At 52.2% G+C, this 140,261-nt stretch overlaps 3 protein-coding genes and 1 pseudogene across 12 annotated transcripts in view; 1 reads left to right on the top strand and 3 right to left on the bottom strand.

The window, feature by feature from the left end:
- Nucleotides 1-3,445, bottom strand: part of LOC129393367 (prostaglandin E synthase 3-like) — a 5,028-nt pseudogene extending 1,583 nt beyond the window's left edge.
- Nucleotides 3,446-53,013: 49,568 nt separating this feature from the next.
- FADS2 (fatty acid desaturase 2) lies at nt 53,014-93,109 on the top strand. 2 transcript variants are annotated; one of them, XM_008953880.5, is made up of 13 exons: nt 53,243-53,738; nt 62,392-62,466; nt 62,876-62,986; nt 66,010-66,207; nt 66,300-66,401; nt 73,860-73,985; nt 82,825-82,885; nt 83,269-83,345; nt 88,754-88,851; nt 89,064-89,160; nt 89,468-89,547; nt 90,912-91,037; nt 91,398-93,109. In XM_008953880.5, exons 1-13 carry the CDS (start codon nt 53,532-53,534, stop codon nt 91,447-91,449), a joined length of 1,410 nt encoding a protein of 469 aa, XP_008952128.1. In that variant the 5' UTR covers nt 53,243-53,531; the 3' UTR covers nt 91,450-93,109. The 2 variants fall into 2 exon arrangements, with proteins under 2 accessions (XP_003828509.1, XP_008952128.1); XM_003828461.6 differs by lacking the exon at nt 62,392-62,466 and having other exon boundaries at nt 53,014-53,738.
- Nucleotides 93,110-99,154: 6,045 nt separating this feature from the next.
- Nucleotides 99,155-117,870, bottom strand: FADS3 (fatty acid desaturase 3). Of its 5 annotated transcripts, none has more exons than XM_034932767.1 (12): nt 117,505-117,870; nt 105,658-105,768; nt 104,930-105,127; nt 104,364-104,465; nt 104,130-104,252; nt 103,773-103,833; nt 103,129-103,205; nt 102,485-102,582; nt 101,979-102,075; nt 101,731-101,810; nt 101,458-101,583; nt 99,155-99,494 (listed from the first exon to the last, which is right to left on the bottom strand). In XM_034932767.1, the coding sequence occupies exons 1-12, from the start codon at nt 117,853-117,855 to the stop codon at nt 99,443-99,445; spliced, it is 1,476 nt and encodes a 491-aa protein (XP_034788658.1). In that variant the 5' UTR covers nt 117,856-117,870; the 3' UTR covers nt 99,155-99,442. The 5 variants fall into 5 exon arrangements, with proteins under 5 accessions (XP_034788658.1, XP_034788657.1, XP_003828508.1 ...); XM_034932766.1 differs by having other exon boundaries at nt 101,458-101,610; XM_003828460.6 differs by lacking the exon at nt 117,505-117,870 and adding an exon at nt 116,812-117,253.
- Nucleotides 117,871-122,979: 5,109 nt separating this feature from the next.
- Nucleotides 122,980-140,261, bottom strand: part of RAB3IL1 (RAB3A interacting protein like 1) — a 20,389-nt gene continuing 3,107 nt past the window's right edge. The window contains exons 2-11 of one of the 5 annotated variants that reach the window (XM_034932771.3): nt 133,741-133,993; nt 133,252-133,347; nt 133,080-133,157; nt 132,153-132,371; nt 131,068-131,211; nt 130,429-130,557; nt 130,221-130,333; nt 128,120-128,219; nt 124,994-125,060; nt 122,980-124,036 (exon numbers count right to left, since the gene is read on the bottom strand). In XM_034932771.3, the coding sequence (XP_034788662.3) occupies nt 123,957-124,036; nt 124,994-125,060; nt 128,120-128,219; nt 130,221-130,333; nt 130,429-130,557; nt 131,068-131,211; nt 132,153-132,371; nt 133,080-133,157; nt 133,252-133,347; nt 133,741-133,993 (1,279 nt within the window). In that variant the 3' untranslated portion in view covers nt 122,980-123,956. Of the gene's footprint in view, nt 124,040-124,993; nt 125,061-128,119; nt 128,220-130,220; nt 130,334-130,428; nt 130,558-131,067; nt 131,212-132,152; nt 132,372-133,079; nt 133,158-133,251; nt 133,348-133,740; nt 133,994-140,261 lie in introns of all 5 variants that reach the window. The other 4 variants (XM_034932770.3, XM_063608509.1, XM_034932772.3 and 1 more) reach the window with 4 other exon arrangements.

Consider the following 140,261-nt stretch of genomic DNA (forward strand, 5'->3'; position numbering starts at 1 on the left):
AAAGTGCCGGGATTACAGGTATGAGTCACTGCGCCCAGCCTTATCTTAATTTTTTAAACAAAGATTAGATTACATGTTTTGTAACTTGCTTGTGGTCACTTAATATCATTGTATATCATTTTATATTATAATATGGCTCTGTGCCATTTAAAAAATAGCTGCATGTATCACTTTATGAGTATTTTTAAATTATATGTACTTAAAACTGGTACTTCTTTGAACATACTTATAGGCATATCTTTGCAAATTTCTATAGGATAAGTTCCTAGAAGTGGAATTACTCATTCAAAGGGTGTACACATTTCATTGATGCTCCTCTGTGCAGAGTTTTTTGTTTCCTTGCAGCTTACGACTCGCCTGACATTGTTTATTATCATTTTTATATTTCTGTTCATCTCTTAGATGAAAAATTGTGTCCTGCTTAATATATATTTCTTTAACTGCTAATGAAATTAAGCATATTTTTGGCTATTTGACTTACATTCCTTAGCCATTTTTCCATTGTATCATTCATCTTTCTCTGTTTTTTTTTTTTTTTAAAGATAGAAGCTGGTATTCAACTCCTATTATGTGGACTCCAAAGCCCGTGTCCTGTGTCTAGTGCCTTATGGTGAAGGCTTGTGTCCTTAATCATGGAATCAGCGTAGCAGGGATTAATGAGTGTCTCCATCAGCTGTTAAGGCCCCAAAGCCAGTTGGGGTTGGTGGGGGAGGTGTGTTTTGTTGTGGGCAGGTCTATGCAAGCCTACCCCCAAAAGTCTGAGGGAGCTGAGAGGCCAAAGAAAGAGGCTAACAGATCCAGTTTCTTACAAAGAAACATTTAATAGGCACTTAGGAACAGAAGCCATGTTTATGTCTCTGGTGGCAGCAAGACAAATGGTGGATCCCGTGCCATTACTCCCAGATCCAGGGCTTATATACCACAGGTGAAGAGTATGTGTGATTCAGAAGGAATGTGTAAGATAATCAAAGCACAATAACATTAAGGTTTAGACCTAAGGTCAGGATTCATGGAAAGTATGTGCTGTTACACAAGGAACTGGAAATCTTAGAGGCCTTCCCAGAGCTGGGGTTAATCAGAAGTCAACACGGCACATTAGCATCCACCACAGAGTAGCTTCAGCCTCCATAAGGCATTGTAAGGGGTCTGGACCCAGCGCTCCAGCCTCACCTGGCTCCTTTGACTTCCCTTTGCTTCTCCAGGTAAATGTGAGCCCTGGGCGTAGGTTGGCAAGTCTAGAAAGACCTCCTCAAAGCGTGTGCCCTGATGTTAATTCATGCCATTCAACTTAGCAAGTGTTTATCTGTGTCTACTGTGATTTGGGGGCACAGAAATGAGTAAGATTGACCCCTCACTCCGTTTACATAGAGGGAGACAGAGGCAAGCAGGGTATAATTTCCATAATGAAGGCCCAAAGTGTTTTGGGAGCATTCATGGGGATGGGAGAGGTTTCACAGGCAGGGTGTGTCTGAAGCATTCATTCTCTCTTTTTTTTTTTTTTCTGAATATATAAAGCTAACATAAAGCAGTCCTCGCTCTAATTTTTTTTTATTTTACTTTAAGTTCTGGGATACATGTGCAGAACGTGCAGGTTTGTTACATGGGTATACATGTGCCATGGTGGTTTGCTGCACCTATCAACCCATCATCTAGGTTTTAAGCCCCCCATGCATTTGGTATTTGTCCTAATGCTCTCCCTCCCCTTGCCCCCCAATCCCTGACAGGCCCTAGTGTGTGATGTTCCCCTCCCCGTGTCCATGTGTTCTCATTTTTCAACCCTCACTTATAAGTGAGAACATGCGGTGTTTGGTTTTCTGTTCCTGTGTTAGTTTGCTGAGAATGATGGTTTCCAGCTTCATCCATGTCCCTGCAAAGGACATGAACTCATTCTTTTTTGTGGCTGCAAAGTATTCCATGGTGTATATGTGCCACATTTTCTTTATCCAGTCTATCATTGATGGGCATTTGGGTTGGTTCCAAGTCTTTGCTATTGTGAATAGTGCCACAATAAACATATGTGTGCACGTGTCTTTATAGCAGCATGATTTATAATCCTTTGGGTATATACCCAGTAATGGGATTGCTGGGTCGAATAGTATTTCTGGTTCTAGATCCCTGAGGAATTGCCACACTATCTTCCACAATGGTTGAACTAATTTACACTCCCACCAACAGTGCAAAAGCGTTCCTATTTCTCCACAGCCTTGCCAACATCTGTTGTTTCTTGACTTTTTAATAATCGCCATTCTAACTGGTGTGAGATGGTATCTCATTGTGGTTTTGACTTGCATTTCTCTAATGACCAGTGATGATGAGCTTTTTTTCATGTGTTTGTTGCCTTCATAAATTGTCTTCTTTTGAGAAATGTCTGTTCATATCCTTTGCCCACTTTTTGATGGGGTTGTTTTTTTTCTTGTAAATTTGTTTAAATTCCTTGTAGATTCTGGATATAAGACCTTTGTCAGATGGGTGGATTGCAAAATTTTTCTCCCATTCTGTAGGTTGCCTGTACATGCTGATGATAGTTTCCTTTGCTGTGCAGAGAAGCATTCATTCTTAAATGGTATGAGGGTTAATTTTATGTGTCAGCTTGGCTGGGTCACAGTGCCCAAGACATCAGGTCAAACATTATTCTGAATGTTTCCATAAAGGTGTTTTTTGGATGAATTAATATTTAGGCTAGTGGTATTTGAGTAAAGCAGATTGCCCTCCATTAAGGAGGTACCCCTCATCCAACCAGTTGAAGGTCTTAATACAACAAAGACTGACCTCCCCTGAGCAGGAAGGAATTCTGTCAGAAGACAGGACCTCAGACTTGAACAGCAACATCAGCCCTTCCCTGGGTCTCCAGCCTGTCCACCCTGCAGAGTTTTTGTTTTGTTTTGTTTTGTTTTGTTTTTGAGATGGAGTTTCGCTCTTATTGCCCAGGCTGGAGTGCAGTGGCGTGATCTGGGCTCACTGCAACCTCCGCCTCCCGGGTTCAAGCGATTCTCCTGCCTCAGACTCCCGAGTAGCTGAGATTGCAGGCACTGCCACCACGCCTGGCTAATTTTTGTATTTTTAGTAGTTAACAGGTTTCACCATGTTAGCCAGGCTGGTCTTGAACTCCTGACCTCAGGTGATCAGCCAGTCTCGGCCTCCCAAAGTGCTGGGATTACAGGTGTGAGCCACTGCGCCCAGCCATCACTCTGCAGACTTTGAACTTGTCAGCCTCTATAATGCTGTGAGCCAGTTTTCTCCCCCTGCCCCCTAATCCCACTGGTTCTGTTTTTCCTGGAGAGCTCTTACTAATACAGATGGATATCTGTGGCCCTCTCCAAGGGCTCCCCTGGCCCATTTGCTCATAGAAAAGACAGTATTTGCCAGCAGATAGAAGAGGGGCTACCATGGACTGCATTGAGACAGCCACTCCATGCCGAGGAGGCAGAAGTCCCACCAGGTAATTGCTTGCCACTGCAAACATAGTTTAAGAGAGAGACAAACCAAGGCAAAGAAGTTTCATCTCTTTCACTTTCTAGCTGGGGGGCTGGGGCACTAGGCTAAGCACTGAGAATGTGGCCATGAACAAGACTCTAAGGAAGAAGAGATTAAAACCATAATTAATTCATCTGAAATGTACCAAATGCTGCCATGGAGAAGTGTGAGTGTTAAAGGTGCTGAGAGGACCATGTCTGGTTGGGAAGTCAGGGAGGGCTTCTCTGAGGAAGTGGTATTTAGCTCAGATCCAAAGGAGGGGTAGAAGTCAACTGAGAGTCAGGAGAGCCTTCTGGTAGAGGGAACAGCATGTGGGAAAGCCCAAGAGAGGAGGAATTTCACAGAGTCGAGAGAAGCCTGGCATAACTGGAGTGAAGTGGGTGGAGTGAGTGGTGGAGCTGAGATTGGAGAGGCAGCAGGGAGGCTAGTAGGATCTTGCAGGTCAATGTAAGGACTGTGGGCACTGCTTTAAGGCACACGGAAAATTACTGAAGGGTTTTTAGCAAAAAGTGGCCTGATTATTTCTTCAGCTATTTTTTCTATTTTGCCCCCCTTCTCTCCCCTCCTTCTGTGACTCTAATAACATGTATGTTAGAGTGGTTCACTGATGATCTGTTCATATTTTGTCAGTCTTTTTTCTCTCCATTCTTCATTTTGGGTAGCTTCTATTGCTATGCCTTCAAGCTCACTGGTCTTTTCTTCTACAATGTCTAATCTGCTGTTTATCCCATCCAATCTAGTGTTCCTCTCAGACATTGTAGTTTCCATTTCTAGAAGTTCCATTTGGATCTTTAAAAACATATCTTTCATCTTGTTCCCATTTTCCTCTAACTTCTTGAAAATATGGAGCATATTTTTGATAGCTCTTTCAATACCTTTGTCTGCTAATTCCATTATTTGTCAATACCGAGTCTATTTCTATTCATCAGTTTTTCTCCAGGAAGGTAGAGGTTCCTAGGAATGAGATACTGTGGTTCATGAAAGTTTTTTAAGTATGGCCCAGGATATGAGCCACACTTGCTGATTCTTTGCATGTGTAGTAATATTTGATCGGCTGCCAGACAGTGTCTGTTTTATATTGTTGGATGATGGATTTGTTGTATTCACTTAAATGATGTTGGCCTTTGTTCGGGCATGCAGTTAGTGACTTGGAATCTGATTGATGCTTCTGAGACTTGTTTTTAAGCTTTGTTAGAGTGGATCCATAGCAGCCTTTAATCCAGGGTTAACTCATTCCCACTACTACGGCACTGCCCTGTGTGATTGTAGGGTCTTTCCACTCAGCTACTAGAAACATCTTGACTTTATGTGTGCTCCAGAAATCATTTGGCTTCCAGCTGGCTGGTGGTTCTTCCCCTGGCCTTGAGTCATTTCCGCTCATGTGTGTTCATACCACCACTCAGCCAGAGACTTGAGGAGATCCTCCTGCAGTTCTCTGTGCAGTCCTCCTGACTTGAGACTCTCCTGTGACTTGGTCAATGCTATGGCCTGAATGTGTGCATCCCCCCAAAATTCGTATATTGAAAGCTTAACCCCCAAGGTGATAGTACTTGGAGGTGGGGACTTTGGGGAGGGCGATTAGGTTATGGGAGCTGAGCCCTCAGAAATGGGATTACTGTCCTCATAAAAGAGGCCAGAGGGAGCTTCCTGTCCCTTCCACCACATGAGGCTACAATGAAAAGATACCATCTATGAACCAGGAAGTGGGCTGTCCGATATTGAATCTGATGGTGCCTTGGACTTCCCTGCCATCAGGACTTAGAAATACATGTTTGTTGTTTAGAAGCCACTCAGTCTATAGTATTTTGTCATAGCAGCCCAAATGGACTAAGACAGTCAAGATGAGCTAAGGATGGAAACGGTGTTGCTGGCTGCCCCTCTCCTGCTCAGAGGCCTTGGCCTGACCCAGTCACATAGCTCTTATTCCCGGTCCTCTGCTCATGCCCTCATTTCAGCAAGAAGGTAAGGGTTTCTAGGAATGAGATACTGTGGTTCATGAAAACTTTTTAAAAAATGGAGTAATATGCTAAGGCGAAACAACAACAACAACAACAACAACAACAACAAAAGCCCTATGTAATCTGGTCTAACGAGCGACCTCTGCAGTTTTGTCCTGGAATTATTCCCTGAGCCTGAACCCATAAGCTGACTTTTGACTTCTGATCCTTGGTGCCTGTAAGAACAATGGAATCTGCTTTTCTCACTTGCCCTGAATAAAATCTGTGGAATTCAGTCATGTGAGAATATGTGAACTTCATGCTGGATGTTCTGGAACACTAAGACTTAGGGAAAATATGATGAATAGAAATAGACTCTGTGTTGACAAATAATGGAATTAGCAGACAAGGGTATTGAAAAGTGGTTCAGATCGATGTGTCATAAATGTCCAGAGACAGATTATTGAGGAAAATTAACAGGAAGGCTGTCTGTACTCAAAAGCCAAATCCCTTGCTGTCTTAGCAGAAGTGGGAGCCACAATGCCCAACCTGTTAAAGAGAAGCTTTTTATTTACAATTTCTTCTTTAAATTGAGATAAAAATTCCTGTAACAGAAAATTAACCATTTTTAAAGTGCACAATTCATGGTATTTAGGACATTCACGATGTTGTGCAACAACGCCTCTATCTAGTTCCAAAACATTTTTACCACCCTGAAAGGAAATCCTGTACCCATAGGCAGTCACTCCGTATCTTCCCCAGCCCCTGGGAGAAGGCCCCCCCTACTTTTTTTTTTTCACATAAGGTTTCTAAGTGCCAGGGTTGGCACTAAGAATATCTTCTCTCAAGGGCTTTGAGGCATGGGGCAAAGAGCATGCATAGGCTTTAGGGGCAGACAGGGCCAGGATCTAAAGCCAGCTTTGAAACTTATCTGTGTGACCCTGGACTAGTTTCTTAATCTCTCCAACCCTCAAGTTGGGATAATGTCCACTTCACATTCAGTTTAAAAATATCTGAAGGGGTGTCTTTTTAAAGAATTGGGCTGGGCCTGGTGGCTCACACTTGTAATCCCAGCACTTTGGAAGGCCAAGGTGGGAAGATCGCATGAGGCCAAGAGTTTGAGACCAGCCTGGACAGCACAGTGAGATCCCATCTCTACAAAAAACGTTTAAGAATGATTGAAACTCAGATATGGTGGCTGCTTATCCTTGGGGTTCTGGGAATCTTAAACTTGGTCCTGATGTCCTTGCATTAGCCTTTAGCATCAGGGAAACCACGGGAACTATATTCAAGCATATTTGTGACATCAACTTCTACTCCCGAAAACTTAACACTGTCCTTGGCTTATAGATGCTGAAGAATGAATGAATAAGTGAGGCAATCATTACCTACTCAGGCACTTCTGGAGATGTGTTGGGAATTAAGTCTAGGTGTTTGTTACTCGGGTCACAAATGTCATTCCATGGCAACCATTGGAATAGCCTTTTCACTTTTTGTTGTTGATGTTGTTATTTTCAGAGACGGGATCTTGCTCTGTCACCCAGTGGTGCAATCATAGCTCACTGTAACCTTGAACTCCTGGGTTCAAGTGATCCTCCTAACTCAGCCCCCCAAGTACCTGGAGTTACAGGCATGCAACACCCAGTTACCTTTTAAATTTTTTGTAGAGACAGAGTCTTGCTATGTCGTCAAGGTTGGTCTCAAACTCCTGGCCTCAAGTGATCCGCCCACCTCAGCCCCACCAAAGTGCTGGGATTTTAGGCATGAGCTACCATGCCCAGCCAGCCTTTTAGGTTTGACACCATTACCCCTTAGGAGTCCTCTGTTTGTGGGGACACCGTGTCTTAGACTCTTCCACTTAAGTGCCACTATGACAGGGGATGGGGTGAAGACCTGGACATGGCCTTGCATACCCTCAGAGATACTGGCCTCCCAGTCCTAGAGGTACAGCAATGGGCTAGTCACTGGGTGCCCACCCTTCCCTGATGTGCAGGAAAGCTTCCTCCCACGTTCTTAGGGCACTCACAGAAGGCATTCATCATTGCTAGTCAGTGTGGGTTCCAAGCTTTTCTGGAACTCCTGTGAACACTGTAAGTGGATTCTGAAGGTTAAGGACAATCTGGTCTCAGGCTTCCAGGCTGGAGGAATAAACTGACGAGGGCTTTGGGGTCCCTGGCAAGTGAGCAATTTCCCAGAAGGCCTAGCAGCTAAGTCTTAGCAAGCCCAGGCGTCTCAGGGTGAAGACAGAACCGGCTGTTTTCCAAGGCTTTTCTGGGCACAGCTGAGCCAGGGGAAGAGACTGTGGGCCTCTTGAACTCCTGGGTGTGATGGAGTCTGGCTTCCTGCATCCAGACAAGGGAGTTGTTTCCAGTCCCAATGGCCAGTGAGACACAACCCGACCTGCTAATGTGAGTCCTAATAAGGGGAGGGTTCCTGGAGTTGGGGTGAGCTGGAGCCTGTTCCTCTAACGCTGGCAGAGTCTCAAGAATGTAGTTCTTGGGGTTGGGTGCAGTGGCTCACGCCTGTAATTCCAGCACTCTGGGAGGCTGATGCGGGAGGATCACCTGAGCCCAGGAGTTCAAGACCAGCCTGAGCAACATGGAGAAACCCCATCTCTACAAACAAACAAACAAGCAAACAAAAACAAACAAAAATAAGCCAGATGTGGTGGTGTGTACCTGTGGTCCCAGCTACTGGGGAGGCTGAGGTGGGAGAATGGCTTGAGCCGGGAGGCTAAGGATGCAGTGAGCCATGATTGCACCACTGCACTCCAGCCTGGGTAACAGAGTGAGACCCTGTCTCTAAATAAATAAATAAACAGAATGTAGCTCTCAGGGACCCAGGACTCAGAGGAGCTGTGACTTATTCAGAAGACAGGGTTTGCTGGATTTTATAGGTTCAGGGAGAGCAGACCTGGGTTTCGTAAGGCGGAGAAGAGGAGGTGGATCCGCTTGGCTAGATCCAGGGTGAGGAACTTCCAGTGTGAATTTTGGAGTTCCCCTTTTCACTGTGGTTTCCTGAAATCTTGTCAAAATTCTATAATAACTTCCCCACTATTTTCTGGCAGTTAGGCCACAGCCCACTGATGGCTCTTAGCCAGAAGACTGAGCAAGGCACCCCCATTAGTCTCCCTGAAAGGCAGCGGACCCTTGCCTTACAGAATACACAGGTCTGCAGGGTGGGTGTCATCAGTGGCCGAGGAACCACTTCCCAAGCCTTGGGTCAATCTCTGGAGCTCAGCCCCACAAGGGAAGGGGAGCCAGGAGCCCTGATGCCCGATGGGTCTCGGTTTGCCTACCTCTGTGAATGAATAGCCCTGGACCTCCTGCCATGGAGGAGGTCCCTCTCTCTCTCTCTCTCTCTCTTCTTCTTTCTCTCTCTCTTTTCCTGTCTCTCTCTTCCCCTCTCTCTTTTGCTTTTTGCTGTGTTGATGAACTTCTGGAGAAATGTGGGTCTTTTTGTCCATCCAGGGGTACAAGGGACTCAGTGCTTGTCCTGGCAGTTTCCCCATCTTCTGGAAAGTAGGACAGCCCACAGGACCGTGAGGGTGGGAGAAGGGGAGGACCATGGAGAACCTAGAGGGAAGGCTTTGGGATAGGATGTTTAGTAGAGAGGGCTGGAGGCGAGATGGGGAGTGGTAAGAAGGAAGCTAGACACACAGATAGGGGCCTGGGCATGGAGGCCATGGTCAGGGGTTTGGACTTTATTCTAAGGGGAGTAAGGAACCTGGACCCATTTTAAGTAGCAAAGGGGCATGAGTGGGCTTGCCATGAAGGACCCTCTGGCTGCAGTGTGGTCTGGGTGGGATGGCCTCACATGGATAGACAGGGCTTATGTGGATTGAACATGGCAAGGCAGCGGGAAACCAATAGCGATTGCTGTTTTGGACAAACAGTGGTACCATTGGCCAAGAGAAGGAAAGAGGGGTGCAGGGGCAGGTGGAGGCAATATGAGCTTAGGTTTGGGTGTTCTGAGTCTGAGAAACGTGTGTGACACCGGGCAAAGCTGTCCACTCAGCTGCTGGAGACAGAGCTCTGGAGAGACTCAGGTCTGGGGGGCCCTGGGCCCTTAGGTGGTGATGGAAGCCACCTGGGGAGAGTGAGAAGGGTGTCCTAGGACGGAGCCCTGAGGAACGCCCATAGCGGGGTGCTGGGCAGTGGAAAAGAGGTGGCGAGGGAGCCTGGGAAGAGCATCCGGGATGGGAGAGGGAACAGGGGAGGATAGGCTCATGGCCGCCAGGGCAAAAGCGTGGTTTAAGAAGGAGAAAGCGTGTAAGTGTCAAAAGCTTCTGAGAGGCCCGGCGCCGTGGTTTATGCCTGTAATCCCAGGACTCTGGGAGGCGAGGTGGGTGGATCACTTGAGGTCAGGAGTTTGAGACCAGCCTGGCCAACATGATGATACCCGCTCTACTAAAAAAATACAAAAACTAGCTGAACGTAGTGGTCCGTGCCTGTAATCCCAGCTACTTGGGAGGCTGAGGCAGGAGAATCACTTGAACCTGGGAGGTGAAGGTTGCAGTGAGTGAGACCACACCATTGCACTCCAGCCTGGGCAACAGAGCGAGACTCTGTCTCAAGACAACAAAACAACAACAAAAAGCTTCCGAGAGGTCGTGGACAGAGGCCAGGCTACTGGGGGCCATGATGATGACCTTAGTGAGAGCAGTGGCATGGAAGAGATGGGCACAGATGTAACCAGAGATGGTTGCAAGGCGCTGAGAGGTGAGGGCTTGCGGCAAGTCTGGCAGTGAAGTGAACTTGGGGACAGGGAGTGGAGGAGGTGTTTACAGATACTCCAGGTGTCAGCGTGTTTACATGTTTATTGGAAAGTCCAAATAGAAAGCGGGAGAGTGCGAAGTCCCCATGGAGGACATTTGGGTGTTTTTAATTATGTTCCAATTACAACACGGCCTTCCTTGTATACACACCCTTAGGCACTTGTCCAGGTGTTTCCTTAGAATAAATTCCTAGGACTAGAACTACTGGGTCAAAAGCTACATATTATTATTATTATTTTTGAGACGGAGTTTCGCTCTTGTTGGCTAGGCTGGAGTGCAATGGTGTGCTCTTGGTTCACTGCAACCTCCACCTCCCGGGTTCAAGCGATTCTACTGCCTCAGCCTCCCGAGTAGCTGGGTTTATAGGCATGGGCCACCACACCCGGATTATTTTGTATTTTTAGTAGAGACAGGATTTCACCATGTTGGCCAGGCTGGTCTTAAACTCCCAACTTTAGGTGATCAACCTGCCTTGGCCTCCCAAGTGCTGGGATTACAGGCATGAGCCACTGCACCCGGCCAATATGTTTTACATTTCATTATATGAAATTGCCCTCCACAAACTTTGAACTAGTTAAGGCAACTATTCCTTGGTAATGACATCCTCACAAATATTGAGTATTATCCATTTTTAAGAGATCTTTGTCAGTATAACCAAAAACATTTATCGTTGATGTTTTATATTGCATTCTTTTGGTCACTAATGAGATGGGCCTCTTTTTTTTTTTCTTCTTTGAGATGGAGTCTCGCTCTGTCACCCAGGCTGGAGTGCAATGGCACGATCTTGGCTCACTGCAACCTCCATCTCCTGGGTTCAAGTGATTCTCTCACCTCAGCCTCTGGAATAGCTGGGATTACAGGCGTGTGCCACCATGCCTGACTAATTTTTTGTATTTTTAGTAGAGACAGGGTTTCACCATGTTGGTCAGGCTGGTCTTGAATTCCTGACCTCAAGTGATCCACCCGCCTCGGCCTCCCAAAGTGCTGGGATTACAAGTGTGAGCCACTGCACCTGGCTGAGATGGGCCTCTTTTCATAGGTCACTCATTATTTTTATTTCTTAATCTATCTGTTCATATCCCCTGCCCCACGCGTTGTTTTTTTTTTTTTTTTTTCTGAGACAGAGTCTTGCTCTGTTATCCGGGCTGGAGTGCAGTGGCACAATCTCGGCTCACTGCAACCTCTGCCTCCCAGGTTCAGGCGATTCTCGTGCTTCAGCCTCTGGAGTAGCTGGAATTACAGGTGCTCACCACCATGCCCAGCTAATTTTTGCATTTTAAGTAGACACGGGGTTTTCACCATGTTGGTCAGGCTGCTCTTGAACTCCTGACCTCAAGTTATCCACCGACCTTGGCCTCCCAAGGTGCTGGGATTATGGGCGTGAGCCACTGTGCCAGGCTTCATTTTTCTATTGGGATGATAGTCTTTTTTCATTCATTTGTAAAGATATTAATTATAACATATTTTTTCCTATCTGTTGTTTGTCATGGAACTTCACTGATGATGTCTTTCCCTACCAGAGTTCAAAATCATTTTGTAGGAAGCTCTCCTGTTCTCCTGTGGTCTAGAACCTGGTGCTCTTGCTAAACTCTGGTATCACATCGGTGACATCACCCTCTGACCGCAAAGAGTTTCACCATCTTTCATTTTTTGCTATTCTTCTCTTGACCTACACTTCTCTTATTTTCTTTTTTTTATCTCTTTTCTTCTTCTTCTTTTTTTTTTAGATGGAGTCTCGCTCTGTTTCTCAGGCTGGAGTGCAGTGGCGTGATCTCGGTTCACTGCAACCTCCACCTCCTGGGTTCAAGCGATTCTCTTGCTTCAGCCTCCAGAGTAACTGGGATTACAGGTGCCTGCCACCATGCCCGGCTGATTTTTGTATTTTTAGTAGAGACAGGGTTTCACCATGTTGGCCAGGCTGGTCTTAAACTCCTGACCTCAGGTGATCCGCCCGCCTTGGCCTCCCAAAGCGCTGAGATTACAGGCATGAGCCACTGCGCCCGGCCCACTTCTGTTATTTTCTAAGCCTAATTGGGGTCCACAGTTTTCGTGGATTTTTTCTTTAAAAAAAGCCATTGTGGCTTTTTTGTTTTTGTGAGACAGGGCCTCACTCTGTCATTCAAGCTGGAGTGCAGTGGCGCGACCTGGTCCCACTGCTCCCTCAACCTCCCAGGCTCAGATGATCCTCCCACCTCAGCCTCCTGAGTAGCTGGGACAACAGGCATGCGCCACCACTCCTGGCTAATTTTTTAAAATTTTTTTGTAGACACAGGGTTTCATCATGTTGCTGGTCTCAAAGTCCTGGGTGCAAGTGATCTGCCTGCCTTGTCCTCCCATACCACTGAGATTATAGGCATGAGCCACTGCGCCTGGCCGGCATTTGGTGTCTGAACACTTTTCTAGTGTGAACAGGCAGGCTCTGAGCTTGCCTGAGCCCAGGCTAGATCAACTTCTACCAGGTAGGCTGGCAAAAACCCATGACATTCAGCCATCAGGGCAAGGTCCCAGTAGTGAACTCTTGCTAATCCCTGAAGAAAAGTTGCTCAAGCATCTCTGGGGAAGCACTGGCCTTCCCTAAACCCTACCTTCTACCCTTTTCTTGGATCCTGCCTCAGCTGTTTTTACTGTCCTATTATCTCCTAAAGGGTCTCAGGCAATAAAAGTATCAAATTATTTTGTTTTATTTTATTTTTATTTTTTATTTCATTTTGAGAGACAGTCTCTCTGTGCTACCCAGGCTGGAGTGCAGTGGCGTGATCTCAGCTCACTGCAATCTCTGCCTCCTAGGTTGAAGCAATTCTCCTTCCTCAGCTCCCCGAGTAGCTGGGATTACAGGCACGCGCCACCACGCCGAGCTAATTTTTGTATTTTTAGTAGAGACAGGGTTTCACCATGTTGGCCAGGCTGTTCTCAAACTCCTGACCTCAGGTGATCTGCCTGCCTCAGGCTCCCAAAGTGCTGGGATTACAGGTGTGAGCTACTGCTCCCGGCCTCAAAATAATTTTAATGTTGGGTTTATTCTTGGAGGACTCAGGAGGTGGCAGGCATCACCTGCCAGGTGCCCTCCTTGCCACTTTGTATCTGCCAATGGCTGGCCTCTCTTGCTGTCCTTCCCCTGGTTCTTCTATGACCTGGGTGCTTGGATGACAGAAGAGGTTAGGTGTTGTCAGAAAAGTGTAATCCTGTTGCTCGGAAAAAAGATGTGGGAGATTCATGTGCAGAAGAGGGAAAGGATAGTTTTCATTGTATTGTTTATTACAAAAATTTTCAAGCATAGACAAAAGTAGAGAAAATAGTATAATGAACCCTCATATATTCATCTCCAGCTTCAACAGTTTTCAGCCCAAGGCCAGATATGTGCCATCAATACCCCACCTGCTTCTCACCCACAGTGTTTCAAAGCAAATCCTGGAGATCATAAAATTTCATCTGCAAATAGTTCATTATGTATGTCATAAAGATTAAGACTCTTAAAAACATAAATACGGCTGGGTGTGGTGGCTCATGCCTGTAATCTCAGCACTTTGGGAGGTTGACGTGGGTGGATCACCTGAAGTCAGGAGTTTGAGACCAGCCTGGCCTACATGGTGAAACCCCACCTCTACTAAAAGTACAAAAAAAAAAAAAAATAGCCAGGTGTGGTGGCGGGCGCCTGTAATCCCAGCTACTTGGGAGGCTGAGGCAGGAGAATCTCTTGAACCCAGGAGGTGGAGGTTGCAGTGAGCCAAGATTGCACCACTGCACTCCAGCCTGGGTGACAGAGCAAGACTCCGTCTCAAAAAAAATGTACACATATATTATATATATTATATTTATGTAAATACATTACCCCAAGACCATTATTATCACCCCTAAGAAAAATTTAACAGTGAGGGAAGATGGCTGCTATGTGGATTGAACATGAGTTACAGAGTAGGAAGGTCTGTCTTTCAATTCTGATTTGCTGTGCAAGACCTCAAGCAAGACAGTTAACATTTCCAAACCTTAGTGGTTGCTTATACGTAGAAATAGGAGTATTTCTCTCAAATGGGTAGCATTGGTCATTGCATAGAGCACCCTTAACATAACTAACTCCATCTTAGAAAAAGACTCCATTTTATATTTTGTAGGACACGTTGCCAACAAGGATAAGTTGTTTTCTTTAATAAACAAATTTAAAAAAAAAAGACTGTATCCAACCAGATAAGGACACAAATAAGCACACACTTCCACTGTTAGTTCTCACCAGAGGACTCTGTGGCTATAACAGGTTAGGCCTTCAGCAGCTCCGAAGGGTCGTCCTAACTGACACCGTCTCGCAGTCCTGCGTGATAACAACTCAGCATGTGCTGCCGAAGGCTCTGCCACCTCAAAGCCTCTTCTTTGCAAGGCCGATGGACCACCCCACCCAGACTAGGACTACTTTTGTATTCTTCACTCCGCTCGACTGGTTTGTTAACGCTTTCTCCCATTTCTTTTTCCTCTTGATGTTAAATATTACTTTGTTGTGAAACGTTTAATCTGAAACTTATATGTTGATTAAGTATTGTATATGATTCGCAATACTGACTGACTTGTGGATGGCTTGAGCCTGTGTGCCATGGCTCTGACTCCCGGGTGAGCGGGCAGTACTTAGGAGAACCTGGCTGTGGTTCTGACTCCCGGGTGAATGGGGCAGTACTAAGGAGAACCCGCCTGTGGCTCTGACTCCCGGGTGAGCGGGCAGTACTAAGGAGAACCTGCCTGTGGCTCTGACTCCCGGGTGAATGGGGCCGTACTAAGGAGAACCTGCCTGTGGCTCTGACTCCCGGGTGAATGGGGCCTACTAAGGAGAACCTGCCTGTGGCTCTGACTCCCGGGTGAATGGGGCAGTACTAAGGAGAACCTGCCTGTGGCTCTGACTCCCGGGTGAATGGGGCCGTACTAAGGAGAACCTGCCTGTGGCTCTGACTCCCGGGTGAATGGGGCCGTACTAAGGAGAACCTGCCTGCGGCTCTGACTCCCGGGTGAATGGGGCAGTACTAAGGAGAACCTGCCTGCGGCTCTGACTCCCGGGTGAATGGGGCCGTACTAAGGAGAACCTGCCTGTGGCTCTGACTCCCGGGTGAATGGGGCCGTACTAAGGAGAACCTGCCTGTGGCTCTGACTCCCGGGTGAATGGGGCCGTACTAAGGAGAACCTGCCTGTGGCTCTGACTCCCGGGTGAATGGGGCCTACTAAGGAGAACCTGCCTGTGGCTCTGACTCCCGGGTGAATGAGGCAGTACTAAGGAGAACCTGCCTGTGGCTCTGACTCCCGGGTGAATGGGGCAGTACTAAGGAGAACCTGCCTGTGGCTCTGACTCCCGGGTGAATGGGGCAGTACTAAGGAGAACCTGCCTGTGGCTCTGACTCCCGGGTGAATGGGGCCGTACTAAGGAGAACCTGCCTGTGGCTGTGACTCCCGGGTGAATGGGGCAGTACTAAGGAGAACCTGCCTGTGGCTCTGACTCCCGGGTGAATGGGGCCGTACTAAGGAGAACCTGCCTGTGGCTCTGACTCCCGGGTGAATGGGGCAGTACTAAGGAGAACCTGCCTGTGGCTCTGACTCCCGGGTGAATGGGGCAGTACTAAGGAGAACTGCCTTAGATGTGGGAGAGTCGTGTGCAGGAGAAGAGAGAAAGGATAGTTTTCATTGTATTGTTTATTATAAAAATTTTCAAGCATAGACAAAAGTAGAGAAAATAGTATAATGAACCCTCATGTATTCATCTCCAGCTTCAACAGTTTTCAGCCCAAGGCCAGATATGTGCCATCAATACCCCACCTGCTTCTTATCCACAGTGTTTTGAAGCAAATCCCGGAGATCATAAAATTGGGAACTCCATGTAGCTCGTGGCTTTTGGGATTGAAATAGCACCAATAAAAGCCTGACATTGTAAAAAAGACACAAATGTGCGTAGACCTGCTTATCTCTGACCTTGCACTGCTTATGACAGTCTTATTTATAGAGGGGATATCTTTCCTAAATTATCATTTTAAAAATAGCTTTATGTGTCAGCTCTCAAGGTACAGTTATCTACTATTTTATTTATCTTACAATTAAGGTAGGGAAGGTAAGGATTATTTTTCATGAAGTAGGCAGTCAGAGGCAGAAGGGGGTCTCCTGCAAGGTTGGAAGACTGCAAAGGGGAGGGCATGAAAGGAGGCCCACCTAACACCTCACCCCCATGAATGCATCCTCGCCTTTGGGAAGAGGGAGAGGGGGAGGGGCAGCCCACTGGGTCATCTGCTGCTGAGCCCTTAGCTAACGCTGAAGTCAAGCATGGGTTGACGGTGTCCCTCCAGCAGGGACTTTGGCTTAGAGCTCTCATTAACTGCCTCCCACGTCTGGTGTATTTGGCACATGATCAATAACACTGGTTGAATAGATTTTTTTTTTTTAAAGAGAGGAAATAAAATAGCAGGAAGAGCCTTCATATGTTAGTGTTAAGGTGGAACTTGGAGATCCACAGGTCCAGGTCCAAGCTCTTTTTGCAATTAAGAAAACTGAGGTCCAGAGGGGAGAAGTGACTTTGCCGAAGTAACATGGTGCCCCAGGGCTGCTAAGGCCTCCCATGTGGTCTCTCCTGCCACTTATTTCTAATTGGTTCTCTCTGGGGTGAGGGAGGTGATTTGAAGTTACCAGAGAAGAAGGGCAGGGGATCTCTTCGGTGTTGACTTTCCCAAACAGTGGAAAGATGTCAGCCTAATCATTTACGTCCCAAGGGCATGAAGAAGCTCAGCCTGTCTTAACCACTTTTGTGACCTGGGTCCCTGGCAAGCCTACCTTGAGCCTTTCTAGCAGACTTCCTTTTCCAAAAGTTCCAGCTTCAGAAGGGCTGGAGAGGTGTGTTTTAAGCATCTCCTGAAGAACAGCATCTTTAATAAAAATAATCACCAGAAACTAGTACATACACCTCTATGCATACAAACTAGAAAGCCTAGAAGAAATGGATAAATTCCTGGACATATACACCCTCCCACGACTGAACCAGGAAGAATCTGATTCCCTGAACAGACCAATAATGAGCTTAAAATGGAATCAGTAATAAATAGCCTACCGAGAACAACAACAAAAAGCCCAGGACCAGATGGATTCACAGCCATATTCTACCAGATGTACAAAGAAGAGCTGGTACCATTCCTACTGAAGCTATTCTAAAAAATCAAGGAGGAAGGACTCCTTTCCAACTCATTCTATGAGGCCAGCATCATCCTGATACCAAAACCTGGCGGAGACACAACAAAAAAAGAAAACTTCAGGCCAATATCCTTGATGAACACTCATATAAAAATCCTCAAGAAAATACTTGCAAACCAAATCCAGCAGCACATGAAAAAGCTTATCCACCACCATCAAGCCAGCTTCTTGCCTGGGATGCAAGGTTGGTTCAACATATGCAAATCAATAAATGTGATTCATCACATAAACAGAACTAAAGACAAAAACCACGTGATTATCTCAATAGATGCAGAAAAGCTTTCAATAAAATTCAACATCCCTTCATGTTAAACACTCTCAATAAACTAGGTATTGAAGGAACATACCTCAAAATAATAAGAGACAGCTATGACAAACCCACAGCCAACATCATACTAAGTGGGGAAAAGCTAAAAGCATTCCCCTTGAAAACTGGCACAAGAGAAGGGCGCCGTCTCTCACTACTCCTATTCATTATAGTATTGGAAGTCTTGGCAAGAGCAATCAGGCAAGAGAAAGAAATAAAGGGCACCCAAATAGGAAGAGAAGAAATCAAACTATCCCTGTTTGCAGATGACATGATTCTGTATCCAGAAAACCCCATATTCGCAGCCTCAAAGCTCCTTCAGCTGATAAACAACTTCAGCAAAATTTCAGGGTACAGAATCAATGTACAAAAGTCACTAGCATTCCTATACACAAACAACAGCCAAGCTGAGAGTCAAATCAGGAATGGAATCCCTTTTACAGTCGCCACAACAAGAATGAAATACCTAGGAATACAGCTAACCAGGGAGGTGAAATGTTTCTACAACGAGAATTACAAAGCACTGCTCAAAGAAATCAGATGACATGAACAAATAGGAAAATATTCCATGCTCATGGATAGGAAGAATCAATATCATTAAAATGGCCACACTGCCCAAAGCAATTTACAGATTCAATACTACTCCTATCAAACTACCAAAGGCATTTATCACAGAACTAAGAAAAACTATTGTAAAATTCATATGGAACCAAAAAACAGCCCAAATAGCCAAGGCAATCTTAAGCAAAAAGAACAAAGCTGGAGAGATGCATCATGTTACCTGACTTCAAACTATACTACAGGACTACAGTAAGCAAAACAGCACGGTACTGGCACAAAAACAGACAGATAGACCAATGGAACAGAATAGAGAGCCCAGAAATAAGGCTGCACACCTACAACCATCTAATCTTTGACAAAGCTGACAAAAACAAACAGTGGGGAAAGGACTTCCTATTCAATAAATGATGCTGTGATAACTGGCTAGCCATATGCAGAAGATTGAAACTGGACCCCTTCTGATATGGTATGGCTCTGTGTCACCACCCAAGTCTCATGTTGAATTGTAATTCCCAGTGTTGGAGATGGGGCCTGGTGGGAGGTGATTGGATAATGGGGGTGGTTTCTAATGGTTTAGCACCATCCCCCCACTGTTCTCCTGATAGAGTTCTCATGAGATCTGGTTGTTTGAAAGTGTGTAGCACTTGCTTCTTCACTCTCTCTCTCCTGCTCTGGACATGTGAAGACTGTGCCTGCTTCCCCTTTGCATTCTGCCATGATTGTAAGTTTCCTGAGGCCTCCCCAGACACGCCTTCTATACAGCCTATGGAACTGTGAGTTAATTAAACCTCTTTTTAAAAATAAATTACCCAATTTCAGGTAGTTCTTTATAGCAGTGTGAGAACGAATGAATACACCTTCCTCACACCGTATACAAAAATCAACTCAAGATGGATTAAAGACTTAAATGTAAAACCTAAAACCATAAAAACCCTGGAAGACAACCTAGGCAATACCATTCTGGGCACAGGAATGAACAAAGATTTCATAATGAAGACACCAAAATCAATTGCAACAAAAGCAGAAATTGATAAATGGAATCTAATTAAACTTAACGGCTTTGGCACAGTAAAAGAAATTGTCAACAACATAAACAGACAACCTACAGAATTAGAGAAAATATTTTCAAACTATGCATCTGACAGAGGTCTAATATCCAGCATCTATAACGAGCTTAAACAAATTTGCAAAAAAAAAAAAAAAAAAGGGAAACCAAACAACCCCATTAAAAAGTGGGCAAAGGAAATAAACAGACACGTATCAAAAGAAGACATACATGTGGCCAATAAGCATATGAAAAAAAGCTCGATATCACTGACCTTTAGAGAAATGCAAATGAAAACCACAATGAGATACAATCTCACACCAGTCAGAATGGCTATTATTAAAAAGTCAAAAAATAACAGATGCTGGCGAGGTTATGGAGAAAAGGGAGCACTTATACACTGTTGGTAGGAGTGTAAATTAGTTCAACCATTGTGGAAGGCAGTGTGGTGATTCCTTAAAGAACTAAAAACAGACTACCATTTGACTCAGCAATCCCATTACTGGGTATATACTCAGAGGAATGTATATCATTCTACCATAAAGACACATGCACATGAATGTTTATTGCAGCACTATTCACAATTGTAAAGACATGGAATCAACCTAAATCCCCATCAATGAGAGACTGGATAAAGAAAATGTGGTATATATACACCATGGAATATTATGCAGCCTTAAGGAAGAATAAGATAATGTCTTTCATGGGAACATGGATGGCAATGGAGGCCATTATCCTTAGCAAACTAACCCAGGAACAGAAAACCAAATACCACATGTTCTCATTTATAAGTGGAAGCTAAATGGTAAGAACTCATGGACACAAAGAAGAGAACAACAGATACTAGGGCCTAATTGAGGGTAGAGGGTGGGAAGAGGGAGTAGAGCAGAAAAAAAAAAACCATTGGGTACTAGGTTTAGTACCTGGGACATGAAATAATAAACCCCCATGACATGCATTTACCTATATAACCTGCCTATGAACCTTAAACATAAAATAAAAGTTGAAAAAAGAAGAACAGTGTCTTTGACATTTAATAGAGGTTTCTACTTTATCTGATATTAATTTTTGCTTCTTTTGCGTATGCATTTGCCATAGCCTTAATTTGTAACTGTTTGGGGTCATTTTGTTTTTAGTGAGTCTTCTGTAAACAACCTATAATTTCACTCTCATCTTCACTCCAGTCTGAGTCTTGGACTTTTTATTGGAGGAACTTAAGCCATTGCTAATTATTGCCATAACTGATCTATATGTGGTCTTCCTCTCCAAAAGTCATAGCCCTGGTCTAATCATGAGAAAAACATCACATAAATCCCAATTGAGAGATATCTGACAATTATCAAACCAGTAGTTATCAAAACTGCCAAGGTTGTCAAAAACAAGGAAAGTTTACAACCACTATGGAGAACAGTTTTGAGGTTCCTCAAAAAACTAAAAATAGAGCTACCGTATGATCCAGCCATCCCACTGCTGGGTATATACCCAAAATAAAGGAAATCAGTATATTAAAGAGATATCTGCACTCCCATATTTGTTGCAGCTGTGTTCACAGTAGCCAAGATTTAGGAGCAACCTAAGTGTCCATCAACAGATGAATGGATAAAGAAAATGTGGTACATACACACAATAGAGTACTATTCAGCCACATTAATCTCTTATAAAAGTCATTTTCTTAGGGTGAATACTGCACCCTGGAAGAGGGCACCTCATCCTTGAAAGCCATGGTCACCATGCTGGTGCCTTCAAAAAAGAATGAGATCCTGTCATTTGCAACAACCTTGATGGAACTGGAGGTCATTATATTAAGTGAAATAAGCCAGGCACAGAAAGACAACCATTGCATGTTCTCTTATTTGTTGGATCTAAAAATCAAAACAATTGAACCCTTGGAGATAGAGAGTAGAAGGATGGTTAGCAGAGGCAAGGAAGGGTAGTTGGGGGTGGGGGTGGAGGGGAGTTAAGGATGGTTAATGGGTACAAAACAATAGTAAGAATGAATGAATACGACCTAGTATTTGATAGCACAATAGGGTGACTATAGTTAATAATGATTTACTTGAACATTTTAAAATAACTAAGGGAGTATAATTGGATTGTCTGTAACACAAAGGATAAATGCTTGAGGAGATGGATACCCCATTCTCCAGGATGTGATTATTATGCATTGGATGCCTGTATCAAAACATCTCATGTATCCCAAAATATATACACCTACTGTGTACCCACATAAAAATAAAAAATTATTTAAAAATATAAGGAAAGTTTGAGAAACTGTCACAGACAAGAGGAACCTAAGGGGACATAATGACTACATGCAATGTGGCTCCTGGGTTAGATTCTGGAGCAGAAAATGGACATTAGGTTGAAACTAGGGAAAGCTCAACAAAGTATAAACTTAAAAAACAAACAAACAAAAAATCCCACAAAGAAAACTCTGGGTCCAAATGGTTCTCTGGTGAATTCTACCAAATGTTTAAGGAAAACATAGCATTGGTTCTACATAAAAACTTCCAAAATTAGAAGATGAAGAAATAATTCCCATATAAAAATATCTCTGAAAGAATCATAAATGTAAGAAATTTAGAAGCTAAAATGATATAATCCTAGAACAAAACATTAAAAAAAATTGTAGTGACCTTGAGTTAGGAAAAGATTTCTTGAATACACAAAAGTAGCAAAAACTCTAAAAGAAAAAATTAATAAATTGCATTTCATTAAAATCAAAAATGTTTTCTTCCTCAAATAACACTGTTAATAAAATAAATCAAGCTACAGACTGAGAAAAAATATTTGTGAAACAAAAATCCATCAAAGGGCTCGTACACATAATAGGTAAAGACCTCCAACAACCCACTTATGGGAAAGCAAAAACCCAACAAAAGGTGGCAAAATATTTCAATAGCCACTTCTTCCATATATATGGGTGGCAAATAAGGCACTTCACTAAAGATTTTATGTATATCTACCTCTATAGGTATATATCACAACATCATTTGTCATTAGGGAAATTCAAATTAAAACCACAATGAGATCACAGTGAGGTACCACTGAACCCAACTAAAATTTAAAACACTGAAAACACCAAGTATTGGCAAGGCTATTGAGCAATTGAGAACTCTTATGCATTGTTGGTGGGAACCCAAAATGGTCCAGCCGCGTTGGAAAATAGTTTGGAGTTTCTTTTAAAGTTAGGCATACGCTTACTATGTGAGCCAGCAATTCCACTCCTAGGCACTTACCCAAGACAGAAGGAAATATTTGGTCAAAGACTTGTACACAATGAGCATAGCAGTTTTATTCACAATAGCTGAAAACTGGAAAAAACTCAAATGTCCATCAACTGGTGAATGGAGAAACAAATTGTGGTATATCCATAAAATGGCATACTATGCAGCAGTAAAAAGGAAAAAGCCACTGCTACATGCAACAACATGGATGAATCTCAAAAGCATTAAGCTAAATGAAAAAGGCCAGACACCTAAAACTACATGCTGTGTGAGTCTACTTCTATGACACTCTAGGAAAGGCAAAACTATAATGACAGGAAAAGCACCTCAGTGATTGCCAGGGACTACAGGGTAGGAAGAGAGATTTTACTGTGAAGGGGCACAAGAGACTTTCTGGGAAGTAATGTAACCACTCCCACAATCATATTACAGAAATGTTCAGTAATATGGTCAAAACATCTCATGTACCCCAAAATATGTACACCTACTATGTACCCACATAAAAATAAAAGAATTATTTAAAAATATAAGGAAAGTTTGAGAAACTGTCACAGACAAGAGGAGCCTAAGGAGACATGATGACTAAATGCAGTGTGGCTCCTGGGTTAGGTTTTTTTGTTGTTGTTGTTGTTGTTTTGTTTGTTTTGTTTTGTTTTTGAGAGAGAGAGAAAGAAATGATAGAATGAGAGAGAGATAGAAATATTCTGTAATACGATTGTGGGAGTGGTTACCTTACTTCTATGTATTTGTCAAAACTCATTAAATTGGTCACTTATTAATAGGGAAGTTTATTGTATGTCAGTTTTATCTCAATAAAGCTGACATAGACAATTGGCTAGCAAAAGATGCCCTTCGTGGATTACTTACATGCCAGACATATTCTTCCCTGCCCTTATTTTATAACAGAAATCCTACCTGTTCATGATGATCAGAGGACAATTAGCCCTGCCACCGGGAGTAATGGTGAGCAGGGCCTCTCATACATACTTCTGCCCTTTGGTTCTTGGACACAGATATGGATTCTACCTCCTGGGGACATGGTACCTTATAAAACTCATTGTCTTAGGGTGAATACTGCATCCTGGAGGATGCCACCTCATTCCTCGAAAGCTATGGTCTCCATGTTGGTGCCTTCAAAAGGTTATTCCATCACTCCGCCAGGCTGTCAGCGTTTAGGTGGAGCCCTACGAGATAGGGCCAGTGGATTTCATGGTCACATACCCACTGCCACACCTCCTTTGCTCTTGAGTGTGTGCCTTAGTCCCATGCTAGACAATGTGGGGTCTCATGTTGTCATATTGAGCACTGTAAGCCCTCAGTGCTGGCTGAGGCTCTGTGGGCAGGAAAGACTGATATGTGTACCAATTACAGTCAAGATGAATTGCTGACCTTTTCGAGGTTGAACAAGGCCAGTGTAATCAGCTTGTCACCAAGGGGTAAAACAAAAATCATTCAGCTGTAATTCCAGGCTGGGTCCTGTATAAAACAAGCTCCAAAGAACAAGATCCTGGTCGGCAGAGACATGAGACCAGCTCTGGCCCACAGTGGGACAGTCACATCATCTCAGGCAAAGCACTCCTCTCATCTCTGCCCTCAGCCTCGCCACTGGCAAACTGAGGAGGTTGGACTATATGAGGTTGTGAATATATGCTATTATTTTTAAATGCAGAAGTAAGTCATAAATTCATGTTCATTTAATACCTTCAGCTATTGCAGAAATATTTAAATTGTGAACACCCCCCCTCACCATTTTCTCTGCAGAGACAACCACAGTTACCAATCTCGTGTGCCCCTTCCAGGCCTTTTTCCTCCATAGCCCTGCTCAAATTTTCACTCCTTCTTAAAGCCTTCCCACATCCCAGATCCTTGCTCAGGATCCCTTTTTTTCTTCTGTTTTTGCCCCTGGGGACACTTTATATAGGAACCGATATGGTGTGGCTGTGCCCTACCCAAATCTCATCTTGAATTGTAGTTCCCATAATCCACACAAGTCACTGGAGGGACCTGGTGGGAGGTATTGGAATCACGGGGGTGGTTTTCCCCATGCTATTCTCGTAATAGTGAGTAAGTTCACATGAGATCTGATGGTTTTATAAGGGACTTCCCCCTTTGCTTGCTCTCATTCTCTCTCCTGACATCTTGTGAGGAGGTGCCTTCTGCCATGATTGTAAGTTTCCTGAGGCTTCCTCAGCCTTGCGGAACTGTGAGTCAATTAAACCTCTTTTCTTTATAAATTACCCAGTCTTGGGTATGTCTTTATTAACATCGTGAGAATGAACTAATACAGGAACATAAAGGGTTAGGGGACAAATGGCTAAGAGAAGAAGCTGCTTATGTGGGCAGGTCCTGGGGGCAGCAGGTCACAGTGTTCCACACTTCAGAGCTGAAAACTCTGAAGACCCGCTTATGGAAGCAGCTAATCCAGTAGCCAGCTGACGGAGACAGCAAGTATTCTTGGGATACTTCAGCTGGTTGGAAAAGAGAGTAGGAATGTATATCTTTTCTTTTTCTTTTCAGAAGACAGGGTCTCATTCTGTTGCCCAGGCCAGAGTGCAGTAGTGCAATCATAGCTCACTATAGCCTTGGCCTTCTGGGCTCAAGTGATCCTCCCACCTCAGCCTCCTGAGTAGCTGGGACCACAAGCATGTGCCACCACAAGCATGTGCCACCATGCTTGGCTAACTTTTTTTTTTTTTTTTTTTGTGAGACGGAGTATCACTCTCTCACCCAGGCTGGAGTGCAGTGGTGCAATCTTGGTTCACTGCAACCTCCGCCTCCCAGGTTCAAGTGATTCTCCTGCCTCAGCCTCCCAAATAGCTGGGACTACAGGCATGTGCCACCACACCCAGCTAATTTTTGTATTTTTAGTAGAGACGGGGTTTCACCATGTTGGCCAGGCTGGTCTCAAACTCCTGACTACAGGTGATCCACCCGCCTCGGCCTCCCAAAGTGCTGGGATTACAGGTGTGAGCCACCGTGCCCGGCCTGCCCTGCTAACTTTTGTATTTTTTTGAGAGATGGGGTCTGTCTATATTGCCCAGGTTGGTCTTGAACTCCTGGGCTCAAGCAACCCTCCTGCCTTGGCCTCCCAAAGTGTTGGGGTTACAGGCATGAGCCACTGCACCTGGCCAGGAATGTATATTTTAAAGGACAAATTTTGAATGTGTTTGGCTAGTTTTTTATTGAGCATAACATGCATATAGTATAGTGCACAAATCTCAAGTGTACAACTTGAAGAATTTTTACACACCTACGTGTACACACTCACCCCTTATGCAACCAACACCCAGACCAAGAATGTTTCCAACACCCTGAACATTCCCTATTCCCCTTCCCAGACAGTACCTCCCTGACCCAAAGTAACTACTCTTCTGACTTGTAGCACCATCGATTAGTTTTCCCTGTTCTTGAACTTCATCTAAATGGAATCATACATAGGGGGCATTTTATGTCTACCATCTTTTGCTCATCATGGAGTCTGTGAGATTCCTCCAAGCTGTTGCATGTAGCTCGTTCTTTTTTGCTGCTGAGTAGTGTTTCATTGTTTGAATATGCTTATCCTTTCTTACTACTAATGGACATTTGGCATGCTTCCAATTTAGGGCTATTATGAGTGAAGCTCCCCTGATGGGTCTTGCACATGTTTTTGGTGGGCAGATGTGCTCATTTCTCTTGTGGTTATATCTAGCAGTGGAGCTGCTGGCTCATGATTTGTTTGTTAAGGAAACAGAAGGATCTGCAGGGATTTGTCCTGGCCATGAATGACAAGACAGAAGGAGCTCTAGACTGTGGGATGGTGAGAAGCACATGCGCCTGACAACATCATCCCTCTCTGGAAGAGGCAGCAGCCAGAGGCTGATCTGAAGAGCCTCAAGACTGCAGAAAGTTTACCTTGCTTAATCCCCATAACCCAGAGCACGGCTGGGCAGCTTGTTTCAAGGCAGGCATGTCAGGAACCTCCCCGGCTGTTTACCTGTGCTTCTTAATTGGGCTCCACAGCTCAATGAGTGACTGGGGGAATAAGCTCACATCCTTGTGGCTACAGAGAGGCTCACTGGCTCAGGCCAGGGTCCCAGGGTTCATGGCTGCCTAGAGGAGGATTTTAAGTTTTTTAGAATCAGTCCTGATTAGTGAGAAGCCGAGGAACAAACCAACATTCCCCTGTCACAGCAGGACAGTGCCTCTGCGGAGCTCAGCCTGTGGCACCACCAGGGCCAGCAAATCAATGACCTAAGGCAGAGGGGCAGCAATCCCCAAGCAAACAGATTGAGATAGCCTTAAACGCCCAGCACTCAGTGTGCACACTCTGGACGCAGCCTGGAATGCCGGAGACCAGCAGCTGCATATGACTCATAGCAAGCCCTTCCTACAACCAGAAACATCATAACATCATTGGAAGCAGACTGTAAACAGTTTAAGAGACTCTTCCATTTGCGTCATCAGCCTGGTAGCACCCAGCACAGCCTCTGGGCCTCTGGCAGAGCCCCTGGTGCTCATATAAAAGGAGTGGACGGAAGTGGAAGGCCCCGGGCCACAGAGTCATAAAAACCTGGGCCACAGAGCTCAAGCCCCAACCCTGCCCGCAACATGTTGAGTGCTGGGTGAATCACTTACCCTCCAAACCACAGCGTGCTCTTAGGCACAGTGGGGCTGACACTGCCTGATGGAGCAATCCTCCTGCCTCAGCCTCCTGAGTAGCTAGGACTATAGGCATGTACCATGCCCAACTAATTTCTCTTTTGGTAGAGATGGGGTCTCACTTTGTTGCCCAGGCTTGTCTTGAACTCCTGGGCTCAAGCGATCCTCCTGCCTTGGCCTCCCAAAATGTTGGGATTACAAGTGTGAGCCACTGTGCCTGGCCAGGTTTTTGTTTTTTAAAGAAAGAACATGGGTTAGAGGTTTATTTAACTCATTAATGAGGGATTCAGCAGGTATAAATTCTCTAGGGAGAATTTGAGGAAGAGAGTATAGAAATTTAAAAAAATGAATGTTAGAATAAAATTGATAGGTCAGATACAAAACCGGTGTTGTCCTCTAGGACAAAAATCCTTTGGAATGATCTTTTCTACCTGAGAGAAATTATTTTCACTCTGCCTGACAAAAATCTACAAGTTAACATGGAGTTGGCTGGGCACGGTGGCTCACGCCTGTAATCCCAGCACTTTGGGAGGCCGAGGCGGGCAGATCATGAGGTCAGGAGATCGAGACCATCCTGGCTAACACGGTGAAACCCCATCTCTACTAAAAACACAAAAAATTAGTCAGGCGCAGTAGCAGGCGCCTGTAGTCCTAGCTACCCGGGAGGCTGAGACAGGAGAATGGCGTGTACCTGGGAGGCGGAGCTTGCAGTGAGCCAAGATCGCGCCACTGCACTCCAGCCTGGGCGACAGAGCGAGACCGTCTCAAAAAAAAAACCAAAAAACAAAAAACAAACAAACAAAAAAAACATGGAGTTTCACAGACCCAGAAGCCTTTAATCAGTAGTCAACAGAAAGTCACATAGAGGTGCAGACCCCTAGATCAAGTTCGCAAACCATAGCCCACAGCCCAAATCTGGCCCTTTATTTGTTTCTGTTAATAAAGCTTTATTAAAACCCAGCCATGCTCATTTGTGTATTTATTGTCTATGGCTGCTTGCATGCTACACTGGCAGAGTTGAGTAGTTGTGTAGCTGCAACAGAGGCTCGATAGCATTAAGTGGCTCTCAAACCAGAGTCAAGTCTGGCTGGAGCAGTATATACACACAGGAACACGGGGACATAAGCCTAGAAACGTGGAGTGCACCTTTGTTGCCCAAGCTGGAGTGCAGTGGCGAGATCTCAGCTCACTGCAACCTCTGCTTCCTGGGTTCAAGTGATTCTCCTGCCTCAGCCTCCCGAGTAGCTGGGATTACAGGCGTGCACCACCATGCCTGGCTAATTTTTGTATTTTTAGTAGAGACGTGGTTTCACTATGTTTGCCAGGCTGGTCTCGAACTCCTGACCTCAGGTGATCTGTCTGCCTTGGCTTCTCAAAGTGCTGTGATTACAGGCATGAGCCACTGTGCCCTGCCCAGATTTCCATTTCACACTCCTTTCTCTGTACCAGGTGTGGCGGACACCAGACAGAGGGGACAGAAGGGGCCCACTAGAGCCAGGCCTAGAAGGACCTTCCAGGGAGTTGATACTTTCTTTCTGAGCAATGAGGAAGTGAAGAGGCATTGGAGGGTGTTGTGGGAGGACTAGTGATGGCAGGCAGGTGGCAGTCGGAGTCCTGTGTTACATCTGTGTGCTCTTCCTGGACAATGATTAGCTGGTCCCAGCTGTTCCTTCCCACTCCTCAGTCTTTCAGTCTTGTTATTTCTACCACCTCAAAGTCTCTAGCATCCTTGTGTTCGTCATCTCTTCCTGAGCCTTGCAGCCACAGTTGTTTGGTCGCCTCCTTCAGGTCTCTGTCCTTTCCATCACCCCACTCCCCATCTGCCCCAGCATGATCTCAAAAACACAGCTCAGATCCCACAGCACCCTCCAATGCCTCTTCACTTCCTCATTGCTCAGAAATAAAGTATCAACTCCCTGGAAGGTCCTCCCATGCCTGGCTCCAGTGGGCCCCTTCTGTCCCCTTTGTCTCATGGCCACAGGACACATTTCCTGAGCACATACAGTTTGGCCTTCCTGCCTTCAAGGTCCAGCTCGGGGTTGCCTCGCCCAGACACCACCCAACCAGAAGTCTTCCCACTCTCCTCTCAGTTCCCACGGCCAGCTAAACTTTTCTGTTGTGGTGTCCACCATACCTGGTATAGAGAAAGGAGCATGAAATGGAAATCTGGGCCAGGAACAGTGACTCAACGCCTGTAATCCCAGCACTTTGGGAAGCCGAGGCAGTCGGATCACCTGAGGTCAGGAGTTCGAGACCAACCTGGCAAACATAGTGAAACCACGTCTCTACTAAAAATACAAAAATCCGGCATGGTGGCACGTGCCTATAATCCCAGCTACTTGGGATGCTGAGGCAGGAGAATTGCTTGAACGCGGGAGGCAGAGGTTGCAGTGAGCCAAGGTCATGCCACTGCATTCCAGCCCGGGTGACAAGAGTGTGACTATCTTAAAAAAAAAAAAAAAAAAAGAAAGAAAGAAAAAAGAAAAAGAAATGGAAATCTGAAGACCTGAGTCTCATCCAGGCCCTCCTAACAGCAGGATTTTTGTCTTGGACATATCGCTCCACCTCTTCTTTCTCTATGTTTAGAAAAAAAAATCAGGCCAAGTCATCTGGAAATTTCCATTCATAGATAAGACTCCATAATCCTCAGCTACTGTTTCCCTTTTGTTTCTCCTGCAGACCGGATGTCCTTTAGGGCAGAGATGAGTTTATTCTTGGATCCCCACCCCTGATCACCCAGTATAGAGCTTTCCATGTGGTGAGGGCTTAGGATAGGATTCTTGGACAAGTGAAGGAATTTCAGTGTGTTCTCTCCAACAGGCTACTGTCCATGGGGGACTTTGGGGTCCCACAATGATTTCTGTGACTTGCCCATGACATGCCCTCTGTCTAGAACATCGCCTTCTCTCCCCACCCTTTTAGCTAGCAGTCTTGTCCTCATCCTCAAAGAGCCAATCTGATTGTCATCTCAGGACTCCCGCCCTCCTCTGCAGTGCCTGCCCCAGGCTCCTGTAGCCTGATGGCTCTTGCTTCTCGTTTTTACCAGGATCTTATCTTCTTTGAGGACTGTGAACACCCGAGGGACAGGTATCTCTGCCTTAGGGCTGGCCCTGCAGTGCGTTTGCATCCACTTGCAGACAGGAGGAGAGGAGGCATAAGTGTCACCAAGCCTAGGGCAGTATGTGCCCCTGGGACATTCAGAATGCTTTGCAGCCATTTTGGCTGTTCGGGGGTCTCAGGATCTAGCATCACAGAGCCCAGGTCCTGTGCCCTTGGCAGTGGGGTGACATTAACCCCAATCTCTTCGTGCCTTCTCTCCTTGTCCTCCTAACCACAGCTGAGAGGTGGCACTTTGTTCTCCTAGCAGAGGCCATTGCCTTCTGGGAGCCCCATCTCAGCCATAGCCCTGGGGTTTCCAGATGAGTGTGGGAGCTGCCTTCCACTGCTCCTGCTGGTCCTTGGCCCTTGATCCTTGATGGTGGTGGCTAACCAGGCCTGGGGCTGAGGGAGGGCTGGCCAGCCCCTGCAGCTCTGCAGACTGAGCCCAGGCAGATGCAGATGTGGAGGATGATTGACACCCTGGAGAGCCTTTGTGGCCCAGCATGGCTTCCGCCTTCCCTCAGCGAGGGGAGGCCAGGACTGCAGACGGAATGACCATGCTGTCCAAGCAGACATATCAGAAAACAGACGATGAGGCAGCCTGCCCCAGAGGGGGCCTGGGCTTCAGGAATTGGGGGACAGAGGGCTGGGCAGTGGGGCACACACTGGAGGCTGCAGGAAGTAGAAGCTGGGATGTCACTGGGAGGGAGGCTGGGGGATGATGGCGATGGGAGCCTGCTGTCATTCCCACACCTGCCTGGGCGTCAGAGCCACCTGGAGGCCTTCATTTTGTTTTGTTTATTAAACTTCTTCCTATTTTTTAAGAGGGTTCTCAATATGTTGTCTAGGTTGGACTTGAACTCCTGGGCTCAAGTGATCCTCCAGCTTCAGCTTCCTGATAAGCTGGGCCTATAGGCGGCTGAGATGGCATATTTTCTTATTTGTAATTCATTCCTGTTGCCCGTTCTATAGAGCCATCAACGAAATAGAGATGGATAGTCATACCTTAAAAACAAACAAACAAAAACAATTCGAAGGCTAGGGAATGAACAAACAGCTTATCCCTCTACCTGAGGTCCGGGTGAGTTCTGTGTGTGCTTTGCATGGTAAGGCAAGGAGCAATGATCGAGGAGGATGTTAGGGAGGAAGACCCCGACCTTGGCAATTCAAGATGGCGCCTTCACACAGAGACTGTGGTGTGTGGTTGGGGCGTGGCAGTGGAAGCTGTGAGACCAGTCTACCACATGAGATGGAACTTGGCATAGACACGGATGTCCCCATTGGTGATGGACAAAGTTGGGGCTGAGGAGAATATAGGGAGCTAGAATCCATATCAAAATGTGGGAGTAGTAGGGAAGTGAAGCCTTTTGTTGGTTTAGACCACGGACTTCCTGTGTTCTTGAATCAGCATCTCTAGAAGCAAGGTCCTCGATTCCCAGTGTAGCCAGCCTGGTGTGGCTGCAAGGACAAATGTTGGCATCCACAGATGTAGACAAGGAGCCCTGCTAAAGAGGATATAAGAGCTAAGCTGCAGACACAGGTCTACCAAGTATTTGCAGTGTGATCTGGGGCTGTTTATTTCATAGTTCTCTTCATCTATATTTTTTCATCTGATCGAGATAGAGATAATGCCACATAAAGCTTTGATGTGGAGATAATGTAGGTGGAGGTGATTTGTGACCAAGTCTGGCCCTCTGCCTCTGGCCTGTGGGCCCAGGGACTATTGACCCCTCCACCTATGCTAATCATTAAGCCTCAGGAGGAGAGATGTGTATGTTTGTGATTGGGGAGTGAGGTGGTGTGGGAGTGGAGTGGTGGCCCAGGCCCAGATGCAGCACCCTCTCAGAGGACACCAGCAAAGCCCACCTGATTTGGGTCCCCTCGATCACTGGTAGCTTGTCTGATTCTCTACCTTGGCGGTCCTGCCCAGAAAAGAGGTGGGGCACGAATGCCCAGGCCCTGGGCATGACCTTCCTGCAGGTGTAGGATGTCAACACATTTCCTGGGCCTCCCAGCCTCACACACAGAGGCAGATGGCTCAGTGCTGACTGCCCCGACACTCTAGCCTGGAGAATTCCAGAGGTAATGAGGGCCTTGGGTATCTCATTACTCAGATAAAGACATAAAGGCACACAGAAGAAAGGGGCTTGTTAAAGATCACATGACAAATTAACGTCAGGATCTATGGTTACTGGAAACCTTTCCCTCACTGAACTCAAGTCTGGCAGGGGGACAGCACAAGCTCAGGCTGGGGAGGGGGCAGGCATTCTTTCCTGGAGGCCATGGGCCTCCCAGCAGAGCACAGATGGGAGCTCTATCTGGGGGGATCTGTAGCTTTTCACCAGTGACCCCACAGCCTCTTATCTGTGACCCTTTAGTGCTAACAAAGCAAACAAATTCAGAGAATGTGTAGATAGACAAACAGTGGGGCAGACCCTGCTTCCCAGCCTGGCACTTTCTGTGCCAGGTAAAGGCCAGGATCTACTCAGCAGATCCAAGTGAAGCTTGGGCTGTCTCAGGCCAATGATCATGCCTGTTTCATTCACGTCATTTTTCTGCCTCTTGCCTCTGCCTTGTCCTCCTGAACTCCAATGACCTTGGGAGAATCCATGTGCTTCCTCTAGCTTTAGCAGGGCAGCAGGCACCACAGGAGACAGTCCAGATCTGTGCAGCAGCTCCAGGGCCTCTCCCCAGAGTGAAGCCCCCCGGCCTTGTTGAGACCCTTGGTGGGTACCTCGGCGGCAGAATCACAACAGCTGGGGGTCAGAGGCAGGCCTGGCCAACCTGGGAGCCCCTGGATGCTGGCTTGGAAAGAGCCCTTCAGGAAGCACCTGTGCCCAGGGACTTTGGCACCTGTCTCTCTAAGGCCAGGGCCAGCCTTGTTCATTTAGGAAACTCCCAGGACAGGCCTTCCTTCTGCCTCTCCATCACTCTAGCATTAATGTGAAATGCTCTTTGGAGAGAAGCATGTTTCCCTTTGGAAGGTCTCCAGGAGGCATCTGAGAACCGGCAACAGAAGAAAGACCTCTGAGCCTGGGAGTTCGGGGACTTGAGTCCTAACCCTTGCTGGATGACCTTGAAGCAAGTAGACCCTTGGGACTCATCCCGTAAAATGAGGGGGAAGGCAGCTGGCCTGGCTGACCTGCAGGTGGTTGTGAAAATCAAATGAGAAGTCAGTGGAAGTGTTTTACAAAGTGTAAAGCACCTACCTGGCACAGCGGCTCATGCCTGTAATCCCAGCACTTTGGGAGGCTGAAGCAGGAGGAACCCTTGAGCCCAGGAGCTTGAGACCAGCAGCTTGAGACCAGCCTGGGCAACACACCGAGATCCCATCTCTACAAAAAAAAAAAAAATTTTAAAAATTATAAAATTAGCTGGGCGTGGTGGTGCACATCTCTAGTCCTAGCTACACTTCCAACAAAAGGCAACTCAACTGAAAACATAGTAAAATCAGTGATGCTGTTGTTCCCTTCCTGGGGGGTGTGGAGGGTTGTCCTACATAAACTGTGGGCCTGAAAAGAAAGGCACTGCCACATGTGATCCCCTTAACATGGCCCCCTGGCTCCATACAATCTGGTCCCTACCATCTCTCCAACTCATTCAGCATGTGCTGTGGCTCCCAGCCTGGCTTCCTTCCGGCTCTCAGAACTGCCCAGCTCTCTCCCATCCAGCCATAGAGCTCCTCCCTAGAGAGCTCGAAGCCCCACTCTCCCACAGCAAGGTCCTTACTCACCTGCAGGTATCAGCTGGATAGCCCTTCCTTATCAACCTTGGATACAAGGTTCCCTCCCGGCTCCCCATTATTCTCTACCAAAGTATCCCGGTTTTTCCTTTAAAATATCAATCACAATAAGTATTCATTTACATCTATTTACTTTTGTTGAGGTGAAATTTACATAACATGCAATTAATCATTTTAAGTATATAATTCAGGGCCACTTAGTCCATTTATAATGTTGTGCAACTATCACTTCTATCTAGTTCCAAAACATTTCATCATCTCATAGGGAAACTCCATACCCTTAAGCAATCACTCCCCAGTGCCCACTTCCCCTCAGCCCAAGGCAACCACCAGATGATCTGTAAAGATTTATCTTGCTGGCCATTTTATGTAAATGGGATAGAAAAATATGTGGTCTTTTGCATCTGGCTTCTTTCACTTAGCATAACTTTTTTCTTTTTTTTTTTTTTAAGAGTCTCGCTCAGTTACAGCCCAGGCTGGAGTGCAGTGGCGTGATCTCAGCTCGCTGCAAACTCTGTCTCCAGGTTCAAGTGGTTCTCCTGCCTTAGCCTCCCAAGTAGCTGGGATTACAGGCACCCGCCACCTGTATTTTTAGTAGAGACGTGTCTTCCTCACTAAATTTAATCCTTTCTAGCTTTTGATGTAAGGTGACAGACATGTGACTCTTTCTTTCCCTTGAGCACTTAGAGGGTTATTGGTTGGCTTAATTTTGATATTGTTGTGTCTCAGGGAATAGGGAGGCCTGAGGAGAGGGAGACGGATGGGGGAACAGCTGGTCAGTGGAGCAGTCAGGACACACACAACTCTTTTTTTGGAGACAGGGTCTTGCTCCGTTGCCCAGACTGGAGTGCAGTGGTGCTCACAGCTCACTGCAACCTTGACATCTAGGGCTCAAGCAGTCCTCCTGCCTCAGCCTCCCGAGTAGCTGGGACTACAGGCATGCACCACCATGTCTGGCTAATTTTTTTGATTTTTTTGTAGAGATGAAGTCTCACTATGTTGCCCAGGCTGATCTCAAACTCCAGGACTCAAGTGAGCACACGACTTTTATCAATTAAATTTGCTGTCTTATATGGGTACAGTTCGTGAAACCCCAAAACAATTTCAATAGTAACATTAAAGATCACTGATCACAGATCACTATAACAGAGGCGAGAATTGCCAAAATGTGACAGAGACAGGAGGTGAGTACATGCTGTTGGAAAAATGGTGTTGATGGACTTGCTCCACATGGGGTTGCCACAAACCTTCAGTCTGTAAAAACTTAATAGCTGCAGGGTGTAATAAAGTGAAGCTTAGGAAAACAAGGAATGTCTGTACTTGTTTTCAATTTGGGGGGTATATACCCAGGAGTGAATTGCTGAGTCATAAGGTACTTCTATGTTTAACTTTTTCAGAAATCATTCATGAATTTATTAAACTTTTTTAAAATTTCAGTAGCTTTAAGGGTATAAGTAGTTTTTGGTTACATAGATGAAGTGTGTATTAGTTCATTTTCATACTGCCATAAAGAGCCGCCCGAGCTTAGGTAAAGGAAAGAGGTTTAATTGAGTCACAGTCCAGCATAGCTGGGGAGGCCTCAGGAAACTTAACAATCATGATGGCAGAAGGTAAAGAGGAAGAAAGAAGCCTCGCTCTGTCGCCCAGGCTGGAGTGCAGTGGTGCGATTTTGGCTCACTGTAACCTCCACCTCCCGGGTTCAAGCAATTCTCCTGCCTCAGCCTCCTGAGTAGCTGACACTACAGGTGTGTGCCACCACGCCCAGCTAATTTTTGTATTTTTACAAAAAGAGATGGGGTTTCACCACGTTGGCTGTCCTTGTCTCGAACTCCTGACCTCAAGTGATCCACCCGCCTTGACCTCCCAAAATGTTGGGATTACAGGCATGAGCCACTGTGCCCGGCCCGCAAGGAACCTTCTTTACAAGTTGGCAGAAAGGAGAAGTGCCTTGTGAAGGGGAGAAGAGCCCCTTACAAAACCATCGATCTCGTGAGAACTCACTCATTATCACCAGAACAGCATGGGAAACCGCTCGCATGATTCAATTACCTCCACTTGGTCTCACCCTTGACACGTGGGGATATGGGGATTTTGGGGATTACAATTCAAGATGAGATTTGGGTGGGGACACAAAGCCTAACCATATCAAATTGTATAGTGGTGAAGTCTGGGATTTTAGGCCCGTCACATGAATAGCATACATTGTTTTTCATTCCTCCCCCACTTCCCCACCCCTCTTATGCATCTCCAATGTCCATTGTACCACCCTGTATGCCTTCGCATACCCATAGTTTAGCTCCAACTTATAAATGAGAACATGTGGTATTTAGTTTTTCATTTCTGAGTTACTTCACTTAGGGTAAAGGCCTCCAGTTCCAAGTTGTGCAAAATATATTATTTTGTTCTTTTTATGGCTACATAGTAGTTACATATATGTCACATTTTCTTTATCCACTCATTGGTTGGTTGATGAGCACTTAGGTTGATTCCATATCTTTGTAATTGTGAATTGTGCTGCAATAAACATACATATGCAGGTGTCTTTTTGATATAATGACTTCTTCTCCTTTGGGTAGATACCCAATAGTGGGATTGCTGGATTGAATGGTGGATCTCCTTTTAGTTCCTTGAGAAATCTGCATACTGTTTTCTACAGGGGTTGTAATAATTTACATTCCCACCAGCAGTGTATAAGCGTTCCCTTTCCACCACATCCTTGCCAACATTTTGTTTGTTTGTTTGTTTGTTTGAGGAGGAGTTTTGTTCTTGTTGCCCAGGCTGAAGTGCAGTGGCAAGATCTCAGCTCACTGAAACCTCCGTCTCCCGGGTTCAAGCGATTCTCCTGCCTCAGCCTCCCAAGTAGCTGGGATTACAGGCATGCCCCATCATGCCTGGCTAATTTTGTGTTTTTAGTAGAGATGGGGTTTCATTACGTTAGTCATGCTGGTCTCGAACTCCTGACCTCCGGTGATCCACCCACCTCGGCCTCCCAAAGGGCTGGGATTACAGGCATGAGCCACTGCGCCCGGCTTTTTTTTTTTTTTTTTTTTGAGTTTTAAATAATGGCCATTCTGGCTGGGGTAAGGTGATATCTCATTGTGGTTTTAATTTGCATTTTCCTGATGATTAGTGAGGTTGAGCATTTTTCATGTTTGACATTTGTATATCTTGTTTTGAGAAATGTCTATTCATGTCGTTTGTCCACTGTTTAAATAGGATTATTTGTTTTTTACTTGCTGATTTGAGTTCCTTGTAGATTCTGTATATTAGTCCTTTGTCAGATGCATAGTTTGCAAATACTTTCTCCTACTCTTTGGGTTGTCTGTTTACTCTGTTAATCATTTCTTTTTCTGTGCAGAAGCTTTTTAGTTTAATTCAGTCCATTTATTTCTTTTTGTTTTTGTTGCATTTGCTTTTGGGGTCTTAGTCACAAATTCTTTGCCTAGGCCAATGTCCAGAAGAGTTTTTCTTGGGGTTTCTTCTAGAATTTTTATGGTTTCAGGCCTTAGATTTAAGTTTGTAATCCGTCTTGAGTTAATTTTTGTTTGTGGTGAGAGACAGGGATCCAGTTTCATTTTTCTACATGTGACTATCCAGTTTTCCCAGCATCATTGATTGAATAAGATGTCCTTTCCCAGTCTATGTTTTTGTGTGCTTTGTTGAAGATAAGTTGGTTGTAAGTATTTCTGGATCCTCTATTCTATTCCATTGGTCTATGCGTCTACTTTTATACCAGTATCATTCTGTCTTGGTAACTATAGCCTTGTAGTATAATTTGAAGTCGAGTAATGTGATATCTCCAAATTTGTTCTTTTTGCTTAGGATTGCTTTGGCTGTTCAGGCTTTTTATTTTGGTTCTGTATGAATTTCAGGGTTTGTTTTTTTTTTTTTTCTAATTCTGTGGGAAATGAAATTGGTATTTTGATAGGAATTGTGTTGGATCTGTAGATTGCTTTGAGGCAGTATGGTCATTTACACGATGTTGATCCTTCCACTCCATGAACATGAAATGTTTTTCTACTTGTTTGTGTCATCTGTGGTTTCTTTCAGCAGTGTTTTGTAGTTCTCCTTGCAGAGCTCTTTCATCTCCTTGGTTAACTATATCCCTAGGTACTTTTTTGGTAGCTATTGTTAAAGGGATTGAGTTCCTGATTTGATTCTCAGCTTGATTGTTGTGGGTACATAGTAGTGCTACTGGACTGTGTACGTTGATTTTGTAACCTGAGACTTTACTGAATTCATTTATCAAGTCTAGGAATCTTTTGGAGCAGTCTTTAAGGTTGTCTATATCCAAGATCATATCATCAGCAAACAGAGATAGTTTGACTTCTTCTTTTCCAATTTGGATGCCCTTTATTTCTTTCTCTTGCCTGATTGCTCTGGCTAGGACTTTCCATTAACTTGTTTTTAATACCTCTTTTACTCACTAAATGCCCAGGCCTGCACCATGCAATGTAGTAGCCACTACCCCTGTGTGCTTATTTAAAATGAAATTAGTTAAAAATTAAACGAAGTTGGCCGGGTGCGGTGGCTCATGCTTATAATCCCAGTACTTTAGGAGGCCGAGGTGGGTGGATCACCTGAGGTCAGGAGTTCGAGACCAGCCTGGCCAACATGGCAAAACCCCTTCTCTACTAAAAATACAAAAATTAGCCGGGTGTGGTGGCACACGCCTGTAATCCCAGCTACTCAGGAGACTGAGACAGGAGAATCGCTTGAACCTAGGAGGCGGAGGTTGCAGTGAGCCGAGATCGCGCCACTGCACTCCAGCCTGGGTGACAGAGGAAGACTCCGTCTCAAAAAGGAAAAGAAAAAAGAAAAAAAATTATATTAAGTTAAAGGTTCAGACCATGTCATACTTGCTATGTTTCAAGGGCTCAGTAGCCACATGTGATTAGCGGCTACTGTATTTCTACCTCCCAGAAAGTGTTATTGGATAGCTCTGGTCTACACTGCAAACTTTTCCTGAGCGCAGAGACCAAATCTGCCTGGTGTACCACAACATACCTAATGGCCAGCAAAGTGCCTGGTGCCCAGCATTGATACTTTTGGAAGGAAAGAAGGAAGTGTTACTTTTATAATCATTCCTTCATTTGATCTTCTCAACAAATCTGTAAGGGAGACAGGAAAAGGATGGCTTTCCTTTTTTCACAGTTGAAGAGACAGGCTCAGGGAGTTAAATACTATATCCAGAATCCTATAACTAGCCCAGATCACGGGCCTAGACCCTCTGCTGTCTCTACTAGTCACACTCTCAGTTACTCCCAAGACATTCCAGACAGAATAGGGAGTAGGCAGGCAGGGGGCTGGAAATGCTAGAGGCAGCTGACAAATGAGAGCCTGGCTATGGTAGAGTTAGGGAATTCTCAATCAAAGGGGACTTTAAGCAGGACTTTATCTACTCTCCGTTTTTTTAGGGGCAAGGAAAGAGGCCAGGAGAAGTCATGTTTCCAAGGGACTAGTTAAGAGGCACCGAGGATGGGTTAGGACTAGACCTGGGAGGGGTTGGAGGGAAGGGCCATGGCTTCAGAGATATCACTGAGAGTTTAGAACAGAGAGAACAGTTTTGCGGTCTCTTAATAAGCTCAGTCTGGTGGCATCCACAGTCTGGACCAGAGCTGACGCTGAGGAAGAGACCAGTTGGAAAGCAACTGCAACCTGGACCAGCATGGTGGTGGCAGGAAAGGGGAGGCAGGGTGGGTGGGAAGCAGTGAAATCCAAATAACATGAAAGAAAGAATACTGGCTGTGGAGGTAATACTCATTTGCTGGAGAGGGGAATGGGGAACTAGAATTTTCACAACTTGCCGCCAGGAAACCTGGTAATGCCGGGCAGAAAAGAATTCAGGAAATATGCTGCTGTGTCCAGGAAGGTTGAAGTGAGTCTTAGAGAAGATGAATGATTCACTCACAGAACATTCGAGCAAGAAGGAACTTTGTAAGTGATATATAGTTCAACCTCTTTGTTTTATTGTTGAAAAAACTGAGGCTCAGAGAGGTGAAGGGGATGGTGAAAGGCACATCATGTGTGAAAAATGAGACTGGACCTGAACTTGGGCCTCCTGGTCCAGTGAGGCTTTCATTCTATGTCACAGAAAGATCTCTAATCTCACTTCCCTGCAGCCAAGATCTCCCAATACTCATTTGGTGGCTGATAAACAGATGTCACTTGACTTTGTTAACATGGAATCTTTTCTAAGGAAATCTCTCTTGATCATAGATTGTGCAGTGGATGTATGCATTTCATCCAAATCTTTTATCACATATCCTGATAAACAGGAAAAATACAACCTGTTCTTTTGAAAAACTCTTAATGGCTTTTCAGTTAATACCTTTGTGGTTTTGATAAATTACTCATGGTCCCCAAGTCTATGTTTCCTCTTCTGTACAATGGAAATAATGCAACGTACTTCTCAGGTAGTGACTGATCAATGAGATAAAATCCGTAAAGCACAGTTCTACTATATACTAGTTATTTTGACACTCTTTCCTTCTATTTTCTTCCCCAGAGCGTGGCGTAGATGATTAAGCTAACTCAGGAAGATTAGAAACATGACAATTCCTTGAAAACATAAAACCACTGGCGTTACAAATAGCACAATGAATTAGCGTGAGTCAGGTGGAGGAGACATTTTTCATGGAAATTGTATAAACGTCATTACAGTTCCTTGAAAACAAAAAGCACCCTAAAAAAGTATCGGTGTTGCTCTCATTGCTGGCACTGTTAAGAGTGGTGACTAAGCCTTCTTTTCCCTCCTGTCCAGCCTCTGGGACATATTCACTAGGGCAGGCAGAGGAGGAAACACCCTTCCTACCTGCTCATAGAGCGGGTCTACTAAGGAGGCGGTAGAAATTTGAAAGTTAACCTCAGAATTAATTTCCAATAGGCCTTGTGGATTAGAAAAAAAATATGAAGTCCCCCAGGGTCCCTTGGGCCTATACATTGGAAGATATTGGGCTGCACCCTCTCTGACCTCAGCCCTCTCTTGTCACCAGCCCATGTGGATCCTTAATAGCAGTGCTGGGGTTTGGGTGTGGGTGGCAGGCCCAGTGAGGGACAGTCTTCCAGTTCCTTGACCATTCCCATGTATGTTCACACCAGCCCGCTCCTTCCTGCAGCACAACGTTTGCTCATGCATACATTTACTCTCCCAACAACTAATTATTGAATGCCTACTATGTCCTGGGCTCTCTGCAAAGAGCTGAGTATACAGCAGTGAACAAGATAGACCAGGTTCTGCCTTCAGGAAGTTCCACCCTTTCCAGTGGGAAGAAAGACAATAAATCAATCAGCAAACAAACGTATGCATGAAGAGAACAAACAGGGTGGCAAAAAAAAAAAAAAAAAAAAAAAAAAAGTGGTCAGGGTGGTCAGGGAAAACTCACCTGAGATATGACTTTTGAGCTAGACATGAGTTGGTGGAGAGGAGGGACATTTTGGGCAGAGGCAACAGTTTAGGCAAGGGCCATGAAACAGGAAAGAACTTGACTTTTCAAAACCATCAAGCAGCCTTGATGTGAGGCATTAGGACTATTCTAAGCACAATGGGAAAGCTTTAAGCCGGGAAATGACAGGACCCAACCTATATTTTAAGGTCACCCAAACTGAATGGAGCAGGCTAAGAGTGGAAGCTGGAGGATCATCAGGAGGCTACAAGAGAGGGGTGGAGAGAGAAAAGAAGGTCGCTGGTGCTACGGCCTCCAGGCTCTCTATGGGGACCATTGAGACAGGGGCCAGGAAGGGAAGAGATCCCCATTCAGTGAATGTGTCCAGAATAGCCACAGGCTTGGAGTACTATTCTGGAAGCTGACACAATCAGAGACAGGATTTGCTCATTAGGGCTAAGCACAATCTGTACTAAATCTCCTGGATCCTCTCATTCAGCAGCACCTGGAGTGAACTGGTAGCTTCTTAACATGGCTCAGAGATAACAGTAAGCCAAGGAGTAACCTGTGGACAGATCAGGGCTTTGGAAGAGGCCAGCCTGGTACGGAAGCACAGTGCGCAGGGGAGAGACTGCAGACTCCTGTGGTGTCCTTGTTTGCAGGGAGTCAGGAGTTTGGGGTTTTTTGTTACAAATAACACAATTTGGATATCCCTGGGTCTTAGCAACCTGGGGGGAGCCAGTGAGCTCACAATGGCACCTGTGAACGAATTTCACTGGCTTGTTGCATCCATTCACATAAGAGCAGGACTTCAGACCTTCTAGGTTAGTGTGTCTAAATCTTTTTCCATTATTGCACCCCTAAGGAGCCATTTTAGACATTTTCCTCCTTAATTGCAACCACCCCCTTTGAAATGTTAAAGCCATAGATATGCTATATATGTTTACATATTGTATGCATTAAAAGAATAAGACTTTTTCGCCCCTCTAGGGGTGATACTGCCCCACTGAGAAGGCATACTGTAGACTTTTTTTTTTTTTTTGAGACAGAGTCTCGCTCTGTCGCCCAGGCTGGAGTGCAGTGGCGCGATCTCGGCTCACTGCAACCTCCGCCTCCCAGGTTCACGCCATTCTCCTGCCTCAGTCTCCTGAGTAGCTGGGACTGCAGGCGTCCGCCACCATGCCCGGCTAATTTTTTTGTGTTTTTAGTAGAGACGGGGTTCTACTGTGTTAGCCAGGATGGTCTCGATCTCCTGACCTAGTGATCCGCCCGTCTCGGCCTCCCAAAGTGCTGGGATTACAGGCGTGAGCCACTGCGCCCAGCCGGCATACCGTAGTTTAAGGCTCCCCCAGTTATAATGGGGGCTCACAGAGAGTATCTCATCTGGGTTCACCAACATACCCACTGTGGTCTCCTTTAAGAACGTGCCTCACTGCTGCCCCCACTAGCAAGCACTGCAGAGGACCCCATACTTCCCAGCCTGTCCACACTCCCAAAGTAGCAGAAGCCTTGGCGAGCTAAAGGCACAAGGTTCCTGCAGACCTTACTGCCCCAAACCGTGCTGTGTGTCTCCCAGAAAGGAGGCACATTCCCTTCTCTGCTCTGTCCCCTTCTGTGTCTCCGGGCCTGGAGAAAGCATGGGTGGCCTTCCTTAGTCTCAGAGAGATAGATATGACAATGATCCTTCTCCGTCCCTGCTCCCGGGACCCCCAAAATGTGCTCCTTGCAGAGCCCTTTTACCAACCACCAATCAGCAGCCACAGCCAGTTCCCAGCGTAGACTCAATTGGGTCTTCACTACATGATGGAAAGCATGTACAATGTGCTGTCATTTACATCACCCGCGGTCCACCAGTGCCCCACTTTACAGATGTCAAACTGGAGACCCAGAGAGGTTTGGTCTCAGAGCAAGGTCACACGGTGAGAGGCTAAGGCCTGTGTTCTTTGTTCTGCACGAGAATGCAAGAAACTTCACCAGCAGTGCCTATACTTTAGGGAGCCAGGGTTGCCCCCTGGTACATCCTACTTGGGGTGTGGTCCACACGTCAGCACTTTCCACAGATTGTTGGTTGCCAGTTCATGATGAGGTAAGTGCAAGAATTGGGAGTAAGCAGTTAGAAATGTTTCTAGCAATTTGATGGTGTAATTTTATGCCTATTAGCTCTAATTTTAAAAAAAACCTGGGGCTGGGTGTGGTGGCCCACGCCTGTAATCCCAGCACTTTGGGAGGCCAAGGCTGGTGGATCACCTGAAGTCAGGAGTTTGAGATCAGCCTGGCCAACATGGAGAAACCCTGCCTCTACTAAAAATACAAAATTAGCCAGGTGTGGTGGTGCACACCTGTAATCTCAGCTACTCATGAGGCTGAGGCAGGAGAATTGCTTGAACCCGGGAGGCAGAGGTTGCAGTGAGCTGAGATCGCACCATTGCACTCCAGCCTGGGCAACAAGAGCAAAACTCTGTCAAAAAAAAAAAAAGATCTGGGTTCAGGTATTTCTTTTTTTCATTTTATTTTTCTAATGATTCATTTTTTTACATTTTATGAATGTCAGTCTGTGACAGATTGGATTTTTCTTTTTAATAAGCTATTCCTTCACTACTGATAGTTTAAAAAGCACAGTGTAGAGGTTGCAAACCTCCCACTTCCTGCACAGAGCATGGAAGCTCTTTGACCTCAGGATTAACAGAAAGAAAAATAACAAGTGGTTGTTTGGCCAAACTAACAGGTGATCAGAGCCCAAAGGTCTCTCTTTAGTCCGGGGCAGACCCAGCCTCAAGGTCATCAAAGCCTGGCTCCTGGGTGGCTTCTTTATTTTTGGAGTCTCACTTTGCTGCCCAGGGTAGAGTGCAGTGGCAACCTCCACCTCCCAGGTTCAGGTGATTCTCCTGCTTCAGCCTCCCGAGTAGCTGGGATTACAGGCGCCCGCCACCACACCTAGCTAATTTTTGTATTTTTAGTACGGATAGGGTTTCACTGTGTCGGCCAGGCAGGTCTGGAACTCCTGACCTCAGGTGATCTGCCTGCCTCGGCCTCCCAAAGTGCTGGGATTACAGGTGTGAGCCACCGCGCTCGGACTCTGGGTGGCTTCTGGACCCTGGATGTTTTGTCCCAGGAGTAGCGGCTTCCTAAGCCATGGGTGTGCAAACAGTGGCTCTATGTGCCTTTCACTTGGGGGCTTGTTCAATCACACCCTCGACGGAGCAGCTGGGAATCTTAGGGATGGATCATCCAATTGCCCCTCCACCCTCATTGTAAAAGTGAGGAACCTGAGGCCCAGGGGGGTGATTTCTTGCTTATTTTCCTATCTCCATGGACAAGGAGGGTGCCTGTCATAGAGGATCCACTGGGGTTCCATCAGAAGCCGAACTCCAGTGAGCCATAGAGAATAAAGAGTTTCTCCAGATGTCAGAACTCCTCAGTGGTAGGAGCTGGTTGGTTAGTCTATGTAAGGGGTTATCTCTGTGTCTCTGTTGGGCCTGAGGTCAGCTGGGGTGGCTCAGGGAGAGAGGCTGGAGGTGAAGGGGGAAAGACAAAGAACAAACTGGAATGGTATCTAGCTCTCGCCACCTGCAATTTCCATGATGCAAGGGCCCTGAGGGACAAATTGGGGATTTTCACTGCAGAGCCACACACCTGGTCCAGGAGCTGGATGACCTGCGGGCCTTGCAGCTGCCCCGGGCCAATAAGGTAAGCCAGTGTTCAGCAACAGCTTGGGGGAGGTGCCGCCGTGCGCCTGCCCTGCACAGCCTCAGAGCACAGCAAAAACAGCTGTGCTGCCCTTCTACTTTCCAAATCTTGTGCAGGTTTTTCTCCTGGCCCACCCACCCCAACCCACGACCCTCTGGGCAAGGGAATTCTGGGCAATGTAGTTCAGCTTAGCCAAGTTGACACACTGCAAAGCCACCCCGATGCCCATTAAATGCTGAACAAACACATGAATGAATGAATGAATGAATGAATGAAGTGACTTGTCCCGGGGCGTGCAGTAAGCAGTTGAGAGGCAAAGCTGGAATGTAATGTGGAGTGGGTGGAGGGGGCTCCACTGTACCATGTTTACTTCTGGACAGGACCTGGAAGCTCAGCCCAGCCACAAGGTCACAACACAGGACACACCCACTGCTCAGGTGTGAGGCCTGTGGCTCAGACTTTCCCCAGAGCTCTCTTTAGAGTTGAATTCCACACATGTTTAATAAGCCTCCAGCACGTGGCCCACACCGAGGACTCCACGCTGATCAGACTCCACCTCTTCTCACAGGGAACTTCCAGGCTGGCTGGTGGAGGTAGATGCACACATAATTTGATGCTATGTGTATAAGAAGTGATTTGGGAGCCCAAAAGAGAGGACTCCTGACTTTGCCACAGTGGAGCCCAATCACCAGCTGGATCTTAAGGTGGAATAGGAGTTGCAGGCAGCCAAGGTGGGGAAGGACACTCTGGCCAGGAGATGAGCAAGGACCAAGGGCCAGGAGGACTGGCAGGCCACGGCCATGCGTGGGAAATGGGGAGCCACCCTGCATGGCCAGAGGGAAGGATGACTGGAGGAAAGAATAAAGCCAGGAAAGTGAGGTAGGTGCCAGACCACCAAGGCTCTTAAATGTTGGGTGCAGAACTCTGGCAGGAACATGCAGATGGCCAGACATGGGCAGTGCCTAGGGCTGGTGAGAGGAAATACTTTTGAGACAATTAGGGGGAGGAGTTGGCTTGGCAGACCCAGAGGATCTCTTTGAGGGCGTGAGAGGTGTAGGTTTGACATTGAGGGCTTAGAGCAATGGCAGAGATGGATGAAGAAGCCCCTCCCTGCACCACACCCAATGTCAGGGCCTGGGACAGGCGGTGAGGAGAGGTGAGACCAGCAACCTCTTTTACTCTGGACTCCGGGACAGACTCCTACAGGCAGGAAGGTCTCTAGTCTGCCGGTGCCAGTCCAGACAGGATTCTGAGATGACTCAGAGACCTCCAGACTGCAGGAGGTTCCTTCTAGTAGCCAGCACTGGAGCGGGCTGACTCCTGCGCACACTGACCGCCCAAGGTTGACCACCTTGGAACAAAGGAGGTGGTGCCTTGGGCTTGAAGCAACCTACCACCCTTGGAGAAAGCAGAATCACAGATGAGAGAGGAATTTAGAGGCTGTCTACTCGAAACCATTTACCAGAAAGAGAAAAGCCAAGCAGACAGAACCAGGGCAATGAACTTGAGCCTATCCTGTCCCCACGTGGCATCCTTCTTACCACAGTGCGCTGTCCTCTGGTTTCCCCCTGCTCGACTTGGCCTTCAGATGGAGATGGCCAACGACATTAAGTGGTAGTGCTAGGGTAGGGTGTCATCTCCCCTGGGGGCAAGACCCAAAGGTGGGGGATGTTGCTCATTAGCACATTAGCTCACCAGAGATTTGGTCAGCCAAATCTGAAAAAGCTTTGCACAGATGAAGCAATTGGTGACTGCTGCATTTCAGTGATGCTTTATGTATTTTATTGAGGTTTTGTATGTGTTTTTGGTGAGAGGGTGGACCCAGATGTGTAGACCATCCTAGTCTTAGAAATAGGAAACCTCTCAGATTTCCTACTGTGTGACTTTGGATAAGCCAATCTCTGGGCCTCAGTTTCCCTGTCTTAAGGTAAAGCCACAGAGTTGCCAGGCTGCTTTCTGCCCCAAGGTACAGCACTCCTACCCCGTGGTCTCTTGGCCTGTGCCTCTGGCTGTGTATTTCTGAGGGCTCCTGCCCTGCTGGCATCTTGACCACATTCCCCCTCTGCTTCAGTACTGCCCTCGTAGCTGCCACAGGCTCTCTTTCCTTGGTGGCACCTCCTCTGCCCCTCCCCAGCCTCTCAAAGTTGGCCATACACCAACTTGACTCAGAAGACATCTGTCCTCTCTCAGAGCTGAGGTCAATGCCTTAGTGATAACAGCCAAGACAAATATGCATGATAAGACCTGATCCAACACCACGAACAAATGCAAGCATTTGAGGGTGATGCTTACTGGGTCAAGGAGCTCCAAAGGGTCTCAGAGTCTGGATCCTGGGGGATCCCCCTGTGGTCCCCCTTTGCTATATCTGGGCCCCCTCCTCTCACCTTAGTGTTTGCTGAGAGACACAGCATTAGGAGGCCACAATTTGCCTGGGATAGGGTTGAGAGAACCTCTTGGGTTGAGGGTCTCAGGTTGAGAGACCCTCTCAGGGTCTTACCAAGCTAGTGTCCAGCACCTACCTCCCAGCCTTGGTTTGCGGCATGGCTGACTCTCACTGCTGGTGCCCAAATGTGGTGTAACCCAAAGGAGGCAACATATGGAGAAGTGGGTACTACTTTATGATCCCCATTTTACATCAGGGAAATTGAAGCTCTGCAAAGTTAAGTCATTGGAGTTTGACTTTTTAGGTCTGATTCCAAAGTATACTCTGTTCTCTAACTAGGCTTACTTCCGGCTACTCATTTAACCTGTTCAATGCTGTTTCCCCATTTGTAAAAAAGAGAAACATACACGTCCTGTTTGCCTCAAAGGACTATTGTGACAATCATTTGAAATAACTGAGAGAAAAAGCACTTTTAAAATTGGTATGATGCAAGTTAAATGATTCCCACACCTATCTATAGATATGACATCTACGCATATTTATGATGTTGGAGCTGGCCACAACTTAGCATCTGATCTAATCATCTGATTTGACCGGACATGAAACTCATCTCAAAGCTGGGTGGCTGCAGAGCCAGGACTAGACTTTATGTCTTTGGGTTTCTGTTCCAGGTCTCGTTCCCCAAGGGGCCTCCAGGAGCCATCAGGGCTGGGCAGAAGCGGTGCCCCTGCTTCCGTGGCACTTCTCCTGTGCGTTCTCCTTCCTCCCCTATCCCTACTGGGTTCTCTAGGCCACAGGGAACCACTGAAAATTTGGGTGCAGCGAGATCTGGCCCCAGCAAGATGACCGTGCAGCAGTGTGTGCAACAGCTGGCTGCCAGGGAGCCTTGGCCAGCGCAGGCAGCGGCGGAGGCAGAAGAAAACACCATTGGGGGCACAATCTGCTGAACACAACAATTTTTTTTCAAGGGTGGGCGGTGGGAGATGAGAAGCAGAAAAAGACATTCTGGAATTCTGAGACCAAGTCACAGGAGGAACAGTGGTACCATGAATAGAAATGAAGGACTTAAAAGGAAGGGGCAGTTTTGGGAAGGGACGATGATGATGTCAGTTTGGGGTCAGAAACAGTGAGGGTTAGACCTGGATAGGTCCCAGAGCACATCTGGTGCGACCTCTCCCTTGTCCTGAGAAGCCTGTATTGTCTTTGAGCTGCTAGCAGGAAGCTCAGTTTTGCATGTGCAAGAGCTGACTAGAAATCTGCTCTGGCCCTGGGAGAGGTCTGTGGATGTCCATCTGAGATGCAGTCATCTCCCTAAAGGAGAAAATACTGAGTGAGCCAAGGGCCCAGAGCATTTGGAGGGGAAGATGAGGTGGGGGCAGGAGGAGGAGGAGGGGGAGAAGGAGGAGGGGGAGGAGGGGGAGGGGAAGGAGGAGGAGGGGGAAGGGAGGAGGAGGGGGAAGGGAGGAGGAGGAGGGGGAGGGGGGAGGGGGAGGAGGAGGAGGCAGAGGAGGAGAAGGGGAAACAAATGGAGGAGGGAGGAAGGGGGTTGGTCCAGCAGCAAACTGGGAACTGTGCATTGTCAGAGAATCCGAAAGCAAGGCATTTCAGGACGTCAGCCGGCTGGATGCCTCAAAGAGGTCTGAGAAGGCACGGCTGGACTTGCTGACCTTTCAGAGAGGGTTCCAGAAGGCTTGATGGGAGCAGGCCAAGAGGGCTGCCTTCAGGGTCTGGGGTTTGCGTTCCAAGACTCAATCTATCATGGGCAGATGGAGGGGTCAGACTTATCTCCATGAGCACCAGTGTCTTCATCTGAAAAGACAGAGTAACAATATCCACTTTATGCCTTGTCATGAGGATGAGGCTAGGAGGAAGAAGGATAAGAATCACCACCTACTGAATGCTTCCTCAGCCCCGGACAGTGTGCAAATGCTTTTGTCCATTATTTGAAAGTCCTTTGCCCACCTAAATTGAGAAGCCAATCAGAAGGATTATTATCTTTACTATTAGAATCAGAGAAGATTGCAATGATCTGAGAAATGGATGGGACAGAAAGTAGACCCAGAGGCCAGGCACAGTGGCTCACGCCTGTAATCCCAACACTTTGGGAGGCCAAGGTGGGAGGATTGTTTGAGTCCAGAAGTTCAAGACCAGCCTGGGCAACATAGCGAGACCCTGTGTCTACAAAAACTTAAAAAATTAACCAGGCATGATGGTGCGTGCCTGTAGTCCCAGCTACCAAGGAAGCTGAGGTGGGAGGATCGCTTGAGCCTGGGTGGTCGAAGCTGCAGTGAGCTGTGATTGTGCCACTGCAGTCACCCTAAGTGACAGAGGAAGACCCTGACTGGAAGGAAGGAAGGAAGGAAGGAAGAAAGGGAAGGGAAGGAAGGAAAGAAGGCAGGCAGGCAGGAAGGAAGGAAGGAAGGAAGGAAAAAAATAGACCCAGAGAGAGCTATTCATTCACAAAATTTGACAATGAATGGACTGCAATAGATAGGGGTGATGGCTTGAGAAGGACACAGCTCAGATTTTTTAAACATTGGTTGATAAAGATTATTTATCAACCAAGGAAAGGAAGAGATGGAAGAGGCCAGGAAAGGTATTCTGCTGGTCCTTTGCCCACCAGGTGCTCTGTGTCAGTGTCGCAGTCCCTCTCGTGCCCCTGCTGGCTGCTGGGTGGCTGAAGGATGCCTTTCACTTTCACTCTTCCTCTAATCAGCTAGTCTCTTTGCTCCCATGAGCCTGTGAGTCTCCCAGCAGACCTCAGACTCCTTGTGAGGACAAGCTGGAAAGCCTCCTTCACCCATTCAGTGGGGATTGGTGGCATGGGCTCCAGCCCACCAGGCCCCGTCTCCCAAAGCACACCCCCCACCCAGTCCAGCCTTTCACCCACTTGGCTGCCTGAAACAGTCTGGGCTCCAAGCCACCCAGGCCAATCTCTTTTGTCCCTGATCAAATAGAGTACGATGATCACAACAAGGTCCTGGCAAGATCCCCAGGAAGCTGCAGTCCTTGGCACTGTTTGGGGATGGAGGGTAGGAGGATTCTGTGGGGCAGGAGGAAGCCATGGGAACCTCGTTCCCCTCTGAGATCACCCCTTTTCCCAAGCGACTTTGGGGTTGGATGGATACTACAGGGTTTTCTCTGGGCAGACTGTCTCCGGACAGTCTCATCAGTCTCTCCAAGTAGAGAGAGCAAGAAATAAGACAGGAGCAGGAGTCAAGACCAGCTTGGGCAACATAATGAGATACTGTCTGTACAAAAAATAAAAAAATTAGAGGGCAGGGGCCGGGCACGGTGGCTCATGCCTGTAATCCCAGGACTTTGGGAGGCCGAGACGGGCGGATCACGAGGTCAGGAGATCGAGACCATCCTGGCTAACACGGTGAAACCCCATCTCTACTACAAATACAAAAAAATTAGCCGGGTGTGATGGCGGGCGCCTGTAGTCCCAGCTACTCCGGAGGCTGAGGCAGGAGAATGGCGTGAACCCGGGAGGTGGAGCTTGCAGTGAGCAGAGATCGCACCACTGCACTCCAGCCTGGGCAACAGAGTGAGACTGCATCTCAAAAAAAAATTAGAGGGCAGGGAGGCACACGGCAGTGTCCAGTGTGGGGTCAGCCCCCTAAAGTTCTCTCTTAATTCAGGCCTCCCCTCCCCTCTCCTCGAGCACTGCCCTCATCTTTGAACTCATCACTGTTCCCCAGTTTCTCCCGTACATCCCAGTCCAGCCCCAGCCTCTGGAGTTATCTTTCTACACCATGGATCTGATCACAGTACACCTGCTTTACGGATGTCCAAGCCTCCTCCATGGTCAAGTTCTCCCTTCTTACCCCTTACTGAGGCTGCTGGGGCTTTTCTCAATTTGAGCCCCATCTACCGCCGGCCTCATTGGAGCCATTCTTTGAACTTCATTCATTCATTTGTGTCTTCAACACATGTTTTTATGTTTTTTCAGGACCTACCCTGGCTAGTACTGTGCTGGGAGCCGCTGGGGACCCCAGGCCCTGGCCGGTCCACGCTTCTCAGCCACCCTACACAGGCCACCCATACGTGCTCCCTTTTAGGTCCTGAACCTTCAAAGCCTCCTCTGTGAGATACTCCCTGGTTCTGCCTTTCAGCTATCACTCCCTGCTCCGAGCTCCACACCCTTTACAAATGTTCATTAAAGTTATCTATATGGTGTGTTAATCCATTTCTGAGAAAATAATTTTCTTGGTTCCATTTCCGTCAACGTTTGACAGTCCTCAAGGCCACCGTACTCTCTGGAGGTCTTGCTTCATCCTCTTATCTTGTACAGAAGGCTTTTGTTTGGGATGTCTGCTCCCACTCAAAGACAGAGAGGCCTTACTGTCTTTATGTCTGCAGTCTGTGGAGTGAATGAAGGATGCTCAGGGCTGACACCAGCATGAAATGTGATGGGAGAGGTTGGGGACTGTGTGAATGTGAGGAAAGGGAGCCCATCTGCCCCCCCAAGTACAACCCCACCAGTTGGGCAGAGTGATCCCCCCACCACCCCTGCATCCCTGTGAAATTTAGATTGGGCAGGGCCCGTTTGACCATCTCTCTCAATCTCAGGCTCTCCATTTTCAAGTGAGACGTAATAATATGCGTCCTGTTTACCTCTCAGCTTGTGATGAGAATCTAATGATTAGGGTGTGCTAGCACACAGGCACCTGTAAATCCCATTGAAATCTGAGGGCCCTATAACTCCTCTAGTGATTCCCAAGCCTCGTGCACCCCACCCTCTCTGTTCATCCTTACTTCCCACGTGTCCCGTTAGCCCTCCGGATGCAGTCAGGCCCATTTCCCCCAGGACGCCCGGCACTAAGCCGCCCCATCCAGCTGGGGTCTGAGGAGGGGCCTGTCTCTTGCCCCACGCCTAAAAGACCTAACCCTCCCCCTATCTCTTCGATACGGCAGTCTTTATTTGCTGGAGTCTGTACAACATCACTGCCCAATGATGTGTCTGCTTCCACAATTCCCAAAGAGACTGAGCTTACTGAGACCTGGGCAAGGACCGCGCCAGTTCCTCATCGCCCCCTTCCTCTGCCTTCCCCTCCCTTCCCCCTCACCGCAGCCATGGCGCCCAGACCAAGAAAGCAGAGCAGAGGTTCCGCAATTCTTTTCTAAGATTGTCTGATTAGAGGGTTCAAAGCCCTCTAATCCAAGGCCGGCTTGTGTCTCTAGGGAGGTTGCAGAAAGGCGCCAGAATGTGGATGGCGCGGACAATGTGGGATACTGGAGTCTCGACTGCCGCGCGCCAAGGAAGGGCGTCACCTAGCCAAGCCGGCCCTGGAGTTGAGTGCCCCGCAGCCCGCCGGTCCACCCGCCCGGCCGCTTGCTGGCACCCTGGTGGCCGCGCCGGCTTTGTGCCGGCATCAGGTGCAAACCCCCAGAGCGCCGGGCGTGCGCGCACGCGCCCCGGAGCGCTCGGAGCCCAATCGTTGCCCCCACCGGGATCTCCTCTAGGATCTCCTCCGGCGCCCGGGGCCGGAGAGTGGGGGAGGGAGGAGGTCGGACACGTAGCCTGCCTCGCAGCAGGGCTCGACTCCACGCGGGAGGGCGGGGGAGCCGGGGACCCGCCGCTCCAGCCCGCTGGCCTTCGAAAGATCCTCCTGGGCCAATGGCAGGCGGGGCGACGCGACCGGATTGGTGCAGGCGCTCTGCTGATCGCTGTGGAAACCCGGGCGGCGGGGAACGCGGGAGGATGTGGAACCCGAGGCGGGGGGAGCCGGAGGGGCGGGCAGAGGAGGTGTCGAGGCCCTGAGCTCCCGGGGAGTTTTTACTGGAGGCAAAAGTCCATAGCGGGCGGGCTGAGGGAGGGGCGGAGGAAGGGGACCGCTTGGGGGCACTGGGAAGCCAGGGATCCTCCGCCAGGAAGGCAGGGACACTCCCGAGCGCAGGCGAGAAGGCTGGGGGAGGGGGCGCGGTGGGAGGAGTAGGAGAAGACAAAAGCCGAAAGCGAAGAGGGCCCGGGCTGCACACACCGGCTGGGAGGCAGCCGTCTGTGCAGCGAGCAGCCGGCGCGGGGAGGCCGCAGTGCACGGGGCGTCACAATCGGCAGGCAGCATGGGGAAGGGAGGGAACCAGGGCGAGGGGGCCGCCGAGCGCGAGGTGTCGGTGCCCACCTTCAGCTGGGAGGAGATTCAGAAGCATAACCTGCGCACCGACAGGTGGCTGGTCATTGACCGCAAGGTTTACAACATCACCAAATGGTCCATCCAGCACCCGGGGGGCCAGCGGGTCATCGGGCACTACGCTGGAGAAGATGCAACGGTAAGGGTCTGGGGGCGCCCCAGCCACCCTTCTCTGCTGCAGGCGGAGTCAGGATCCCTGGCTCCCCGTGCGCCAAACAGACCTCCGGCGCTGAATGGAGCTTGGGACGTCCTGTAGGGAAGGAAAGTGCATCTATTGCACTCGTACCCCCTCCCCAATCCTCCTTCTCCTCTGGGCCGACTGGGGTGGAGACCGGATCTGGGACCCGGGGAGGCGGCGCTGCGGTGAAGGTCCCAGCGGTGGAGAACAGGGCAGCATCTACCGCGCGCGCCGGGACCCACGCGTCCTCCCCTTCCTCGGGGATTGTCTGGAGGCAGGGACTCCCCAAGGGGGGCGCTCGGGCCAGACGGCTTTGGCGCCCCCAGCGGGGAAGATGGCCGCCCCTGCGCGCCGCTGAAAGGAGCGGGAGCGCAAGCAGCCAGGTGTGGGACTCGGCGCTTGTCCCGCACTCTCCATCCAGACTAGGTGGCGAGAAGGAAAGCTCGTCCCCGGCCGGGGATCGCTCCTGCTGGGACTCTTGTCTAAGAAGTTCCTCAATGGCCACCTGGGAAAAACCGCCCAGTAGCTCGGGTTCCCACGCTCCAGGGATTATCTAGACTCACCCCAAGCTCGAGCCGGCCTTCTTGGGAACCGGCGTCCGGGATTGGTGGAAGGAGAACGGCCTGGGGTTTGCAAAGCCCAGGTCGAGTGAGGCCTTGAGCCGGTGGATTTAGCAGCACTAGACTGGCTTGGCAACAGGTCCATCTGCACTCGAGGTTACTCTCGGGCGTTCAACTCAATGGCTCTCTCTTTTTAAATCCTGCCAAGAACACCCTTCCCTCATCTTGCACTCCTAAAGGTAGTGGGCCTCTCTGGAGCCATTGCTGCCCACCTTACCCGCACCAAATGCGTGGCTCAGTGATTACCCCGCACCAGCTACCCGCACCGGGGACCCCAGTCTGAAATCCTGGCATTTATTTAAAGATGCAGCTGGTATCCCATGGATTCGAATGGGCCAGAGGGAAAAGAACAGAGGCAAGGAAGGAAGAAAGGGCAGCTCTTGGTGGTAGTGAATTGGATGCAAAGAAAAAAGGTCTGATGGGATACAGAAATTGGGGAAAGTGAATAGGAGAGAGGCAGAAAGGAGGGATGAACTTGACGTAGATCATTCCACCTGGAGGTCTAGGATGCCCAACTGTTGGTGGGCTTTTGCTCTCTAAGCTGTGTAGGCCCAACCCTTAACTTCCCCACCTCTTGCGTCTCATGGAGACAGGCCTAGGGGAAGGCCAGACCAGGCCACCATAACCCAAGCTGGACAATGGACAGGTGGTGTGGGCCAGCAGAGCCAGGGCTTATCTAAGATTGGGAAGGTCAGCGATATTGAAATTCCCTACAGCTTTCAGTCCCATCCTGTTTTACTTGCTTGTGGACATTGCTTAAGCCCAGTGGGTTTGTGATGCTATTTAGAACTTAGGTGGGTATGTTTCACATACCTTCAGTGCTATCTCACCTGGACCTTTCCGCGGCCCAGTGAGGAGGTTGGGTTAATGTAATTCCTAAGTAAAGGACCTTCTGGATCCTGGCTGGGATCTTTCCACTATATGTTGCTGGACTTGGGCTGGTCTGTTTCTGATTTCATAGGTAAAGTGTAGAAGGTTCCTGTCCTGTCCAGGCCCTCACCAAAAAGTTTCCAGAAGGAAAAGTCAAATACGATGAATTTGGTCTGATTATTCCACATTGTTAAACATATTTTCTTATGTGAACGCTTAGTCTGGCAATTGCCTTGACCTTTCTGGTTTAATTACCACATCAGATTGGTTTATTTCTTCCTTGTTCTGGGTGTTCTCAGTGCTTACCTGACCTTAACACTGAGTTCCCTCCAAAAATCAGTGCTCACATCTCTCCTAACAGAGGACTAGGATGACCTACTCTTCCCTGACCTTTTCTCTGTCTCATAAAAATGTAATAGTCTCTTCATTTCTGGTCCTGCTCCAGCGCTTTCTGTATAACTTTCATGGACTATAAATCTGGTATCTTGGATGTTAGTTGCTTTGTTATTTTCATAAGCTAGGGTGGGAGCCAACCGGGGCTGCAAACAGATCTAGAATTGAAGAAAGATGTCATTACTGGCCTCATCCACTAAGTGTTGTCACTTGACTGAGCCCCATCTCCTCATCTATAAGGTACACCTGTACCTGTTTCAATGAGACTGATTTGTGGCAAAGCACCCAGCAACTGTAACCACTAGATGAATGCAATGGGGTGTTATCAGGCAAATGGGAATAAGAACAAGGATTACGAAACAGCTAGAATGGAAAGTATGCAAAGAGGAATTTGAAGAAAAAATTTAAATCTATGCTAGCTTTATTTGGTGTAGCAACACGTAAAAGCAATCCCTGTCCCCAGAGCTTCCTGTCTTCTAAAATAAGACTTTTGGGGGCATGAAATACACGAACTGGGGATACAGAGTTGAATGATGGTGATGGTGGAGTGAGCAGCTGGGTTCTCTTTGTTTTGTTTTGTTTTTTTAAACTGTCCAGGACCAGGTTGGTAAAAGGCCTTGAGCAGCATGGGGTGGGTGGGGCATGTGGAAAGGGGACCTAAAGAGAGAAGCAGGAACAGGCTACTGAAATCCAGAGACCCTTGCCTAGGCTGTTGAGCAAGTGGCTTTGCCCCTTGGGGTGATGGTTTGTCCCCCAGAACATGGGGAGTGACAATTTGTGGACCAGGCACAGTCTGGGGAGGGACTGATCAGAAGACAGGTTGGATTCCCTGGAACATTCCCAGGCAATGTTCTGAGCCCATCACAGTGCAGTCATTCCTAACACAAGGCTGGAAACAGGTCGGAAGTCAAGGTAGCCATTCTTGGGACAATCTTGGAAGTCAAGGAAGCCATTCTCGGGACAATCAGGGGCCTCAATAGGGCATTTTCTTTTTTCTGAAGAGCAAAAGATCCAGGTAGTCAAGATCCATCTCCCTAGAAGGATGGGGCAACTGTTACGTGGTCCTTCCACAGAAGCTAAACCCTGACCTTGCCTATAATAATATAAGTTGCTTGATTTTTGCAACTTACAAAACACATTCATATGTATCACTTCATTTCATACTCGGATCGGCCCCCTTAGGCATCTCTCACTGCTCTGAGGTATCAAACCTGGCTCAAGTGGCAGTGCTCAGACTTAAACTCAGAATCTGACCTCAAGTCCTCCCAGCTTCCTTCCCTTCCTGTTGCTACCTCTGATCTCTTCCCTTTGGTACTGCGGTGCTTCTCTCGCCTTTTCCTTGCTGTGGGCAAAAGGAACCCTCACCCGCGCCCTAAGAGCGTGTCTGCTCTTTTCACAGCAGTCCCACCACTGCAGAACTGTTCATCTTCAGCAACAATTCATCAAACATTAATTGAGTGTCTCCATGGCTCTGAGCTGGGCCCAGACACAAAGATGAATTATTCACAGACAGAGACCTGAAGCTGTGGGATGTGCTCCCCCTGCTCTCTCTCAAGCTGGGGCTTGGATCTGGACCCTTTGCCTCTAGACATCAGCCCCCTACCCCTAGCCCTTGTCTCAGCAACTGTTCCTGCCCGGTCTGCATTGGTGACCTCTTAGAATCAAGGGAAGGTGAGAAGAGACCAGAGGTTTGTTCCACCTTTCAGCCTGCTCCTATGTTCTTGTGAAAACGCAACAGATCGAAAGTGGAACTCTGGCCTCCTTTGCACGGGGCAGGAGGGTTGTAGTATTTAGAGGCAGGAGACCTGGGTTCCAGCCCCAGCTTTATGAATTCCCAGGCCTGGAGGGCAGCGCCATCTCCCCAGCTGAGATCTGGATGGGAGCTGTCCAATTCCTGTGGCTGCAGCCTCAGCATCCCCAGGAAGCAGTTCTGAGATGAAAGTGGAGAATGGCATCAATTTCTTCATGCCCATGTTGCCTTTGTAGGGGCCTGTCTCCTGTGCAGCCCTGCCTTTCTGCCCTCAGGGTAGTGCCTGGACCCTGTGTTATGGGGGAGGCTCTCACTGCAGGGCTCTTTGGCCACAGAGCACTGCCCCACCAGCCTCCATTGCTTCTTTCCTTGGAGGGGACATGGCATAGGGGCTTCCTGCCCTGCCTGCCTCTCTCTGCTGCAGAAAGGAAGTCAGCGTCCCTGTCTTGCTCTTCATTTCCACTGGAGAATGCGAGGGTCCCTCCTGTGCATCTCCACACTCTTAGATCACTTGTTCCATAAAGTTCTGGTCCGCAGGGCTGCCACCTACTGCACTGTGTGCCCTGTGCTTGCCCGTGCTGCACTTCCCAAATCCTAGGCAAAGTGCCCAGTTGTTCAGCGTTCGATCAGAGATTAGCCTTGCTCCCCAGAGGACATGGGCACGGCCATAAACAAATCCTGGCACCAGGTTCTCAGTGGATGGTGAGCAACTGTGAGTTGTACCCAGAGTGGGGCAGGGGCAGGGAAAATGTCCCTGTGGAGAAGTTGACTGGCATCAGACCTGGGTGATGGCAGAAGCAGGAACTGGCAAAGAGCGAAGTGTGACAAGCGCTTCAGAATCAGGGTGTTCTGACCTCCCCACCTCACACACCTGCCCTGCCGAGGCGGGTGCATCTCTGCTTTCTCCACCTGTTTACCAATCCTTTCTCTTCCCCATGTCCCGGGTCCTCTTCCTGGAAAGTCTCTGGCTTCTCTCCCATTACACTAGGATAGAGCCTAGTTCCAATTCTTGGTCCAAAGACAAAGTTTGGGTTGGCCCTCCCTTGCCTTGAATCCTGGTCTGCCTTATACCTGCCAGATATTTCTGTAACCCGGCAGGTGCTGGAAACCTTCTGCCAGCGTGTGAGACACATTTATGGCAATGTGAAGGGAGAGACACAAAATATAATCACCTCTCAGGGAGGAGGACGCTCGTGTTGAGGGAAGCCTTTGTACGAACAGCGGGCAATGCTCAAGGTAGCCACATGTGACTCAAACTCTGCTCAGCTCATTCCCAAGTGTGATAGTGGGCAGGTGGCTCTGCCAACCTACGCCTGATTTCTTATCTCTAAAAAAGGACCTGCCTCACGAAGTTTGGTAAAGATTCCTGGCTGATGTATGCAAGCCACTCCCATGGCCCCGTGGCTCGCCTGCGTCACCTCAGCAGGTGCCAGCTGTAGCAACCACCAGCGTGGGGATGCCGGAGAAGACTTTTGGTGTTCCAGAGGCAGAAGCCAAGTTGTGTGAAACGCAGAAGAGGACAAGTGTCTGGTCATGACTGCACAGTGGGAAAGTATGAGATCAGAGTGTGTGCAGCTGTGGGGTCCTGGGTCCATTCATTCCCTCGTGAGCCATCTTATTAGGCCCCGTTACAGGCACTGTGTTTATTGCAGCGAACAAGACAGGTGCAGGCCTTCCCAACTGGGGTTTATGCTCCAGCAGGGGACGCAGGCCATAAACAAGTGGGTACGTCACGCAGTCTGATGACGAACCTTGATGACTGCTATGAAGATCTAACAGGGCAATGACCCAGGGAAGGCCCAGGGCTGGGAGAGCTCTTTTGGATGTGATGTTGGGAAAAGCCTCTTGGAGGTGATGTTGAGGCTGAGTCCCGAATGGAGGCAGCCCTGGTGTGGAAAGGAGCGTGGTATGTTCAAGGGCGGTCCACACCAGGCCTGCTCGGAAAGCTGCCACATTGACCATGGGCAAGGAGCTGATCCAACAGACTGCTCGGTTTTCTAAAATGGCAGGAAGCGTGTGGCACGTGAGAAAAGAGTCCTTAGAGGCAGATGGACCTGGATTTGATCCTGGCTCTGCCACCTGGAGCCCAGGACTTTGCTTCCTGAGCTCCTGCATCCTCATCTCAGAAGTTGGGGCTTAAGGCCTAAGGGAGTAACATGAGCAACACTCCTGGCTCCCTGCCTGGCGCATGCCCATTACCCCTGGGCTCAGGGAGGTGAGGCTGCCCGAGAGCCCTCTGGAAATGGCTGAGGAGCAACCAAGGTCAAGGCAGGGCTCGTCATCTGTCTGCTCCCTTGGAGTTGGAACCTAGACTGCAGGGTTCGGGTGTGGGGAGGCAGCAGGAGTGGAGATGAGTCTATTTGCAAGCCATTGAGTCTTGCCTTTCAATGAGACAAGAGGAATCCATTAGTTATCAGCCACTGCAGCTGCTTCTCAGGAAACTGCCTTACCAGGGACTTCCTGTTCATTTCTCAAAGGCCGTGGTGTGATGTGAGGAGGACCAATGAAGGGGCTTTTTCAGGCCCAGCCCTGGGCCCTGACTTTGGCAGCTCCACCGGGCCTCTCCCAGGGCCTTGCTCATTTTGCATAGGCGGCTGAGGCTCTGGTGGGGACTGATCACCCCACCCAGAGCCAGCAAAGCTGGTCACCACTGCAACCCTGGGCTCCTCCCTGCCCGCACCCTGGGCCTCCTCCCTGCCTGCCCCCCCGGACCTCCTCCCTGCCTGCCCCCAGGGCCTCCTCCCTGCCTCCCCCAGGGACTTCTCCCTGCCTCCCCAGGGCCCTGGAATAGCACATCTCTTTTCCCTGAAAATACTCTTGACCTGATCCTCTACTACCATCCCTTTTCGGCTCGGCTAGTGGGTCACAGGCATTTTTTAAGAAACCGTGGGCCCAGTTTTCTCCTGCACAAAGTGTTGCTTTGTCAGTCTGTTCTGGACACAAATAGAACAAAGACCAAGCAAAGGACTTGATGCCAGTGATGCAGTAAGGAGATGATGGGAGACTGGCAGTTACCCTTGGGAGATCCTTACGTGTGGGGGTGAAAAGATTTCCAGGAGTGGTTAGCACTTTCTCCACCTTCCCCCGACCCTTTTTTTTTTTTTTTTGAGATGGAGTCTCCCTCTGTCGCCAGGCTGGAGTGCAGTGGCACCATCTCAGCTCACTGCAACCTTCCACCTCCCTGGCTAAAGCAATTCCCTGCCTCAACCTCCCAAGTAGCTGGGATTACGGGCGTGTGCCACCACACCTGGCTAATTTTTTTTTTTTTTTTTTGTATTTTTAGTAGAGACGGGGTTTCACCATGTTGGCCAGTCTGATCTCAAACTTCTGGCCTCAGGCAATCCGCCGCCTCGGCCTCCCAAAGTGCTGGGATTACCACACCCGGCCCCCTCTTCTTTTTAATTTTGAAATTTTCCCAACATCCTTAAATGTTGAAGGAACAAGCAAACACCTGTGTATCCTCAACCAAGATTCACTAGTCTTAACATTTTGCCACATTTGCGTTTTTCCTCTTTATATGTGTGCAGTTGCCTTTTGAAAATAAGCTGCGTCATTGTGTGATCACATCCCTAAGGTCTTCATCATTTCCGGAGAAAAAAGGAAGAGATGCTCTAACATCATCACAGTACCTTTGTCACATTTAAGAAAATTAATAGTAATTCCTTGATATGATCAAATATCTGGTCCATATTCATTTTTTCTCATTCAACTCCCGAAAAACCTGGTATAACTTATTGTTTCCTTCAAGTGAGAGCCTGTCACATTAAAGAATTGCAGGATGTTGTTTTGTTTGTTTGTTTTTTGAGTCAAAGTCTCACTCTGTCGCCCAGGCTGGAGTGCAGTGGTGCAATCTTGGCTCACTGCAACCTCCACCTCCTGGTTTCAAAGGATTCTCATGCCTCAGCCTCCTGAGCAGCTGGGATTACAGGCGTGCGCCGCTACACCTGGCTAATTTTTGTATTTTCAGTAGAGGTGGGATTTCACCATGTTGCCCAGGCCGATCTCAAACTCCTAACTTCAGGTGATCGCTCTGCCTCGGCTTCCCAGAGTGCTGGGATTACAGGCATGAGCCACTGTGCCCGGCCTGTTTGTTTTTTGAGACAGGGTCTCACTCTCTTGCCCAGGCTGGAGTGCAGTGGCACCATCATTGCTTATTGTATCTTCCTGCCTCAGCCTCCCGAGTAACTGGAGTTATTGGTGCAGGCCACCATGCCTGGCTAATTTTGTTTATTCTTAGTAGAGACAGGGGTCTTGCTATGTTACTCAGGCTGGTCTTGAACTCCTGGCCTCAAGTGATCCTCCTGCCTCTGCCTCCCAAAGTGCTGGGATTACAGGCATGAGCCCCTGCGACCAGTCAAGAGTTGCAGTTTTTATATCATTTTAGTCTCTTTTAATCTAGACCATGCTTCTGTACTTTTGTTTTTTCCACAAACTTGTATGTTTTTCCCCAGCTATATTGATTTTCCTGATTGTTTCTCATGGTGGAGTTTGACTGGTTTGCCAATCCTACCAATGTCTGGAAGCTTGATTTGATGCAGATTACACAGTGTTCACCACTGGGACATTCTATTGCATCACCTCAGGGGAGCCTGGTGCTGGCTCATCTCTAATAGAAATACTAGATTTTTTATGAGATAATTCATGTAATATGCATAATATGTATAGAAAAAAGCTGGAAGGAAAAATGCTAAAATATTAGCAATAATGACCACTTTCTGGGTGATATTTATTTTCCTCTTTATTCTGCTGTGCCTTTTCTAACTTGGCCAAAACTCAGCACGTTTTTACTTTATAATTGGGAAAAAAAGATTAAAATGTGTATCATTATAGCAGTGTTAGAGTTTGGAAAGTAATGAAAATAAAGCAAGGCATAATCCAACTACCTTAACATGTGCAATAATAGCCTAGATCCTCCTAGGCTTTTTTTCAGGAACGCTTTTTACATAATTCTGTGTTTATTTTTTTGTTTACTTCATCACAGCACATTTCCAGTGCCATGGTAGTATTCGGTCTTGTCCTTTTCATTGACAACCCTGGACATGTAGGTGCGGAACTGGTAAGAGATGGTGGGTGGTGCGGTTTGTGCACCATGCAAGGCACTCAGCTCACGAGCAGTCGAGGCTCAAGTCCTCCCTGAGCCCCGTGTCTGCCTGGTGCGCCTTCCTGCAGGGTCACCATTTCCCGACCTGCCCAAAGGCAGCCTATGCATCTATTCACAAACCCCTGGGGAGTGTAGCATGCCTGCACCAGCACAGAAGCGCAGGTGGCTGTTGCCATTGGCGTTGGGCACTGAGGGCTCTGTCCTGGAAAAATGCTGGAGATGGCATTTGGGGCCAGATCACAGGAGACCCCGTTTGGTGTCTGGGTGCGCACATGGAGCTGTTGCTGGTGAGCACTGTCCTCCTTGGGGCCCAAGAGCAGACAGAGGTCGGGTCTCAGCCTCACCACTGCCCTCTGCTCTCCAGGATGCCTTCCGCGCCTTCCACCCTGACCTGGAATTCGTGGGCAAGTTCTTGAAACCCCTGCTGATTGGTGAACTGGCCCCGGAGGAGCCCAGCCAGGACCACGGCAAGAACGTAAGTCTGGCTTGCAACCTGGGTGGGGGTGGAGACGAGGCTGGGGGTGGCTGGGAGTCTGAGAGAGGCTCCCCTTGCCCCAGGACCAGTAACTGGGGCTGAGGCAGGGGTGCTTTTGTTCTGGAGGAGCCACTGTGGATCACCTGTGTTCAGGGAGGGCCTCAGAGCCTCCCTGGGAGCCGGGGTTTGACAACGGCTAGTGGCGTCTCCTCTCTCCTGGCCAGTTTCATTTTCCTTCTCCTCCATCCCTTTCCAGGAAGGTGCCAGATGACAATCTAGGGGAAAGACAGGACAGAAACACCGAAAAATGTCATTTGATGACAAGAGTGGCTTTGGGGTGTGTGGTCCGGGGCACCTCTTTGAGAAAGAATGACCATTCCCTGGTCATCTGTTCATTGTCTGCAGGTCAGACGCCCCCCTGGGTGCTGGGCTTCCAGGACAGCCATGTGTGAAAATAGCAACCCCTGAGGTCTCATGGGCTGTTGTTTTGTTCAACAATGAAGTCCCCATGTAAATGGCGGAGCGGTTTATAGAAGAAAGTTGGGACAGGAGGCAGGGGCAGGGCAGGACGGGGAGGAGAGTTGTTACAAGGAGAGGAGTGGTACCCACAGGCTGTGACCAGGGTGGTCATGGAAGTCCCACCCTGGCCTCAGCAAGCTCTTCCTCCTCTTGTTGCCAGCCTGGGCCAGACCCCTTTGTTCAGCAGAGCCAGGGCAGGACCAGGGTCTCTCCCGGCCTGGACTCTTGGCCAGTCCCCCACCACCCCCATTGCCTCTGGCTTTCCTGAGGGTCTCCAATATTCCCCTTGCTGGCCTCCTCCCCTCCTTCCTTCATCCCAGCCTTCCCCTGCCCAAGTCTCCTTCCCAGGAAGCTGGTTCTACCCTGGTCCTTTGCAGGGCTGAGGGCACCCTTCCCTGTTCCCTTCCTGCATCCATCTGGCCCAGCCTTGTCCTAGGTAGAGCAAGTAGGTCTGCGCTAGGCCGTTGCTAGGCACGCTGTGACCCCGGGGTTGAGGCTGGCACTCTGGAAATTCTTCTTCCCCATCACCGCCAGGTAGGGCCGTAGATGCCATGTGGGGCCTTGGTGCCAGCGAGGTGGCTGGGTCAATTACTCACTCTGCTCTTGGGCCACTGTGGCCCCTGTTTGCCCCATGGGATGGCTCCTTCTGAGCTTCCCTCACCCTTGTGTCCAGAACAGGGACTGGACTAGGGAAGTCCCACCCTGGCCTCAGCGAGCCCTTCCTCCTCTTGTTGCCAGTCTGGGCTGGACCCCTCTGCTTAGCAGAGCCAGGCCAGGACCAGGGTCTCTCCTGGCCTGGACTCTTGGCCAGTCCCCCACCACCCCCATTGCCTCTGGCTTTCCTGATGAGCTGCGGGCCACCCTGCAGGTCCTTCAAAGGCCAATGCCCCTCCTCTCACCTTGCCCTCCATGGCACATGAGATCACCTGCCCTGTACCCATGCCAGCCCATGCTTGTCCCCTCCTGCCTCCTTCGCAAGTGGGTCCATCTCCCACTCTCAGCCCCAGCACCTCCTGGCCTGCGGCTTCCCCAGCTCTGCTCGTCCTGCCCTGTAGCTCCCTTGTCCATGGCCTTGCTCCTTGGCTCTCTCCACTGCTCTCCCTTTCTGCTGCAGATCCTGCACCATTTAGCATCCAAGCTCCCACCAGGCACCACCAGAACCACCCTTCATAGCACCTTGGTCATGCCCTGTGGGTACTGCTCCTCTCCTTGTATCCACTCTCCTCCCCATCCGGCCCTGCCCCTGCCTCTTGTCCCAAGTTCCTTCTTCCTCGCAATGCCATTGTGTTCCCAGGGCCCTCCTTGACTCCGCTTTGCCTCCCTGGCTCCATGTGCCCGGGGCTCACAGCCCCCTCCTGCCTGCCTCAGCTCACCCTCCTGCACTAGTTTGTGTCGCCCCCAACTCAACCCCTCAAGACCCAAGAGTGTGCACAGAGCAAGTGGTGCTCTGTTGGGTGGTGGAAAATGCAAGTTTTATTTTTCTTTTCTTTTCTTTTCTTTTTTTTTTTTTTGAGACGGAGTTTTGCTCTTGTTACCCAGGCTGGTGTGCAGTGACACCATCTCGGCTCACTGCAACCTCCGCCTCCAGGTTCAAGCAGTTCTCCTACCTCAGCCTCCCAAGTAGCTGGGGTTACAGATGCCCATCATCATGCCTGGCTAATTTTTGTATTTTTAGTAGAGATGGGGTGTCGCCATGTTGGCCAGGCTGGTCTCGAACTCCTGACCTCAGGTGATATGCCTGCCTCGGCCACCCAAAGTGCTGGGATTAAAGTTTTCTTTTTTAAAAAAGTGTGGTCAACCATTTTAGTCATTTGACGTGTACAGTTCAGTGGCATTAAATAAGCACATTTACATTGTTATGTAACCATCACCACCATCCAGTTCTCATCTTCCCCAAATTGAAATTCCACACCCATTAAGCACTCACTCCTCATTCTCCCACCTCTCAGCCCCTGGCAGGCACCATTCTACTTTCTGTCTCTGAATTTGGCCTCTCCAAGGACCTCCTGTGTATGGAATCATACAATATTTGTCCTTTGGTGACTGGCCTGTTTCCCTTAGCATGATGTCTTCAAAGTTCACTCACATTGTAGCATGTGTCAGAATTTCCTCCCTTTTCAAGGCTGAGTAATATTCCATTGCATGGATAGACCACGTGTTGCTGATCCATTCATCCATCACGAGATCTTTGTGTTGTTTCTACCTTTTTCCTGATGTGAATAGAGCTATGAACACAGGGTGTATAAAATGCAAGCTTTTGAGTCAAAGCCTTTCTCTGTCACTCTTACCTAGCTGTGACAAATATACAGGCCCCAGGGCTGTGTGGGGCATGTGGTAACAGCAGCTATTGTAGGGACTCCTGGAGGGTCGAGGCTTGTGGCTTGGCCCCCTCTTGCCACAGCTTCTCTGGGTTGTGCATTGGCTGTTGAAATGGCAGCCCGAGACATATGTTCCCTCCAGAGTGGCTGGTGGCTGACTCCTTTCCCTGTGCTCTTGGTCAACAGTCAAAGATCACTGAGGACTTCCGGGCCCTGAGGAAGACGGCTGAGGACATGAACCTGTTCAAGACCAACCACGTGTTCTTCCTCCTCCTCCTGGCCCACATCATCGCCCTGGAGAGCATTGCATGGTTCACTGTCTTTTACTTTGGCAATGGCTGGATTCCTACCCTCATCACGGCCTTTGTCCTTGCTACCTCTCAGGTGAGGCGTGACACCCTCACCTCCCCCAGCTGACAGAGGCCTGGTGCCTGTTTGCTGAGGCTGTGACAGCACGTGTGACCCTCTCTCCCCAGGCCCAAGCTGGATGGCTGCAACATGATTATGGCCACCTGTCTGTCTACAGAAAACCCAAGTGGAACCACCTTGTCCACAAATTCGTCATTGGCCACTTAAAGGTAAGTGTCAGCAGCCCTGGGCATCTGTCCTGTTGGACAGCAGTTGAGACAGAGGGACCAGGATTCCTCTCTGCTCAGTGCTCTGAGGCTACAGGGTGACAAGGCAGGTGTGCCTATGCTGAGGGCCATGGTGACTCTCCATTCTGCTGACTTCCTGAGCCCTGTCTCTGGATCAGGTCCGAACCACAAAGCCGTGGTGTACTACTCATTATGAAGACAGGCACACACCTTTCTTGTCTTTTGGCTCAGCGGATTGTATTTTTTGATGTTCCTTAGCTAAGGACTCATCTAACAAATCTGTTTTTGTTTGGGGACAGTAAAGTAGCAGTATTTTTTTTTTTTTTTTTTTTTTTTTTTGAGACAGAGTCCTGCTCTTGTCACCCAAGCTGGAAGCAATGGTGTGATCTTGGGTCACTGCAACCTCCACCTCCGGGTTCAAGCAATTCTCCTGCCTCAGCCTCCCGAGTAGCTGGGATTACAGGCACTCGCCACCATGCCTGACTAATTTTTGTATTTTTAGTAGAGATGGGGTTTTGCTATGTTGGCCAGGCTGATATCAAACTCCTGACCTTGTGATCTACCTGCCTTGGCCTCCCAAAGTGCTGGGATTACAGGTGTGAGCCACCGCACCCGGCCTGTAGCATCTTTTTTGATGAGTTGGTATGCTTCTTTTCACTGGGGATGTGAGCTCTTTAATACGTTGTGCTGGGTGTGGTGGCATGCACCTGTAACCCCAGCCACCCGGGAGGCTGAGGCAGGAGAATTGCTTGAGCCCAGGAGTTCGAGACCAGCCTGGGCAACATAGTGAGACCCCCCATCTCTCAAAAAAAAAAAGGAAAAGAAACACATTGTGTTTCTCTCTTCCCCTCAGAAGCCAAGAGGTACAAAGCAGCATTTGAAACAGCAACTATCTTTAGTCTGTGTTTTTGGTGCCCCCATTCTCTCCTTCCTCATCTGGCATTTATGCTTTTATCTTTATTTTAGCCTTCTGTTATATATGAGTCTTTTATCTCAAGCCACTTCAAATACTCTTTGGAAATAAACGGGGTACAAAAAGTAAAAGTCATCCTATAAGGCCTCAGATAGGGGACACCAAACTACGGAATGATCAGCTGGCCCAAAGGACAAAAGTCGTTAGAAGTGCAGGAGTTAAGGAAGTTCCACTCTCACCTCCCCCTAGATAAGGAAGCAGACCACAGAGTCTCAGCATGTTTGTAGAAAGACAAGCTGGAATTGCCAACTGCCTTGTTCTGATCTGACAGGCGTTATCTCCTCAGTTTTGAAAATGAGTCTTTGCCAACTTGCTCTCTGAAATAGACTATCCCCATCCCAGCCTGACCCAACAGTACCTGCTTCCTGAGAAAAGCTGGGTCCTAAAGAGTCCATCCCTCCACACCCTGGCAAGGGAAGAGCTACATGTAGGGTGTAGCTTATCCCCTCTTCCACCCAGACCGCAACGGGGCCCTTGGCTTGCCGGCTGCAGATCTCATTGGTGGCCAACCACCCCTGAGCTGGTCACCAGTTTCGCAGCGAGCAGCTTGCCTGGCCCTGAGCCTGAAGTGGCCTGAGAACCTGGTCTCTGTCCAGAATCTCAGGGGCAAAGGGAGAGGGTGCACATAGTGGAGTGCTTTGTTTCATTTTATACTCTTCTCTGTTGGATCAAACCCTCCTCAGTATGGCAAAGTAACATTTAACTCCTGACCCATGTTAGCCCCCACACACTTAACAAAGATGGGCTGTGTCCTGCTTCCAGATTCTGGGCAGGGGCCGGGCAGGGGGGACTGTTCCTGTCCAATTGCCCTCAGTCTTTGAGGGGCCCCAGAGCACGGCTGTTGCGTCAGGCGGGAGACGGGGCCAGGACAGAGGACTGGTCTCCATGTAGAACGTGGATGACAGCAAACAGGGTCCTTGGGCTTGGGGATGTGGGCTCCACTCACGGCCCACCAGCCCCCACTGGCTGTGTCCTTGGTGCTGTGTCACAGAGACAGGCCAAGGACATGGACATGTGGCTCACTCAGGGGTGCCCCAGAGCACGGAGGTCAAGCTTGCCTGAAATTGGCTCTAGCACTCGGCAGGTGCACAGCCATGGGGACAAATCTTGTAGGTCTGTGTCTCTTCCCATCACTGGGAAAAAGGGGACTGGCTACAGGGAGGTCCTCAAGGGCCTCGCCAACTCAGATGTCTTAGCACAGGCTGGAAAGACCTGTGAGTAGGTTACCAGGTGCTGTGAGAGGCTGGGACCCCCTTCTTCCTGTTGGCTGCACTGCTAATGGGATTTAATGGGAGTTCTCCACATCCTGACCTGTTTGCCTTCAGCCCGTGTCATGCCCAGTGGACATTTCTTCCAAAGTGTGATCTTTTACAAAGACGATTCTGAGGTTAAAACTCTTTCGTAGTTCAGCACTGTACTTAGGATGAAATGCAAACTTCAGCCAGGCACAGTGGCTCACGCCTATAACCTCAGCGCTTTGGGAGGTCAAGGCAGGAGGATTGCTTGAAGCCAAGAGTTTGAGACCAGCCTGGGCCACATAGCAAGACCCTGTCTCTACTAAAAATAAAAAAATTAGCCGGGGGTGGTGGTGCATGCTTGTAGTCCCAGCTACTGGGGAGGCTGAGGCCGGAGGATGGCTTGAGCCTGGGATTTGAAGGCTGCGGTGAGCTGTGATGGTGCCACTACATTCCAGCATGGGTGACAGAGTGAGACACTGTCTCTAAATAAATAAATGCAAGCTGAAAGGCCCAGTGCCATCTGGGCGCTGCATCTGGAAATGGACATCACCAGACTTTCTGCAGCCTCATCTCAGGCCACCAGGGCTGGGATTAGGGTGAAGCAAGTAAGGCACTCGCTTAGGGTATAAAATCTAAGGGGACACCAGACAAATTCTAAGGGGACACCAGACAAATTCTAAGGGGACACCAGACAAATTCAGTTATCAAGATAAATGACGTTTTAATGCAACGTGGTTTTGTTTTGTTTTTTGAGATGGAGTTTCACTCTTGTCGCCCAGGCTGGAGTGCAATGGCGTGATCTCAACTCACTGAAACCTCTGTCTCCCGGGTTCAAGCGATTCTCCTGTCTCAGCCTCCCGAGTAGCTGGGATTACAGGTGTGCGCCACTACGCCCAGCTAATTTTTTTGTATTTTTAGTAGAGATGGGGTTTCTCCATGTTGTCCAGGCTGGTCTTGAACTCCTGACCTAAGGTGATCCACCTGCCTTGGCCTCCCAAAGTGCTGAGATTACAGGCATGAGCCACCGCGCCCGGCCTGCAATATGTTTTTTAAAAAATCAAAATTAATGCAAAAAAATCCACAATGAACAAAATATCAAAATTTTAAATAAAGATCAGGATGAACTGAGGCAAATGGAAAAACATGCAACCCTCTAAACATGTTCGTGTGTCATTTTTTAATGGTTGATTTTTTTTTCCAGAGGATTAAAGTAGTTAAAAAAATATTTAACAATGAAGAAGTTGATGTATTAAAAGTCATAACATTCTAAGTGTAAATGCTTTATTTATACCAAAACAGAACTTATTATACTTTTGCTTCAGTTGAATGTAATTAGAAATTAGTTAAGGCCGGGCGAGGTGGCTTGGCCGGGTGTGGTGGCTCATGCCTGTAATCCCAGCACTTTGGGAGGCTGACGCAGGTAGATCACTTAAGGTCAGGAGTTCAAGACCAGCCTGGCCAACATGGTGAAACCCTGTCTCTACTAAAAAAACAAAAATTAGCCAGGCGAGGGTGCTCGGGAGGCTAAGACAGGAGAATCACTTGAACCAGGGAGGTGGAGGTTGCAGTGAGCCAAGATCGTGCCACAGCCCTCCAGCCTGGGTGACAGAGTGAGGCTCCATCTCAAAAATAAAAAATAAACATAAAAATTATTTAAGCTAATCGCTTGGTTGACAGAAACCATCAAACTCAGCAATTCTTTCCATTGAAAATGAAATGAGGCCAGGCGCGGTGGCTCACGCCTGTAATCCCAGCACTTTGGGAGGTTGAGGAGGGCAGATCACAAGGTCAGAAGATCGAGACCATCCTGGCTAACACGGTGAAACCCCATCTCCACTAAAAATACAAAAAATTAGCCGGGCGTGGTGGCACACGCCTGCAGTCCCAGCTGCTCGGGAGGCTGAGACAGGAGAATCACTTGAACCCGGGAGGTAGAGGTTGCAGTGAGCTGAGACTGCATCACTGCCCTCCAGCCTGGGTGACAGAGGAAGACTCCGTCTCAAAAAAAAAAAAAAAAAAAGAAAAAAGAAAAAGAAAGAAAATGAAATGAGGCAAAAAGTAGACTTAGAAAATGTTATCGATGAGTTTGCTTCCATTAAAGCCAGAAGTGCACTTTTTTTTTTTTTTTTTTTTTTGCCTCAGGCTCTGATATGGCGCCACCCAGCACTGCTGGTCACAGTTATACCGAGGAGCTTTCCTCTGGCTTCTGGAGCATTCTACACTCCCCCTTCCTCTCCCAGGGCCTCCCCTAGGCTCTTGCCTCTGTCAGGAAAGCACCCCTCACTCTGCCTGGCCAACTTCTCCAGCTGCGTGGACACTTAGCTTTCCTGGCCCCAGCTCAGTTTGGGTTTGGTGTGATGAGGCCAGACCCTCCCTCTCAGCTCCGTGAGTACAAGGGCTTTGTCTCTTGGTTCACCTCCCAGGCAGAGCATGGCAGCTGGCTGAGGGTAGGCAACATCTGCACCACATTCTGGGAACACGGAGCTGGCCATTGTTCCTGGGCAAGGCGGGCTTCCCGGTGCCCGGAAGGAGGGGCTCTTGAAGGACAAGCAGGGCTTCACCTGGCAAAGAAGAATGGAAGAGAGGCCAGGTGCGGTGGGTTATGCCTGTAATCCCAGCACTTTGGGAGGCGGAGGTGGGCGGATCCCCTGGGTTCAGGAGTTTGAGACCAGCCTGGCCAACATGGTGAAACCCCATCTCTACTGAAAATACAAAAATTAGCCAGGCATGGTGGCGGGCGCCTATAATCTCAGCTACTTGGAAGGCTGAGGTAGGAGAACCTGGGAGGCGGAGGTTGCAGTGAGCTGAGATTGCACCACTGCACTCCAGCCTGGGCGACAAGAACAAAACTCTGTCTCAAAAAAAAAAAAAAAAAAAAAAGGAAGAGAATCACAGCAGAGGAAGTAGCATGAACAAAAAATGCTTTCATTACATCTCATCCCAAGTCCAGGGAGAACCGGGACTGCCCACCTCACTGCCTCCTTGTTGTCAGCCCGTCTTGCTTTCCTCCATCTGTTTGTTCAATAAACATCTCTGGGTTGGTATCCTCCAAACATCACGCTTACTTGTTTCAGGCCTTGCTCCTCAGTTTCTTTGTGCCAGAGATTTTTCCATTTGATTCTTCCCAGGAATTTTGTTCCTTTTGACAACAAACGCAAATGTGTCATTTGATTCCTCAAGCCTCTAAGCTTTCTTTCTTTCTTTTCTTTTTTTTTTTTTTTTGAGACGGACTCTTGCTCTGTTGCTCAGGCTAAAGTGAAGTTGGTATGATCTTGGCCTCCTGGGTTCACAGGATTCTCCTGCCTCAGACTCCTGAGTAGTTGGGATTACAGGTGCCCGCCACCACGCCCAGATAATTTTTGTAGTTTTAGTAGAGACGGGGTTTCTCCGTGTTGGCCAGGCTGGCCTTGAACGCCTGACCTCAAGTGATCCACACGCTTCGGCCTCCCAAAGTGAAGCCTCTGAGCTTTCACTCTCTGACTTTTTTTTTTTTTTTCTCTCTCTCTCTCTCATCGGTTTTGAGGCCTGCCAGTTTCCAGGGCCCTGAGGTTACTGCAAAGGCCACAGCTGTCCATTGCTGTTCCCACCCATGGCTATTAGTGTCCATAGACTGTGTGTGCCAAAAGCATCTCCCAAGTAAAATGTTTGTTTAGCAAATAGGCATTTTTTGCAGACCCTTAGCCAAAGCATTGATCCGGCAACAGTTCACCAGGATAGTCGTGATGCCAAAGGGTCAGGAAAGTGTGTTTTCTTTCATCTGTCGCTGGGCAACTGTTGAGGGCCATAACTCTGAGCTGAGGAGACGGACACCTGTGGCCTCAAAAGAAATATCCATGTTATGTGTCTTGTCTCATGGGATCCTATTTGAGTGTTAGAAACAGGAAAGTTCTTCTTGTTCATGTTAGCAGTTGTTTGTTAAGCCCTCCCTCCAGCCTTCCTGGTGTGACATGAATCTCAGGACCCACCCTCAGCATAGCAGCACAACTGCGCTCTCCAAATCCTTTATTGAGATACAGTTCTCACTTTTTTTTTTTTTTTTAAACAGAGTCTTGCTCTGTCTCCTAGGCTGGAGTGCAGTGGTGTGATCTCTGCCTCCCGGGTTCAAGTGATTTTCCTGCCTCAGCCTCCCGAGTAGCTGGGATTACAGGCGCCCACAACCACGCCTGGCTAATTTTTGTATTTTTAGTAGAGACGGGGTTTCACCATGTTGCCCAGGCTGGTCTCAAACTCCTGACCTCAAGTGATCCACCCGCTTCTGTCTCCCAAAGTGCTGGAATTACAGGTGTGAGCCACCACACCCAGCCAGTTTTCCCATTTAAAGTAGACAAATCAATGACTTTTAGTATATTCACAGATTTATGCAACCATCATCATAGTCAATTTTAGAGCATCTTCATTATGCTCAAAAGAAACCCCACGTTTCTTAGCCATCACGTCCCAACCCCCTCACTCCCTCCCCTACCCCAATCCTAGCCCTACACAACTGCTCAACTTTCTGTCTCTATAGATTTCCCTATTCTGGACATTTCATGTCAGTGGAATCATGTGATATGTGGTCTTTTGTGGCTCCTTCCTTCCCTTAGCATGTTTTCCAGGCTCATCCATGTTGTAGCAAGTGTCAGTGATTCGTTCTGTTTTATGGCACAGCCAAATGATATTCCATTGTGTGGATAATCTGCATTTCATTCACCCACTCATCTGTTGATGAACATTTGTGTTGCTTTTGCTCTTCTGGTTCTTTTGAAGAATGCTGCTGTGAACACTGCTCTATGAGTTGGTGTGTGGACATGTTTTCATTTCTCTTGGATATACGCTCAGGAGGGAGATTTCTGGGCCACATAGTAAGGACCACTTCTCACTGTCCCTGAAACCTCAGCTTCACCTTGCATAGCTCTGGTTCCACACCTGGTGACGGAGAGGCAGAGACCGGCTGCCACACCTGCTGGAGTGCTCACCGTGTGGTCCCTCAGCAGCACGCCTCATCTGCCACCATCGTCTTATGATCAGGGAAACTGAAGCCTAGAGAGATAAAGTGACTTCACTCCATCTGGGGCTGGCGCATGCTCTGAGCTCAGTCATGGCAGGGCTGGATTCTGGCCTTGTGGGGGCCTGAAGTGCTATCCCCGAGGGTTGAAGGTTCTGGGAACTGCTCCTAAGCAGGGCCTGTTACAAGCGAGCTCAGTTCCCTGGTGGCTTGCATGGCTCATCCCCACCCCTCTCTCCCCACAGGGTGCCTCTGCCAACTGGTGGAATCATCGCCACTTCCAGCACCACGCCAAGCCTAACATCTTCCACAAGGATCCCGATGTGAACATGCTGCACGTGTTTGTTCTGGGCGAATGGCAGCCCATCGAGGTACGACTAAGAGGATGGTGTTGACCTAGGAAGTGTTTGTCCTGGGCGAATGGCAGCCCATCGAGGTACAACTAAGGGGATGGTGTTGACCTAGGAAGTGTTTGTCCTGGGCAAATGGCAGCCCATCGAGGTACGACTAAGGGGATGGTGTTGACCTAGGAAGTGTCCTGGGCGAATGGCAGACCATCGAGGTACAACTAAGGAGATGGTGTTGACCTAGGAAGTGTTTGGCCTGGGCGAATGGCAGCCATCGAGGTATGACTAAGGGGTTGGTGTTGACCTAGGAAGTGTTTGGCCTGAGCAGGGAGCAGGGAAGGAAGCCTAGAGAGCTGACATTCAGCCAGGCAGGTCCACATCTCCTGCTACACAGATACCTCTCCTAGGTACCCTGAATTGTTCTGGCTGGAATGTATGTGGAATGGCCTCACCTGTAAATACGGACACAGCTCCTCATTAGAATGGTAGATGTCTCCCTCCTACCCTTAGGCCAGGAAGGGCATTTTCTGGCTTGTTTTTTTCCCAGGGTAGAGGGAAATCTTGTTCCAGTTCAGCAGGAAGGCAAGATTTCAGGGGCTCAAGCTTGGTCGCCAACCGACTAGCTCATGTTGAGAAAACCTTATTTGGAGAATCATCATCCTGTACACTGGGAGGAGCCTCAACGTGGCTTGGTCCAATCTGCTTCACCAGTGCATGAGAAATTGAAGGTCAGCGAGAGGATGGAACACGTTCAGGGTCACATAATTTATTTATTTTTTTTCTGAGACGGAGTCTTGCTCTGTTGCCCAGAGCTGGAGTGCAATGGCACAATCTTGGCTCACTGCAACCTCCACCTCCTGGGTTCAAGCAATTCTCCTGCCTCCGCCTCCCACGTAGCTGGGATTACGGGCATGTGCCACCATGCCAAATAATTTTTGTATTTTTAGTAGAGACAGGGTTTCACCATGGCCAGGCTGGTCTCAAACTCCTGACCTCATGATCTGCCTGCTTCGGCTTCCCAAAGTGCTGGTATTACAGGCATGAGCCAACGTGCCCAGCCGAGAGAGTCACGTAATTTAGTGGCCAGTCTAGGGTGAGGCCCCAGACCTTTGGACTGCTAGGCCATTGCCTTCCATTTACTATACCATTTTATTTTCCTATTAGTTCATTTTATTACTACAAATATAGAACACACTTGGTATAAACTTCTAAACAGTACAGAAATATCCAGAATTAAAACACGAGTCTCAGCCTGGGCAATATAGCAAGACCCTGTCTCTAAAAAAATACATATTTTTTTAGTTAGCCAGGCGTGGTAGCATGTGCCTAGTCTCAGTTATTGGGGAGGCTGAGGTGGGTGGATCCCTTGAGCTGAGCCTAGGAGGTTGAGGCTACAGTGAGCTATGATCACACCACTGCACTCCAGCCTGGGTAACAGAGCAAAGCTCTGTCTCAAAAAAGAAAAAAAAAGTGAATCTCTCAAACCTCCCCTTTGCCCCAAATTTTATGCCCTTGAGGGTAACCACTGTTAACAAGAAATGCTATACAGTCTTCTAGATATTTTTATATGTGTATAAACATGCATATATCTGTTTCTTTACAAACAAAAATTTTAGGCCAGCTGTGGTGGCTCACACCTGTAATCCCAGTGCTTTGGGAGGCTGAAGTGGGAGAAGTGCTTGAGCCCAGGAGTTCAAGACCAGCCTGGGCTACATAGTGAGACCCCATCTCTGCAAAAAATACAAAAGATTAGCCAGGTGTAGTGGTGTGCGTCTGTGGTCCCAGGTGCAGGGGAGGCTGAGGTGGGGGAATCACTTGAGCCTGGGAGCCTCAAGGCTGCAATGAGCTATGATTGCACCACTGCACTCCAGCGGGGACAGAAGAGGGAGACTCTGTCTCAAAAATAAAAAAATAAAAAACAAAAAAATTCTACCTTGTATCCTGCAACTTGCCACCTCTGCGAATGTGGATGCCCTTCCCCCCCAGCTCATGTACACAGGTCTCATCTCCCTCTAGCCATATGGTATTCTGTTGTATTTCTGAACCATAACAGGACCTACATTATTTTATAAGGTAGACAAATTGAGTGTTAGTAATTCATAATTTCTTTCTTTTCTTTTCTTTTCTTTTTTTTTTTTTTTTTTTTTTTTGAGACAGAGTCTCACTCTCTTGCCCAGTCTAGAGTGCAGTGGCGCTATCTTGGCTCACTGCAACCTCCACCTCCCAGGTTCAAGTGATTCTCCTGCCTCAGCCTCCCGAGTAGATGGGATTACAGGTGCACACCACCATGCCTGGCTAATTTTCTCATTTTTAGTAGAGACGGGGTTTCACCATGTTGGCCAGGCTGGTCTTGAACTCCTGACTTTGTGATCCGCCCACCTCGCCCTCCCAAAGTGCTGGGATTACGGGTGTAAGCCACCGCGCCCGGCCCATAATTTCTTTTGAATAAAAGCCCCACCAATGCGTTCCACAAAAAAAGTTCTTATTTAATACATTCTTTTTTTTTTTATGTAGAGTCTCTATGTCGGGACCTAATTTACAAGAAAAAAATAAATATATGCGCTGCTTTTTGGAAATACATTAATGATTAAAATGAAAGTTTAGAAGATCCTTGTTGCTTTTATGCAGATCTTAGGAGCCACAAAGCCATGCATAGAGTAGGGTTCAATCAGCATCTGCCAAGTGAGGCCAATTTTCCCTCACTAAGGAGTGGCACTGTGAGTGAAGTAGTATTCCCGACAGCCTTGGCGCCTAAGGCTTGGAACAAGGCGAGGAGACAGCCTGGCTCCCCAGTTCTGGTTTGTACACCCTCTTCTTATTTCATTTCCACCCGTGAGACTATCTGAGCAGGAACGTGGATTTTTCTGTAACATGGCCAATTCGTAGGAAATCAGCCACAGTTCTGTACTTTGGAAGCCTCTCTAAGCTGCCAGGGATTCCATTTTCTGCCAAAGTACAGGCTATTGTTATTCTTCTAGGAAACAGTTTGCCAGCTTTAATTAGAGGTGTCTAGAAAACGGAACTGATGAACTTGAGGCCCTCTGATAAGTGGGGACAAAGGCTTCGTTTTCTCGGGGAGGCTTTGTAATGTAGAGCCGTTGGCTGTCCTGACAGATGTTCTCTGTGTCTCTAACAAAGAAAGTCTAGTCCCACCAGCTGCACTGGCAAGAAGGCGTCTTTCTTGTGCGTGGTGGCCAGAGAAGCCTCTCCTTTCCCGACATCTTCTCACCCCCGACACTTCTGGAATGCTGGCTTTGGGGCAGGAGATAGGGGTGGGAGGCTGTGAGGATCTGGTTGTTCAGTTACCAGTGGCGTTTGGAAGTCCCCAGCCAGTGCCGCGGTGTTCTGTGGAAATCCCCGCTCTCACACTCATGGGGAAAGGATTGGTGCTTCCTGGGTTCCTGGTGTTTTGACCTGTGCTCTGGCTCTCGCAGGACCCGGCTGCCCTGGAAGGAACCCTGGTCTCTTGACTGAAGTGACAGTGGGTCTGATGGGACTTGTCACACGCCAGTCCCACACACCACAGCAGGGCCAGGTGGAGCGGCCAGGTCCCAGGGCCTCATGCCACCATCCCAGTCTCCAGAGCAAGGACGCTGGCCAGGGCTTCTATCTCTGGGGACAGATAAGCAAAGCAGCCCTGCCAAGCGGCTCCCAGCACGTGGAACTGTGAATAGCGCGGGCTCCGCAGTAAAGCCCTTTTCCTCGTTTTCTGCATTTTGGTCTTATTGATGCTGTCCAGGAGGATTCTTTTTGTCATATGTAGCAAAGTATATTCACTTTACCCAGAGATTCATTTCTTGTGTGCTTAGAAAGTTCTTCATACATATTATTTTCAGTTCTTTAAGGTTTTGTGTTTCAATCTTTAACTTCTGCCAAATGGGATATGGGTAGGATGATGTTCGGCCTTCACTTTTCTCCAGAGTCGGCCAGTTTTCCCGGCACCCCCATGAGGTGGCATTGCTTCTTCATATGAGGCAGTGAGTGCTCCTCAGCCTGGGCTTGGCCTGGGCTGGGCTGTCTGTCCTCTCCCAGGCCACCGTCTGGATGACTTGGGGGCCACACTCACACTCATTCATCCTTGGCACTTAACTCATTGGAAGCTCGTAGTGGGGTGCCTTTCCCCTTCTCTTTCTCTCTCTTTTTGTTTTTGTTTTTGTTTTTGAGACAAGGTCATGCTCTGTCACCTTGGCTAGAGCGTAGTGGCGCAATCTCAGTTCACTGCAGCCTCAACCTCCTGGGCTCAAGCCATCGTTCTGCCTCAGCCTCCCGAGTAGCTGGGACTACAGGCACCCGCCACCATGCCCGGCTAATTCTTGTATTTTTAGTAGAGACGGGGTTTCACCATGTTGGCCAGGCTGGTCTCGAACTCCTGACCTCAAGTGATCTGCCTACCTCAGCTTCCCAAAGTGCTGGGATTACAGGCATGAGCCACTGTGCCCGGCCAAGTTCTGTACTTCTTTATATGTCTCATGGATGTTTCTTTTAAAACGCAATCCTTATATGTCTTATATTTTGTCATTATGATTGGAGGTTCTCCAGTACTCGGGAAAGCAGTGGATATTGGGGTAGTTATCTTAATTTTCTTTTTTTTTCTAAATTTTTGTTTGCATGGCCTTCCAATGAATGGGATAGTTATCTTTTGTCCCGCTAGTGTCCACTTACGTCTCTTCATAATTCTAGTTGTGTTTCAGTTGATTCTTTTGAGTTTCCTGGGTAGATGATCATATCCTAGAAAATAATGAAAATGTAGTCTCTCGGCCCAGTGTGGTGGCTCACGTCTGTAATCCCAGCACTTTGGGAGGCCGAGGCTGGCGGATCATGAGGTCAGGAGATCGAGACCATCTTGGCTAACACAATGAAACCCCCGTCTCTACTAAAAATACAAAAAATTAGCTGGGCATGGTGGCACACGCCTGTAGTCCCAGCTACTCTGGAGGCTGAGGCAAGAGAATCGCTTGAACCCGGGAGGCGGAGGTTGCAGTGAGCTGAGATAGCACCACTGCACTCCAGCCTGGGCGACAGAGTGAGACTCCGTCTCAAAACAACAACAAAACAAAACAAAACAAACAGAAAAAAAGTGTAGTCACTCTTTCTTTCTTTCTTTCCTTCCTTCCTTCCTTCCTTCCTTTCTTCTTCCTTCCTTCCTTCCTTCCTTCCTTCCTTTCTTTCCTTCTTTCTTTCTAATCTGGATGTTGAAGTAGTCTCTTTCTTTCTAATAGCTCCACTCTGTTTTCTGCTTTGAGTTTTATTGCATTGACGGGAAATTTCAGAGCTGAGTTTAATAGAGGTGATATTGGCAGCAGCCTTGTTTTGTTCTTCTTTTGCCATATCCCCGTTTTCTGAGGGGGCTGGTGAGACCATTATCCCAGTAGGAGTGTAAAGGGGCCTCAGAAGCCGTGCCGTGCCTGAGATCCTCCTCCTCCTCCCATCTGGGAAACCACCTCTGCTGCTCTGACTGTCTGAAGCTAACCTCCTGGGCTTCCTGCTTCAGGCAGACCTTCATGAACAGGCTTAAGCCACCCATCCCGCCTTGGGACACACATGCCGCCCTCTCAGGGACCTTGGACTGGGACCTTGCCATTCTGCTCCTGCTGGGGAGGTTGTGCCGCCTGTTTCTCTCTGTGTGTGAGTTTGCAGGTTCCCAGAGGCAGAGACTGGGCTTTGCGACAGCTCCCCTCCCCCAACCCTCGATGGACAAGGAGGGCCCTTGTCATTCCTCAGACATTTTGTTCCAAAGCTGAAAGGTCCCCTCCACATGGCCCGGCATCCCCCAGGCCCTCATCCAAGCCTGGCCTTGAGGTGCGTGGAGAGGCCGAGGACAGGAGAGTCAGCCCCGCCGCCAGGGCTGGCTGCACTCCCTCCCTTGCCCCTGGCCTGCGTCCCTGCCTGTCAACCGCAGCCTGGGAAGGCGCCGTTCCTGATCAGGGGGAGGTCCATGTGTGCCACCCACACCCTTGGCCGCAGCCCAGCCGGGTGAAAGTCATGTGTCTTCCTTGCCTCTTGGGCTTTCTCTGTGTGTGTGACGGGGACTCCTCGGGAGGAGGAGATGTGTGGGGTCCTCCACTCCCCACACTTGGGGCTCTGAGCCCCCAGTTGGGAAGAAGCCTGACTCTTGTTGAGTGAGTCTGTGGACCGGGCACTGTGATGGGCAGTGTGCGTGCACAACGTCACTTAGTCCTTGCTTAACCCGTGAGGCGGGAGCTGTCATCGACCCCTTTCATGGATGGAACAGCTAAGGCCAAGAGACATGAGGTGACTTGTTCAAGGTAACAGCAAGGAAAAGGCAACACCACTGTCCGAACCCAAACCATCTGGTTGCAAACCACAGCTTCGGAGTTCTGGGGGCCCTTGTGAAATATGTTTGTTGGGTAGCCCCAGCTTTCTGATCAATTAAACAGCCAGGCACTCACCCCCCTAGCTTGCTACATTCTAAAATACCTCTCCCTCCCTTCCCTGCTCCCATGACTTAAACGGCAAAACTCCGGCAAAGAACTGAGCGTGGGAAAGATGATAGCAGAGAGTTAGCCACAGGGCAGGGCTTCGTATCCCAAGCCCACAGTTGTACTTTCTGGTTTGGTAGGGGAGTACTGGCCATCCCCCAGCAGACCCACTGCAGCTGAGGCCATCGAGATGGGTACAGATGTGTAGTGGTATGTCACCATACGCATGTACATACACGCGCGTGACTGTGATGAGCATTTTGCTCACCATCCCACAGAGGCCCACTCTGAGGCCAGCTGCTGCCTGGCAAGCAGGACCCCCTGGCTCCCGAGGGTCATTCTGGGGCATTGAAGGGACGCACACTAAAGCCAGCAGTGCTTACCAGCGGAGGCAGCCCCTGTAACCTGTGTTGTCCACCCAAAGGCCACCATCACCCATGAGAACAGGGTGCCTACTGTGCACATGCAGCTCCAAACAGACTCCCCAGGTGCCTCCCAGGCCCCCACAACAGCGTGGCCAGCCCTCAGTCCCTCCATAGGATGCCCTGACCCCTGCTGACCTGCCTGGGTTGCCCTCTGTGCTCACTTCCGAGTACAGCCGGCCCAGCCCGAGAGGGATGGGATGCTCTGTGGGACAGAGATGCGGTGGGGAGGAGCTCTTGAGCAGAGCTGGAGACACTGCACGCCAAGGCTGGGGCTATGAGCCTGCTCCCTGGCCTCTGGGAGAAGCTTAGAGCAGGACTCAGGGGCCTGTTCTGTGGGCCACTGCAGGCCCCGAGACTGGCCACGAGAGCAATGTCTGTAGTGCTGGCTCCTCCAGCACCTCCGTCCACTGGAGACTCATGAAATGCTCCTGTGAGGCCTCCCTGGCTCAGACCTCTCCATGGCCGGCCTCAGCCCTGGCCTTAATGATAGTCTTCCTGCAAGTGGCTGTCCTTTCTGGGAATGAGTGAGATCCTTGCCAAGGCTCAGGAGGCCACACAGAACAAAGGGACTGTTTCTGGGGGTTCTTCAGCTGGGTGTGCCGTGACCATGGCCATTGGTGCCAAGATGCAAGTCTTGGGGACAGGGTGGACCTGGTTCCCACCCATAGCCTCTTCCCTCAGGAATCCATGCTCTCCCTGTGATTTGGACAATCATTTTACTCACCTGGATGAGAGGGGCGCTGGCCTAGGCATCATCCAAAGTCCCTTCCCTCTGTAACTCACTTTGACCTCCTGACTGCAATAAGTATGACTGGACACTATAGGAGGAGGCATCTCTGGCCTTCGGATCCAGGGGTATAGGGAGGGTGACGGGCAGTGTCCTGGGGTCAGCACTTGGCATTATGCCCATGTTCTCATTGGCTCCTCTTACCAACCACTGATTCGAATGCCAGACAAGGCTCAGCAAGGCTAAGCGACTCACATAGTCTCAGCACTGGTGAGAGGCAGAGTCGGCTCAAGCGCATCTGCTGGCTGCAAGCCCAGCCTCCCCACACTGCAAGCAAGAGGAGCAGGTGTCACTCAGTGAGCGGCATCTTTTGGTCTCAGTCCTGGAAGTGCAGGGTGGGCTGGTCCCTAGGGGCTGGACCATGGAATTAAGGGCTCCAGGGATCCCCTGGGGCCGTGGTTCCTATGCCTGGCTCACACTGACTGGCCTGAGCAGCTTTGGACAATGACGATGCCCAGGACCCAGCCCAGCCCTCCTCCATTAGAGCCTCTGGGCATCAGGCTGCCCAAGGTGCAGGCTCTGATGGGGAAGAAACCGGTGCCCTCATGGGGACCTCAGGTAGCCAGATATGGCCTGAGGAGTCTGTGCTGTGGCCTCCTCTGTCCTCAAGGTTAGGCTCCAGCTGGGGAGGAGTGATTCACTCTTGTAAGTTACAGGGAGGCTCCAGGGAGGCAGATGCTCCCAGCCTGATGACTGGCAGCAATTCTGGGGCCCTTACCTAGGTTCTCCCTGCCACTGTGGGCTCTGGGAGCTCTCCATGGTGACCTAGGAACTCCCCTGGGTGCTTATGCTCCGCCGAGAGTTGCTCTGTTGCACATTCATTCAACAAACATTTGTTTAGCGCCTGTCACATGGGCTCAGAGTCAGCTTTTTGGGTTCTGATCCCAGCCAGGGCCACTTCCTGTGGCCTTGGGCCATGGGTTAACGCTGAGCCTCAGCCTCAGAAGTGCCGGCCTTGTAGAGGATCGATGCCATCGGGCCAGTGCTCAGCTAGGGCTGAGGAAGCATTGGCCGCTGCTGGCTGTAGCATGGGGAGCCCAGAGGGCTGGAGGGGCCCCAGGCTTGGTGGGCCCAGGGTGCAGATTGACAGGAAAGGGACAGTGGTGTGCCCTGAGCAGATAGAAGGGATGGTGGCTGCAGGACAGGTTGGGGAACATGGGAGGCTGGGAGCTGAGGCTACTGGGTGCTCATGATCTCTCCTCTCTCCTCAGTACGGCAAGAAGAAGCTGAAATACCTGCCCTACAATCACCAGCACGAATACTTCTTCCTGAGTGAGTGCTCGGTGCCCCGAAATCACTCTGGGACCCTCCCCTCCCCCCAGAGTGGTGTGTCTCTCCCTCCTACCTGACATCTTTTTCAGATCCAGAAAGTGACACTAAACTTGTTAGAAGCGGGGGCCACAGCAGCCTTCCTGTGCAGACCCCCTCAGCCCGTGTTACAGGCCTGACGGGGACACAGAGGCTCAGAGAGTCCCAGGGGTGACACACGTCCTCAAGGGCTCCCAGCCTTCTCTGCAGGCCCCGGGGTCCCTGACTGCTTCTGCCCACATCTGCAGGGCTGGCCCCTGCGCTCAGTGCTGGGCCTGGGTTCCCCCGACCTTCCGGCACAGGCAGGGTGGAATGGATGCCTCTAAGCGCCTGTCTCTCTCCTGCAGTTGGGCCGCCGCTGCTCATCCCCATGTATTTCCAGTACCAGATCATCATGACCATGATCGTCCATAAGAACTGGGTGGTGAGTTGGGGACACAGCTGGCTTGGCATGGGGAGGAGGGTGACTGGGACAGGTGGACCCAGGGGTCCTACGCTGCCTCCTCGTGTGCCCCAGTGGAGCCTGTGGGGCCCCATGCATCTCCTCCCTGGGGTAGCTGCCTCTCAGGAAAGGACTCCCTCTGGGGCCACCAGGACCCAGTCCTAAAGATCTCTACTCTCCCTCAGACATAGGGAGTCCACTGGGGCAGCCCCTGCTTTTGCAGAGCCCCCGAGAAAGTTCTCAAAGGCAGCATGATGAGAGGCAAGTGTGGCCATCTCCCTTCCCCGCTCCCTGTGGGCCCTGAGTCCCATGAACTGGGTTGCCCCACACCCTGGTTTGAAGTTGGAGCAGCTGGGCGTTGGCTGAGATGACAGGTGTGGTCATTTGCGAAGACCGTATGACAAAGCACCACGAACTGAGTGGCATAAGCAGCAGCGATGTGTTTTCTCCCGGTTCTGGAGACGGGAAGTCCAAAACTGAGGTGTTAGCAGGGTGGATTCCTTAGGGCTCTGGAAGGCTCTGTTCTGGGCCTCTCATCGGCTGGTTGATGGCTTTCGTCCTCCCTCTCGGTACATCATCTCTCTGCATATTTGTATCTGTATCTGTGTCCAAATATCCCTCTTTAAAAAAAATTATTTTGTTTATTTGTTTATTTATTGAGACAGAGTCACACAGGCTGGAGTGCAGTGGTGTGATCTCGGCTCACTGCAGCCTCTACCTCCTGGGTTCAAGCGATTCTTGTGACTCAGCCTCCCAGGTACCTGGGATTACAGGCACCGGCCACCATGCCCAGCTAATTTTTGTATTTTTATTAGAGATGGGGTTTTTCCATGTTGGCCAGGCTGGTCTCGAACTCCTGGCCTCAAGTGATCTGCCCGCCTCAGCCTCACAAAGTGCTGAGATTACAGGCATGAGCCACCACGCCTGGCTTATTTTTTAATTTTCTTTTTTTCTTCACCAAAAGCGGATACTTGAAAATTTTTCCTTTTTTTAAAATAGGGACATTGGTCATATTGCATTAGGGCCCATTGTAATTACGTCATCTTTTTTTTTTTTGAGACGGTGTTTCGCTCTGTCGCCCAGGCTGGAGTGCAGTGGTGCGATCTCGGCTCACTGCAACCTCCGCCTCCTGGGTTCAAGCGATTCTCCTGCCTCAACCTCCTGAGTAGCTGGGACTACAGGCGCCCGCCACCATGCCTGGCTAATTTTTGTATTTTTAGTAGTGATGGGGTTTCACCATGTTGGTCAGGCTGGTCTTGAACTCTTGACTCGTGATCCACCTGCCTCGGCCTCCCAAAGTGCTGGGATTACAGGCGTGAGCCACTGCGCCTTGCAGATAAATTGTTTATCTGAAAATTATCAAAGACTAAATTGTCACTTTCTGAAATGCTTGCTTAAAATCCAGTCTTTCTCAGCAGTCTATTTGTCCCTCATGCTCCAACCAATAGCCATGGGGAAGTTTTTCCTCTCTTAACCAAATGTGGACTTGTTTATTGATTACTGTTTTTTGTTTGTTTGTTTGTTTTTGAGGTGGAGTTTCGCTCTTGTTGCCCAGGCTGGAGTACAATGGCGCGATCTCGGCTCACCGAAAACTCTGCCTCCTGGGTTCAAGCAATTCTCCTGCCTCAGCCTCCGAAGTAGCTGGGATTACAGGAATGCACCACCACACCCAGCTAATTTTATATTTTTAGCAGAGACAGGGTTTCACCATGTTGGTCAGGCTGGTCTCAAACTCCCAACCTGAGGTGATCTGCCCACCTCAGCCTCCCAAAGTGCTGGGATTACAGGCGTGAGCCACTGTGCCCGGCCTATTGATTACTGTTTTATCACTCGCTAACTGAAGTTGTCCTTTTCACCCTGACTGTGAATTTAAGAGCAGCCAAGTCAAATTTTATCTCCAAGTCTTGGACCCATATATCCAATCTAACTCCATTTGGAGGTGTCCCAGCCATTTCAAATCCAACATATTCAATATAAGTCCTCTCCTCTTCTCCCACAACCTAATCCTGATGGTCTCCATGTTAATGAATGGCTCCATCATCCACCCAGTGGCTCAAGTTAGAGACTAGCACCATTATGTTTTTTCCCTCCTCATACATGTTACACCCTCTCCTTGCCTCTAGCATCCAATCCCGTTCTAACTCATAAATGGCCTATTGCCGGGCGCAGTCACTCATGCTTGTAATCCCAGCACTTTGAGAGGCCGAGGCGGGCAGATCATGAAGTCAGGAGTTCGAGACCAGCCTGGCCAGCATGGTGGAACCCCGTCTCTACTAAAAATACAAAAAATTAGCCTGGCATGATGGCGTGCACCTGTAGTCCCAGCTACTCAGGAGGCTGAGGCAGGAGAATCGCTTGAACCTGGGAGGCGGAGCTTGCAGTGAGCAACTTCTTTTTTTTTGTTTGTTTTTGACTGTGCTTGTTCCCTAAGGAACAAAGCATTAAACAGGAAAAGAAATCACCCTATGTTCCTAAAAGGGGATGGCAGAGTGGGGACAATGTGATGAGCCCACGGGGCTTTCAGAGCCAGGAGCGCACCTATTACCTGGGGCACTGGTTCTCAGCGGAGCTGTTCTGCCCTTTGGCAGTATCCGGAGACACTTTTAATTGTCACAACTTCAGGAGAGGAGGGTGCTACTGGCATCTGGTGGGCGTCTAGCCAGGATGGTGCTTAGCACCCTGCCATGCCCTGGAGAACCGCCCATGACAACAAGCAGCCTGTTCCAGGTGCCAATAGTGTGGAGGTTGGGGGACCCTGGCTTAGAGGAAAGAGGTGACAAACCCTAAGATCTTTGAAGGAGGCTTCCCGGGGAGGTTTACATGCTCTGGCAAGGTTCCCCGTTCCCGGGGCCACGTCCTGGATCCTGAGATGCTCCCACGCTTCACCTTCCTGGAATTTTGCTGTATCTGACACCACTGGCCACTCCCTCTTGCAGTTCTCCCTGTTGGCTTCCAGGTCCCCACCTCTGCTGGCTTCTTCCCAACCCCCTCGCTCCACCTCTTTGGCTGCTTCTGATCTCTTGGGCTCTCTGCCCCTGAAACCAGCGATCTCTGTGTATGTGTTGCTCTTTACACTCAAAAGAAGTCCAGGCCAGGCATGGTGGCTCATGCCTGTGATCTCAGCACTTTGGGAGGCTGAGGTGGGAGGGATCACCTGAAGCCAGGAGTTTTGAGACCAGCCTGAGCAACATGGGCGAAACCCTGTCTCTACAAAAAGCTGGGCGTGGTGATGCGCACCTGTAATCTAGCTACTTTGGAGGCTGAGGTAGGAGGATGGCTTGAGCCCAGGAGTTTGAGGCTGCAGTGAGCTGTGATCACACCACTGCACTCAAGCCTGGGCAACAGAGTGAGACCCTGTCTCTTAAAAATAAAAGTTGGGCCGGGGCAATGGTTCACACCTGTAATCCTAGTACTTTGGGAGGCCAAGGCTGGAGGATCACTTGAGCACAGGCATTCGAGACCAGCCTGGGCAAATAAGTGAGACCCCCCCATCTCTATAAAAACTTTAAAAAAATTATCCAGGTAAGGCCAGACACAGTGGCTCATGCCTGTAATCCCAGCACTTTGGGAGCCCAAGGCGGGCGGATCACGAGGTCAGGAGATCGAGACCATCCTGGCGAACACGGTGAAACCCCATCTCCACTAAAAATACAAAAAATTATCCGGGCGTGGTGGCGGGCACCTGTAGTCCCAGCTACTTGGGAGGCTGAGGCAGGAGAATGGCGTGAACCCAGGAGGCGGAGCTTGCAGTGAGCCAAGATCGCACCACTGCACTCTATAGCCTGGGCCACAGAGCGAGACTCCCTCTCAAAAAAAAAAAAAAAAGAAAAGAAATTAGCTACTCAGGAGGCTGAGGTAGAAGTATGGCTTGAGCCTGGGACAGAGTCATGATCACACCACTGCACTCCAGTCTGGGCAATAAAGCAAGATCCCATCTCCAAAAAAAAAAAAAAATCCATAACCCCATCCTCATTTTGTTTCCATATATGTGTTGATACACTGCACACTGTTGCACCACACACACAGAATAGAAGGAATGTGATGGAAAGTGGGAGCAGAACTGGCTACATCGTCCTGCCCTCGGCCAATGTTGGCCCCGAGGCCATCTCCGGCCTCTCCTGAGCGCTCCCCTCCTCCTTTCCTATTCAGCTGCTGGCACCCGACCCCTGATCACCTAGGACCAGCCTAGATTCCCCACAGCCAAGCAGGCACAAATGCAGCCACTGTTGCCTCTGACAGTTCTGGAATCTGTCACCTCCTTGTCAGCGCCGTGGGTTCTGGTTTAGGCCTCTGTCATTTCATGTCTGAGCCGCTGGAATAACTTCCTAGTCTCCCCCTCTCCAGTGGGTGGGGATCTATTTTAAGACACAAATGTGACCTTGTTCTTCAGTCGTTTGAAGTGAGACAGGGCAGTCCCTTGGCCTCACCTTCCACCTCGGACACCTGTGCTGAGCCTGTGGCATGTCACCATACCTAAACTCACGGCAGGATGAGCGCCCTGGCAGTGGGAACAGGCCGTGCAGAGGCCCCGGGGAGGGAGTAAGCTGGGTCAGGGGGCTGAGTAAAGACAGGCTCTTAACCCCATGAGGCTCCGTGGGTGACTCTGGGTGGGATGGGGGCTTTAGCAGGGGAGAGTTGGGACCTGCTTGGAGCGAAGGCCACTCTGGTTGCCATGGCCACGAGGACAAGCAGGGGACTGTGGGAAGCTGATGCTGTGGTCCAGTTGAGACAAGACTTGGGTGGCAGAGAGACAGTGGACAAGGTGGAGCCGTGAAGTCACCCTCCCAGTACATGAGAGAAGACGTCCAAGCCCAGTCCCTGACACCAGTCCAGCCAGAGGCAGGGAGGAGAGCAGAGTGGAGGGACACAGGATGACAGTGGGGCTTGGGGAGGCCAGTCTCTGTTGTGAGAGCTCTGAGATAGGGACGATGGTACCTCTGACCTTCCCTACCCCTCCAAGCCCTCTGTCCTGCTGGAAGGAGAGGCCAGGAGGAGACCCAGGTGCTGAGGAGCAGGGACAGGACTGGGGGACGGTTGGGGACCTGGCCCAGGGTTGGGGGCGCACCTTCAGAATTACCCCTGCCCCACGAGAGGGCTGCTGACCCCCACCCCTACCCCATGGCTTCCCCTCAGCAGGAGGGTCCGTTTCTCTCCCGAAAAACAGGGCACAGTCACTTCCTGATGCTAAAACACTCAGCATTTCCCTAGAAACAAAGGCAGCCATGCAAACCCCGAGCAAGCAGGTGGCGTGTAGTTGCCCATTGCGTTTCAGTGGGCTGCGGTCCAGCTTCTAGAGGCCTGAGTGTGAGGTGTGTGCACATCTGGGGCAGGCACTTGGTGCCAGGGCAGAGGAGAGGGCAGGTTGCACCTAACTTCATCTTTCCCCGCAGGACCTGGCCTGGGCTGTCAGCTACTACATCCGGTTCTTCATCACCTACATCCCTTTCTACGGCATCCTGGGAGCCCTCCTTTTCCTCAACTTCATCAGGTGCCTGGGCTTTGCTGATTCATCCCTGGGCCCTCCACTGGCACTGATGATGGCTTTGGCATGAGAAGAGGCTCGGATGGCTCCACTTTGCCCGGGGACCTCCCATCCTGGCCCCTTGGCAGGGGCTGTCCTGGGCTGGTTGGGAGAGTGGATCTGTTCCCACCGTGGCTGGGCCCCCGGAGGCCCCTGCACTGAGCTGTGTTCTCTTGCAGGTTCCTGGAGAGCCACTGGTTTGTGTGGGTCACACAGATGAATCACATCGTCATGGAGATTGACCAGGAGGCCTACCGTGACTGGTTCAGTAGCCAGGTAGGGAAGTCAGGGCCGGTCACCAGAGCCTGGTCCCAATGTCCATGTCCTGGCCCCAGATGCTCTGCACCTGCTAACGCAGGGCTGTGCTGGGCCTCCCGGGGCTGCCTGTGTCCTTCTGCTGGGAGCTTCAGGGCTGAGCAAGAAAGGGCAGCAGGAATTCCCCAGAAGGACAGGTGGGGCATCTGGGTGGGCTGAGGCCATCAGGCAGGACGGTATGACGTGGACGGGTGGCCTGAAGACCCTGGGTAAGGCTGGGCCCTAGGGCCTTCCTTTGTTCCCTGGCACTCATCCCCTCTACTGACAGCTGACAGCCACCTGCAACGTGGAGCAGTCCTTCTTCAACGACTGGTTCAGTGGACACCTTAACTTCCAGATTGAGCACCAGTGAGCGCGGGGCTGCGGGGAGGTGGGGAGACCCACAGCGGGAGGGAAGTGGCCGTTACCCCACTGGGCAGAGTGCAGAATGTGGGGGCCACCTCTTTGTTGTCTCTCTGACAAGGTCTCTGCCCAATATAGAGCAAGGCTCCCAGCCAGCCCTGCTGAGGTCAGGAGAGGGGCTCCCCTATTCCATCTCCCCGAGGGGCATCCTGTGCCCCTTGTCCTGTGCCACTTGGTGATAGTGGTTACCACCTCCCTCCACGTGGGCCTGGGACTTTGTAGTTATGGAGCCTGCACACGCACCTCATGACCCTGTGAGGCTAGCAGGGCAGGGCTACGTAGCTTGCCTGGAACATCGGCCGAGGGACTGCCCTGCTGCCCCTTGTCCTTGCCTCACCTCTTGTCACGGTTTTTTTTTTTATTATTAAAAAATAAAAAATGTAGAGACAGAGTCTCACCCTGTTTCCTGGGCTGGAGTGCAGTGGTGCTTTCTTGGCTCACTGCAGCCTTGAACGCCTGAGCTAAAGTTATCCTCCCACCTCAGCCTCCTGAGTAGCTGGGACTGCAGGTGCATGCCACCATGCCCAACTAATTTTTTCTTTTTTTTTTTACTTTTATTTATTTATTTATTTTGAGACAGAATCTCGCTCTGTTGCCCAGACTGGAGTGCAGTGGCGCAATCTCGGCTCACTGCATCCTCCACCTACCAGGTTCAAGCAATTCTCAGGCCTCAGCCTCCCAGGTAGCTGGGATTACAGGCGTGTGCCACCATGCCCTAATTTTTGTATTTTTTGGTAGAGACGGGGTTTCACCATGTTGGCCAGGCTGGTCTCAAACTCCTAGCCTCAAGTGATCCACCCGCGTTGGCCTCCCAAAGTGCTGGGATTACAGGTGTGAGCCACTGCGCCCGGCCTAATTTTTTATTTTTATTTTTTGTAGAGAAGAGGTCTTGCCATGTTGCCCAGGCTGATCTCAAACTTCTGGCCTCAAGTGATCTGCCTGCCTCGGCCTCCCAAAATGCTGGGATTACAGGCGTGAGCCACCGTGCCTCACCTCACTGCCTCTTTTCTTAGCATTCCCCAGCTATTTCATTTCTTTTTTAAAAAACATGACACTTTGTCTCTGTCCACCCAACATCTTCCCAGCTCCATAGAGCACAAACGCCCTCCTGCTCACGGAGGGCTGCACCCTCCCCTCCACACACGTGGCACCCCACTGGGCACACACGAGGAGCCACACTTTGAGCCTGGTCCTGGCTGTGGACAGGGTCTCTGAGGGCCCCAGCCAGCCTCTGCCCGGGTGGTGGGAGGAAGTGGGAGCAGCATGGCCCTCTGAGTCCTCATGCTGTGCCCACCCTACACGCTCCTCAGCCTCTTCCCCACCATGCCCCGGCACAACTTACACAAGATCGCCCCGCTGGTGAAGTCTCTATGTGCCAAGCATGGCATTGAATACCAGGAGAAGCCGCTACTGAGGGCCCTGCTGGACATCATCAGGTGAGGGGTGGAGGTCCACAGGCACTGGGCCCTGGGATCACCCGTGGTGCAGACAGTGGGATCACAAGAGGGGCTGGGCCCTCCTGGCACAGTCACCCACCAGGGCACCTGCCTTACTCCCGAGCCTGTGTTAGGAGCTGTTGGGCTTTTCTCCCTGGGCTGCAAGAAGACCATCCCTTTCTGTGTGGGGTTCCTGGTAGGCTCTGAGCTGACAGCCCCACAGGCCCAGTGGCAGTGGTAAGCCCTGGTTAGGGCCAAGGGGACATACATGCCACCTTAATGATGGCCTCCTCAGCCCTTGCACTCCCTGGGGCCAGTCCCGTCCTGGTCCCTGACCCTGGTCCATCCCCAACTTTGCAGGTCCCTGAAGAAATCTGGGAAGCTGTGGCTGGACGCCTACCTTCACAAATGAAGCCACAGCCCCCGGGACACCGTGGGGAAGGGGTGCAGGTGGGGTGATGGCCAGAGGAATGATGGGCTTTTGTTCTGAGGGGTGTCCGAGAGGCTGGTGTATGCACTGCTCACGGACCCCATGTTGGATCTTTCTCCCTTTCTCCTCTCCTTTTTCCCTTCACATCTCCCCCATAGCACCCTGCCCTCATGGGACCTGCCCTCCCTCAGCCGTCAGCCATCAGTCATGGCCCTCCCAGTGCCTCCCAGCCGCTTCTTCCAAGGAGCAGAGAAGTGGCCACCGGGGGTGGCTCTGTCCTACCTCCACTCTCTGCCCCTAAAGATGGGAGGAGACCAGCGGTCCATGGGTCTGGCCTGTGAGTCTCCCCTTGCAGCCTGGTCACTAGGCCTCACCCCCGCTTTGGTTCTTCAGATGCTCTTGGGGTTCGTAGGGGCAGGTCCTAGTCGGGCAGGGCCCCTGACCCTTCCGGCCTGGCTTCACTCTCCCTGACGGCTGCCATTGGTCCACCCTTTCGTAGAGAGGCCTGCTTTGTTACAAAGCTCGGGTCTCCCTCCTGCAGCTCGGTTAAGTACCCGAGGCCTCTCTTAAGATGTCCAGGGCCCCAGGCCTGCGGGCACAGCCAGCCCAAACCTTGGGCCCTGGAAGAGTCCTCCACCCCATCACTAGAGTGCTCTGACCCTGGGCTTTCACGGGCCGCATTCCACCGCCTCCCCAACTTGAGCCTGTGACCTTGGGACCAACGGGGGAGTCCCTCGTCTCTTGTGACTCAGCAGAGGCAGTGGCCACGTTCAGGGAGGGGCCAGCTGGCCTGGAGGCTCAGCCCACCCTCCAGCTTTTCCTCAGGGTGTCCTGAGGTCCAAGATTCTGGAGCAATCTGACCCTTCTCCAAATGCTCTGTTATCAGCTGGGCAGTGCCAGCCAATCCCTGGCCATTTGGCCCCAGGGGACGTGGGCCCTGCAGGCTGCAGGAGGGCACTGGAGCTGGGAGGTCTCGTCCCAGCCCTCCCCATCTCGGGGCTGCTGTGTGGACGGCGCTGCCTCAGGCACTCTCCTGTCTGAACCTGCCCTTACTGTGTTTAACCTGTTGCTCCAGGATGCATTCTGATAGGAGGGGGCGGCAGGGCTGGGCCTTGGGACAATCTGCCTTTCACCACATGGCCTTGCCTCGGTGGCCCTGACTGTCAGGGAGGGCCAGGGAGGCAGAGCGGGAGGGAGTCTCAGGAGGAGGCTGCCCTGAGGGGCTGGGGAGGGGGGTACCTCATGAGGACCAGGGTGGAGCTGAGAAGAGGAGGAGGCGGGGGCTGGAGGTGCTGGTAGCTGAGGGGACGGGCAAGTGAGAGGGGAGGGAGGGAAGTCCTGGGAGGATCCTGAGCTGCTGTTGCAGTCTAACCCACTAATCAGTTCTTAGATTCAGGGGAAGGGCAGGCACCAACAACTCAGAATGGGGGCTTTCGGGGAGGGCGCCTAGTCCCCCCAGCTCTAAGCAGCCAGGAGGGACCTGCATCTAAGCATCTGGGTTGCCATGGCAATGGCATGCCCCCCAGCTACTGTATGCCCCCGACCCCCGCAGAGGCAGAATGAACCCATAGGGAGCTGATCGTAATGTTTATCATGTTGCTTCCCCACCCCTACATTTTTTGAAATAAAATAAGGAATTTTATTCTCACTTCCTGTGTTTCCTGCACACCAATGCCAGGCCATGGTATTGGGTGATAGATGAGGCCCTTCTAGCTGGGCCTGGGCACCAGGAGGAGTCCCCATGCTTGCATCTCTCTGTATCCCCTCCCTCCCCTGTGGCCATCCCACCCGCCTCTCCCTGCTGCCTCTGAAATTCATTCTGGGGCCCGGAACTTGGTGGAAATGACCCAAAAACATTGGCCCATCTTCCTCCTCTCAGCAGCCGACCCCAGCCCAATTCTAAAACAGGGCTGAGAGCCACCTCTCAGCAGCTGACCCCTACCCAAGGAGGGTGGCATGGAGGGGCTTGCAGAGACTCTTCCTAACATCCTCCCTCCCCAGCTGTCTCCCCAAGTGCAATCTGCCCTCCCATCCCTGGGCCAGCCGGCTTCCACAGAGCGCCAGGCCAAACAGAATTCCTGGCCTCCTTGGAAGGGGCTGGAGAAGGCCGGGCGCGGTGGCTCATGCCTGTACTCCCAGCACTTTGGGAGGCCGAGGCGGGCAGATCACAAAGTCAAGAGATCGAGACCATCCTGGCCAACATGGTGAAACCCCGTTTCTACTAAAAATACAAAAATTAGGCTGGGTGCGGTGGCTCACGCCTGTAATCCCAGCACTTTGGGAGGCCGAGGCGGGCAGATCACGAGGTCAGGAGATCAAGACCATCCTGGCTAACACGGTGAAACCCCGTCTCTACTAAAAATACAAAAAATTAGCCGGGCGAGGTGGCGGGTGCCTGTAGTCCCAGCTACGTGGGAGGCTGAGGCAAGAGAATGGCGTGAACCCCGGCGGGGCAGAGCCTGCAGAGAGCTGAGATCACACCACTGTACTCCAGCCTGGGCGACAGCGAGACTCCGTCTCAAAAAAAAAAAAAAAAAAAAAATTAGCTGGGCATGGTGGTGTGTGCCTGCAGTCCCAGCTACTCAGGAGGCTGAGACAGGAGAATTGCTTGAACCTGGGAGGCAGAGGTTGCAGTGAGCCAAGATCGCTCACTCCAGCCTAGCGACAGAGTGAGACTCCGTCTCAAATAAATAAATAAATTAATTAATTAAATTAAATAAAAAGGGGGCCGAAGAAGGCTCTGGAGGCTGATGATTCTTTTTGTGGCTCCCATGCCCATATATGCAATGGCTCATTCAGAACCCACAGGCTGTTGGGGGGCTGATATCATCCTAGCTCAGGGTCACCAGTTCATAGGCACAGAGATTGGATCCTAGGTCTGTCTGACCCCAGAGGCTGGGAAGAGTCTAAAGCAACATGCCAGGGGCACTTGTACAGTTGGCCTCCCATGGACCCCCATGCTGCTCTGTCATCGTCTCTGGGCTGGCTTTCCTGGCAGGGCTGATCCTGGGAAAGTGTGCCAAGGAAGGGCCAAGAGGCACTGGCTAGTTAACACCTTGGGGCCTCCCCTTGGCTTTGTAGCTGCTCCCAGCAGGGCTGGGGAGGGCTCCTGAGTAGACCTCAGCCCCCGCCTGCTTCCCTGACCCCCGCTTTGCCTGGCCGAAATCCAGCCAGGTAGGGACAGCCAGCAGACTGGCTGGGGTACGTATGGCTCCCCAGTGGCCACAGGGTGTCCTGAGTAGGGCCTGGCATTACAGAAGCCCTGAGCGAGGTGGCCGACTCACCCCAGATTCACCAAGTGGCTCTGGGGAGTCCTTTGCCCTCCCTGGCCCTGTGGGCCATAGTCCACAGGGGCAGGCTAGAGGGGCCCCAAGGATGCCATTATCTCAACACCCGCTTACCCTAGGCCTTGCCCTCCTGGTGGACCCGCTGGCAGTGGCCTTCAAGGTTACAAGACCCTGGCAGGCACGGCTCCCACCCTCTGCCCTGTGCCTGTGACCCGCCTCCAGGATGGCGACCAGCCCAGGCCTCCCAACCCTACCAGTTGGAAATCCACGGGTCCATCACCCATAACAACCAGGGGGCTTGGAGTTGGGGATACTGGAGGCCAGATGGACGCTGGGGCTATGAGGGCACCAGGTAAATCTTGGCCTAGCCTCACCGGGCACTTGGAGCTTCTCTGACTTCCCCAGCCCCACCCAGCCCCGCCTTGCCCTTGAATACTTCCCTGGGTCAAGAAGCTGAGGACATTCATATCTGCTCTCTGCTTAACCGCCCCCTCCTGTCCCTGTACTCAGCTGACCCCCTTGCCAACACACCCAGAATTGTGAGTTTCTAATCCCTATCCCCTGCCAAAGTCATGGTGCCCCAATATTCAAGGCCCTGAGCAATCAAACCCCAACACCTCCATCATGGGTGAAGAGGCTGAGCCCAGAGAGAGGACAGGACTGCAGCAGGCCACACAGCAGCAGGACCCTGCTCCTAACCCGCAGGCTCCTGGCCACCTCTCCTGCACAGAAAGGGCTGGTTCCCAGACCCTGCCCCCATCACGTCAAATGTCAGACAGCTCCCAGGAGGCCCAGCGGCTGGCTGGAGGAGTGGGGGCAGTGGAAGGCAGTTAGTCTCTGAGGAGGAGATAAGGGCAGGGTAGCTACGCAGATAAAAGGGTATCAGCTTTGTGGGTAGCGGGGACATCTGCAGCCCCAAGTCTAAGCTGTGTGTGTGTGGGGCGGGGGAGGGTGCTGTGGCACCACAGGCAGATCCTCGGGGTGTCTGGCTGGACACTCCGAAGCCCTCGTGCCTACTCGGAGGGGAGAGGAAGCCTTTACCAAGCTGGACCAGGGCAGAGCTGGCAGCCACTGGGGCTGGGCTTGGGCTGCCATCAGGAGTGGCTGGCCATTGCTTGTGTGACACAGTGCCTTGGGCCCATCGGGACTCCTCAGCGAGCCGGGCTGCACCCTCCCCCGAGAGGTGTGCCCCTCTGGACAAAGAAGCTGCCTCTCAAAGAGTTCCCGTTCCAACATCTGAGAGGGAAATGGGGCGCCGTGGGGACGGCTTGCCCCAGGCTGAAACGCCACTGCCCTCGGGACTGGTTTTCCTTTTCTCAGCCGACTGGCTTCATGTGGCCAGTGCATACACGGAACAAGCAGCCCCCCAGCGTGCTGAGATTTCAGGATCACGTCCCCATCGTCCTCCACCATCACAAACACTTTGCTTTGGATTTTAAAGGCATTCAGGTCTTTCTTCTAAATCGTCCCATTCAAGAGCAAGTGTCCAAGAGAAAGAGTGACAGCAGCCAAGAGCTTGGAATAGGCCAAGCTCCCAGTAGTTGTGGTGGCTCATTGCCTGAGGACATAGTGTGGTGGGGGGAGGAACCTTGAGAAACCCATGGCCTGTCCCGTCACAAAAGAGTTTGTTGACCCCCTGCTCCCCTCCAGCTACTCCCAACACACCAGGCAGGGGCTGGCTCTTGGGCATCATCATTTCCAACATCTGCCTGGGCTGGGAGACCCGTAGCAAATGTTGATGATCAAAGGAACAAACCAACACTGCGGTTATGGTTTCCCTCAGGAGCTGTTTCTCCTCCGGGCCCACGCCTGTTGTACAGACAATAAAAAAGGAACACGGTTTCTCAGAGGTTCAGAGGTTCCACCAAAGCCTCTTTCCTTTTACAAACCTGGCCCCTGTGCCCTAAGCCTTTGTTCTGAGACTAAGAGACCTACAGATGGAGAAGGGGGAGCTCAGCTCAGGACTGAGGGTGACCTGTTCCCAGGGGATCTAGCATGGGGGACAGTGGGACAAGAGCAAAGATTCCCCTGCCAGTGATGGGTCCCAGGTGGTCCGGAGAAACCTAGGAGTGGCTGCTGAGGGCGGGGCCTCCCAGGGGTCCGCAAAGCAAGTTACCAGGGACAGTAGGGAGCACGGCCCGCCCCACACTGGCGCAGATGCTCCGGGCGCCCCTGGGTGGCGCTGCAGGCTCGGCTGTCGTGGATCCTCGGTGTTAGCATCTCCCTGGCGAGCGCCTCGGAGCCAGCGCACAGCGATCTCTACCAGGGTGTGGACGGAGGGAATGCCATTCGGAGCCTGCGCTGGCTCAGGGCGCCCGCGTGGCACTAGGAGCCAACAGGATTTAAACAGGCGGTGACAGGAAGGGGGAGTCCCTGCAGAGGGAACAGCCTGTGCAGAGACCCTGAATGCAAGGCACGCCCTGGCCATGAGAAGCGTGTGTCTGAGGCAGGAAGTACCTTTCAAGGAGCATCCAATCTTACCCTCGGCTGAAAACTGAGGCTCAGGGAAGGCAAAAAAGAACTTGCCCTAGGTGACAGAGCAAATGGTCATCCTGGGGAATTGGGTTGTGTGCACAAAATTTGTGAATAAACTGAGCCTGCTGCTGTGCCCTTTGCTAAGAGCCTTTCTTCCATCACCCTAGGTACTGCTGCTCAGAGGGGTCAAGGAACTCCCCCAAGGTCACACAGCCTGCATCCTGGCAGAAACAGGACTTGCCCCCACCCCACCCCACCCCCAAGTCTGTCTGACTTGAGTGGATCCGGTGGGGCTGGGTGGCACCCGGAGGAGGGCAGGCATCTCACTCACAACCAAGCTGAAGGGGCTGCCACCCTCTGCTTCCCTGGCCCTACCAGGAGGCCTCTGCTGGCACTGCCCTGGGCCGGGAGGCCATAGGGAACTTTGGGCTGTCTGCTCCTGGGTCTGGGAGATTATGTGAGCCGAACAGGACCTCCCCAAGTGCTCTCCTGCCCCAGAAGTCAGGGTGAGGGAAGCAGGACCCAAACACCCTGTCTGTCATCCTCTCAGAAAACACACACCAGGGTCTCCCGGGCCAGGCTCTGGGCTGCCACCAGCCTCCAGCAGCAAATGACGTCAGTATTCCAGGTGCTGTCACAGACACCCTAGTCACAGGCTGGGCAGGGAAGGGGAGGAGCCCTGCGGGTCAGAGAGAACTTTCTAGAAGGGGAGCCCCTGGGAAGAGCCGCAAGAGTCCATGGGAATGTGCAGACGGCCCCTCCTCACAGAGAGGAAGCAGGTGTGAGACTACGGTGATCAGCTTTAGCACTGAGGAGCTTTCTGGCTGTCTCGGAAGAGAAGTTCATGGGCAGCAACACTCAGCGCCACCTTGTGTATGTGTGGAGTAGGGGGCGGGTTGATGGGGCAGTGGGGCTTCCCCTCCAGCTCCGTCCCACGGAGGATGGGCCTTGGAGGGGCTGAACAAAAATTGGCAGAATTTGCGCCTTTTCCACCTCCCAAAGAGAACCCAGTCCAGGCCAATGGAAGCCCAAAAAGTAGGGGGCAACCCCTGCAGCTGGTAGGGCGACCCCAGCTCCCACTCCAGAAAGGCCTCATAGAAATCCTCACTCAGCTTTCTTTTTCAAGCTGCCGACACTTCAGATGAAACCCTCAGCTCAGCTTGGAGCTGTCAGGCTGTGTGGATGCTGGGGACTGATTGGTCCAGCCAGATCTTCTTCCCAATTCTGGGTGCCCCAAGAGGCAACTCAAAGCCCTCCCCAGAACTGTCCGAAACCCACAGGCACAGTCCAGCCCACTGCCAGACAAGGAGCCTAAGACCTGACTCCAGGGACTCAGGGACAGGAATGGCCATGCCTCGGGGGTCCAGCCTATTCACTGCAGTAACTACAGACAAGCACCTGGTCCCAGGTGGGCTTGAGGGAGATCGACGTTGCCTCCTTGGGCCACCGGGCACAGGCTGCACCACCACCACTGGTGTGATGCCAGGTGTGGTGCTAAGATCAGCAGGTGGCCCGCGGCGCGGGGCCCTTTCAGGCCCCCCATCATGGAGGGCCGTGGGAGGCCAGTGCAGGTCAAGAGGCACAACCGTCTTTCCCAGTCCATGTCCAGGAGCGTCCGCAGACATGGCCCCCAGCCCTGGGTCCTCATCTGCTGGGCCCGCTCATCCCACCATGCAGAAGCGTCAAGTGACTTGAAGCCCAGCATGAATAGGAAGTGAATAGGCCCTCGGGCAGGTCCGAGTCCAGGCATCCCTGGGCTCCCAGGCCCAGGGCATCTAGAGCTGAAGGGAGCTCCTTAGCGCTCCCCCTCAACCCCGCCGCCGGCCCCAACACACACATTGATGGCCGAGGGCCTGAATGCTGTTGGGGAGTCTGGGCAGACCCCAGCTTCAAAACTCATGCAAATTCACCACTTCACTCCATAATACATCTGAATGTATTTTAATATAAAAATAACAGCTTTCCCCCAATTCTCGCTCTAGGAAAATGTGCTATGCTCACCTTCCCTCTACCCCTGTCCCATCAGGCCCAGAGCCAAGGCCATAGGGCTGCTGAATACACATGTGAGGGGGCCGAGGGGAAGACAACAGTACCAGGAGGGCAGGCAGGGCACCCCCAGGCTGGCCAGTGGAGGGGTGGGGGTATCGATCCCGCCGGGGGCTGGCTTGGTTGCTGGTGCCCTGAGCCCTTCTCTGCCCGCCTGGGTGTTGCCTTCACTGATGGAGGTAGGCGTCCAGCCAGATGTCACCAGACTTCTTCAGGGACCTGGGAGGTGGGGGTGGCAGTGGGGGTGGGTGTTAGGAGCTCAGTTGCAAGATCCTAACACCCCTGTATCCCCCATGGTAAGTGTGAGCGGAGATCCCCATTCCCTGTGGGTTCCCTTCCCTGGGGGCAGGCAGTGATGCGGGCTGGAGGGTGGGTTGGGAGAACAGCTGAATGCTCATTCTCTGGAATGGAATCTAGACCGGGGTGACGGGTGTCGGGTAGGGGAGCTGGAGGGCAGCCAAGGCCAAGTCCAGGCATGAGCCTGGGTGGGCCTGTCCCTCCTGCACCCAGTTCTCCATTGCTGCCTCCTGCTGGGCACTGCAACCCAAGGACAGAGAGGACGTGGAACCTGCCCACCCGATCTTGGGCCTGATATTGGGCAGTGGAGCCAGAAATGTCAACAATCTGCTAGGAAGCCCTGTGCCAGGCACTCTAAAGGGCTGTGCCAAATGGCAGGGGCTCAGAGCATCAGGCTGGGAGAGATCATGAAGGAGAAGTGGGCATCTGAACACCAGCATAGGAAGGAAGGGCAACCAAGTAAGGGGAACAGCGTGTACAAAGGTGGAGAGGTATAAGACCTGGAATCTGGCCTCTGTTCCCCACCTCCAAGGTGACCACAAGGGCTGAGCCCCATCACCCCTCGCCTGGATGGCTGCAGTGTCCTCTGCTCTCCTTTTCCACTTCGACTCCTGCCCGCCAGTCATTCCCAGTAGGGGCAGCTTTCCAAGATGCAAGCCGGGCGTGTCCCTTCTCTGAGTGCCTGCATGCCTGCCTCGGCTATCTATGCCATGAGCTTGGCATTCAGGGTCAAGTGCCCTCTGCCTGAACGCTCTTTGCCAGATGTCCCTGTGGCGAGACCTCTCCCCTCCTCCCTGTCCCTGCTCACACGTCAGCCTGTCAATACTGCCCACCCTACCACCTATTTAGAAACTGCCGCCCCTGCCTGGCCGCCCCCCTCCCCTCCCCTGTCCCCACCCTGAGGGGCTTTTCATTGTTCTTTTGCCCATCTTCTGTAATGTACTTATTTGTTATTTTAATTGCTTGCTGTTTCCTTTGCTGGAAGGAACATCAGCTCCAAGAGGGCAGGAAGCTCTCTAGAGCCTGCATTGCTACAAGGGCAATGCCATCTTCAAGCAAAACTGTCTGATGACTGATGCTTGACCCTGAATGCCAAGCTCATGGCATAGATAACCTCCTCTTGTAGACGCTTATCTAACCTCCAGTGGTCACCAGGTTCATAAGAACCACCTGCATGGGGTTCACCCTAAAAGCTTGCTATATAGAGGGTTCTTTCTAGAGGGCGTGTGAGGGGATGTCCCAACTCTTGGCTGCCTGAGACATGGTTTTTTTGTTTGTTTTTGAGAGAGTCTTGCTCTGTTGCCCAGGCTGGACTGCAGTGGCACAATCTCAGCTCACTGCAACCTCCGCCCCTGCGAGTTCAAGTGATTCTCCTCCCTCAGCCTCCCAAGTAGCTGGGATTACGGGCACCTGCCACCACACCCAGCTAATTTTTTTTTTTTTTTTAAGTAGAGACGGGGTTTCACCATGTTGGCCAGGCTGGTCTCGAACTCCTGACCTCAAGTGATCCGCCCACCTCAGCCTCCCCAAGTGCTGGAATTACAGGCGTGAGCCACCGCACCCGGCCCTGAGACATGGCTTCTGTTTATGAGTCCCTGTTAAGTGTTTCCTTCTGAGAAACTGGATCTGTTAGCTTCTTTCCCTCAGCCTTTGGGGGTAGGTTTGCATAGACCTGCTCACCGCAGGCACTGCTGTTTGTGAGTCTGCAGTAGGTGCTCCAGAAATTCTCACTGTGTGCGTGAAGGCTGGGGAAGGGAGGAAGGGCATGGGACGTGGACAGAAAGGCTCAGGGACCCTGGGGGCTCAGCATGAGGCTGACCTGGACAAGGGTAGGCATAGGCCCTGGGGAAGCCACCAGAGCAGAGGGGCCGGGCTGCAGCCTCACCTGACGATGTCCACCAGCGCGGTGAGGAAGGGCTTCACTTCGTAGCTGAGGCCGTGCTTGGCACACAGCGACTTGACCAGCGGGGCCACCCGGCTGTAGTTGTGTCTCGGCATCCTGGGGAAGAGGCTGGGGGTGGGGAGCGTATGCTGGCACCTGAAGTGGGAGATTCCAGAGAGAGGCCCCACCCACGGGTCCCCTCCCAGGATCCCCTCCCAGGATCCCCTCCCAGGACCCCCTCCCCACCTCCCACTGGCCCCCAGCACCCACACTCACTGGTGCTCGATCTGGAAGTTGAGGTGCCCGCTGAACCAGTTGGTGAAAAGTGAGGGCTCCACGTTGCAGGTGGCTGCCAGCTGCCGGAAGCCGGCGGGGCACACGTGAGGAGGCCGTTGCAGATCCCTGACCCCACGGCACCATCCCCCACCTGGCAGCCCCGTCAGGGCCTCATCCCTGCTTTGCCATCTGGCTCCTAGCTGGGACCCCCCACCCCACCCAGGATGGGCCCCACCCCTGCTGCCCACCTGAGAGCTGACCCAGTCCCGGTGCTTCTCGTGGCCGATCTCCTTGGGGATGTGGTTCATCTGTGTGATCCACACGAACCAGTGGCTTTCCAGGACCCTGTGGGGAGGCTCGGGCACTGCCCTAGGTCCAGCTCACCACTTAGGCACCCTGAGTGGAGGCTGGAGAGCAGCTGTCCCCAAGTGGCCTTGACTTCCTTATCTGTACAATAGGATTGTGGCCATCGCCCCCTTGCCAGTGTTTAAAGAATCTGAATGGAGCAGTGTCCACTGTGAGGCTGAGCCCAGAGCAGCTCCGACACCCACCGGGCCACTTACAAGCCAGGCCACGCTCCCTAAACCCACCGACCCTGGGCTCCTGCCATGCTTGTGTTTATGTGATTCCGCCAGCAAGCCAGGGAGGCAGTGCCACTGGCCCCATTCTGCAGACGGGAAAAGGGAAGCTCTGGTGGGGGGGTGCAGTGGGGTCACCTGTCGCCTGTGTGTGACCTCGCCACTCCCTGCCATACCTGACAGCAACAAAGAAGAGCAGCACCCCAGGGACGCCGTAGAAGGGGAGGTAGGATAAGAAGAAGCGGGCATAGAAGCTGGCGGCCCAGAGCAAATCCTGCAGAGGAGGGCAGAGGCGATACCGAGAGGTCTCCAGGTGCCCGGAGGTCTGGAGGCCTGGTGGGTGGGAGGAGGACCTCAGGCATCCAACCCTTCTGCCTGATTTGCCTCAGAGCCCAGGACAGGCCACCACCCTCTCTGGTTTTCTCAGCTGAGTAAAGGAACAGGGTCCTTGCCCTGCCAGCTCACGAGGCTGATTTTAGTGACGAAGGTGTCATGCAGGGTGTGTTGGGGAAGACCCTGCCAGGGACACAGATGCCTGGCAGAGTCGGCCCAGCAACTCCTCCTGGGAAGACACCCTCACCGAGAGAGACCCACACACCCCCCGTTCCTCAACCCCCCCCCCACCACACGTACAGTCACGGGCACACTCGCTCTCCTGCTGCGCGCACACGTGAGCCACACTGTTGCACGCACACATGTGAGCCACACTGTTGCACGCACATGTGCACCCTGTTTGCCTTCATGGGCAGGTACTGTCCCCCGAGGCACCACCTCCTGCCACGGCAGCCGTATGCCCGGGGTCCTGGGCAACCCCACTCACCGCCCACTGCATGCACACCAGCATGTACGCCAGATTTTCCACTTCAAAGTTCACCAGGGTGAGCAGCGGCGGGCCGACTGCAAGAAGGGGCATGAGAGTGTTCAGGAGTGGGGCTGGGCTGCCAAGGTGAGTGGGCAGCAGAGTGAGGGGCTCTGTTACTCCAGGAATGCCCCTGGGACGTTGGTGCTGGTCACATCCAGCTGAATGACCCCATATCACCCCCAACTCTGTGTCCAAGCCTCCCCAGGCTGCCCTTACCCCACCACCTCCCACCACCCTTCACCGCAAGTCAGGGCCAGACTTGAGTCCTCACTCTGTCCGCCCCAACAACTGCCCAAAGACTCTAGGGCTCCGGACCACTCTAGTGAGGGCAAGAAGAAATTCTACGTGGGGCTTGGGGAAGCTCCCAGCAGGGCTGTGATGGCCCGTGGCTGCAAGGTGTCCCAGGCACGGGAGACAGCTGGGGCAAAGGCATGCTGCTGGGAGAGTGTGTACAGACTGCAGAGGCTGGGAGGATGCCATGACCAGGGAGACTTGACAGGCGTGCCCCGCCCCAGGAAGTGGCTGGGAGTGGTCCAGGACAGCAGGGAGGACAGTGCAGGCTCAGGCACTCCCCCACCCCAGAAGGACAGATGGACACTCACTCAGGAAGAAGTACAGGTGCTGCTGGTTGTAGGGTAGGTATCTGCGTTTCTTCTTGCCATACTGTGGAGACAGGCGGCGGCTGGAGACAGCAGCTCTCCAGGCCACCTCCTTCTCCCGGGCAAGGTCACGGGGCTGGCTGGGGCCAAGGGTCAAAGGCAACTCTAGATTCTAGCAAGCGGGTTGGTCTTCCCCAGCAGGTTGGGAGGTGGGAAGGAAAGACACGGGGGCAGAGCTTGGCCCAGCCAGAGTGGAGGCCAGATCAGGGACTAGGTCAGGGGCAGAGTGGGGACCCAGTGCATTAGCTCCCCCTCAGCTGCAGGCCCAGCCAGAGGGTGTCCACGTCCCTCCCCACCCACCTCGACGGATGACTCCCCCAGGAGGAAGACGGGCGCCACCGTCACATCTGGGTCTTTGTGGAAGATGTTGGGCTTGGCGTGGTGCTGGAAGTGGCGGAAGTTCCACCAGTGGGCGGAGAAGCCCTGTGGAGGACGAGGGGGCTCTCAGGGCAGGCTGTGCCCCCGACTGTGCCCACACACTTGGGCAGACCCAGCGCCACCCAGCACCTGGCTGACCACCCACCCCACCCTCACCTTTAGCTGCCCCATCACGAACTTCTGGGCCACGTGGTTCCACCAGGACTTCTTGAAGATGGAGGCATGGCCCAGGTCATGCTGCAGACACCAGGACTGAGCCTGGGGAGAGAGGCAGGGTCAGAAGCTGTTGGGAAGGACGGAGCCCGCCAGGGCCTGGGGCCCCAGTGAATCCTTTTAGCTTGCAGGGTACCCCCGTGCTAATGCTCCATTTCAAGACCCTTGTGGGCCAGTGTCCTCTTTTTACAGATGAGAACTGAGTCCCAGGGAGGTGGAGGGGCTCGTAAGTGTCATGAAGCTGCAGGGCAGCAGCCTCTGGCTCAGTGGCCCTGTGCTTGATCGGAATCTGTTCAAGAAGGAACTTCTTGGCTCATCTGGAATGCAGCTTGACCCACAGACATGCCTGATGGGCCTTCAGACTGTTCACTCATTCATCTGTTTATTCATCCATTCATCCTTTCATAGGTCCATTCATTCATTTAGCAAATATGTTCACAATGCCCAGATGCATGGGGGCCCACGTCTGTTGGGCAGTTAAGGTGGCTGCAACACAGAACTGGGGTCACCTGAGAGATGGCCAGGATGAAGGCGGCCAGGGCACTGGGCACCCAGCCAGGACCCAGGAGGTAGATGAGGAGCCAGGCCAGCACCTCCATGGCCAGGATGTGGCCCAGTAGGAAAGCAAAGAAGGTGGGACTGGCATCAAACAGCTTCATGTCCTCGGCTGCCTGGTGCAGGGCTCGGAAGTCCTCGACCAGCTGCGCCTGCCATAGCAGAGGGGCCGATCAGCCAAGGAAGAAATTCCTCCCCACCCCCATTCTCCTGGAGCCCCAGCCGCTCCTCCCATCGCCAGGCCCAAGGGGTGTGGGCAAAGGGGAATGAAGTGACAAGAGTACCCAGCCTGGGGTGTGAGCTGGAGCACTGGCTGGTGGTGAAGCCTCCTCTCCCTCCCAAAAGGTATGGGGTGGGTAAGACGCTACAGCCAGGAGAGAAATCAGTTCATCAAAATCCTTCTTTTGATGGGGACACTGGGCGACAACAGGGAGGGAGCTTGCCTCGGGATCCAAACGAGTGCCTGGCTAAACCAGATCTGGAGCCCTGGACTTCTCAGGGCATCCCTACAGCTTCACTTTCAACTGCCTGCCCCCTGGGAGGGGAGGGCAGGCTCAGCCCTGGCTCTGCATCCCCTTGGGCGAATGCCGAGGGAGCTGCTCCTGGCCATGTGGCAATGTCTCCCAGCCCTCCAGCCATCCCCCTCCCTCAGGGGCTGAGCCTCCCCTAGGGCTCTGCTCACATTCAGGGGTCCATCCTGGCTGGGTTCTTCCGGAGCCAGCTCTCCAATCAACAGGGGCTGTAGGAACTTGCGCACAAAATTGAGATCTTGATGGAAGGCACGGAAGGCATCCTGAAGGAGAGCAGACAGTCAGGCGGACAGACAGACACAGCTGAGTAGCACAGTGGCAACCAGCAGAGACAGGCGGAAGGACTACGGATGGATGGGCAGAGCAGACGACAGGCGGACAGGAAGTCAGCCGGCTGATGAACAGTCAAAGACATGGGACCAAGTGGGTCCGCCTTGCCCATGGGCCCTCCCTGGTCCTCCCAGGGCCCCAGGTTGTCCTGCTTTTCACCTATTGCCTGCTGTGCCCCATCCACTTCACCCAGCACAAGGGCCCCTCTCTGAACACAGTCAAACATCTGCAGCTCTGGATTTACAGAAAGACCTCCCGGGAAGACTCTGATTTCTTGAACCACGAAAAAAGGTTCTGCTTTTCCAAAAAGCTTAAGTCATACAAGTTTCCACTGCACGTAGAATAAGATCTGGGTCACGAACATTTGATTTACCCCATTTTTATAAACATAAGCAGTGGGTGAAGGGTAGGTGGGAAAACCTGGAACTGAGGACCACTGGGTCACGGGGTGGGGGGATCAGTCAAGGGCGACACACATGAGTCCTTGGGGGTTTGCAAGGAAGACATTTGAACAGTTAAACTGATTTGACTTACAAAGCAGGAAGCAGGAGCACAAAACATAATTTTTTTTTTTTTTTTTGAGACAGTCTTGCTCTGTTGCCCAGGCTGGCATGCAATGGCATGATCTCAGTTCATTGCAACCTCTACCTCCTGGGTTCAAGCAATTCTCCGGTCTCAGCCTCCGGAGTAGCTGGTCTCAAACTCCTGACCCCAGGTGGCCAAGCTGGTCTTTAACTCCTGACCTCAGTTGATCTGCCCACCTTGGCCTCCCAAAGTGCTGGAATTATAGGTGTGAGCCACCGCGCCCAGCCTAATTTTTTTTTTTTTTAAAGTAAATAAAATGGGCCAGGCATGGTGGCTCACATCTGTAATCCCAGCACTGTAAGAGGCCAAGGCACAAGGATTGCTTGAGGCCAGGAGTTCAAGACCAGCCTGGGCCACATAGTGAGACCTTGTCTATTTTTACAAAAAAGAAAACATAATAAATAAAATGAATAATCCAACATTCTCGCGATTCTGTGTAATAGCTGGAGTGGGGGTGGAGTACGATGCAGGAGAAGGAAGAAAGAGTAAAGAAAGGGGGTGAGAAGAAAAGACAGACCAGGAGAAAGATAAGGGCCAGGGAAAGAGACCAGCCAGGAAGTGGCCCAGAAGTAAAGTAAGCTTGAACTTCACACCTGGGCTCACTTAGCCTTCCGGGTCTGCCTGTGGTCTTGGTATTGTAATCGGCTCACTAATTGTTCACAGCTCTTGGACTGATTTTTTTCCTTGTACTTTCAGAGGCTCTCTCTGAATGGGCTAGCCAGAGCCATACAGCAGCCTCGACTATAGAACCAGTAGCTGGGTGGTGTTGTCCCCATGGGTCTGGAGAAGGGAGGCCTCCCAGTTGCTAAAGGAAACACCTTTGAAGAAAGCTGACTGAGGACAGGGGCCTCCTATTGTCCTCTTGCTAATGAGCCTACCAGCTGGTGAGTCTTAAAACGGAAGTGACAGCGGGCCCTGAAGTCACTGCCAGGACATTCTCCTACCACCCTGGGGGAAGAAAGCACTTCAGGCCCCTCCAGCACCCACTAAGAGGTAACACCTACATGATCTACTAGGGGTCCCCTTGCCTGCTTTTATAGGCCCAGGGCAGCTTGGGGACTGGGGGGCTGGTAGGGTGCCCCTTCTGGAATAACCTGGGCTGACTTGGCTCACTCATTACAGAGGAGGGGGCTGTATAAGTGCAGATCTCACCCCCTCTGGACATGAATCTTGAAGGAGGGGCAGCAAAACTGGTAGAAAAAGGGGCAGAGGGAAGGCTGGGGGTCCCCAGGAAGCTGTCTGGGCCCCCGGCTACCTGCAGAGCTGGGGCTGGTGTACAGGGGAGCTGGGAGGGAAGAAGACTCTTGGGGCTCTACTGACCCCACTGGGTGCCTTTTTTTTTTTTTTTTTTTGAGACAGGGTCTTGCTGTATCGCCCAGGCTAGAGTGCAGTGGTGCAATCATGGCTCACTGCAGCCTCAACCTCCCGGGCTCAGGTGATCCTCCCACCTTAGCCTCTCTCGTAGCTGTTAGTACAGGTGTGCACCACCATGCCCGGCTAATTTTTTATTTTTATTTTTTGTAGAGATGAGGTTTGCCATGTTGCCCAGCTGGTCTTAAACTCCTGGGCTCAAGCAATCCACCCACCTCAGCCTCCCAAAGTGCTGGAATTACAGGAATGAGCCACCACGCCCAGCCCAGAAAAACACTGAAAAATTTTTTTGAGACAGGGCCTCACTCTGTCACCAGGCTGGAGTGCAGTGATGCAATCACAGCTCACTGCAGCCTTGAAATCCTGGTCGTAAGTGATCCTCCCACCTCAGCCTCCCCAGCAGCTAGGACTACAGGCACATACCACCATGTCTCATTAACTTTTGAATTTTTTTGTAGAGTCAAGGTCTCACTATGTTGCCTAGGCATGTCTTAAACGCCTGACTTCAAGCGATCCTCCCACCTCAGCCTCCCAAAGTGTTGAGAGTACAGGTGTGAGCCACACCTGGCCTCTAATTTTTTTATTTATTTTTTATTTTTTGAGACAGAGTCTTGCTCTGTCACCCAGACTGGGGTGCAGTGGCATGATCTCGGCTTACTGCAACCTCCACCTCCCAGGTTCAAGAGATTCTTGTGCCTTAGCCTACTGAGTAGGTGGGATTAGAGGTGCAAGCCACCACACCGGGCTAATTTTTGTATATTTCATAGAGTCGGAGTTTCACCATATTGCCCAGGCTGGTGTTGAACTCCTGAGCTCAAGCAATCCTCCCGCCTTGGCCTCCCAAAGTGTTGGGATTACAGGCATAAGCCACCACGCCCAGCCAATTTTTTAAAAATTGTAGTAAAATATACATGAAATTTACCATTGTAAGCATTTTTAGGTGTCCAGCTCAGTGGTATTAAGTGCATGCACAGTGTTGTCCAACCATCACCATCATCCAGCTCCAGAACCTTTTCACCTTCCCCAACTGAAACTCTGTCCCCATTAAACACTAATTCTCCATTCTCTCCTCCCCCTGCCCCGGCAACCACCATGCTACCTTCTGTCCATACAGATCTGCCTCCTCCGGAAACCTCATCTGGGAGAAATCACATGTTTGTTCCTTTGCCTCTGGCTTGTTTCACTCAGCACAATGTCCTTAAGGTCCATCCATGTTGCAGCACATGTCAGGATGTCCTACCTTTCTAAGGCTGAGCCAGCGTGATGGCGAGTCCCTCTTTCTCCTTTGAAACTCCCCAGACACACACGCACATGCAGACACACCCACCAGCCCACACCAGCAGGCATCACTCAGACACTCAGAAACATGCCCACAATCACGGCCCACATGAACACTCAGCCAAACACAGCCTTGCACACATGGTACGCAAAGATGCAGCTGGCACGCACAGACGCGCCCCGCACAACGTGCAAGCTGTGGCTGCGGCCCCAGAATCTCCTCCCTCCCAGCCCTTCCCTCTATCACCCCATGTCAGTTCTGGGGCCACCTTATTGAGCTGAGGATCTTGGGTCCAGATTGGTCTCCTCGCCTCCTTTCCCGTTGGTCCTGATTCACCCAGGCCAGCCCTGTCGAGGCACTGACAGGGGAGGACAGAACCAAGCCTGCCCCAGGGCCTTCAAGCCAGATCTACCCCTTGCAATGATAAGGGGAAGTGTGAGCCCCCTCAGGGCTGTGTCAGAGAACCCCAAAGCCATTGACAGGGCTCCAGCTGGGGAAGGGACAGGTGGGGCTGTGACAGTTCCCTGGGAAGCAGGCTGGGCTCTCAGAGCTGGGTGGGCACCCTGGGGCTGTGCTTCTCATGCTATCAGGGAGTGCGAGTAGGGCAGGGGCCTGGACTCAGGCCGAAACCTGGAAGCGAACAGCCTTCTCTGGAACTGGCTGAGGTCATGTGACCTGGTCCTCTGTGGGCCTCTCCTTAAGGATGGGGGTGCCAGGCAGAAGCTAAGACTCAGAGAGGTTAAGCTACTTCTTCAAGGTCACACAGTTCCATTTGACTGAGGTTAGATCAGAGTCCAGGTCTCTTCTCACTCATAAGTGAGAGTTGAACAATGAGAACACATGGACACAGGGAAGGGAACATCACACACCGGGGCCTACTGGGCGGGTGAGGGGCAAGGGGAGGGAGAGCATTAGGACAAATGCCTAATGTATATGGAGCTTAAAACCTAGATGAGGGGTTGATGGGTGCAGCAAACCACCATGGCACATGTATACCTATGTAACAAACCTGCACATTCTGCACGTTTCCCGGAACTTCAAGTGAAAAAAACAAAAACAAAAGCGAAAAACTGTGCTTGTCGCCACTCCTGGAACAGAGGGGAAGCAGCAGTTCTCCTAGGTGGGGTGCGGGGGTCCTTGCCATGAGGCCAGTCACTATCTCAAGAAGCCAAGGGCCCAGCTGCTGGGAGCCTGGGCTGGGGGGCAGGAGGGCGGTTCTTGGACCTCATCAGTGGAGCCTCAGGGAACTGTGAGAGGTTCCCACCCTCACACACCCTAAGTGCACCCAGGAACATCCACCCAGGGGTATGTGCACCAAGCCCTGTCCCCCCAACCCCCACACGCACCCAAGCGAGTGGAAAGCGGCACTCGACGTCTCTCATCGGGTACCGAAGCAGAGCTGGGTGAAAGTGCTGGAATCAAAACGGCACCCCTAAACACAAGCTCCTGGAGGTAGCGACAGGCTCTGTTCACAGTGGCATCCTCAGAGGCCGGCACAGAGCAGCTGCTCAACAGCAGGTATGAACAAGTAGACAAGAGCCAACCCTCCACAGCCCCCAAAGCAGGGGCACGAACCATTTTGCTGGTGAGGAAATGAAGGCTCAGCGGGAAGGGACACCTGCCCAGGTCCCAGTTAGTAGTGGCAGAGCTGGGATTCGAACCCGGGCCCATCTTCTGTGATGTTCATGCTCTCTCAGGATACAGAGACAGCTCAGCCTGGCCTTGGTCCCTGGAAGCCTAGAGTGGCTCAGTTGGCCCCAAGATCCCACACCCTGTCCCAGCCCCACCATGAATCCCACACAGCAGCTGGTCGGGGGGGTGTCCCAGAGCCAGCCTGCCCAGGATGGAACCTGAGCTGCTATCCAGGAGCCAGGGAGCCCCAGACAAGACCACACCCATCTCTCATCAGTATTTCTCATCAGTAAACTGGGAACCACAAATCCCCATCTCACAAGGCTGCTGGGAGGATGCAGTCGGTGGCGCTAAAGCACTTAGAAGGGGCCTGGCGGCTGGCAAGAGCTCCACAGCCCAGCTCTTTCTGAGCCCTGCAGCCCTGATGAGCCTCCTCCTGAGAGTCCACTTAGAGGTAAGTGCCTGCAGGAGGGGCCTACAGGTGTCAGGGAAGAGAGTGGAGAAGCTGCTTCTCTGCCTGCCTGTTAAGTCCTGGCCAAGCCTGAGGCTGGGAGAGAGGAGGGGCTGGCAGCCTCCTTCCACCCCAGAGACACAGCAGGGCAGGGAGGGATTTTTGGTCACTCCCTAGGAGAATCGAGAATGTGCCAGATCAGTCAGGAAGGGGGTGAAGCAGGGAGTGTGGCAGGGCTGCTGAGGGCTCGGGTGGTCGGGGTCTGTCCTCGCTGCCTTCTCATGCCTTTGTAGGATGTTGGGGTGACAGGGCTATGCCTCAAAGGACACCCCCAGGACATTCCTGCCTCTCTCCTCTCCCAGGTGGGTGGGTACAGCAGGAGCATGCCCAGCACACCATGCTCCGTCCCATCCTCTCCCTGGCGCCCGTCAGAGGAGGCCAGTGGGGAAGCACTATCAGTATCCCATTTTACAGATGAGGAAACTGAGGCCCCAAGAGGTCCCAAAGAAACACAGCTCTAAACATGGGACATCCAAATTTGGCCTGTGTAGCAGAGCCCAAGTCGAAGGCAGACACCCCCAAAAAGCTACCCCTGTCCCCCAGCACCCCTCAATGTCCTGGTGAAGGATGGGCATATATATGAGGGCTCCTGCAGCCAGGGCGCTTGGCCTCACAAGTGTCCCTGACCCCACAGTAGCCCCAAAGCAGCTATACCCTCTGGCTCCTAGTCCTCTCTCCACCACTGACCTCTGGCTCCACTACTGGAGCCTGGCTGTTTCATCAGAAACCCGCAGGAAGAGACCGGGAGGGATGCCCAGGGGCAGTATCCTGCTGACGCCAGACAATCCCAACTCTTCCCACAAGGAAGGAGCAAGGCACTGTAGCCCCTCTGGGGAAGGGGCCTGGGTGGGCGGTGGCCTTGCAGAAAACGCCTGCGGGGAGCCCAGAGCAGTCACACTTCATGGGAGTGGCCATTAAGGGACTTCCAAGGCAGTCAATGTGGTAGGAGGGAGTGGAGTGGCTCTGGAGCCACCCCCCAACCAACTCCCGTGGCCTCAGATCTGCCTAGTCCTAGTCCTGTCCCTCCCCAGCTCCCACCCAGACACAAACCCCACCCTCGTGGCCCGAGTACGAAGGCTCTACCCTTCAAGGGTCCTGAGAAGGTTCCATTACACCCCCCAGTTTCAAACTCAGTCTCCTCATCTACAAAATGGGCTAACAATAGGACTTACCTCATAAAGTTGTTAGGCGAATTCAATCAGTTACCACATCTAAACCCCTCAGAACAGTGCCTAGTCAATAACTGTTGGCTGCAATTACTATGAAGCAGCCTCTGCTGCAGCACTGGCCACTCCCTCCTCCAGCTCAGGCCAGGCTCAGAGAACCACCTAGAAGGAGGGTCCTAAGGCAGAGGGCTCAGGGGGTCTGCTGGAACTTGGATTTTCCCACAGTTGTTAGGGCTTCAGCCGAAAGGGCACCAGGGGCTGCTGGGAAACCCCTCATCCGCCCTGAGTTGCTGTGGGCAATGCATTCACCACACCCACGAATAGAGCTTTGTTGCCCACGGTAACCAGGCACCCAGGTGCCCAGCACCACCCTCATAGTGTGCCCAGGACAAAAGCATTCTCATCCTCATCACACTAATGGGGAAACTGAGACCCAGAAGTGAAAGGATGTGTCCAAGATCATAGAGCGAGGCCAGGCTGGCTCCCTCTCTAAAGACAACATGAAGCTAAATCTAATGTCTAATGGCTCTCACTGGACCAGTGTGCCTGTGTCCACAGCCTCTCTTGCTCTCTGCCCTGGCCACACTCTACCTCTTCTGAGTGGCCTCCCTTGGGGGAGGGCAGGTCTCCATCCTCCCTTCTCTTACCCTTCTGGAAGGCTCTGCCTTCACTCTCTCCATTAAGGATCCTTTTAAATGTCCATCAGACTCCCCAGGCTTCCCTGCTGTGCTCTCTGGGGCTCCCCATCCTCTTTAAAATAAAGCCAAAGTCCTTCCGAGGACACAAACATCCAGCATGAGCCAGCCCGGCCGCCTCTAGACCTCACTGCCAGGCCCTCTCTCCACTGCTCTCTGCTGCAGCCATACTGTATTCCTGGAACACAGGACGCACGGTCCCACCTCTGAGCCTTTGCTCTAGCTGATCCCTCTGCTGTGAACTCATTCCCTGTAGAAGTTTTGCTCACAGCTACATCTTCAGAGGTGAGAACCATGCATGACACAGAGAAGATGCTCACTGATGGATTTAATGAGTCAAACATTGAAGAATGAATGAGTGCCGGAAATAAACAGGATAGGTGGCAGCATAGCATGCCCTTAAGAACATGGCTGTGGATTCAAATCCCAGACCAATCACTGAATTTCAAGCCACTTTGCCTCTCTGAGCCTCTGTTTTCTCATCTGTCAAGTGGCAATAACAATAAATGGTACGTGCCTCATAGGGGCACCTTGAGGATTAAAAGAGAGGGTTTCAATAAATGAAGTACTGATTCCAAAACCTGGCACATAGTAGGCGCTCAGCACATGGCCCTTATATACTTATGGCCAGCAGCGGCTGGGCCTCATCCCTCCCTGGCTGGCTCCACTAGTATCAGGCTGCCTATGACTCTCAGACAAACCTGGCCAAGGGCCCAGAGTACTCTCCCCAGGGCACCCGGCCTTGTGTCCCAAGATGGCCACAGGCTGACTTCATGGCACAGAAACTCTGGGAATTTCCTGGCAGGAAGGCTTCATTGCCTGGACTTGAGAACAGCTGATGGGCAGCCGGGGCTGGTGAGAGGTGACCGCTGGAACACATCCCTGGCAACTGGCTGCCCCACCTCCACCTGAGGCCACCGCCCGGGATGGGATGCCTGGGGCCTGGGCTCAACTACACAGGGCACTGGGCTGGCCCAACCCCTGGTCTACCCTGTGGGTTCATCATGGACAAAGACTGATTGCACCATCCCAGCAACCTCACAGTCCCTTTGGCCTGAATGGACCAAGTATTTCTGGCAACTCTAGTCCAGGCTGTGGGGCCTTGAGGGAGCTAAGAGACAGCCTAAAGTGTCCCTTTCCTACTTCAGATAGGACCGTAACCAAATAAGGTCACCCAGGAAAGGGGTAGCCATGCAGGGCTGTCCCACCGTACGCTGCAGTTTGCAGGGCACGCTCACACTTAGGGGCCAGCAGCATTTACCGAATACAAACTACTACATGGCAGCCCTGGGCCATGGGCTTGAGAAGACACAGTCCTGCCCTCAGCCAGCTCACTGTCTGCCCCAGCTCTCCCCACTTTACAGATGAGTAAACTGGGGCACAGAGGAGTGACATGCCTGCTTCAAGGTCGCTCAGTGCCTCCAATAGCAGAGCTGGCACCTGGCCCCAAGGAGCAGAGAGATGTTTTTTGTTGGTTTGTTTGAGACGGAGTTTTGCTCTTGTTGCCCAGGCTGGAGTGCAATGGCGCGATCTCGGCTCACCGGAACCTCCGTCTCCTGGGTTCAAGCGATTCTCCTGCCTCAGCCTCCCAAAGTGCTGGGATTACAGGCATGCGCCACCACGCCTGGCTAATTTTGTATTTTTTTAGAAGAGACAGGGTTTCTCCATGTTGGTCAGGCTGGTCTCAAACTCCCGACCTCAGGTGATCTGCCCACCTCAGCCTCCCAAAGTGCTGGGATTACAGGTGTGAGCCAACGCGCTCGGCCTGAGATGTTTTTAAAACAGATATTATTGGCTGCGAATCAATGAGAAAACTGTGTGATGGAAGTCTCAGGATCCCAATCTAAATGTTAAGTCAGTAATTCCACTTGGGAGGAACCCCAGCATGGGCCTGGCACCAGGCAGGAAACAGTGATGAAATAAAAGCTTTCTATATCCCAGCCGGGTGTGGTGGCTCACACCTGTAATCCCAGCACTTTGGGAGGCCGAGGTGGGTGGATCACGAGGTCAGGAGTTCGAGACCAGCTTGGCCAACATGGTGAAACCCCGTCTCTACTAAAAATACAATATGCCGGGCGTGGTGGCGCGTGCCCGTAATCCCAGCTACTCGGGAGGCTGAGGCAGGAGAATCGCTTGAACCTGGGAGGCGGAGGTTGCAGTGAGCCAAGATGGCGCCACTGCACTCCAGTCTGGGTGGCAGAGCAAGACTCTGTCTCCGGCGGTTGGTGGGGAGTAAAGTTTTCTGTATCCATACTGTCCTCTAGGTTACAAAAGACTAGAGCAGGCCGGGAGTGGTGGCTCATGCCTGTAATCCCAGAACTTTCGGAGGCTGAGGCAGGAGGAATGCTTGAACCCAGGACTTTGAGACCAGCCCGAGCAACATAGTGAGACCCTGTCTCTATTTTTAAACAAATAATAATAAATAAAATAGATACTTTTAAAAAAAAAAAAAGACCAGAGCAGGCATCCACAAGACTCCTTGAAGGGAGGCCAGGGCTCAGCCAGGCCTTTGGGGAGAAGCCGTGCCCCTCACCTCGCCACGCCCTGGCAGAAAGGCAGGCACACACACCACACTCACCCAGACATGCAAACACCTGCACGCTCAAATACTGCCCCCGGGCTGCTTCATCCCACGGCTGTGCTGTCCCCTCGGGCCAGCGTCTGGCGCCTGAACAGCCACGGACAAGGCGTTCTCTTTTTTTTTTTTTTTTTAGAATTTCAGGAGGATTCTTATTCTCACTCCTCAGCTTCATGGGGTGGAAGGGGAAAAGAGGGGCTTTCTTCCTCAAAGAGTCCAGTGAAGATTGTCCAACATGCTGGAGATGGCAATCGGCAGAGAGCAGGTGGCCCTGGCAAGAGGGACGCCGACAGTCCTGGGACTGGACAGAACCTCCGCTGCTGCCCAAAGAGCCAGCATTCAGGATTCATGTCCTCGGGTCTTGAAGACCTTCCTGATACCCAGTGTGGCCAACCTAGAAATTTGGAGGGTCAAAGACAGGGCATCGTGGCCCCAACCCCTATTATGCAGGTGGGTAACTAAGGAAAAGGGGCTGGTCGGGCTGCTCCACCACTGGACTCCAGCCAGACAGTACCCTGGGGCCAGGCTACATCCCTCCCTGTCTAGACAGGGGCTGGGATTGGGAAGTTGGGGTCCCCAGGGGCCAGCCTGTTCCTGGGGTGACTGTGCTTCCAGGAGAGGCCCACCCAGCCTGGCTGGCAAAGCCCTCCCACGTGCAGCTGCTAGCCCGGAGAGGTGAGTCACTGTCCCTGAGCCCTTTACAGAAGCTCTTGGGAAAGCCACAGACCTCAGGCCGGCCCAGCCCCCAGCCTCTAATGGCATGTCCTTACCGGCCCCTGGGGACCCTGCCCTGCCCTACCCCTAGCACTCAGCAAGCACCCAGCATGGGGACCCAGAACTGAAACAGGGACCTGGGAGCAACAGGGCAGCCCCTCACCCAGGGCAGGCTCTGCAGCATGACACACCCACCTCTGAGGCCCCCTCCTCCCCCGCAGACCTGCTCCGTGGACAGCTGCGGGTCCTCCACGCAGGGAACTGCCCTCCCTACCCCACATCTGGCCCTGGCTAGTCCACCCCAACTCTGGGTCCCGGCGTGGAGGTCAAAGGTCAGCGAGGGGAGGGAGGATGCTAAGGCCCCACAGGTGGAGCGAGACATCACGCCCACGACCGAGCTCCAGGCTCCACCCGCCGGTGGGTGGCTTCCTTACGGCTTCCTTACCGTGGCGTCCTCAGCGCCGTGGTGGCCGATGAGGCGGCTGCCCCCTGGGTGCCGCTGTGCCCAGCGGCTGATGTCGTAGACGCGGCGCTCGATGACCAGCCACTTGTCGCCGGGCTGGTCGTGCGCGCGGATCTGCTCCCAGCAGAAGGTGGGCAGCGGCGCCCCCGGCTGCGCGGGTCCCTCCCGCGGTCCCGGCTCCCCGACGCCGCCCATGCTGCACGCACGAGTCCTGGGGATCCCAGGCGGTGGCCGAGGTCCGAGCAAGACCCCGAGGGAAGCGAAGAGCGCTCCCGGGCGCCGCCTCCGCCGCCGCCGCCCGCTGCTCCGGCCCCGCCCTGCCGCCGCGGCCGCCGTACGAGCGAGCGTGCGCCTCCCGGCTCGCGGCGCAGGGAACTCCCCGCCTTATAACCGCGCGGACGGCGCCCGCCTCGCCTCGCCTGCCCCCCCGCCCCCGGCCAGGCCCCGGCCCCCAAGGCTGGCTGACCCCCCGCGTCCGCTCCAATCCAGGCGCGGGGCCTCGGTCTCCATTGGCCGCCAGGGAGGGCGGCGTCGAGGCGGCCCGCCCCTCCCGGGAGGACAGCGGCCGCCACCCAGCCCTGCCCCGGGGCACCGTCCCGCCCCCTTTCCCCGGGCTGCCGGCTTCCAGGCTCTTGACTCCGCCCGGAGCGCGGGGCCTGGGGACACAACACGCACCTGTTGGGCGTCCCGCAGCGCCTCGCCACGCCCTCGGGAACCGGAGGCGGAGTCCCGGTCTGTGAGCAGCGGGGCCTGGGGGGCTTCCAGCCGCGCGTCCTGCAACGTCAAATCCAGTGCGCCCAGAGGGGGGACGCTGTCTCGGGGTGCCTGTGAACAGTCTTCAAACCATGGGCCCCAATCTCTGCGGGGCCCCCACCGCCGCTGCAGCTGTCGCGGAGCCCTCTGCTGGGGGCGGGTGGCCTCCCCTCCGCCCTCGGCGCTGCAGGGCTGGGGATGGCCAGGGGTGGCCAAGGGGGAGGTAGGGGAGCAGGAGGGCACTGGCGCGTGGAGGCGGGCGCTGCCATCCATGGGCTGAGGACACCTGTGCTTGTTACTGGTTCCCCACCCCTTTTTTGTTTTGAGACAGGGGTCTCACTCTGTCGCCCAGGCTGCAGTGTAGTGGCATGATGTCGGCTCACTGCAGCCTCAACATCCTAAGCTCAGGAGATACCCCCACCTCAGTCTCGGGAGTCCCCAGCTGGGACTACAGGCACGCCCCATCATACCCGGCTAATTTTTGGTGTTATTTTATTTTTGTAGAAATGGGGGTCTTGCCATGTTGCCCAGGCTGGTCTTGAACTCCTGGACTCAAGTGACCCTCTCGCCTCCCAAAATGCTGGGATTACAGGCATGAGCCACTGCACCTGGGCCCCATCCGCTTTTTTTAATTTAAATACCTTCAAGTCCTTCTGAAAGTGTAGGTAGCTCCCCTAATTGCTTCGGATTTCTTTGTGATAAATATACCTGTTCCTAAAAGTTAAGCGTTCACACCAGCAAGGAATTCAAATCAGGCTAAGGTTACTTCCAGAGCACTGGTCTTCAATCTTCCATCAGAACCACCTGAAAGGCTTCCATCAGAACCACCCAGGAGGGTTATTCGGTGGGTCCGGTGTGGAGGCAGAGACTTACATGGCCAGTTCACAGGTGATGCTGACCGGCTGGTTGGGGAAATGCACTTAGAAAACCCTAAGTATATTTCTCTGATATGCTAATATTTTGTCTTGGTCTAAAGAGGACCAGTATCCCCAGAAGGGCAGAGGGGGCCTCTGAGTTCTCCATGGTACCAGGAGCTCCTGCCTTTGCTTGTCAGGACATCCAGCAAGGCCCATGATGTCATCAGGCACCGGGGCTGCCTGGGCCCTCTCCACTGAGGCACCCACTGACCATATCCTGGAACCCCAACCTGGCACATGTGTGTGGGGGTGCAAGAGCATGGCTGGTGGCCCTGGCCCAAGGGGGCTGCAGGCACCCCTGCCCCCCACCATGTTCACACAGCACAGGAAAGAAGGCTGACTCTTGAAGGAATGCATCCCCTGTACCAAAATCCAGCCCATCCACTGAGGGCATGGACCTGGCCCTGGCCCCACCTTCAGCAGCCCTGAGTGGTCAGATGTGGCCATCCTAGGGGCTTCTTCCTTGGGGCCAGCCCTGGCCTGGTCTCAGCCCCTGTGTGTGAGGTGGTTGGGGGTTGTGATAGGTTAGAACCTCCACTTTCCCCAGCTGCCCCCAGAAGAGATGGGGAAGATGAAGCGGGGGCCACAGAATCATGCAAGAGCTGTGAGTGAGGGCAGGAACCACAGCCCTATTGGCCAAGTCCTCCTCGAAGGGATCACTGTGGAGGCCAGGCGGAGCTCCTCAGAATGCTCCTCAGGAAAGAGGGGCTGCACACAAATGGCCAACACACACACGAAAAGGTGCTCAGCATTGCTAATCATCAGAGAGCTGCAAATGAAACCACAATGAAATACCGCCTCACACTTGTTAGGAGGGCTCCTATAAAAAAGAAAAAGGCCTGGAATCCCACCACTTTGGGAGGCCGAGGCAGGAGGATTGCTTGAGCCCTGGAGTTCAAGACCAGCCTCGGCAACATAGCAGCAACCCCGTCTTTAATAAATAAATACATAAATGAAAAAATCATGCCAGGCATGGTGGTTCATGCCTGTAATCCCAGCACTTTGGGAGGATCTCTTGAGCCTAGGGGTTCGAGACCAGCCTGGGCAACATGACAAAAACCTATTTCTACAAAAAAAACAAAACAAAACAAAACAAAACAAAAAAAAAAAACCTAGCAGGGCATGGTGGTGCGTGCGCCTGCAGTCCCAGCTACTTAGGAGGCTGAGGTAGGAGGATCACTTGAGCCTGGGAAGCAGAGGTTGTAGTGCCCCAAGATCATGCCATTGTACTCCAGCCTGGGCTACAGAGGGAGACCCGGTCTCAAAAAATCAAATCACACGTGTTGGCAATGATGCAGAACCCTTGTGCATTGTGGGTAAGAATGTGAAGTGCTATAGCCAACTATAGAAAAGAGTATGAAAATGGCTTTAAAATGCCTATGATTCAGCAATTCCACTTCTGGGCATATACCCAAAAGAACCGAAAGCAGAGTCTTGAGGAGATATTTGTACATCTATTTTCTTAGCAGCATTATTCACAATGGCCAAGAGGTCATTGTGAGGCAGCACAACTGTCCATCCACAGACGCTGGATAAACAAAACGTGGTCAGGCCAGGCGCGGTGGCTCACGCCTATAATCCCAGCACTTTGGGAGGCTGAGGCGGGCGGATCACCTGAGGTCAGGAGTTTGAGACCATCATGGCCAACATGGAGAAACCCTGTCTCTACTAAAAATACAAAAATTAGCCAGGCATGGTGGCGCATGCCTGTAATCCCAGCTACTCAGGAGGCTGAGGCAGGAGAAAGGCTTGAACCCAGGAGGTGGAGGTTGCGGTGAGCCGAGATCGCGCCATTGCACTCCAGCCTGGAGTAATAATTAATTATAATATAATAAAATTTAAAATAAAAAATAAAACGTGGTCTATGCATACAATGGAATATTATTCAGTCTTAAAAAGGAAGGAAATCCTGTCACACGCTACAACAGATGGACACTGAGGACATGAAAGAAGCCAGTAATGAGAGGACAAATACTGCATCACCCACTTAAATGAGGGCCCTCGTGCAGTGAAATTCATAGAAAGTAGAATGGGGGTTGCCTGGGGCTGGGAGGAGGTGGAAATAGAGGGTTGATTAATGGGTACAGAGTCTCAGTTTTGTGAAATGAAAATGTTCTGGAGATGTTTCAGAACACTGTAAATGGACTTAGCACTACTGAACTATACACTTAAAAATGGTTAAGGGAGGGCCAGGCACAGTGGCTCACACCTGTAATCCCAGCACTGTGGGAGGCTGAGGCGGGCGGATCACTTGAGGTCAGGAGTTCAAGAACAGACTGGCCAACATGGTGAAACCCCGTCTCTACTGAAAAAATTAAAAAAAAAAATTCACACACAAAAAATTAGCTGGGCATAGTGGCTCATGCCTGTAGACCCAGCTACTTGAAAGGCTGGGGCAGGAGAATCGCTTGAACCCGGGAGGCGGAGATTGCAGTAAGCCTAGATTGCGCCACTGCACTCCAGCCTGGGTAACAGAGTGAGACTCCATCTCAAAACAAAACAAAACAAAAACAACAATTAAAAAAAAAAGAGTTAAGGTAGTACAAGTTATGGGTTTTTTACCATAATAAAATGAAAAAGGCAAGGAGGCTGCGAAAGCCATTTAGTCCTATATTTCCAACTCACAGATGAGGAAACTGAAGCCCAGAGAGGAGCGACTTTGCCCAGGTGCACAGCCCCGGCAGGAGTTCCATCAGGACAGTCTTGGCAGACTGGAAAGCATCCTGCAGGAGTGAAGCACGCCAGTGCGCAGCTGGTCTCAGCTCAGCGCCTCCACCCTCAGAGGCCAGAGTCGTTGCTAGGTTTGAAGAGGGGGCCAAAGAGGGTTAAAATGTTCACATGTGCCAGGGGTACTCAGAGAGGCCCAAGTGGGTTATCTAGAAAATCCATTTAAGAGGAACAACTCCCTCGTGGCTGATGTCGGCTAACCCTCCCCAGCCACCTTTAAGCACATTGCAGGTGTCTAGGAAAGGGAATCCAGGATGCTGGTTCATACTGTGGGCTCCAGGACTGGCCTCATGATTCCTATCCTGGGGCCATCATTTCCTCTGTGGCACTTCTGTGTGCCTCATTCTACTCATCTGCAAAATGGGAGAATAGTACTCTATAAGGTTGCTGTGAGGATGAAATGAATTAGATCATTTAAAGGGTTTAGAATCATGCCTGGCACAGTCAGTGCTCAGCTATTATCTCTCGTTGGGAGATACTGAGAGTGTATGTCCATCCTCCAGGCATTTCAGTTCTCTGTTTATGACCCCACTTGGGGTCTGACAGCAGGCTATGCCATTGCAGGGGCAGGCAGCACGGGTCTGGGGTATGGGACCCTCTGCCTGGCCCCTGGAGCGTGGTCTGGTGTCTCCTAGGTCTTTAGTGTTGCTGGGCCAGGAGCACAGAAGCTGGGGGTAGGGTGGACAGCTCCAGGGCCCAGACCTCCAACTTCCTTTGGCCCCCCAGCTGACCCAGGACTGACAGAGAGGAGAGAAAGCGACTGCCACGCAAGAGAGGCTGTGGGGATCACAGCAGCGAACACAGCCTCTTGCGCCCTTTTCTGACATCCTCCTTTGCCTGCCTGCTTTCCTCTCTTTCATCTGATGCCCTGTGCGTGTTCCTGGTATGTTTTTGATTGCCAGTCTTCCCCCTGGACATTCTCAGCTCAAGCACAGGTGTCCCCAGCATGGGTGGAGGGCTTCTTGTGGTCCTGGCCAGTCCACAGCTAGCCTGACCTACCAGCTGAGTGGCACCAAGGCCTCAGGCCAATACGGAAGTCCCCACAAGGTGTCACCAGCCCAGTAGATACTGACCCGACTCAGAAGCTGCTATGCTCTCCACCACCCCAAGAAGGCATCTATTGGCCTGGGCCCACATCCCTACAGGTGGGGAGGGGCTCAGCCACCACAAGACACCTTCCCAGCCCCACTCTGGGTCCTCAGAGGTCCTGGCCACCCCCACCTCTTCCAACTGTGACGGCTGCCCCTTGCTGAGAGCTCGTCTAAGACCTGGGCTTCCATGGTCCCCGCCTGTGCTTCCAGCAGACATCACCAATCAATCCTGCCACTGTCCCACTGAGCAACAGGTGGCCTCGATGCTTTGCCTCTGAGCTGCAGGCTTCTATGAGACTGGAGGTAACCATTGCTGGACGCAAGGAGACCCAGGGGAGGACCTGACCAAGGTGCCACAGTGAGGCAGTGGGAGAGCCAGCCTTGGTGCCGTTCTTCCCAACAGCAGGCCACCAGCCACGGGGAGAGGGAGGCCTGGCTCATCCCCCAGTAACCCACAGCCCTCTGAATACTAAGGGAGGACTCAAATAGTCCTCCCCACAGCAAGTAAGTGGTGATGGCGGAGGTGGGGTGGCTTCAGGATTTGGGTTTAATCCCAAGCACGAGGGTGGGCAGGGAAAGGATTTGGTTTCATTCCTTCAGATGCCCAAGCCTTGGCCAGAGCCCCAGGGTGCAGGAGTGAGGGCGCGTGGCCACCCAGCCTGTACCAACAAAGCCTGCCTTTATTAAATAGAGATCGCGTTACATTCCATCCAAAGAAGGAAATCCGGACGTGGTGAGGGATGTGTCCAGGTGGGAGTTCCGAACGCTGGTCCCGAGTGGGCTCTGATGTGTGGGAGGGCCCAGGTCCTGCCTGCCCACCCAGGCCCCACATGCCAGGGCGCATGTCTGCATGGCCACCCACAGCTGAAAACAGGCGTGGGCGATCTGAAGCCCTGTCTGTGTTCTACTGTGGGAGAAAGTGCCCCAGTCCTTCCAGCGGTTTTGGGAGCAGGGCCTCCAGGAGCACAGGGCTGAGACGGGGTGGGAGGGAAGGTGACAAGGGAGGCCTTTATGAAGGGGGAGGGAGGAAGGGGGAAAGGAAGGGAGGAAGCGGGGGAGGGGTCTTGACTCATCTTAACAAGGCTTTGGGGCAGTTCTGTGCTATGGAGGCCCTGCCAGCCCCTCCTAGTAGTCCAATAGGGAGGCCACCGGGAACAAGGCACAGGATGGCCACAAGGGGGTGCTGCTGGCCCAGGGCTTGGCAGCTGGGGTGGAGGGTACCCTGGAGATCCAGCCACCCAGAACAGTCCCTTTCTGAAAACAAGCCAGCAACAAGGCACCTGCAGGCAGTTCTGGGGACTGGGGAGGGGGCGCTGGCTGCCTCAGGTGTCCCCTCCCAAGGGCTGAGGCCCCCCGAGTATGGATCCAAGCTCCCTGGTCTTTGGTGCTTTCTTGAAATCCTCCTGGTGGTGGCAGAACCCAGTGGGGAAGAGAGGGGGGTCTTGCCGTGAAGTCCAGGCCCGTCTGTCCCGGGATGGATGTGTGGTGCTGGCTCAGTGCTGCCTCCATGGCCTGTCTGTCCATCCATTCTGCCTCTGGCTCAGGGCTGGCTCCAGGCCCCCGTCTCCCTGTGTGTCGGCTTGTTCTGGGGTGGGTGTTTGCTCTGTCTCAGAGCTCCCCTTCAGGCCTGGGCCGCGCCCTAAGCCTCCTGGGGGAAGAAGCCGAGCTTGGCCAGTGACATCTCCTTCCGCAGCCTCATGATCTCCCAGAACATGGGCTCTGCTGCAGGCAGAGAGAGGGTGAACAGGTCGGGGACAGCTCAGGGTCACCTCGGGCAGATGGCCAGGTCCCCTCCTGTGGCTTTGGACAGAGCAGCTGGCACAGCACCCTAGGGTCCCCGGCCCCCAAAACAGATGACCTCAGCGAGTGGCTGGACCTCTCTGAGGCTCCACTCTTGAGCCTTGGAAACTGCTGAGTGCCGACCACACCCGAGGGATCTGTTTGCACCACACTGACGGCCACCCCCACAGCCCGACGCAGACACGCAGGTACACGCTGTCACACGCCACAGCGGTGGTCCAGACCTGGGAACTACATTAGACAAGGCACAGATGCCTCCCTGGGGTCTCACAAGGACCCTGCGCAGTGAGGCGGGGACCACAGCGGCCATCCGGGGACCTAGCAGGTGTCAACACCCAGCATGCCTTGGCCTTGGCCTCCAAGAGGACTTGACCCCCAGGATGGAGAGGAGATAGCTCCTTACTCAGAGGGTCGGGCCAGACTGGTTCAGGAGAAGACTCAGCAGCGAGCAAAGGTTGGTGGAGGAGCGGGGAGCCAGGCCTTGCAGAATGGGCTGTGGGGGGAGGGGGTGGAGGGAGGCCCTGTCCAGCATGGAGTGGAGTGGGAGCAAAGGCTGGAGGTGGGTGACCCTGTGTTCAGGTGACCAGGAGGAGGTGGCCACCACCTCCAGGGCCAGGGAGAGATTCACAGGGGTGGCCCCCTTGTGCGGGGCCGGGAGAGGTTTGGGGACAGGAGAAAGACCAGCCGGACGGACTCAGGTACAGAGCTCAGCACCCAGGAAGTTTGTGAACGCTTTACTAAACCACAACCCTCCCCACTCCCCAGCCTCCTAGCTGAGTCTTGCCTCTGCTAGGGGCAGGTGGGCCCAGAGGGCGCTTCCCCATCCAGCCCCACTCCCGTGTGCCATCCCTGCACCGGCCACCAGGGGGCGCTCACCGTCCTGCCGCACCAGGCCTTGCTGGATGTAGCGGATGTAGGTGAAGAAGTTGCACACTGCGGTGATCTGTGGGCAGAGGTGGGGACGGTGTGACCTGCCAGCCCCACGCTGGGGGTCCCCTGACAGGCGGATCTGAGTCCAGAGCAGGAGGCCCCAGGACCCTGCAGAGCCAGGCAGTGCTCCCTGACTCAGCTGGGACTGGGCTTTCAAGTAGTAATCAACAACAGCATGACTAGCCCTGCTGTAATAGCAGCAGCAGCAGCAGTCATTTCATCAAGCGCCTGCAGCGAACGGAGTAGACGCGCTTATTATTCCATCTTACATGGGGGAAAGCGGAGCCACCTGGGGGAAGCCGCTGACATCCATCACGGAGATGGCGGAGCTAATGAGCCAGCATGCAGCAGAGCTGTGAGATGAACCGGGCAGGCTGTCCCAGAGTCTACACTCGCCCTCTCACAGGCCGGCTTGCTCCAGATGCTGGAGTTTTGGGCCAGCCAGGCCTCAGTCCAGTGCTACTGATAACACTGGGAAAGGAAAGGGGGTCAGAAGCCACTCACCTGGGCTGCCCGGGGCCCCTGGGGCCTCAGGCCTGCTCCATGCCAGGCCCCGGGGACCCTGTGTTGGCTCAGACACTGCTATGAGGACTCACACCACGGAGAGGGCACTGTTGGTGCCTGGCCCAGGGCCCCTTCCCAGGCCCGGGCCCCATCTCCCAGCTGCTGAGAGTGGGGGCACTAATGGCTCAGAGGTGCCCCCCTCTGTACTCACTCCTCCTGTAGACCTCAGCCAATGACTGACTTGTGTGGAGATAGAAAGGACAGTCCCCTTGCCTCAGGGTGGAATCAACTCTGCTAAGAGCCCGGTGGATGGGGCTGAAGCTGGGCTGCAGCTAAGGCCACATCCTGGCTGGACTCCCCCGTCCCTTCCCTCATTCTCCTGGGAGCTGCACACAATCTCCAGGTGAGGCTCTGCCTCTTCGGAACCCAGCCTAAGACAGGGTGGAAGGTAGCCGGCGGCTGTGCCCGCCCGCAACAGCCCCTACTGAATGTCCAACACTCCTGGGGAGGGACGTCAAGTGAGAGGGGCACCCGCAGGCTGGGGAGTGGAGAAGCTTCGGGGAGGGGCGGGACGGTGGTGGCCTGGCAAAGATAGGGAGGTGCGAGAGAGCGGGGCGAGGTCGGGGAACCAGCCCGTCGTGGCAGGGACACCGCTGCACAGGGAGGGTTGAGGAGAGGCTGCGGCAGGAGGGTGGGGCAGGGCAGAGCTCAGGACAGGAGCAGGGACAGTGGATGCCCACAGAGGCTCATGAGCAGGGAGTAGCAGGGAGGGGGCTTTCCCTCTCCAGGGAGTGTGCTAGGGAGAAAACACTTCTCCCTGTCGACTCCACATGTCTTGGTCTTTCAGGGCAGGGACCACATCCTAAAACTTCAGACCCTCCTCACCTCATCTCCCACCCCCAGCTTCATCCAGTGCAGCAGGACACCCAGGCCAGGGACTTAAAGCACTAGAGGTGACATTGTTGAGCACGGGAACATCTTTTGTGGGGCCTGCTGTTGAGCCATGGTTGGGCCTGGAAAGCGGTGATGGAGATAAGTGGCCACTGAACAAGGCTCAGTGGGCACAAATCCACAGGGTAGGGGCTGCAGTGGACTCAGAGCCAGGATCCCAGGTCTCGGCTGTGTGGCCCTGAACACACCCCTTTCCTTTGCCAAGGCTCAGCCTCCCTTTTGGTAAATGGGTGCTCAGCACACCGCTGGGAGGACTCACGCTCGGATGCCTTGTGGAGTCCGTCAAGGACAGTATAGTCTGCTGCCAGCAAAGGGACCATTTGTCCCCTTTAGACCTGCTCCCCCGCAAGGAGCCTCCAGCAGGCCTGAGATGGTTCCTCAAGCTGTGTCACTGGAAACGTGTTTCCAAACATGTTCTCTTGTTCCCCTCAATCCTCTTAAGAGTCAACAGAGGGACAGAGGAAGAGGAATCCCTGTCCTCAATCCCCAGCTTGGTGAGAACCCCTGTCCTGGTCTGGGTCACTCGGCAGGGGAGGGTGGGAGCTGGGATTCCTAGAGGCCCCTTGGCACTCAAGGCCGACTTAAGGCTGGTGCACCAGACGCACCGCTGAACCTTTTCCAAAGCTTCGGCCAGCACCTGAGTCTGGGCGTCAGGAGACCCGCACTCTAACTGGAACTCTAGCATCACTCCTGGATTAGGTGACATTGAATGACAGAGGGGGGCGATGTCATCCCATGACATTTCATACATAAGGCTGCATCTCAGCCGACTGGAGAGTGGCCCTCCTGATGGCTCTGAAGTCAGCTGCCCTGTGCAACAAGGCCCTGTGGCAGGGGACTGCGGGTGTCCTCTAGAAGCTGAGGGTGTCCCCTTGCCAGCAGCCAGCAAGAAAACAGGGGCCTCAGTCCTTCAAACACAAGGAACTGAATGCTGCCAACAATGTGAGTTTTGAGGAGGACCCTGACTTCCAGAAAGGAACACAGTCTGCTGACAGCTTACTGCGACCTTGCAAGTCCCTGAGCAGAGAATCCAGTAAGTAAGTAGTGCTTAGACTCCAACATGGGGAACTGCGCTATTTTAAGCTACCAGGTTGATAGTAATTTGTTACACCGTAATAGCAAACCACTGCCCTTGGCTTGGCTGTGTGGCCCGAGTCAGTCTCTGCGCCTCTCTGAGCCTGTACCCTGCTCTGTAAATCAAGATGTAAGGCTGGGCGTGGTGGCTCACACCTATAATCCCAGCACTTTGGGAGGCCGAGGCAGGCAGATCACTTGAGGCCAGGAGTTCGAGTTCAGCCTGGCCAACGTGGTGAAACCCCATCTCTACTAAAAATACAAAATTAGCTGGGCGTGGTGGCACATGCCTGTAATCCCAGCTACTTGGGAAGCTGAGGCAGGAGAATTGCTGATGTCTGCCTGGGAGGCAGACATTGCAGTGAACTGAGATTGTGCCACTGCACTCCAGCCTGGGTGACAAAGACTCTGTCTCAAAAAATAAATAAATAAAATAAGTAAATCAAGGTGTAGTGCTATTCATACTCCCAGGCCCAGGGCCCAGTGTCCCAGCACCCAGGTGGCCCCAAAGGAGTCAAGTAACGCTTGCAAAGGCTGACTCACCCTGGCCCGGGAAGATGGCGAGATGTAGTAGTGGCTTTTGGAGTCCCCGAGCCGGATTCGGTGGCGGCAGGTGCGGGTCAGCCCGCTCAGGGCACATGTGCTAGGGGAAAGCAAAATGGGTCACGGGGGCTGGCTGGGGCTTGCCCCTCTCCCTCACCCCTGCATGCAGGGAAGATGCAGCAGCTGAGAGGATGCATGGGGAGGGGCAGGCCTCCCTTCCCCCACCCGGCTTCCAAAGGAACCCAGAGCCAGGCAGAGAAGGGAGCTGGCCCCAGCCATCCCTGGGACAGACCTCGAACTAAGCTGAGCTGTACCCCTAGAACCCTTGTTTTGCCCCTACTGGGCAAGAGAGCTTGGTTAATCTCATGCCAGGTGTACAAAGTCCCACCCTCTGCAGGCTCTGCATATGCCTCTCCCTCTACTTCTGGGGACTCAGACCAGGCACTCCTCCCCCAACTAGACCAGAGTTGAGGTCTGGCTGCCTCCCGCTTCCCAACACCCAGCAGCTCCCCCTGCTTCATCCATCCAGGCCTTCTGACCCCACTAACCCCCATGGTTCTCAGCCGCATGCCAACCAACCCCGTCTAAGAGCCTTCTCCCATGCCCTCTTCTCTCCTCCCCCCAGTCCTGCGTGACGTCGCTCAGCATCTTCAGCCACCCACATGAAGGGTCTCCACAGGCCCTGAGCAACCCCCATCTGGGCCCCACTCCCCAAACCTGCTCTTCACTGGCCATCATCTGCTCGGCTCTCTCGTCCTCACCCTCTGCTTGGTCACCAAGTCCCCAGGCCAGGGCACAGCAGCAGGACTTTTGGCCTGCATCCCCTTGGCTCCTTCTGGCCAGCTCTCTGCCTCATCGCTCTCTTTCTTCTCCACATCAGAGCCAGGGCTCCTCCAAAAACCCACATCTAACCCATCATCTTTCTCTCTTGCTTTCCTAATTCCCAAGAAATAGGGAGAATCCCAAATAAATGAAGGTTTAAAAAGCTCCTTGGCTGCGGACTTATCAGAGCATTTGTTGCCTCCTGGTTCACTGGGACTCTCTGATGGACCGGAGAGCCTCTTTTCAGGTGGCAGCTATTGATGACTTTTTTTTTTTTTGAGACAGGGTCTCACTCTGTCACCCAGACTGGAGTGCAGTGGTGCGATCTCAGCTCACCACAACCTCCGTCTCCCAGGCTCAAGCAATTCTCCTGACTCAGCCTCCCGAGCAGCTGAGATTACAGGCGTGTGCCACCACACCCAGCTAACTTTTATATCTTTAGTAGAGATGGGGTTTTCTCCATGTTGGCCAGGTTGGTCTCAAACTCCTGACCTCAAGTGATCCACCCGCCTCAACCTCCCAGAGTGCTGGGATTACAGGTGTGAGCCACTGCACCCGGCCTATTGATGACTTTTGCCACACTGGCTGGTGGGTTAAAGCCCAAACCTGTGAAGGCTCTTTATACTCTGGCCCCAACAGCCTCTGCAGCCTCCACCCCAATTCCCTGTCCCCCCACTGCTTAGCCAGATGCCCCAGTGGTGCTTCCGTTAATACTCCAGCTTCTCACACCTTTGCACATTCCGTTCCCTCTGCCTGAAATGCCCTTCCCTGCTTGGCAAACTTCTATTCATCCTTCAAAACCTGGCTCAAATGCTCCCTCTCCATCATGAGCCTCCCACCAGGGCACCAGCCATCCCCAGCCAGGCTCTTGGCTGCCAAGGTAAAATCCTCCCCAATTTCTGCCCCTTGCTCCACCCTGGCTATTTTGTTCTGCTGCTCCCCTGCTCAATGCCAGGTGAGTAGCTGGAGGACAAATGCCAGGGCTACTGCGTTATTTATTGGCAGGGGCACAGCCAGCAACTGATAATCATGGTTCAAGAAAAGAAGGGGAGGGCACAGAGCAGACCAGTCAGGAAGAGGCAGACCCTAGCTCCCGGCCTCTCTGGAAAGCCTGGGGGTCCACAGGAAACCTGCCAAACTGCCTCCTTGCCCTGTGGGGGCAGCAACTGTCCCTGTCCTGTCGGCGCTGCTGCATCCTGACCACCCCTCGGCACAGTGAACACACGGCTTGGCAGGGCTTTCCCACATGGGCAGGAAGGAGCTAAGACCCTCAGCTTACTTGGTGCTGCTACAGCCAACCTCGGCCACCTTCACTGTGGGCAGCGTCTGCGAAGCCACCGGCTCAATGGTGAGCGTGTTGTCCTCCACGGCAGCCCGTACCAGCACCGAGAGCTGTGGCAGACCAGGGCGGCAGGCAGGGTGGTAAGGGGCTGGGCCCTGGCGGAGGGGTGTGTCCCCCAGCTGGCCCCGCCTCTGCCATGCCTCACCTCCTGCATCGTGAAGTCCAGGCAGGGGCCCACGTCCTCCCGGTACACCCTTTCCAGGAAGGGGCAGGTCTTGTCCAGGGTGGGGGATTCCCTCCAGGCCTGGAACTCTGCAAACAGGATTGTGTCCACCTGTGGGGGAGGGCAAGCGAGGGTGGGGGCGGTCAGGGTACTGGGGCCAGCATAGAAGATGCAGGCTGAGCTGAAGGGGAGCGAGGGAGGACGTGGGGCAGGCCCAGCAAGCCAGCAGGTCGATCCCCAGCAGCCGTGCAGGGAAGCCAAGTCCAGCAGCAGCAGAGCTCCCTTCTGCCCTTTGCACCAAAGAATTTAGAACTAAAAGTTTTGTTTCCAGGCCGGTGTTAAGTTTCTTGGCGCTACTGGATTTTAGAGTGGGGTGCAGGGCTTTGTCCTGAAGACCCTCACTGCCTCCTTGAGGAGGAAAAGTCAAAGAGCAACTGGCAGGAGGCCACAGGTACCAGCAGGTACACAAGCACACACAAGCACGTGCACACAGGAGGGGACACACACAGGCTGCCCTGGGCCCACACCTCAGAGGCGACTGCTGGCCTGCTCCAGGCCACATGCAGAATGAGGGAGGCTGGGAGGGGGCAAAGTGGGAGGCCCCTCTTTGGAGCCATTTACCTGTCGGGAAAAGGAGGGAGAGGGAGTGGAGGCAGGGGCTGGGGGCTCCCCAGGTGGGAGCGGCCAGGCCGGCTCGTAGGTGAGGTGAACCACCTTGCTGCGGACCACGCAGAGGAGCAGGGAGAGCAGCGGGGCCAGCCCGGGCTGGGCCGGATGGACAGACAGACGGACAGACAGACAGACAGACAGACAGGTAGACAGGTGCACAGAGACAGAACAGGAGGAAGGGGAGAAGTTAATGTACATTCAGAAGCTCAGAGCTCAGGAGGTGGATGAGGGCCTGCTGGTCTTCCCTGGAGGCCCTGGAGACAGAGGTGGAAGCCAGGATGGAGTCGAGTGGGTTGGCGCCAGGGACCCAGGAAGCTGAAGGCACCACAGCCCTCTGAGGCACTACCTGGGTGCAGCCCTGAACTCAGCTCTTGATGTCCCTGTCTCTGGTTCCTCCAGCAGCCCCGGGAGGCCCCATTTATCAGGTGAGAAAGCTGAGGTGCTGACAGGTGGCCTCATTTGCCTACAGACCCATGACCATGAGTGTCAGCCCAGCCTGGGCCCAGCAACTGGTGTGGCCAGCTGAGGTGGGACGGAGACACCCCTCCAAAGGCCACGCTTGTCTCAGCCCCACAGTCAGAGGGCGCCAGAAACCCCTTGAGCACAGGGCTGTCACCAGGTGGTCCTGGGGCTCAAGGCTGTGGCCACACGGGGTCCAGGCAGCCTCTCCCCTGAGGCCCAGTGGCTGCTGCTTGGCCTCTTAAGGCCAAGGAAGTGTGTGTCTCAGTGGAGGCCCCAGATCCTCAGGGCCAAAGCCAGCCTCAGGTGCAGAGACCACTACCTACTGCTTGGAGTCAGTGGGGCAGGGAGGGGGCCTCAGGTCCCCAGATGGTATACCCTGGAGGCTGCAGGCCAAGTGCCTCAGATCACAGGAGGTTGGAGAGAAAGGACCTGCCCAGCCCTCACATCCCAGAGAGGCGCAGGACAGGCTCCAGGTCACACAGCATGGGGCAGGCTGGTCCTCACTGGGCTCAGACCCTGCCTACCGCAGGCACTGCCACCCTTCCCCATGCCCAGAGCCCACTTCCCACCCTCACCTCCTTGCCCTCTCTGTCTGGGGTGAGGGTGTGTCCCGCAGCGGGACACACGGCGGGGCAGAGGGTGCTGCTGGTGCTCTTGTGGCGAGAGTGGCCCTTTCGGGGCCCGGCCTTGGTGGGGCTCAGCAGCTGGGGGTGAAGCTCGCGGTTGGGAGAGGCTGGTGTGGACGTGATGACCAGCGTCTTCAAGGCTGTCACCTCTGCCTGCAGCATGTCGATCTGCATGGGATGGGATGGCTGTCAACCCTCACCCAGACTGGATGCCATCCTGGCTGCCACCGCCTATCAGCCTAACTCAGGACAATGCACCCCTGCAGTGACGGGCACCTAGTCCCACCCGACGCCCTCAGAACAGCCTTTGAGGCAGAGACCCAGACACTCATTTTACACATAGGGAAACTGAGGCTCACAGAGGCGACATGGCCTGCCCAAGGTCACTCTGTGAGCAGGATTCTGTTAGGAACAAGTGTCTGGGAGCTGGCTGGGCCTCCCATGAGAGTTCTGGGACCGCCCCCAGGCGCCAGGAAAGGCCCAGGCCTCACATTTTGCAGATGGGCAACCAGGCTTGGAGAGAGGAAGCGACTTGCCCAGGCTCAGACAGCCATACTGAGTGAGGTTTCTGCTTTGTAAAGTGGGGCTGGGAGGAGAGGGAAGAAGGTACAATAATCACAGGGTCCTCCCAGCCCCAGCACGATCCCAGAAAAGGCTCTGCCGTGCAGCAGAATCACTGATGGAGCCCCGGGGCACTGGGCCCTGTGATCTCAGACCCCCACCCTTCCCTTCCCTCCCTGGGCCTAGGTTCACCCATTCCTGCTGGCCCCACCGGGCCAGGTGAGCGTCCACTCGGGCAGCAAAGCTCAGTGCTCGCTGAGCCGGGAGGCAGGGCGGGTGCCTGGGCTGGCCTGGGCAGGCGGGGACGGGCCTCACCTTGCCCCGAGCCTCCTTCAGCTGCTTTTCTGATGCTGCCTGCTTCATGTTGGCTTCTCGAACCATCTTGTGAGCTTCCTAGGAAGAAGGCAGTCCCTGCATGAGTGGTGAGGAGCCAACGGACGCCCAGATGACCCATTCCCCAAGTTGTTCCCGCACCCAGCCGGTGTACCTCAAACAGGCTGGCCGTCAGCTCTTCCAGCTCCTGTTCTAGCTGCTCCCGCACCTTGGACAGCCGCTCACATTCCTCGTCCTTTAGCTTCAGCTCCTGGAGGAAAAGAGGCAGGCACTTGAGCACCTCAGCATCCCCAGGCCTGGCACGGGAGGGACCAGGCCCACCGGACCAGGCTCCATCCCCTCGTCATTTTATGTGGGGCTCAGAGTTTATTTCCTCTGGTGCCTGACAGTTTGTGATGCTTTTTCCGTTTAGCCACAGCATGAAGCTGAAGCCCTGCCTGCCAGTTCATCAGAGCTCAGGGCACGTTTGCAGTCAAGACGGGTGACCATCGGTGCGCCCAGCACAGGCCTGGCCAGCAGCTGGCCTCGGTGAGGGCACATCCCTCTCCCTCGGGCACATCTCTGGGCACCTGATGAGAGCCCACAGCTCTCCCAACCTGACTTCTCCCCACCGAAGACCCCCCAGCCTGCTGCAGGCACCCACCTTCTGCGCTCTGTGCAGCTCCTCCTTCAGGAACTCGGAGCCCTTCTCTCGGATCTCCATGGAAGAGCTGCGCAGGCGCAACACGTCCAGCTGGGCGGCTGCGGGGCCCTCCTGGCCTTGGGCCTCCTCCCCTGCAGAGGTCTCCACCAGGGCTCCTGGGGACTCCCTGTGGCCTTGGCAGGGGTCCGTGCTCTTCCAGGGGACCGGGACAGCTGCAAGGGACGGCGGGAGGCCCTGGTCTGGCTGGGGTGGGCTGGAGACAAACAAAGGTATCAGCAGGTTCAGGGTGGGGTCCTGAGGCCTGGAGAGCTGAGTCCAGAAACCGCCCCAGGGCAATGTGCCTGCCACTTGAGCCTCAGCCTTTCCATCTGAAAACTGGGACCCTACCAGCTATCATCAGTGTTGTTACAAGGGCAAATGTCCAAGCACAAAGTCTCTTGGGGCAAGAGGCTTATTCCTCTTTGTCAACCACCCCTTCCAGCCCAGGGCTGAGGGCTGTGTTTGGCACACGCAGTAGGTGCTCAGCACACAGTAGGTGGTCAGCGTCTTTGTCTAACAGGTGACTGTAAATGCATCAGGGTTGAGTCCCACTTGTATTAAGTGAAGCCTGTTCCAATGGCCCTACCTCAAAGGTCACTGAATGATCAGAGGAGGTGTGGGTAAAACCTTGGCACCTCGGATGCACTCAAGCAGGAGCTGCCTTCACTGATACAGTTAATGCGAATTCTGCCCCTTTCAGGGTGGACCAGAGAGGAAGGATGAGGCCAGGGCAGGCAGGGCTGAGGCAGGAAGATTCTGCAAACAGCTTGGACAAGACAGACCCACTTCCTGTCCCCCTGGACTTGGTGGGGAGCAGTCCCAGCTCTCCCCTGGCCTGCCTTGTGACCTCAGGCAAACACCCCCTTCTCTGGGCCTCAGGACCCTCCCTTCCCTGAAGCTGAAGACCCTGGAGGTGGTGTGAGGCCTCATTCCCCCCCCACCCACACTCTCCACTCCAAAGTGGACCCTGGAGAGGGAAGGGAGGGCGAGGGCCCGGCCAGCGGTGTTTTGTGCCAAGACAGCACCTCTGGACTCGCTCACTCAGCAAAAGCTGGAGGCTCCTGAGCCAGCAGCTTCTGAGCCGCAGCAACCAGGGCTGGGGATGGGGGGCTGGGCGGGCCACTGATATCAGTGAGGGAAGTTGGGGGGAGGGGCTCAGGGAGGCTGCACCAGAGGGGGAATGCAAGGCCAAGGAGAAAGTGGGACTCAGGACGGCTGAGGCAGAGGGAGGAGTGAGAGGCAAGTCTGTGGACCAGTCTCCCCTCCCTGTCCTCAGGACCTTGGGAAGGTCACCAAGCAGCCCCTGAGCCTCAGTTTCTCCCTTGGTTAACACACAGAAAATGGGCCCCCAGAGACTCCAGCAAGGAGCCCACTTCCAGCAATGAGTCCCTTCACACAGCCCGGTCCAGCTGCCCAGCCCCACCTGCCCTCTGCTCTGGAACCAGCCCAGAGTGTCGCCTCAAGGCTCCTCAGGCTGGGTCCTGCCTGGCAGGGATGTGGGTCTTGAGGACTAAGGTGGGGACACATATCCATCACTCCATCAACAGTGTCTATGCCAGACAGGGCTCTCTCCTAATACTCCTGTTTGGGGAAGTCTTGCTGGCAAGGGTCCCCCGCAGCCTGAGAGCTATGGCGGCGCCCTGGGCTGGGGTCTGTGCCCTGGGGACTCACTCTGCCAGACTCTCCACAGGTCTCTGACCACGCTGTCTCCTTTAAAATTCTCTCAACAGCGGCTGGGCGCAGTGGCTCATGCCTGTAATCCCAGCACTTTGGGAGGCTGAGGCAGGTGGATCACCTGAGGTCAAGAGTTCGAGACCAGCCTGGTCAACATGGTGAAACCCCATCTCTGCTAAAAATACAAAAATTAGCCGGGCCAAGACTGTGCCACTGCACTCCAGCCTGGACGACAGAGCGAAACTCTGTCTCAAAACAAACAAACAAACATAAAACTCTCTCAACAGCACTCGTGGTATTGTCCCATTCTACAGATGAGGGGACGGAGGCTCACAGAGTGAAGGGACTTGTCAGGGGTCACGCAGCTGGTCAGTGACAGTGCTGGGACAGGTGGCCAGGTCTTCAAGCCCAGGCCCAAAGCTTCCCCGCTGCAGGGGAAGGGCAGGTGGGTGGGGAGTGTGAGTGTTGGAATCGGTGCATCTGCTTCAAGATAAAGCGCTGCTGGGCCCAGGGAGACTCGGAGGCTCCTCTTTGGCTGCAGTAGGGAAATCTGACCCAATTCTGGCCCGAACTGGCTTCTCAGACTCTGCGCAGGCCCAGAAACCCCCTTTCCAGAAGGCAGGGCCTAGGCAGGGGGAGCTGTGGCAGAGAGAACAGGCCAGATGGGGCAAGCCTGGGGTCCATGTCGGCCTCTGACCTGGGGTACACATGAGCCCCTGAGAATGCTACTGAAATTCTCTGAACCTGCTTCTGCACCTGAGGGATAGGAGCTGAAATCCTGCAGGAGGTGCTCTAAGAATCAAGAGCTCTAAGAGCAGTCCTGACCTGGTGCTGGGTGAATCATGTTCAATCCACAGCCATGTTTGGCTGAGACACTCACGAAGCCTGCCTGGGCTCTGGGTCCCACAGCTTAAACTGGAGGCCTGTGGACCCTTGCCAAGAAGACTTCCCCGAACAAGGGTATTGAGAGCCCTGTCTGGCACAGACACTGTTGATGGAGTGATGGATATGTGTCCCCACCTTAATCATCACGGCCCAAGTCCTCAGGTAGGACAGGATGGCCATAGTCACTCAGGCTGGGCTGAGGGCTGCTCACTGCAGGCCAAGGGCAAGAGGTGACAGCACAGGACAGGACAGAGGACTCTTGCAATTGCCTATGCCCTGACCGAGGAGAACCAGGCTGCCGGCCCTCCCATGGGGGCCGAGCTTCATCCACCAGTGTGGTCTGGGCCTCTGGGCCACAGTGAAAGACTAACTCTCTCTCCTGCTGGTCCCAAGCACATATGCTGGAGGTGTGGCTGGCTGACCTCACCATTTTCCCAACAGGCTCTCATTTTTGCCTTGTGGGGCAGAGTGGGGACAGGGCCCAATTTTGTAGCCAGAGGAAACAGTGGTCCAGGAGGCCTGTGACAGAGTCTGTGACATCCTTCCCATCACCCCCAGTAGAAGAGCCCAAGGCCAAATCCCAATGGCAAGAAGTGTGGGAACATGGGAACAGTGGGACCACCCAGTAGCCACCAACTCCCCAACGCCAAAGGTGGCAGGAGCAGGAGGGAAGAAGGGCCTGACCTGCCCTTGGAGGGTAGCCAGAATCTGCAGACCCTCTTCCTCCTCATTTCCAGGCTGCAAGGCCCACTCCTGAGACTCAGAAATTTCAAAGAAGGGACCCTGGGCTCCTCGGGTCCAGCCCAAGCCAGAATCTCCAATCTCACACACACTTCAGCCTCCCAGACCAGAGGCCTGAAAACCTGGCTGTGAACACCCAAGTCAGCGGTGAACTCAGTCGTGGGGCAAGCAGGGACCACTTAATGTTCTGCTGCCCAGCGTCCCTACCCTCCTCAGTCCGGGTCCACCGCTCTCTGTACAAACCTCCTCAGTCCCCGTTCCCTGCAGAAACAGAGCCCAGCATCTGAGATGAGCCACAGATGCCTCTGGAAAGGAGCCTGTTCAGAGGGTAGGAGTCAAGGTCAGAGGTAGATGGGGCAGCCAGCCAACATCCCCCATCCCAAAGCCAGCTCCCACTGCCGAGAGGCCCGGGCAGTTCATACAGGAAAGGCCCCACGGGTCACTTCCCCAGGAAACACACAACCAAAAGAAAATGCAGTAACCACAATCCTCACCCCACCAGGCCCACCCTAGGAGGGCCAGCAGGGCTCTTGCCCCGACCCACAAAATAAGAAGGAGACCTAGACTCCGTGGCCCTCGGTCTCTCAGTGTCCCCAAGCCAGCAGGGCCTGGCCAGTGGCCAGACCAGCCTATTCCCCAACCAGTGCCCAAGATGACCCTGTCCAGTTACCTCCTGGAACTAAAGACCCCTGTTGGTCATGGGCACAACGGATTCATTCAATAAGCAGGGGAGGGGACAGCAAGGGTGGTTCTGAAACTGGACGAAGGAGACGGCTGGGAGGGCACACTGGGACTACTCAGCGGCCTGCCAGGGCCCAGGCCTCTGGGGAGGCTGCAGAAACCCCGACCCAGGGCCTGGCTCCCCGGGGCGGTGCCTTGGCACAGGGGCCTGTTCAGACTCAGGCTCAGCCTGTGCGGTGACGCTGAGGGGACGGAGGCTCACAGCCATGTGATTAACATCCAGGGACCAAGGGAGTCCCAGGAAAGGGTTGGTGGGCCAGCTCTCAGGCCAGCCTGCAAGCCCAGCAAAGCTTGGCTCCCCTAGAGAGCGGCCAAGTCTTCAGCCCCAAACCCACAAGCATGTCAGGTTCCCAAGCGCTAGGCCACATCCACGCCAGCCCACCACTCCACAGGTGTCATGGCCTGGAAGCTCGGGACAATTGCAGGGAGATGCGCTCCTCCACCTGGTTTCCAGATGAGGCCCCTGAGGTTCAGAGAGGGATGGTGACCTGGCCAGAATACACAGCAAGGAAGTGGCAGGATGGGAACTGAACACAGAGTACAGGCATAGCGCATCACGTGGCCTGTCACCCAGAGGAAAGGGGATGAATGGCGGTTTTGGAGAAGTGAGGCAAGAGGCAGATGGGGTTTGAGGAAGTCTGAGACAGCGCCCAAGTACTGGAGGTGCCACCCAAGAATGCTGTACAGCCAGGCAGGACCTGGGCTAAGAGGGGACAGCAGAGGGGACACACAGAAACAAAGATGGGAAGGGGGAATTGTGGGAGGAACAGGGGCTGGATGGGGGGGCAGGAAAAAGCAATAACAATAATTAAGATAATTCAAAACTAAGGAAAAGGTGAAAGCTGAGAACAGCGGTACCCATGCTGGGAGTGAGGAACTGGGAGGGGGTCTTTCAGGGACAGGAAAGTGGGTGGCTGAGGCATCTGGGAAGTGGCACGTCCCGTAGGCAGCTGAGGGGGAACAGGCAGGATGGGGTGACGCTGTCGAGTGGCACTGGTTTGGGGGAGCAGCTGCAGCCTGAGCCTGGATGAGGGGCTGTCAGAGAGGGCAAGGGCTTGAGAGCCAGAAAGGACGAGAGTGTTGGACGCCAGAGCCGAAGAGTGTCTGGGACCCGGGGATGAAAGAGATCGTCATGAGTCTCACTGAGTTGGGCCAGGATCCAATGAGCTCAAGTCAAGGAGGGGACAAAGGGACAGGTGGGAACCAAGGTGGGCCTGGGCCACAGGGGAAGGGGAGCCAGAGTAGGGAGAAGGGCACAACAGCACGTCCTAGTAGAGACCATGGAGGAGGAGTGGGGGAGAAGGTCAGGAACAGCTGGGGATGGGAAGCAGATCAGAACACCTAAAGCAGGTGAGTCAGGCCACGCCTCCGCCGGCCATAGCCCCAGGCCACCAGGCCAGTCCAGCCCAGCCCTGGCGGGGGAATCCAGCCCTGTCTCTCCATGGGAGCCAGCACAGGGCCTAGGAGGGGGCGCATCTCACTCCTCTTCTACAGGGCTGGGCACGCAGTACATCCTCAAATGTGCCTGTGGCGACCCTGCCCATTCAGTCCAAGAATTGACACCGAAGACCTCCAATAGCTAGTGTGTATACTGAGCACCCATTATGTGCCAGGCACCCCACCAGCCGTGATCCATCCAATCTGCACGACCAGGCAGCCCCCTTCTTACCACATCCTATTTTGATTTGCATCTCCCTCCCGCTACCTCATTTCCCAAGACCTATTGGGCATAAATCATGTGCAGAGCTTGGAGGGTCTAGGACAAGCAGGATTCTAATGAGGATGTCTGCCCCCGACACCCATGTCCTGATTAAAGAACAGCAGGAAAGATCTCCACCTGTTGAGGGGTAGGGTAGGCAGTTAGATCACGGAGGGCTTCCAGGGAGCAGCAACAGTGAGGGTTATACAACCCCTTCCCAATGAAGAGGCCTGCGTGCCTGACCTGGAGCCCTCGGGCCATACTTCAGACTCTTGTCTCATGGCCTCTAGTCCCCTGTGACTTGGGCCTTACAGGCAGGAGCCCACAGATCCATGCCCTTAGAATAGCCAAGGCCCAGGGCAGTGAAGTGACTTGCTCAGGATCACACAGCCAGTTGATGGCCCCTACAGCCCTGCCTGCTGCAAAAACATGCTCCCCAACCCCTGGGAGGTTGGAGTGGTCTCATCTCATTCCTGGGCCATCCATCAATGCCTGGCCCTCTCTAGCCACAGGTATGATGAGCCCCGTCTCTGGGGAAACTGAGACCAGGGGGCTGGAACAGTGTCATGCAGAAACTTGAACGCTGGCTTCTGCTGACCAAGTCCCAAGTGTCCAGCACCATGTTAGATACAGAAGTACTCAAGACGCTGTCCTCACCTCGTCACCTTGGAGCAGGCTTGGCACCCAAAACTATGAATGTGTGAAACTGTGGGGAATCGGAAGGGGGACAGCCCAGTTTGGA

Source organism: Pan paniscus, chromosome 9 (assembly GCF_029289425.2).
Source record: "Pan paniscus chromosome 9, NHGRI_mPanPan1-v2.0_pri, whole genome shotgun sequence".
Lineage (NCBI taxonomy): Eukaryota > Metazoa > Chordata > Mammalia > Primates > Hominidae > Pan > Pan paniscus.

Bases quoted from the DNA above. Each gene is read 5' to 3' on its own strand.
- FADS2 (XM_008953880.5), top strand. From the start codon at position 53,532: ATGGGGAAGGGAGGGAACCAGGGCGAGGGGGCCGCCGAGCGCGAGGTG. The intron at 62,467-62,875 runs GTAAGAGATGGT...TCTGCTCTCCAG, and splicing joins GACATGTAGGTGCGGAACTG to GATGCCTTCCGCGCCTTCCA. The intron at 73,986-82,824 runs GTACGACTAAGA...CTCTCTCCTCAG, and splicing joins GCGAATGGCAGCCCATCGAG to TACGGCAAGAAGAAGCTGAA.
- FADS3 (XM_034932766.1), bottom strand. From the start codon at position 117,855: ATGGATGGCAGCGCCCGCCTCCACGCGCCAGTGCCCTCCTGCTCCCCT. The intron at 104,466-104,929 runs GTGACCCCAGTT...CTCTCTCCCCAG, and splicing joins TCATCCTGGCCATCTCTCAG to GCTCAGTCCTGGTGTCTGCA. The intron at 102,076-102,484 runs GTATGGCAGGGA...GCCTCCCCACAG, and splicing joins CTCTTCTTTGTTGCTGTCAG to GGTCCTGGAAAGCCACTGGT.